Below are 113,532 nucleotides of genomic sequence, written 5' to 3' on the forward strand. Positions count from 1 at the left end.
TCTATTTTAACTAACCTAACTCTACTTTAACTAACCTAACTCTACTTTACTAACCTAACTCTATTTTAACTAACCTAACTCTACTTTAACTAACCTAACACTATTTTAACTAACCTAACTCTACTTTAACTAGCCTAACTCTACTTTAACTAACCTAACTCTACTTTAACTAACCTAACACTATTTTAACTAACCTAACTGTAGTTTAACTAACCTAACACTATTTCAACTAACCTAACTCTACTTTAACTAACCTTAACTCTATTTTAACTTACCTAACTGTAGTTTAACTAACCTAACTGTAGTTTAACTAACCTAACACTATTTTAACTAACCTAACCCTACTTTAACTAACCTAATTCTACTTTAACTAACCTAACTCTACTTGAACTAACCTAACTCTATTTTAACTAACCTAACTCTACTTTAACTAACCTAACTGTAGTTTAACTAACCTAACTCTACTTTAACTAACCTAACACTATTTTAACTAACCTAACTCTAGTTTAACTAGCCTAATACTATTTAACTAACCTAACTCTACTTTAACTAACCTAACACTATTTTAACTAACCTCACTCTACATTAACCAACCTAACTCTATTTTAACTAATCAACTACTTTAACCAACCTAACTAACCTATATTTTAACTAACCTAACTCTACTTTAACTAACCCGTAGTTTAACTCAATCACATTAACCAACCTAACTCTATTTTAACTAACCTAACTCTACATTAACCAACCTAACTCTATTTTAACTAACCTAACTAACTTCTACTTTAACTAACCTAACACTATTAACTCTACTTCTTTAACTAACCTAACTCTATTTTAACTAACCTAACTCTTCTTTAACTAACCTAACTGTAGTTTAACTAACCTAACTCTACTTTAACTAGCCTAACTCTACTTTAATTAACCTAACTCTACTTAACTAACCTAACACTATTTTAACTAACCTAACACTATTTTAACTAACCTAACTGTAGTTTAACTAGCCTAACACTATTTTAACTAACCTAACTCTACTTTAACTAACCTAAATCTACTTTAACTAACTACTTTAACACTATTTTAACTAACCTAACTCATTGAACAATTATTTTTTAGCTAACCTAACTCTACTTTAACTAGCCTAACTCTACTATTTTTAACTAACCTAACACTATTTTAACTAACCTAACTCTATTTAACTAACCTAACACTATTTTAACTAGTTTAACTCTACTTTTAACTAACCTAACACTATTTTAACTAGCCTAACTCTACTTTAACTAACCTAACACTATTTTAACTAACATAACTGTAGTTTAACTAACCTAACACTATTTTAACTAACCTAACTGTAGTTTAACTAACCTAACACTATTTTAACTAACCTAACTCTACTTTAACTAACCTAACTTACTTTTAACTAACCTAACACTATTTTAGCTAACCTAACTGTAGTTTAACTAACCTAACACTATTTTAACTAACCTAACTGTAGTTTAACTAACCTAACTTTATTTTAACTAACCTAACACTATTTTAACTAACCTAATTCTACTTTAACTAACCTAATTCTACTTTAACTAACCTAACTCTATTTTAACTAACCTAACTCTACTTTAACTAACCTAACTGTAGTTTAACTAACCTAACTCTACTTTAACTAGCCTAACTCTACTTTAACTAACCTAACTCTACTTTAACTAACCTAATTCTACTTAACTAACCTAACTCTACTTTAACTAACCTAACTCTATTTTAACTAACCTAACTCTACTTTAACTAACCTAACACTATTTTAACTAACCTAACTCTATCTTTCAACCTAACTGTAGTTTAACTAATCCCAACTCTCTACTTTAACTAACCTAACACTATTTTTAATTCAATCCCAATCCCCTACTTAACCAGCCTAACTCTACTTAACTAACCTAACTCTATTTTAACTTACCTAACTGTAGTTTAACTAACCTAACTGTAGTTTAACTAACCTAACACTATTTTAACTAACCTAACTCTACTTTAACTAACCTAATTCTACTTTAACTAACCTAACTCTACTTGAACTAACCTAACTCTATTTTAACTAACCTAACTCTACTTTAACTAACCTAACTGTAGTTTAACTAACCTAACTCTACTTTAACTAACCTAACACTATTTTAACTAACCTAACTCTACTTTAACTAGCCTAACTCTACTTTAACTAACCTAACTCTACTTTAACTAACCTAACACTATTTTAACTAACCTAACTGTAGTTTAACTAACCTAACTCTATTTTAACTAACCTAACTCTACTTTAACTAACCTAACTGTAGTTTAACTAACCTAACTCTACTTTAACTAGCCTAACTCTACTTTAACTAACCTAACTCTACTTTAACTAACCTAACACTATTTTAACTAACCTAACTGTAGTTTAACTAACCTAACTCCCAATAAGTTGAGTCAGTGCAGGCGGTAGTGCTATAGGTCCAGTAAGGGCAGAAGTAGTTGTTATTCAACTATCAAAACGACGTCTTGCCGTTGCTGGGTTTCCGAAAGGGGCTCTGGGTTTAGTCAGAATAAACACGTTGGGTAAGTCAAGTGTTTCAGAACGTGCTCCACGTGACAATATGTAGTTACTTCCAGGATTATGTCTTCTATATTTTTGCCTTTTCAAAAAGCCAGTGTGTCAGTTTTTACCAAACTTCACACTAATGTACGTCGACATTCAGCACTGCCTTACCACCTGCGAAAACAGAGCCCTGACTGGACAAAACATTAGGAACACTTTCTCTTTTCCATGACATCGACTGATCAGGTGAATCCAGTGAAAGCTGTGATCCCTTATTGGTGTCACCTGTTAAATCCACTTCAATCAGTGTAGATAAAGGGAGGTGACGGGTTAAAGAAGGATTTATAAGCCCTGAGACAATGGAGACGATGGATTGTGTATGTGTACCAATCAGAGGGTGAACAGACAAGATAAAACATTTAAGTGTCTTTAAACAGGGTATAGTAGTAGGTTTCCAAGCGACCGTTTGAGTCAAGAACTTCTAAAGCTGCTGGGTTTGTCACTCTCATCTGTTCCGTGTATCAGAATGTTCCACGGCCCAAAACATCAATAATCGGACCAGCATCGGTGGAGCGATTGTCGACACCTTGTAGAGTCCAGCGTCCCGACAAACAGAGGCTGTCTGAGGGGGCGAAAAGGAGTGTAACTCAACATTAGGAAGGTGTTCCTAATGTTTGGTATGCTCACTGTATACCCGTTGATTCTTAGACCAACATAACTAATAATGCCTCGTGAGCCAAGAGGTCTATTTATCCGTTATCTTTCATCCAGACCACATCTCTCTATTTACCAAAACAGTGGCGAGAGTTGGCTTCGTTGTTGTTGAACTGCAGAATGCTCCTTTAAATGACATTTAATACTGCATTTACAGAGGAGACAGCATCAGTCAGATGTTGTTTGAACTGCAGATTGCCCCTTTAATGGACATTAATAATGCATTTACAGAGGAGACAGCATCAGTCAGATGTTGTTTGAACTGCAGATTGCCCCTTTAATGGACATTAATAATGCATTTACAGAGGAGACAGCATCAGTCAGATGTTGTTTGAACTGCAGAATGCTCCTTTAAATGACATTTAATACTGCATTTACAGAGGAGACAGCATCAGTCAGATGTTGTTTGAACTGCAGATTGCCCTTTAATGGACATTAATACTGCATTTAAAGAGTAGACAGCATAAGTCAGATGTTGTTTGTTGGATAACATGTTAGAAGATATGCTTAGCTAGTCAGATTCTGATGGTTCTGCTCCATCAGGATGTGTGTGTGTGTGTGTGTGTGTGTGTGTGTGTGTGTGTGTGTGTGTGTGTGTGTGTGTGTGTGTGTGTGTGTGTGTGTGTGTGTGTGTGTCCCATAGGGTAGTGTACTACTGTTGACCAGGACCCATAGGGTAGTGTACTACTGTTGACCAGGACCCATAGGGTAGTGTACTACTGTTGACGAGGACCCATAGGGCAGTGTACTACTGTTGACCAGGTCCCATAGGGTAGTGTACTACTGTTGACCAGGACCCATAGGGTAGTGTTCTACTGTTGACCAGGACCCATAGGGTAGTGTACTACTGTTGACCAGGACCCATAGGGTAGGGTGTACTACTGTTGACCAGGACCCATAGGGTAGTGTACTACTGTTGACCAGGACCCATAGGGTAGTGTACTACTGTTGACCAGGACCCATAGGGTAGTGTACTACTGTTGACCAGGACCCATAGGGTAGTGTACTACTGTTGACCAGGACCCATAGGGTAGGTGAACTACTGTTGACCAGGACCCATAGGGTAGTGTACTACTGTTGACCAGGACCCATAGGGTAGTGTACTACTGTTGACCAGGACCCATAGGGTAGTGTACTACTGTTGACCAGGACCCATAGGGTAGTGTACTACTGTTGACCAGGACCCATCCAGGGTAGTGTTCTACTGTTGACCAGGACCCATAGGGTAGTGTACTACTGTTGACCAGGACCCTACTGTTGACCAGGGTAGTGTACTACTGTTGACCAGGACCCATAGACCCTTACTGGTAGTGTACTACTGTTGACCAGGACCCATAGGGTAGTGTACTACTGTTGACCAGGACCCATAGGGTAGTGTACTACTGTTGACCAGGACCCATAGGGTAGTGTACTACTGTTGACCAGGACCCATAGGGTAGTGTACTACTGTTGACCAGGACACATAGGGTAGGGTGTACTACTGTTGACCAGGACCCATAGGGTAGTGTACTACTGTTGACCAGGACCCATAGGGTAGTGTACTACTGTTGACCAGGACCCATAGGGTAGTGTACTACTGTTGACTGTTGACCAGGACCCATAGGGTAGTGTACTACTGTTGACCAGGACCCATAGGGTAGTGTACTACTGTTGACCAGGACCCATAGGGTAGTGTACTACTGTTGACCAGGACCCATAGGGTAGTGTACTACTGTTGACCAGGACCCATAGGGTAGTGTACTACTGTTGACCAGGACCCATAGGGTAGTGTACTACTGTTGACCAGGACCCATAGGGTAGTGTACTACTGTTGACCAGGACCCATAGGGGTACTGTTGACCAGGACCAATATGGTAGTGTACTACTGTTGACCAGGACCCATAGGGTAGTGTACTACTGTTGACCAGGACCCATAGGTGTACTACTGTTGACCAGGTACTACTGTTGACCAGGACCCATAGGGTAGTGTACTACTGTTGACCAGGACACATAGGGTAGTGTACCCATAGGGTAGTGTGACCTACTGTACTACTTGACCAGGACCCATAGGTGTACTACTGTTGACTAGGTACATAGGGTACTGTTGACCAGGACCCATAGGGTAGCTGTTGACCAGGACCCATAGGGTAGTGTACTACTGTTGACCAGGACCCATAGGGTAGTGTACTACTGTTGACCAGGACCCCATAGTGCTAGGACCCATAGGGTAGTGTACTACTGTTGACCAGGACCCAGGTAGTGTACTACTGTTGACCAGGACCCATAGGGTAGTGTACTACTGTTGACCAGGACCCATAGCTAGGACCCATAGGGTAGTGTACTACTGTTGACCAGGACCCATAGGGTAGTGTACTACTGTTGACCAGGACCCATAGGGTAGTGTACTACTGTTGACCAGGACCCATAGTGTACTACCCATGACCAGGACCCATAGGGTAGTGTACTACTGTTGACCAGGACCCATAGGGTAGTGTACTACTGTTGACCAGGACCCATAGGGTAGTGTACTACTGTTGACCAGGACCCATAGGGTAGTGTACTACTGTTGACCAGGACCCATAGGGTAGTGTACTACTATTGACCAGGACCCATAGGGTAGTGTACTACTGTTGACCAGGACCCATAGGGTAGTGTACTACTGTTGACCAGGACCCATAGGGTAGTGTACTACTGTTGACCAGGACCCATAGGGTAGTGTACTACTGTTGACCAGGACCCATAGGGTAGTGTACTACTGTTGACCAGGGTAGTGTACTACTGTTGACCAGGACCCATAGGGTAGTGTACTACTGTTGACCAGGACCCATAGGGACCCATAGGGTGTACTACTGTTGACCAGGACCCATAGGGTAGTGTACTACTGTTGACCAGGACCCATAGGGTAGTGTACTACTGTTGACCAGGACCAGGACCCATAGGGTAGTGTACTACTGTTGACCAGGACCCATAGGGTAGTGTACTACTGTTGACCAGGACCCACATAGGGTAGTGTACTACTGTTGACCAGGACCCCATAGGGTAGTGTACTACTGTTGACCAGGACCCATAGGGTAGTGTACTACTGTTGACCAGGACCCATAGCTAGGACCCATAGGGTAGTGTACTACTGTTGACCAGGACCCATAGGGTAGTGTACTACTGTTGACCAGGACCCATAGGGTTGTGTACTACTGTTGACCAGGACCGATTGCGAGGACCCATAGGGTAGTGTACTACTGTTGACCAGGACCCATAGGGTAGTGTACTACTGTTGACCAGGACCCATAGGGTAGTGTACTACTGTTGACCAGGACCCATAGGGTAGTGTACTACTGTTGACCAGGACCCATAGGGTAGTGTACTACTGTTGACCAGGACCCATAGGGTAGTGTACTACTGTTGACCAGGACCCATAGGGTAGTGTACTACTGTTGACCAGGACCCATAGGGTAGTGTACTACTGTTGACCAGACCAGACCCATAGGGTAGTGTACTACTGTTGACCAGGACCCATAGGGTAGTGTACTACTGTTGACCAGGACCCATAGGGTAGTGTACTACTGTTGACCAGGACCCATAGGGTATTGTACTACTGTTGACCAGGACCCATAGGGTAGTGTACTACTGTTGACCAGGACCCATAGGGTAGTGTACTACTGTTGACCAGGACCCATAGGGTAGTGAACTACTGTTGACCAGGACCCATAGGGTAGTGTACTACTGTTGACCAGGACCCATAGGGTAGTGTACTACTGTTGACCAGGACCCATAGGGTAGTGTACTACTGTTGACCAGGACCCATAGGGTAGTGTACTACTGTTGACCAGGACCCATAGGGTAGTGTACTACTGTTGACCAGGACCCATAGGGTAGTGTACTACTGTTGACCAGGACCCATAGGGTAGTGTACTACTGTTGACCAGGACCCATAGGGTAGTGTACTACTGTTGACCAGACCCATAGGGTAGTGTACTACTGTTGACCAGGACCCATAGGGTAGTGTACTACTGTTGACCAGGACCCATAGGGTAGTGTACTACTGTTGACCAGGACCCATAGGGTAGTGTACTACTGTTGACCAGGACCCATAGGGTAGTGTACTACTGTTGACCAGGACCCATAGGGTAGTGTACTACTGTTGACCAGGACCCATAGGGTAGTGTACTACTGTTGACCCAGGACCCATAGGGTAGTGTACTACTGTTGACCAGGACCCATAGGGTAGCTACTGTTGACCAGGACCCATAGGGTAGTGTACTACTGTTGACCAGGACCCATAGGGTAGTGTACTACTGTTGACCAGAACTACTGTTGACCCATAGGGTAGTGTACTACTGTTGACCAGGACCCATAGGGTAGTGTACTACTGTTGACCAGGACCCATAGGGTAGTGTACTACTGTTGACCAGGACCCATAGGGTAGTGTACTACTGTTGACCAGGACCCATAGGGTAGTGTACTACTGTTTGACCAGGACCCATAGGGTAGTGTACTACTGTTGACCAGGACCCATAGGGTAGTGTACTACTGTTGACCAGGACCCATAGGGTAGTGTACTACTGTTGACCAGGACCCATAGGGTAGTGTACTACTGTTGACCAGGACCAGGACCCATAGGGTAGTGTACTACTGTTGACCAGGACCCACAGGGTAGTGTACTACTGTTGACCAGGACCCATAGGGTAGTGTACTACTGTTGACCAGGACCCATAGTTGACCAGGTAGTGAACTACTGTTGACCAGGACCCATAGGGTAGTGTACTACTGTTGACCAGGACCCATAGGGTAGTGTACTACTGTTGACCAGGACCCATAGGGTAGTGTACTACTGTTGACCAGGACCCATAGGGTAGTGTACTACTGTTGACCAGGACCCATAGGGTAGTGTACTACTGTTGACCAGGACCCATAGGGTAGTGTACTACTGTTGACCAGGACCCATACTACTGTTGACCAGGACCCATAGGGTAGTGTACTACTGTTGACCAGGACCCATAGGGTAGTGTACTACTGTTGACCAGGACACTATGACCAGGACCCATAGGGTAGTGTACTACTGTTGACCAGGACCCATAGGGTAGTGTACTACTGTTGACCAGGACCCATAGGGTAGTGTACTACTGTTGACCAGGACCCATAGGGTAGTGTTCTACTGTTGACCAGGACCCATAGCTAGGACCTATAGGGTAGTGTACTACTGTTGACTAGGACCCATAGCTAGGACACATAGGGTAGTGTACTACTGTTAACTAGGACCCATAGCTAGGACCCATAGGGTAGTGCACTACTGTTGACTAGGACCCATAGCTTGGAGCCATAGGGTAGTGTACTACTGTTGACCAGGACCCATAGGGTAGTGCACTACTGTTGACCAGGACCCATAGGGTAGTGTACTACTGTTGACCAGGACCCATAGGGTAGTGTACTACTGTTGACCAAGCTAGGACCCATAGGGTAGTGTACTACTGCTGACCAGGACCCATAGGGTAGTGTGTACTACTGTTGACCAGGACACATACTGTTGACCAGGACCCATAGGGTAGTGTACTACTGTTGACCAGGACCCATAGGATAGTGATCTACTGCTGACCAGGACCCATAGGGTAGTGTACTACTGTTGACCAGGACCCATAGGGTAGTGTACTACTGTTGACCAGGATCCATAGGGTAGTGTACTACTGTTGACCAGGACCCATAGGGTAGTATACTACTGTTGACCAGGACCCATTGCTACTACTGTTGACCAGGACCCATAGGGTAGTGTACTACTGTTGACCAGGACCCATAGCTAGGACCCATAGGGTAGTGTACTACTGTTGACCAGGACCCATAGGGTAGTGTACTACTGTTGACCAGGACCCATAGGGTAGTGTACTACTGTTGACCAGGACCCATAGGGTAGTGTACTACTGTTGACCAGGGCCCATAGGGTAGTGTACTACTGTTGACCAGGACCCATAGGGTAGTGTACTACTGTTGACCAGGACCCATAGGGTAGTGTACTACTGTTGACCCAGTGACTACTGTTGACCAGGACCCAGGGTAGTGTACTACTGTTGACCAGGACCCATTGGGTAGTGATACTACTGTTGACCAGGACCCATAGGGTAGTAGTGTACTACTGTTGACCAGGACCCATAGGGTAGTGTACTACTGTTGACCAGGACCCATAGTACTACTGTTGACCAGGACCCATAGGGTAGTGTACTACTGACCAGGACATAGGGTAGTATACTACTGTTGACCAGGACCCATAGGGTAGTGTACTACTGTTGACCAGGACCCATTGCTATGACCCATCAGGGTAGTGTACTACTGTTGACCAGGACCCAGGGTAGTACTACTTGGACCAGGACCCATAGGGTAGTGTACTACTGTTGACCAGGACCTACTGTTGACCAGGGTAGGTACTACTACTGTTGACCAGGACCCATAGGGTAGTGTACTACTGTTGACCAGGACCCACAGGGTAGTGTACTACTGTTGACCAGGACCCACAGGGTAGTGTACTACTGTTGACCAGGACCCATAGGGTAGTGTACTACTGTTGACCAGGACCCACAGGGTAGTGTACTACTGTTGACCAGGACCATAGGACCCATAGGGTAGTGTACTACTGTTGACCAGGACCCATAGGGTAGGTAGTGTACTACTGTTGACCAGGACCCATAGGGTAGTGTACTACTGTTGACCAGGACCCATAGGGTAGTGTACTACTGTTGACCAGGACCCATAGGGTAGTGTACTACTGTTGACCAGGACCCATAGGGTAGTGTATTACTGTTGACCAGGACCCACAGGGTAGTGAACTACTGTTGACCAGGACCCATAGGGTAGTGTACTACTGTTGACCAGGACCCATAGGGTAGTGTACTACTGTTGACCAGGACCCATAGGGTAGTGTACTACTGTTGACCAGGACCCATAGGGTAGTGAACTACTGTTGACCAGGACCCATAGGGTAGTGTACTACTGTTGACCAGGACCCATAGGGTAGTGTACTACTGTTGACCATAGGGTAGTGTACATACTGTTGACCAGGACCCATAGGGTAGTGTACTACTGTTGACCAGGACCCATAGGGTAGTGTACTGCTGTTGACCAGGACCCATAGGGTAGTGTACTACTGTTGACCAGGACCTATAGGGTAGTGATGACCAGGACCTACTGCTGACCAGGATCCATAGGTTAGTGTACTACTGTTGACCAGGACCCATAAGGTAGTGTACTACTGTTGACCAGGACCCATAGCTAGGACCCATAGGGTAGTGTACTACTGTTGACCAGGACCCATAGGGTAGTGTTCTACTGTTGACCAGGACCCATAAGGTAGTGTATTACTGTTGACCAGGACCCATAGGGTAGTGAACTACTGTTGGCCAGGACTCATAAGGTAGTGTACTACTGTTGACCAGTACCCATTGGGTAGTGAACTACTGTTGACCAGTACCCATTGGGTAGTGAACTACTGTTGACCCGGACCCATAGGGTAGTGTACTACTGTTGACCAGGACCGATAGGGTAGTGTTCTACTGTTGACCAGGACCAATAAGGTAGTGTTCTACTGTTGACCAGGACCCATAAGGTAGTGTACTACTGTTGACCAGGACCCATATGGTAGTGTTCTACTGTTGACCAGGACCCATAGGGTAGTGTTCTACTGTTGACCAGGACACATGGGGTAGTGCACTACTGTTGACCAGGATAGATAAGGAATAAGATGCTATTTGGAAAGAATGCTTGTCTCATTGAGGTTTCAGTAATGGAGTCTTAGCCCTGGAGCTAATTGACCACCACACCACACTGAGCTTGTTCAGTATGCTGTCTTTGTGGTGAAAGCCACCATGTCACTTTGACAAGTGAAAAAGCCTCCACTGTGACCAAGTGTATGTTTATCAACCAGCGTGTGGCTTTTTCAGTTAGACAAACCGAAGCTCTTCACTTCTATTAGAATAATTAGAATATTGTTCCTGCCAAAGCAGCAGCTACTCTTCCTGGGGTTTATTATGGATCCACATTAGTTCCTGCCAAGGCAGCAGCTACTCTTCCTGGGATTTATTATGGATCCACATTAGTTCCTGCCAAGGCAGCAGCTACTCTTCCTGGGGTTTATTATGGATCCACATTAGTTCCTGCCAAGGCAGCAGCTACTCTTCCTGGGATTTATTATGGATCCCCATTAGTTCCTGCCAAAGTAAGCTGCTATTCTTCCTCGTGTTTATTATGGATCACCATTAGTTCCTGCCAAGGCAACAGCTACTCTTCCTGGGGTTTATTATGGATCACCATTAGTTCCAGCCAAGGCAGCAGCTACTCTTCCTGGGGTTTATTATGGATCCCTTTTAGTTCCTGTCAAGGCAACAGCATCTCTTCCTGGGGTTTACTATGGTTCCCCATTAGTTCCTGTCAAGGCAACAGCTACTTTTCCTGGGGTTTATTATGGATCACCATTAGTTCCTGCCAAGGCAGCAGCTACTCTTCCTGGGGGTTATTAGGGATCTCCATTAGTTCCTGCCAAGGCAGCAGCTTCTCTTCCTGGGGTGTAATAATGGTTCCCAATTTGTTCCTGTCAAGGCAGCAGCTACCCTTCCTGGGGTTTATTATGGATCCCCATTAGTTCCTGTCAAGGCAGCAGCTACTCTTCCTGGGGTTTATTCTGGATCCCCATTAGTTCCTGCCAAGGCAGCAGCTACTCTTCCTGGAGTTTATTATGGATCCCCATTAGTTCCTGTCAAGGCAGCAGCTACTCTTCCTGGGGTTTATTATGGAACACCATTAGTTCCTGCCAAGGCAGCAGCTACTCATTAGTTTCTGCCAAGGCAGCAGATTCGCTTCCTTGGGTTTATTATAGATCCCAATTAGTTCCTGTCAAGGCAGCAGCTACTCTTCCTGGGGTTTATTATGGATGCCCATTAGTTCCAGCCAAGGCAGCAGCTACTCATTAGTTCCTGCAAAGGCAGCAGCTTCTCTTCCTGGGGTTTATTCTGGATCCCCATTAGTTCCTGCCAAGGCCGGAGCTACTCTTCCTGGGGTTTATTATGGATCCCCCTTAGTTCCTGTCAAGGCAGCAGCTACTCTTCCTGGGGTTTATTATGGATCCCCCTTAGTTCCTGTCAAGGCAGCAGCTACTCTTCCTGGGTTTTATTATGTATCCCCATTAGTTCCTGTCAAGGCAGCAGCTACTCTTCCTGGGGTTTATTATGGATCCCCATTAGTTCCTGTCAAGGCAGCAGCTACTCTTCCTGGGGTTAATTATGGATCCCCATTAGTTCCTGTCAAGGCAACAGCTACTCTTCCTGGGGTTTATTATGGATCACCATTAGTTCCTGTCAAGGCAGCAGCTACCCTTCCTGGGGTTTATTATGGATCCCCATTAGTTCCTGTCAAGGCTTCAGCTACTCTTCCTGGGGTTTATTCTGGATCCCCATTAGTTCCTGCCAAGGCAGCAGCTACTCTTCCTGGGGTTTATTATGGATCCCCATTAGTTCCTGTCAAGAAAGCAGCTATTCTTCCTGGGGTTTATTATGGATCTCCATTAGTTCCTGCCAAGGCAGCAGCTACTCTTCCTGGGGTTTATTATGGATCCCCATTAGTTCCTGTCAAGGCAGCAGCTACTCTTCCTGGGGTTTATTATGGAACACCATTAGTTCCTGCCAAGGCAGCAGCTACTCTTCCTGGGGTTTATTATGGAACACCATTAGTTCCTGCCAAGGCAGCAGCTACTCATTAGTTTCTGCCAAGGCAGCAGATTCGCTTCCTTGGGTTTATTATAGATCCCCATTAGTTCCTGTCAAGGCAGCAGCTACTCTTCCTGGGGTTTATTATGGATGCCCATTAGTTCCAGCCAAGGCAGCAGCTACTCATTAGTTCCTGCCAAGGCAGCAGCTTCTCTTCCTGGGGTTTATTATGGATCCCCATTAGTTCCTGTCAAGGCCGGAGCTACTCTTCCTGGGGTTTATTATGGATCCCCATTAGTTCCTGCCAAGGCAGCAGCTACTCTTCCTGGGGTTTATTATGGATCCCCATTAGTTCCTGCCAAGGCAGCAGCTACTCTTCCTGGGGTTTATTATGGATCCCCATTAGTTCCTGCCAAGGCAGCAGCTACTCTTCCTGGGGTTTATTATGGATCCCCCTTAGTTCCTGTCAAGGCAGCAGCTACTATTTCTTGTGTTTATTATGGATCCCCATTAGTTCCTGCCAGGCCGGAGCTTCTCTTCCTGGGGTTTATTATGGATCCCCATTTAGTTCCTGCCAAGGCAGCAGCTTCTCTTCCTGGGGTCCAAACACATTAAAGTACTTACATTACATATAAAACAAACAATAAAACAGCATCATATATCATTACTACACCACTACATATCTACAATACAACATTACATTTACATTACATTTAATTCAAGTATAATACCACCAAGTATAATACCACCATGCAACAATATTACAATGGACAGTACTGGTCAACAGTTTGGAAAAACCTACTCATTCAAGGGTTTTCTCCATTACCTATTTTCTACATTGATCTAGGTGCAAAGGGGGTGAATACATATGCTCGCACCACTTTTCCGATCATTTTTTTTATTGCATTTTTTGAGACAAGTTATTTTTTTCATTTCACTTCACCAATTTGGACTATTTACAATGACCCCAAGCATACTTTCAAAGTTGTGTCAAAATGGCTAAAAGACAACAAAGTCAAGGTATTGGAGTGGCCATCACAAAGCCCTGACCTCAATCCTATAGAACATGTGTGTCCAGAGCTGAGCAAGGTCCTTTACTGTTGTTCTCGTATTGATTTGCACATTTCGCACCAAAGTTCGTTCATCTTTAGGAGACTCCTTCCTGAGCGGTATGACGGCTGTGTGGTCCCATTGTTTTTACAGATGAACGTGGTACCTTCAGGCGTTCGGAAATTGCTCCCAAGGATGAACCAGACTTGTGGAGGTCTAAAAAAAAGTTTTCTGAAGTCTTGGCTGATTTCTTTTGAATTCCCCACGATGGCAAGCTAAGAGGCACTGAGTTTGAAGGTAGGTCTTGAAATACATCCACAGGTACATCTCCAATTGACTCAAATGATGTCAATCAGAATCTACTAAAGCCATGACATCATTTTTTGGAACTTTCCAAGATGTTTAAAGGCTTAGTGTATGTACACTTCTGACCCACTGGAATTGTGATACATTGAATTATAAGTGAAATAATCTGTCTGTAAACAATTGTTGGAAAAATGACTTGTGTCATGCACAAAGTAGATGTCCTAACTGACTTGCCAAAACCATTGTTTGTTATCAAGAAATTTGTGGAGTGGTTGAAAAACTAATTTTAATGACAACAACATAAGTGTATGTAAACTTCCGACTTCAACTGTATCTGAAACAATGTCTTATTTATCTGAAATCATGTTGTATATCTATTCTCTGAACGCAGTACAAATGACCTCTGCATACCGAAAGGCACCCTATTGCCTATACAGTCCACCACTGTTATCCAGGGCCCGTAGTGCACTATGTAGGAAATAGGGTCCCATTTCAGATGCAAAGAAGCCCTCCGATCCTCTGCTTGCCTCAAACACTGGGCCAAGCCCTCACATCTTAAACCATCTTAAACCCTGGGCCAAGCCCTCACATCTTAAACCCTGGGCCAAGCCCTCACATCTTAAACCCTGGAACAAGCCCTCCCATCTTAAACTCTGGGCCAAGCCCTCACATCTTAAACCCTGGGCCAAGCCATCACATCTTAAACCCTGGGCCAAGCCCTCATATCTTAAACCCTGGGCCAAGCCCTCACATCTTAAACCCTGGGCCAAGCCCTCACATCTTAAACCATCTTAAACCCTGGGCCAAGCCCTCACATATTAAACCCTAGGCCAAGCCCTCACATCTTTTACTCTGGGCCAAGCCCTCACATATTAAACCACTGGCCAAGCCCTCACATATTAAACCACTGGCCAAGCCCTCACATCTTAAACCCTGGGCCAAGCCCTCACATCTTAAACCCTGGGCCAAGCCCTCACATCTTAAACCCTGGGCCAAGCCCTCACATCTTAAACCCTGGGCCAAGCCCTCACATCTTAAACCCTGGGCCAAGCCCTCACATCTTAAACTCTGGGCCAAGCCATCCCATCTTAAACCATGGGCCAAGCCCTCACATCTTAAACCCTGGAACAAGCCCTCACATCTTAAACCATCTTAAACCCTGGGCCAAGCCCTCACATATTAAACCCTAGGCCAAGCCCTCACATCTTTTACTCTGGGCCAAGCCCTCACATATTAAACCATTGGCCAAGCCCTCACATATTAAACCACTGGCCAAGCCCTCACATCTTAAACCCTGGGCCAAGCCCTCACATCTTAAACCCTGGGCCAAGCCCTCACATCTTAAACCCTGGGCCAAGCCCTCACATCTTAAACCCTGGGCCAAGCCCTCACATCTTAAACCCTGGGCCAAGCCCTCACATCTTAAACTCTGGGCCAAGCCATCCCATCTTAAACCATGGGCCAAGCCCTCACATCTTAAACCCTGGAACAAGCCCTCCCATCTTAAACCATGGGCCAAGCCCTCCCATCTTAAACCCTGGGCCAAGCCCTCAAAAAAATCAGTCAATTTAAGCTACAGATTTCCCTTTTTTTCAATCCACCTCATCTATGTCACACTTTTGCATCTGCGGTGACCACTTAAGCCATACATGCCACAGAGCTGGGCTTTATGGAATAGTGGCCAGAAAAAAGACATATCTTCAGGAATAAATTCAATAAACATTTGGTGTTCACCAAAAGGCATGTGGGAGACTCCCCAAACAATTGGAAGAAGGTACTCTGGTCAGATAGGACAAAAATAGAGCATGGTGTTGGCAGCATCATGCTGTGGGGATGTTTTTCAATGACAGGGACTGGGAAACTGGTAAGAATTGAAGGAATGATGGAGGCCACTAAATACAGGGAACTTCTTGAGGGAAACCTGTTTCAGTCTTCTAGAGATTTGAGACTGGGACAGAGGTTCACCTTCCAGCAGGATGATGACCCTAAGCATACTGTTAAAGCAACACTCGAGTGGTTTAAGGGGAAACATTTAAATGTATTGGAATGGCCTAGTCAAAGTCCAGTCCTCAATCAAATTGAGAATCTGGGTTATGACTTAAAGATTGCTGTACACCAGCAGAACCCATCCAACTTGAAGGAGCTGGAGCAGTTTTGCCTTGAAGAATGGGCAAAAATCCCAGTGGCTAGATGTGCCAAGCTTATAGAGACATACCCAAGAGACTTGCAGCTGTGACTGCTGCAAAAGATGGCTCTACAAAGTGTTGACTTTGGGGGGGATATTTATGCACGCTCAAGTTTTCAGTTTTTTTTGTCTTATTTCTTGTCTGTTTCACAATAAATAAATAAAATATATCTTCAAAGTGGTGGGCATGTTGTGTAAATGATTCAAACCCCCAAAAATAAATTTTACTTCCAGGTTGTAAGGCAACAAAATAGGAAAAATGCCAAGTGGGGAAAACACTTTCGCAAGCCACTGTATAACTTCAACAAGCATTTCTCAACGGCTGGCCATGCCTTCATCCTGGCTACTCCAACCTCGGCCAACAGCTCCGTCCCCCCCACAGCTACTCGCTCAAGCCTCCCCGGCTTCTCCTTTACCCAAATCCAGATAGCAGATGTTCTGAAAGAGCTGCAAAACCTGGACCCGTACAAATCAGCTGGTCTTGACAATCTGGACCCTCTATTTCTGAAACTATCCGCCGCCATTGTCGCAACCCCTATTACCAGCCTGTTCAACCTCTCTTTCATTTCGTCTGAGATCCCCAAGGATTTGAAAGCTGCCGCAGTCATCCCCTCTTCAAAGGGGTGACACCCTGGACCCAAACTGTTACAGACCTATATCCATCCTGCCCTGCCTATCTAAGGTCTTCAAAAGCCTAGTCAACAAACAGATCACTGACCATCTCGAATCCCACCGTACCTTCTCCGCTGTGCAATCTGGTTTCCGAGCCGGTCACGGGTGCACCTCAGCCACACTCAAGGTACTAAACGATATCATAACCGCCATCGATAAAAGACAGTAAAAAAGACACTCTGTCAATCACCATATTCAGTAGCCTCGGTTTTTCGGATGACTGCCTTGCCTGGTTCACCAACTACTTTGCAGACAGAGTTCAGTGTGTCAAATCGGAGGGCATGTTGTCCGATCCTCTGGCAGTCTCTATGGAGGTGCCACAGGGTTCAATTCTCGGGCCGACTCTTTTCTCTGTATATATCAATGATGTTGCTCTTGCTGCAGGCGATTCCCTGATCCACCTCTATGCAGACGACACCATTCTGTATACTTCTGGCCCTTCCTTGGACACTGTGCTGTCTAACCCCGAAACGAGGATCAATGCCATACAACACTCCTTCCGTGGCCTCCAACTACTCTTAAACGCTAGTAAAACCACATGCATGCTTTTCAACCGTTCACTGCCTGCACACACACGCCCGACTAGCATCACCACCCTGGATGGTTCCGACCTAGAATATGTGGACATCTATAAGTACATAGGTGTCTGGCTAGACTGTAAACTCTCCTTCCAGATTCATATCAAACATCTCCAATCTAAAATCAAATCTAGAGTCGGCTTTCTATTCCGCAACAAAGCCTCCTTCACTCACGCCGCCAAACTTACCCTAGTAAAACTGACTATCCTACCGATCCTCGACTTCGGCGATGTCATCTACAAAATAGCTTCCAATACCCTACTCAGCAAACTGGATGCAGTTTATCACAGTGCCATCCATTTTGTTACTAAAGCACCTTATACCACCCACCACTGCGACCTGTATGCTCTAGTCGGCTGGTCCTCGCTACATATTCGTCGCCAGACCCACTGGCTCCAGGTCATCTACAAGCCCATGCTAGGTAAAGCTCCGCCTTATCTCAGTTCACTGGTCACAATGGCAACACCCATCCGTAGCACGCGCTCCAGCAGGTGTATCTCACTGATCATCCCTAAAGCCAACACCTCATTTGGCCGCCTTTCGTTCCAGTACTCTGCTGCCTGTGACTGGAACGAATTGCATAAATCGCTGAAGTTGGAGACTTTTATCTCCCTCACCAACTTTAAACATCTGCTATCTGAGCAGCTAACCGATCGCTGCAGCTGTACATAGTCCATCGGTAAATAGCCCACCCAATTTACCTACCTCATCCCCATACTGTTTTTATTTATTTACTTTTCTGCTCTTTTGCACACCAGTATCTCTACCTGCACATGGCCATCTGATCATTTATCACTCCAGTGTTAATCTGCTAAATTGTAATTATTCGCCTACCTCCTCATGCCTTTTGCACACAATGTATATAGACTCTTTTTTTTCTTTTTTTCTACTGTGTTATTGACTTGTTTATTGTTTACTCCATGTGTACCTCTGTGTTGTTGTCTGTTCACACTGCTATGCTTTATCTTGGCCAGGTCACAGTTGTAAATTAGAACTTGTTCTCAACTAGCCTACCTGGTTAAATAAAGGTGTTCTCAACTAGCCTACCTGGTTAAATAAAGGTGAAATAAAAGAATAAAAATAAATATATAAGACATTGTTTCAGACATACAACACATTGTTTGAATCCAAAGTGCCAGGATTGTGACAGAGTGAGGTAATGGTAAATTAGACAGGATTGCGACAGAGTGAGGTAATGGTGAACTAGACAGGATTGTGACACAGTGAGGTAATGGTGAATTAGACAGGATTGTGACCGACTGTGGTAATGGTGGATTAGACAGGATTGTGACCGACTGTGGTAATGGTGGATTAGACAGGATTGTGACCGACTGTGGTAATGGTGGATTAGACAGGATTGTGAACGACTGTGGTAATGGTGGATTAGACAGGATTGTGACCGACTGTGGTAATGGTGGATTAGACAGGATTGTGACCGACTGTGGTAATGGTGGATTAGACAGGATTGTGACCGACTGTGGTAATGGTGGATTAGACAGGATTGTCTCAGACTGAGGTAATGGTGGATTAGACATGGTGGATTGTGACAACAGTGAGGTAAGGTAATGGTGAACTAGACAGGATTGTGACACAGTGAGGTAATGGTGAATTAGACAGGATTGTGACAGAGTGTGGTAATGGTGAATTAGACAGGATTGTGACACAGTGAGGTAATGGTGAACTAGACAGGATTGTGACACAGTGAGGTAATGGTGAACTAGACAGGATTGTGACACAGTGAGGTAATGGTGAATTAGACAGGATTGTGACACAGTGAGGTAATGGTGAACTAGACAGGATTGTGACACAGTGAGGTAATGGTGAATTAGACAGGATTGTGACAGAGTGTGGTAATGGTGAACTAGACAGGATTGTGACCGACTGTGGTAATGGTGGATTAGACAGGATTGTCTCAGACAGAGTGCGGTAATGGTGAATTAGACAGGATTGTGACAGACTGTGGTAATGGTGGATTAGACAGGATTGTCTCAGACAGAGTGCGGTAATGGTGAATTAGACAGGATTGTGACAGAGTGTGGTAATGGTGGATTAGACAGGATTGTGACAGTGTGGTAATGGTGAATTAGACATGATTGTGACAGTGTGGTAATGGTGGATTAGACAGGATTGTGACAGTGTGGTAATGGTGAATTAGACAGGGTTATTTAGTAGTCTGAAACTGTCACGAGACATTCCATTTGGTCTGATTAACACTTGTTAACAGAGCTGTTCACAGAGCAATACATCATGCCATATCATAATATAATTACAGAGATATGTCAGATTCACATTACAGTACACACACACACACAGTACTAATAGACATGATTATTTCCCATGGTGGGTCTTCATCACAGGAACACTGGCCTTTCTTAGTCAATGAGAAGTGACATGTGGATGAGCCTAGGTATTATGGGTTCACCTCAAATGGCATCCTACTTCCTTTGTAGTGCACTACTTTTAACTAGAAAACTATGGGTATATATGGAATAGGGTGTCATTTAGGACACAGATGGTCAGATGAGATAGCAAGGGATCCTGTTCTTTTCTCTGATACAAGTTTCCCAGGAGAAATGAGGAATACATTAGTTTACAGCATTCCGAAAGCTGGAATCTGTCATCCTCATCTGCTGTCCAGATGTGGTACTTGGAAAGACATTTAGTCTCCCTCCAACTATTAAACTAAACTCACTTCAGCTCGAGAAAAAGAGCCTTAAATCCACCCGCCGCGCTTTCTCAGAAATATACACACCATTCGTAACAGTAGCTGAAGCAAACAATAGCTTTCAGGAAATGAAGTATTGTGAACTAGAATCGCACTGCTCCTTCTAAAGAATTGTGTGTGTATATATATATATATATCAATATTGCACCTGTGTCTGGCTATAAATTCCCTTCAGTGCTGTGATAAAAACATGAGAAAGGAGGGATTGGGCAGAAGGGTGGTGAGGGGTTGAGAAGGGTGGTGAGGGGTTGAGAAGGGTGGTGAGGGGTGGAGAAGGGTGGTGAGGGGTTGAGAAGGGTGTTGAGGGGTTGAGAAGGGTGTTGAGGAGCTGAGAAGGGTGTTGAGGGGTTGAGAAGGGTGTTGAGGAGCTGAGAAGGGTGGTGAGGGGTTGAGAAGGGTGGTGAGGGGTTGAGAAGGGTGGTGAGGGGTTGAGAAGGGTGTTGAGGGGTTGAGAAGGGTGTTGAGGGGTTGAGAAGGGTGGTGAGGGGTTGAGAAGGGTGGTGAGGGGTTGAGAAGGGTGGTGAGGGGTTGAGAAGGGTGTTGAGGGCTTGAGAAGGGTGTTGAGGGCTTGTGAAGGGTGGTGAGGGCTTGTGAAGGGTGGTGAGGGGATGAGAAGGATGTTGAGGGCTTGAGAAGGGTGTTGAGGGCTTGAGAAGGGTGTTGAGGGCTTGAGAAGGGTGTTGAGGGCTTGGGAAGGGTGTTGAGGGCTTGAGAAGGGTGGTGAGGGGTTGAGAAGGGTGGTAAGGGGTTGTGAAGGGTGGTAAGGGGTTGCGAAGGGTGGTGAGGAGCTGAGAAGGGTGGTGAGGGGTTGAGAAGGGTGGTAAGGGGTTGTGAAGGGTGGTGAGGGGTTGTGAAGGGTGGTGAGGAGCTGAGAAGGGTGGTCAGGGGTCTTTAGAAGGGTGGTGAGGGGTCTTTAGAAGGGTGGTGAGGGGTTGAGAAGGGTGTTGAGGGCTTGAGAAGGGTGTTGAGGGCTTGAGAAGGGTGGTGAGGGGAGGTGAAGGGTGGTGAGGGGTTGAGAAGGGTGGTGAGGGGTTGAGAAGGGTGGTTAGTGGTTGTGAAGGGTGGTGAGTGGTTGTGAAGGGTGGTGAGGGCATGAGAAGGGTGGTGAGGGGTTGAGAAGGGTGGTGAGGGCTTGAGAAGGGTGGTGAGGGGTTTGGAAGGGTGGTTAGTGGTTGAGAAGGGTGTTGAAGGCTTGAGAAGGGTGTTGAGGGGTTGAGAAGGGTGTTGAGGGGTTGAGAAGGGTGGTTAGTGGTTGAGATCATGCTAACAATATAACTGATAAAATGTACGCCATTCCTTCCGGCTCCATGTTAAAAGGTCAACAGGTATTCCACTGGAATTGTAAGGCAGACATATCACATATAACCAACGTTTTGGTCAGTATGTCCCTGGGCAACCTTAGTAGGAGAGGACATGTATGAAATTTATAAAAACACTTCTTGGTCATGTTCAGGTGAGAGTTTTGTATCTGGAAGGTCCTGAGTGTGTTTTGGCTGGACAGCGTCGTTTCTGCTGGTTTGGTTTGGTGAGCAACCATTTTGTGGCCATGCTGTCTTGAAGAAATGTTTGATGTGTGGTGAGTTGTTCTGAATGATATGTGTTGTGTTTGACCACCAGTGAGTTTATTTATGTGACAATATTCAAGATGTTCATTATTTAAAGCCACTGCAATAATGTACATTTATTTTCAGTACGTTTGATTGGAGAGGATTTGCTGGTTTGAGGTACAGGCAGTTTATTGGCAGTGACCTCCAATAAGGTGACTGGTTACCTCTTCAGGATTGGTGGGTCCCCCGTGGGACAGCTCAGCTAATGTAAGCTAATGTGATTAACATAAGGTTGAAAGTAACAAGAGAATGTCCCATGACACAGATGTCCCGTGACATCTGATATGGGCAGAAAGCTTAAATTCTTGTTAATCTAACTGTACTGTCCAATTTACAGTAGCCATTACAGTAAAATAATGCCATGCTATTGTTTGAGGAGAGTGCACAGTTATGAACTTGAAAATGTATTAATAAACCAATTTGGCATCACATAGGTAAAGAAACAAACCAGTCAGTAAGACAGGATAACGTTACCTTTACAGTAGTAGCTAAGCTAAAACACCACCAACTAGTTTAGGGAAGAGCAAAAAAATTACATTAGAAATGACTTAGCTAGCTAGCAACTACTTGAATTGTTGGAGATTTCCTGTCCATGTTGGAAAGATGGTGTGAACAAAACCCGGTTTAAACCCCAAAGTGATCACTGGACACGGGCAACCGCAGCTGGTGAATGACTTCGGGCATCGTTTCGACACCATAAGCAGGATGTGGGATGGCCTGCAGTCATGCCTGACACACAGCTCCATCGCGGTCAGGAAAATAGTGGAAATGTGGAAATGTGTAGTGCGTTTGTATCTAACTGGAACATTATTGCACCCGGGTACAATGCACTTCATTTTGGCCAACATCACTGAGTTACTCGACTACTAACGTTATTCGCCTTAATTTACTTTACTTCAGAGATTACTAACCGCTAGCCGAGCTAGCTACCATTTCTTTGGCCAACATCACTCAGTTACTCAACTACTAACATTATTCACTTAGCCAGACATTACATTATTTTAGCTACCCATCTCTTTGTTTACTTCCTTTCATTCTGATTTCCTTTATTGAATACAAATAGTAAGACACTACATCTTCCCGCCTCCTATAATTATTAATTTTAGAACCACGAAGAAGATAATCTACCGGATTAAAGACTATTTGGAAGACGTATGCGCTAGCACAAAGCAGGTATTTAGTTATTTATACTTCTAAATAAAAAAACACATATATTTGACAATGAAAATGACAAGACACCAATCGTTGTTTATGTAACAATAAATACACATTTTTTTTACGCATTTTAGGTAATTTTGGAAACTGAGTATTTTCATTAAAAAATAATCTAATTACTCAAACAATGGACCTGACAATATGTACTGACAATATGTATGAATATACCTTTGTATTATTTTATTGAGTTTGTCCATGATGCCTATGTTTTGTCCATTTGAAATATATGATCATAGGAAGTCAAGTCAGTGAACCACGGCCATATGGCATAAGAAATGTCCAAATGGCATTTATACTGACCAAATGATATACAGTTGAAGTCAGAAGTTTACATACACTTAGGTTGAAGTCAATAAAACTTGTTTTTCAACCACTCCACAAATCTATTGTTAACAAACTATAGTTTTAGCAAGTTGGTTAGGACTTCTACTTTGTATATATATGACACAAGTCATTTTTCCAACAATTGTTTTCATACAGATTATTTCATTTATAATTCACTGTATCACAATTCCAGTGCGTCAGAAGTTTACATACACTAAGTTGACTGTGCCTTTAAACAGCTTGGAAAAATACAGAAAATTATATCATGGCTTTAGAAACTTTAGAAACCTCCAAAAATATTTTTTTGACCAACACCAGTCTGGTTCATTCTTGGGAGCAATTTCCAAGTGCTTGAAGGTACCACGTTCATCTGTACAAACAATAGTACGCTATTATAAACACCATGGGACCAAGCAGCCGTTATACCGCTCAGGAAGGAGATGCATTCCCCCATAATTTGCAAATAAATTAATTAAAAATCCTACAATGATTTTCTGGATTTTTTTTTTTTTCTCAATTTGTCTGTCATAGTTGAAGTGTACCTATGATGAAAATTACAGGCCTCTCTCATCTTTTTAAGTGGGAGAACTTGCACAATTGGTGGCTGACTAAATACTTTTGCACCACTGTATCTGTGAGAATATCCAATAATAATAATAATAAAAATAACTTTGGAGATGATTTTGTCTTCAAGTAACGTAAAATGAGCGAGGAAAAAGGCCATTCTTGAGCATGGGGTGAGACTTGCTACTAATTTGTAAATAAAGCCAGTTTGTTATTTAGAATGATTTATTTCTGTTTTTAGAGGGAGAGAAACCAAAAACAACAGTCATCTCATGGGTCTCCCAGTCAAGGCCAGCACAGGTATTGAACCAGCATCTGTTACAACCCAACTTACACTGCTATGCAGTGTCTTAGACTGTGGCACCACTCAGGTGCCACACAATGTGACCGGTCGGGAGTGGGCTACAATCCTACAGTAAGAGCAAAATAATCCTAACAAAATAAAATAATAAAAACCTTAGTGTAACAACAGTTTTAGTAAGTAATACTGTAGTCGTGCACATTCATCTCAATTTAGGTTTATGTCGCCCATTCATTGTCTGTCAGAGGCACATTAGGACCCAAAAGCATAATCAGTGCTCTAACTCCCGTTCGCACTGGTCTGGAGTAATTACGTAGTGACGCAGTGTACCGTACTAAATCACCAATTACCTCTAAATTCAGCAGCATCCCAACCACTGTACCTTCTCCCTTTTCCACTTGCCTCCCAGCGCTAACTTTCTTCAGGTATTTTCACAACAGCTTCTCACTTTCTTCAGGTATTTTCACAACAGCTTCTCACTTTCTTCAGGTATTTTCACAACAGCTTCTCACTTTCTTCAGGTATTTTCACAACAGCTTCTCACTTTCTTCAGGTATTTTCACAACAGCTTCTCACTTTCTTCAGCTATTTTCACAACAGCTTCTCACTTTCTTCAGGTATTTTCACAACAGCTTCTCACTTTCTTCAGGTATTTTCACAACAGCTTCTCACCTCTTTGTTTCTCAAGAAATTCAACAAATGACAGTTGGAACGCCACAGCCGAAAATGCGTGTTTGTTGTTGCTAAGCTACCAGGTAGAGTGCTTTTTAGCTAGCGGTTTGGCGAGCCTTCATGCACAGGGAATACAGGGAATACAAAACGTAATAATGTCTGAAAGAATTATATGGATTTCCTATTTGTCAAATGATTGAGCTGACAACTCAGAAATGCATCAGAAATCGGCCTTATTTTCAGAATATCATAAAGCAAATCAAGATTAGGAAATGGACCTCAGCCAAGAGAAGCGTGTCTGGAATAAATACAGCTTCATATCTTGAATGTGCTGAGAAAACACAGATCTGTGATGTATTCAGTCAGTATTCGTCAACATGAAGAGAGAACACAGTGTCACAAATCTCAGGGTATTGAACGAGTCCATGTCCGGCCATAAGAAATGTTCCTGTGTGATATTCTGAGTAATCACAATGTCTTATATGTCTAAAAGACATCTGGATTCAGACAGTCAGGACATGGACTCTAACCTACCCAGTACCAGTATCTAACATATAGTGTCTGGTCCTACCTCTAACCTACCCAGTACCAGTATCTAACATATAGTGTCTGGTCCTACCTCTAACCTACCCAGTACCAGTGTCTAACATATAGTGTCTGGTCCTACCTCTAACCTACCCAGTACCAGTATCTAACATATAGTGTCTGGTCCTACCTCTAACCTACCCAGTACCAGTATCTAACATATAGTGTCTGTTCCTACCTGGTCCTACCTCTAACCTACCCAGTACCAGTATCTAACATATAGTGTCTGGTCCTACCTCTAACCTACCCAGTACCAGTGTCTAACATATAGTGTCTGTTCCTACCTCTAACCTACCCAGTACCAGTATCTAACATATAGTGTCTGGTCCTACCTCTAACCTACCCAGTACCAGTATCTAACATATAGTGTCTGGTCCTACCTCTAACCTACCCAGTACCAGTGTCTAACATATAGTGTCTGGTCCTACCTCTAACCTACCCAGTACCAGTATCTAACATATAGTGTCTGGTCCTACCTCTAACCTACCCAGTACCAGTATCTAACATATAGTGTCTGTTCCTACCTGGTCCTACCTCTAACCTACCCAGTACCAGTATCTAACATATAGTGTCTGGTCCTACCTCTAACCTACCCAGTACCAGTGTCTAACATATAGTGTCTGTTCCTACCTCTAACCTACCCAGTACCAGTATCTAACATATAGTGTCTGTTCCTACCTGGTCCTACCTCTAACCTACCCAGTACCAGTATCTAACATATAGTGTCTGTTCCTACCTGGTCCTACCTCTAACCTACCCAGTACCAGTATCTAACATATAGTGTCTGTTCCTACCTGGTCCTACCTCTAACCTACCCAGTACCAGTATCTAACATATAGTGTCTGTTCCTACCTGGTCCTACCTCTAACCTACCCAGTACCAGTATCTAACATATAGTGTCTGGTCCTACCTGGTCCTACCTCTAACCTACCCAGTACCAGTATCTAACATATAGTGTCTGTTCCTACCTCTAACCTACCCAGTACCAGTATCTAACATATAGTGTCTGGTCCTACCTGGTCCTACCTCTAACCTACCCAGTACCAGTATCTAACATATAGTGTCTGTTCCTACCTCGTCCTACCTCTAACCTACCCAGTACCAGTATCTAACATATAGTGTCTGGTCCTACCTCTAACCTACCCAGTACCAGTGTCTAACATATAGTGTCTGGTCCTACCTCTAACCTACCCAGTACCAGTGTCTAACATATAGTGTCTGTTCCTACCTGGTCCTACCTCTAACCTACCCAGTACCAGTATCTAACATATAGTGTCTGGTCCTACCTGGTCCTACCTCTAACCTACCCAGTACCAGTGTCTAACATATAGTGTCTGGTCCTACCTCTAACCTACCCAGTACCAGTATCTAACATATAGTGTCTGGTCCTACCTGGTCCTACCTCTAACCTACCCAGTACCAGTATCTAACATATAGTGTCTGGTCCTACCTCTAACCTACCCAGTACCAGTATCTAACATATAGTGTCTGTTCCTACCTGGTCCTACCTCTAACCTACCCAGTACCAGTATCTAACATATAGTGTCTGGTCCTACCTCTAACCTACCCAGTACCAGTGTCTAACATATAGTGTCTGTTCCTACCTGGTCCTACCTCTAACCTACCCAGTACCAGTATCTAACATATAGTGTCTGGTCCTACCTCTAACCTACCCAGTACCAGTATCTAACATATAGTGTCTGGTCCTACCTCTAACCTACCCAGTACCAGTGTCTAACATATAGTGTCTGGTCCCACCTCTAACCTACCCAGTACCAGTGTCTAACATATAGTGTCTGGTCCTACCTCTAACCTACCCAGTACCAGTATCTAACATATAGTGTCTGTTCCTACCTGGTCCTACCTCTAACCTACCCAGTACCAGTATCTAACATATAGTGTCTGGTCCTACCTCTAACCTACCCAGTACCAGTATCTAACATATAGTGTCTGTTCCTACCTCTAACCTACCCAGTACCAGTATCTAACATATAGTGTCTGTTCCTACCTGGTCCTACCTCTAACCTACCCAGTACCCGTATCTAACATATAGTGTCTGGTCCTACCTCTAACCTACCCAGTACCAGTATCTAACATATAGTGTCTGGTCCTACCTCTAACCTACCCAGTACCAGTATCTAACATATAGTGTCTGGTCCTACTTGGTCCTACCTCTAACCTACCCAGTACCAGTGTCTAACATATAGTGTCTGGTCCTACCTCTAACCTACCCAGTACCAGTATCTAACATATAGTGTCTGGTCCTACCTGGTCCTACCTCTAACCTACCCAGTACCAGTATCTAACATATAGTGTCTGGTCCTACTTGGTCCTACCTCTAACCTACCCAGTACCAGTGTCTAACATATAGTGTCTGGTCCTACCTCTAACCTACCCAGTACCAGTATCTAACATATAGTGTCTGGTCCTACCTGGTCCTACCTCTAACCTACCCAGTACCAGTATCTAACATATAGTGTCTGGTCCTACCTGGTCCTACCTCTAACCTACCCAGTACCAGTATCTAACATATAGTGTCTGGTCCTACCTGGTCCTACCTCTAACCTACCCAGTACCAGTATCTAACATATAGTGTCTGTTCCTACCTCTAACCTACCCAGTACCAGTGTCTAACATATAGTGTCTGTTCCTACCTGGTCCTACCTCTAACCTACCCAGTACCAGTGTCTAACATATAGTGTCTGGTCCTACCTCTAACCTACCCAGTACCAGTATCTAACATATAGTGTCTGGTCCTACCTCTAACCTACCCAGTACCAGTATCTAACATATAGTGTCTGTTCCTACCTCTAACCTACCCAGTACCAGTGTCTAACATATAGTGTCTGTTCCTACCTCTAACCTACCCAGTACCAGTGTCTAACATATAGTGTCTGGTCCTACCTCTAACCTACCCAGTACCAGTGTCTAACATATAGTGTCTGTTCCTACCTCTAACCTACCCAGTACCAGTATCTAACATATAGTGTCTGTTCCTACCTGGTCCTACCTCTAACCTACCCAGTACCAGTATCTAACATATAGTGTCTGGTCCTACCTGGTCCTACCTCTAACCTACCCAGTACCAGTATCTAACATATAGTGTCTGTTCCTACCTGGTCCTACCTCTAACCTACCCAGTACCAGTATCTAACATATAGTGTCTGGTCCTACCTGGTCCTACCTCTAACCTACCCAGTACCAGTATCTAACATATAGTGTCTGGTCCTACCTCTAACCTACCCAGTACCAGTGTCTAACATATAGTGTCTGTTCCTACCTCTAACCTACCCAGTACCAGTATCTAACATATAGTGTCTGGTCCTACCTGGTCCTACCTCTAACCTACCCAGTACCAGTATCTAACATATAGTGTCTGTTCCTACCTGGTCCTACCTCTAACCTACCCAGTACCAGTATCTAACATATAGTGTCTGGTCCTACCTGGTCCTACCTCTAACCTACCCAGTACCAGTATCTAACATATAGTGTCTGGTCCTACCTGGTCCTACCTCTAACCTACCCAGTACCCGTATCTAACATATAGTGTCTGGTCCTACCTGGTCCTACCTCTAACCTACCCAGTACCAGTATCTAACATATAGTGTCTGTTCCTACCTGGTCCTACCTCTAACCTACCCAGTACCAGTATCTAACATATAGTGTCTGTTCCTACCTCGTCCTACCTCTAACCTACCCAGTACCAGTATCTAACATATAGTGTCTGGTCCTACCTCTAACCTACCCAGTACCAGTGTCTAACATATAGTGTCTGGTCCTACCTCTAACCTACCCAGTACCAGTATCTAACATATAGTGTCTGTTCCTACCTCTAACCTACCCAGTACCAGTATCTAACATATAGTGTCTGTTCCTACCTCTAACCTACCCAGTACCAGTATCTAACATATAGTGTCTGTTCCTACCTGGTCCTACCTCTAACCTACCCAGTACCAGTATCTAACATATAGTGTCTGTTCCTACCTCGTCCTACCTCTAACCTACCCAGTACCAGTATCTAACATATAGTGTCTGGTCCTACCTCTAACCTACCCAGTACCAGTGTCTAACATATAGTGTCTGGTCCTACCTCTAACCTACCCAGTACCAGTATCTAACATATAGTGTCTGTTCCTACCTCTAACCTACCCAGTACCAGTATCTAACATATAGTGTCTGTTCCTACCTCTAACCTACCCAGTACCAGTATCTAACATATAGTGTCTGTTCCTACCTGGTCCTACCTCTAACCTACCCAGTACCAGTGTCTAACATATAGTGTCTGGTCCTACCTGGTCCTACCTCTAACCTACCCAGTACCAGTGTCTAACATATAGTGTCTGGTCCTACCTCTAACCTACCCAGTACCAGTATCTAACATATAGTGTCTGGTCCTACCTCTAACCTACCCAGTACCAGTATCTAACATATAGTGTCTGGTCCTACCTGGTCCTACCTCTAACCTACCCAGTACCAGTATCTAACATATAGTGTCTGTTCCTACCTGGTCCTACCTCTAACCTACCCAGTACCAGTATCTAACATATAGTGTCTGGTCCTACCTCTAACCTACCCAGTACCAGTGTCTAACATATAGTGTCTGGTCCTACCTCTAACCTACCCAGTACCAGTATCTAACATATAGTGTCTGTTCCTACCTCTAACCTACCCAGTACCAGTGTCTAACATATAGTGTCTGGTCCTACCTGGTCCTACCTCTAACCTACCCAGTACCAGTGTCTAACATATAGTGTCTGTTCCTACCTGGTCCTACCTCTAAACTACCCAGTACCAGTGTCTAACATATAGTGTCTGTTCCTACCTCGTCCTACCTCTAACCTACCCAGTACCAGTATCTAACATATAGTGTCTGGTCCTACCTCTAACCTACCCAGTACCAGTATCTAACATATAGGGTCTGTTGTGAAGGTAGTGGAGGTTCTTACCCAATACGATGACGACAGTCTTCAGTAGACTCATCATGGTGTCTCTGTTCCTGCGTGGCCCAGAGCTGTGTCTGCTCATCCTCATGGTCCTCTGTCTCACGTACATAAAGATGTGAGCGTACAGCACCACCATGACCAGGAAGGTGACCAGGTTGAATACGGCCCAGAACACCAGGTAGGAGTTACAGTACAGCGGCGCCATGCTGGAACACGTGCTGATGTCACAGATACAGTTCCACCCTACCGACGGGATGGCTCCCATGACGATAGACAATGTCCAGATGACTACAATCACCACCACCACACGCCGGTTGGACATGCGCGTGTGTAGCTGCATGCGGAAAACGGTGATGTGGCGCTCGATGGCGATGGCGAGGAGGTTACACACGGACGCCGTGAGGGACGTGTCGATGAGACCCTGTCGGAGCAGCCACGTGGAGACCGTGAGGCGCCGTGTGTTCGGGCCGGTGTTGAACATCAGGTAGAAGTACGCCAGACCGGCAAAGAAGTCGGCGGCCGCCAGGTTGGCCATCAGGTAGTAAATAGGGAAGTGGAAGCGGCGGTTGACGTATATAGCCACCATGACCAGCAGGTTAGCCAGCATGATGAAGATACATACTGTGATACCCAGCCCCATCACCAGCTTACTGACGGTATTCCACTCTGTAGCCAGGTACTTTCCACTGCGGTTGTAGAAGAAGGATATGGACTCATTGTAGAAGCACTGTTCCTCCTCCATCTTGAAGGCTGGCTAGGGGATCTGGAGGACAGGAGACAGGGGTTAGAGGGAGTCACAGTAGGCTAGAGAGAGTCACAGTAGGCGAGAGAGAGTCACAGTAGGTTAGAGAGAGTCACAGTAGGCGAGAGAGTGTCACAGTAGGCGAGAGAGAGTCACAGTAGGCGAGAGAGAGTCACAGTAGGTTAGAGAGAGTCACAGTAGGTTAGAGAGAGTCACAGTAGGTTAGAGAGAGTCCCAGTAAGCGAGAGAGTCACAGTAGGCGAGAGAGAGTCACAGTAGGCGAGAGAGAGTCACAGTAGGCTAGAGAGAGTCACAGTAGGTTAGAGAGAGTCACAGTAGGTTAGAGAGAGTCCCAGTAAGCGAGAGAGAGTCACAGTAGGTTTGAAAGAGTAACAGTAGGTTAGAGAGAGTCACAGTAGGTTGTTAGGGGGTCTGGAGGAGAGGAGACAGAGGCTAGAGAGAGTCACAGTAGGCTAGAGAGAGTCACAGTAGGTTAGAGAGAGTCACAGTAGGTTAGAGAGAGTCACAGTAGGCTAGAGAGAGTTACAGTAGGTTAGAGGGAGTCACGGTAGGTTGTTAGGGGGTCTGGAGGAGACGAGACAGGGGTTAGAGGGAGTCACAGTAGTTTAGAGAGAATCACAGTAGGTTGTTAGGGGGTCTGGAGAAGAGGAGACAGGGGTTAGAGGGAGTCACAGTAGGTTAGAGAGTCAAAGTAGGTTCGAGAGAGTCACCGTAGGTTAGAGAGAGTCACAGTAGGTGTAGACTAGAGAGAGTCACAGTAGGTGTATACTAGAGAGAGTCACAGTAGGTTAGAGAGAGTCACAGTAGGTTAGAAAGTCACAGTAGGTTAGAGGGAGTCACAGTAGGTTAGAGAGTCACAGTAGGTTGTTAGAGGGTCTGGAGAAGAGGAGACAGGGGTTAGAGGGAGTCACAGTAGGTTAGAGAGTCAAAGTAGGTTCGAGAGAGTCACAGTAGGTTAGAGAGAGTCACAGTAGGTTAGAGAAGGTCAAAGTAGGTTAGAGGGAGTCACAGTAGGTTGTTAGGGGCTCTGGAGGAGACACGGGTTAGAGGGAGTCACAGTAGGGTGTGTTCCCTCAGGCCACTACTCTACTACCACATATTTACAATACAAAATCCATGTGTGTACAGAGTCCGCGTCTTTAAAAAAATATTTTTATATGTTTATAATTATTTGTTACAAAAAACACAAGGAAGGGGTAACATTATAGTATTAGAAAACGAAGGTAAACAATACAGCATCAAGTCACTATCAAATATGTTTCAGTCTGTCTGCAGCAGAGCCATCCTTATGTGTGAGGGTGTCTACTACTACTACTATCAAACATGTATCTATCTGTCTGCAACAGAGCCGTCCTTATGTGTGAGGGTGTCTACTACTACTATCAAACATGTATCAGTCTGTCTGCAGCAGAGCCATCCTTATGTGTGAGGGTGTCTACTACTACTATCAAACATGTATCAGTCTGTCTGCAGCAGAGCCGTCCTTATGTGTGAGGGTGTCTACTACTATCAAACATGTATCAGTCTGTCTGCAGCAGAGCCATCCTTATGTGTGAGGGTGTCTACTACTACTATCAAACATGTTTCAGTCTGTCTGCAGCAGAGCCATCCTTGTGTGTGAGGGTGTCTACTACTACTATCAAACATGTTTCAGTCTGTCTGCAGCAGAGCCATCCTTATGTGTGAGGGTGTCTACTACTATCAAACATATATCAGTCTGTCTGCAGCAGAGCCATCCTTATGTGTGAGGGTGTCTACTACTATCAAACATGTATCAGTCTCTCCCCAGCAGAGCCATCCTTATGTGTGGGGGTGCGTGGGCATGATAGTGATATAAAATGATCACAATCTTATGAAACCCAAACCTTCCAAGATCCCCCACATTTCCACAATAGCTGTCCCTCAACCATTCAAGACCCCCCCACAGCCCCCCTCACTCGAAAGAAAAATAAACAACAAATACAATTAATTCCATTCCCCCAAGAACCCCCCAATGCACCAACAACCAAGAGAATGAACCCCCACCCCCAAGAACCCCCCAATGCACCAACAACCAAGAGAATGAACCCCCACCCCCAAGAACCCCCAACGCACCAACAACCAAGAGAATGAACCCCCACCCCCAAGAACCCCCAATGTACCAACAACCAAGAGAATGAACCCCCCAATGTACCAACAACCAAGAGAATGAACCCCACCCCCAAGAACCCCCCAATGGACCAACAACCAAGAGAATGAACCCCCACCCCCAAGAACCCCCCAATGCACCAACAACCAAGAGAATGAACCCCCACCCCCAAGAACCCACCAATGTACCAACAACCAAGAGAATGAACCCCCCAATGTACCAACAACCAAGAGAATGAACCCCCACCCCCAAGAACCCCCCAATGTACCAACAACCAAGAGAATGAACTAAAGAGGAAAATGGAAAAGACAGAAGAAAACAGAAGAAAACGCAATAAAAAAAATAACAATAAAACAAAGGACATCAAGGACAACTGAAATCATAACAGCAATGCCAACTGTATGTGTTTATGTGCATGTCTGGCACCATTACATGTATTGCAGAGTCCGTGTCTTATCATGTGTATGTGTGTCTCTTAACAGTCCCCGCTCTTCCATAAGGTGTATTTTAACCTGTTTTTTAAAATCTGATTCTACTGCTGCATCAGTTACCTGATATGGAATAGAGTTCCATGTAGTCATGGCTCTATGTAGTACTGTTGAATAGAGTTCCATGTAGTCATGGCTCTATGTAGTACTGTGCACCTCCCATAGTCTGTTCTGGACTTGGGGACTGTGAAGAGACCTCTGGTGGCATGTCTTGTGAGGTATGCAATGGGTGTCCGAGATGTGTGCTAGTAGTTTAATCAGACCTCTGGTGGCATGTCTTGTGGGGTATGCAATGGGGTATGCAATGGGTGTCCGAGATGTGTGCTAGTAGTTTAAACAGACCTCTGGTGGCATGTCTTGTGGGGTATGCAATGGGGTATGCAATGGGTGTCCGAGATGTGTGCTAGTAGTTTAAACAGACCTCTGGTGGCATGTCTTGTGGGGTATGCAATGGGGTATGCAATGGGTGTCCGAGATGTGTGCTAGTAGTTTAAACAGACCTCTGGTGGCATGTCTTGTGGGGTATGCAATGGGGTATGCAATGGGTGTCCGAGATGTGTGCTAGTAGTTTAAACAGACCTCTGGTGGCATGTCTTGTAGGGTATGCAATGGGGTATGCAATGGGTGTCCGAGATGTGTGCTAGTAGTTTAAACAGACCTCTGGTGGCATGTCTTGTGGGGTATGCAATGGGGTATGCAATGGGTGTCCGAGATGTGTGCTAGTAGTTTAAACTGACAGCCCGTGCATTCAGCTTGTCAACACTTCTTACATAAACAAGTAGTGATGAAGTCAATCTCTCTTCCACTTTGACCCATGAGAGATTGACATGCATATTATTAATGTTAGCTCTCTGTGTACATTTAAGCCGTGTTTCCCTGTTCAAACTGTAGGTTCAAACTGTTCAAACTGTCTGAATATTGTCTCAGGACAAACTGTAGTCTGAATACTGTCTCAGGACAAATTGTAGGTTGAATACTGTCTCAGGACAAACTGTAGGTTGAATACTGTCTCAGGACAAACTGTAGTCTGAATACTGCCTCAGGACAAACTGTAGTCTGAATACTGCCTCAGGACAAACTGTAGTCTGAATACTGTCTCAGGACAAACTGTAGTCTGAATACTGTCTCAGGACAAACTGTAGTCTGAATACTGTCTCAGGACAAATTCTAGTCTGAATACTGCCTCAGGACAAATTGTTGGTTGAATACTGTCTCAGGACAAACTGTCGTCTGAATACTGTCTCAGGACAAACTGTAGTCTGAATACTGTCTCAGGACAAATTGTAGGTTGAATACTGCCTCAGGACAAACTGTAGTCTGAATACTGTCTCAGGACAAACTGTAGTCTGAATACTGCCTCAGGACAAACTGTAGTCTGAATACTGCCTCAGGACAAACTGTAGGTTGAATACTGCCTCAGGACAAACTGTAGTCTGAATACTGTCTCAGGACAAACTGTAGTCTTTTATTTCCTTCTTAATGTGTTTGAGCTAATCAGCTGTGTTGTGACAAGGTAGGGGTGGTGAAGATAGCCCTATTTGGCAAAAGACTAAGTCCATATTATGGCAAGAACAGCTCAAATAAGCGAAGAGAAAACGATAGTCCATCATTATTTTTAAAACATGAAAGTCAGTCAATACGGAACATTTCAAGAACTTTGAAAGTTTCTTCAAGTGCAGTCGCAAAAACCATCAAGCGCTATGATGAAACTGGCTCTGGGAAGAACCGAGAGTTGCTTCTGCTGCAGAGGATAAGGTCATTAGAGTTAACTGCACCTCAGATTGCAGCCTAAATAAATGCTTCACGGAGGTCAAGTAACAGACACATCTCAACATCACCTGTTCAGGGGAGACTGTGTGAATCAGGCCTTCAGGGTCAAATTGCTGCAAAGAAACCACTATTAAAGGACACCAATAAGTAGAAGAGACTTGCTTGGGCCAAGAAACACGAGCAATAGACATTAGACTATTCTGTGCTTTGGTCTGATGAGTCCAAATTTTAGATTTTTGGTTCTAACCGCCATATCTTTGTGAGACACAGAGTAGGTGAATGGATGATCTCCATGTGTGGTTCCCACTGTGAGGCATGGAGGAGGAGGTGTGATGGTTTGGGGGTGCTTTGCTGGTGACACTGTCAGAGATTTATTTAGAATTCAAGGCACACTTAACCAGCATGGCTACCCAAGCATTCTGCAGCAATACGCCATCCCATCTGGTTTGAGCTTCGTGGGACAATCATTTGTTTTTCAACAGGACAATAACCCAGCACACCTCCAGGCTGTGTAAGGGCTATTTTACCAAGAAGGAGAGTGATGTGGGAACTCCTTCAAGACTGTCATAAAATGCATTCCAGGTGAAACTGGTTGATACAATATAAAATATATGTTGATTTGTTTAACACTTTTTTGGTTACTACATGATTCCATGTGTGTTATTTCCTAGTTGTGATGTATTAACTATTATTCTACAATGTAGAAAATAGTAAAAAAAAACAAAAAAAAACAGGAGATTGGGATCAAGAGAGGTTTGATAAAACAAACATTTTGCACGTGTGCCACAATGATAAAACACTGCAAAGAGACTTGGGTGTTTTAGTACAACCCAGTCTTGTGTGACAGTCAGATATCTGACTGGTCTTCTTAACATACACCAAACAAACCAAACCAAACCAACCAAACAAACCAAACAAACCAACCAAACCAACCCAAACCAAACAAACCAACCAACCCAAACCAACCCAAACCAAACAAACCAACCAACCAAACCAACCAAACCAAACCAAACCAACCAAACCAAACAAACCAAACCAAACCAAACAAACCAACCAACCAAACCAAACCAAACAAGCCAAACAAACCAACCCAAACCAAACAAACCAAACAAACCAAACAAACCAACCCAAACCAAACAAACCAAACAACCCAAACCAAACCAAACAAACCAACCAAACCAAACCAAACAACCCAAACAAACCCACCCAAACAAACCAAACCAAACAAACCAAACAACCCAAACAAACCAACCAAACCAAACCAACCAAACCAACCAAACCAAACCAAACCAAACAACCCAAACAAACCAACCAAACCAAACAAACCAACCAAACCAAACCAAACAACCCAAACAAACCCACCCAAAACAAACCAAACCAAAAAACCCAAACAAACCAAACCAAACCAAACAACCCAAACAAGCCAAACCAAACAACTCAAACAAACCAAACCAAACAAACCAACCCCCCAGAAAACAACCCAAACAACCCCAAACATAGACACACACTGACTGACACACACACACACACACACACTGACTGACACATATACACACATTGACTGACACACACACACACACACACACAGACACATATACACACATTGACTGACACACACACACACACACACTGACTGACACATATACACACATTGACTGACACACACACACACACACACACACACACACACACACACACACACACACACACACACACACACACACACACACACACACACACACAGACTGATACATATACACACACTGACTGACACACACACACAATTGTACAAGTACATCACAAACATCGTACACACACTCAGACACACAGACTCCACAACATGGTGTGTGTCCAGTGCTGTCCCGGGCCTGTCTCAGTTCAACGTGAGTCACAGCTCTAGAGTTGAATTGGATGATTCTCTTCTCTTCTTGCTAACACCCAGGCAGGAAGTAGAGGGCCGCTGGGCTGGGCTGGTCTGAGCTGTGTGTGTGTGTGTGTGTGTGTGTGTGTGTGTGTGTGTGTGTGTGTGCGTGTGTGTGTGTGCGTGTGTGTGCGTGTGTGTGCGGTTGGTTCTCATGCTCAAGATATGTCTACATTCCGTTCCTTACAGTGTCTCTATAGCATGCAGTGTGACAGCAATAATTAAACCAAGTCCTCAGCTATGGGGTAGTGGGCGGGGGTGGTGGGGTGGTGTGGAGTGGGGTATGTCTAAATAGAACAACTGTGGAAATGGCACCCTATTCCCCAAGTAGTGCACTGTGGAAATGGCACCCTATTCCCCAAGTAGTGCACTGTAAAGGGAAAACGTGGACGTGTTGCAACTCTATAATGGGACTTGGCGTAACCTACTGTTGACAGTCTTGAAAACACGACATCTGTTCTGCTTTTATGAAAACGACGCCTTATGCAACCTCTCTGAGTTTAAACAGCAACCCCTGAGTCAAAACAGCAACTCCTGAGTCAAAACAGCAACTCCTGAGTCAAAACAGCAACCTATGTGAGTCTAAACAGCAACCTCTGTGAGTCCAAACAGCAACCTCTGTGAGTCTAAACAGCAACCCCTGAGTCTAAACAGCAACCTCTGTGAGTCTAAACAGCAACCTCTGTGAGTCCAAACAGCAACCTCTGTGAGTCTAAACAGCAACCCCTGAGTCTAAACAGCAACCTCTGTGAGTCCAAACAGCAACCTCTGTGAGTCTAAACAGCAACCCCTGAGTCTAAACAGCAACCTCTGTGAGTCCAAACAGCAACCTCCTTAATCAATATATAACTTTAGACCAGGGCACAAACAAATCAATTCAAATTATAGTAGTCACATGCGCTGAATACACAGTTGTAGTAGACCTTACAGTGAAATGCTGAATACAACAGGTGTAGTAGACCTTACAGTGAAATGCTGAATACAACAGGTGTAGTAGACCTCACAGTGAAATGTTGAATACACAGGTGTAGTAGACCTTACAGTGAAATGCTGAATAAAACAGGTGAAGTAGACCTTACAGTGAAATGCTGAATACAACAGGTGTAGTAGACCTTACAGTGAAATGCTGAATAAAACAGGTGAAGTAGACCTTACAGTGAAATGCTGAATACAACAGGTGTAGTAGACCGTACAGTGAAATGCTGAATGCAACAGGTGTAGTAGACCTTACAGTGAAATGCTGAATACAACAGGTGTAGTCGACCGTACAGTGAAATGCTGAATACAACAGGTGTAGTAGACCTTACAGTGAAATGCTGAATACAACAGGTGTAGTAGACCTTACAGTGAAATGCTGAATACAACAGGTGTAGTAGACCGTACAGTGAAATGCTGAATACAACAGGTGTAGTAGACCGTACAGTGAAATGCTGAATACAACAGGTGTAGTAGACCTTACAGTGAAATGCTGAATACAACAGGTGTAGTAGACCTCACAGTGAAATGCTGAATGCAACAGGTGTAGTAGACGCACAGTGAAATGCTGAATACAACAGGTGAAGTAGACCTCACAGTGAAATGCTTACTTACGAGCCCTTAACCAACAATGCAGTTAAAAAAAAATACAGACAAGAATATGAAATAAAAGTAACAATAATTACAGAGCAGCGGTAAAATAACAATAGAGACGGCTATATACAGGGGGTACCAGTACAGAGTCAATGTGGAGGCTATATACAGGGTATTACGGTACAGAGTCAACGTGGAGGTTATATACAGTGTATTACGGTACAGAGTCAATGTGGAGGCTATATACAGGGTATTACGGTACAGAGTCAATGTGGAGGCTATATACAGGGTATTACGGTACAGAGTCAATGTGGAGGCTATATACAGGGTATTACGGTACAGAGTCAACGTGGAGGTTATATACAGTGTATTACGGTACAGAGTCAATGTGGAGACTATATACAGGGGGGTACCGGTACAGAGTCAATCTCGAGGTTATATACAGGGTGTTACGGTACAGAGTCAATGTGGAGGTTATATAAAGGGGGTACTGGTACAGTGTCAATGTGGAGGCTATATACAGGGGGTACAGGTACAGAGTCAACGTGGAGGCTATATACAGGGGGTACAGGTACAGAGTCAATCTCGAGGTTATATACAGGGTGTTACGGTACAGAGTCAATGTGGAGGTTATATACAGTGTATTACTGTACAGAGTCAATGTGGAGACTATATACAGGGGGGTACCGGTACAGAGTCAATCTCGAGGTTATATACAGGGTATTACGGTACAGAGTCAATGTGGAGGCTATATACAGGAGGTACCAGTACAGAGTCAATGTGGAGGTTATATACAGGGTATTACGGTACAGAGTCAATGTGGAGGCTATATACAGGAGGTACCAGTACAGAGTCAATGTGGAGGCTATATACAGGGTATTACGGTACAGAGTCAATGTGGAGACTATATACAGGGGGGTACCGGTACAGAGTCAGCTGAAGGTTATATACAGGGTGTTATGGTAATATGTACATGTGGGTAGAGTTATTAAAGTGACTATGCATAGATGATAACAACATAGAGTAGAAAAGGTGTAATAGAGGGTCAAACGGGAGGGTGCAAATAGTCTGGGTAGCCGTTTGATTAGGTGTTCAGGAGTCTTATGGATTGGGGGGTAGAAGCTGTTTAGAAGCCTCTTGGACCTGGACCTGGTGCTCTGCTAACGCTTGCCGTGCGGTAGCAGAGAGAACAGTCTGACTAGGGTGGCTGGAGTCTTTAACAACAAGTCTTTAACAACTTCCTCTGACACCGCCTGGTATAGAGGTCCTGGACGGCAGGGAGTTTTTTTTTTAAACATTTATTTAACTAGGCAAGTCAGTTAAGAACAAATTCCTATTTTCAGTGACGGCCGAGGAACAGTGGGTTAACTGCCCTGTTCAGGGGCAGAACAACAGATTTTTACCTTGTCAGCTCTGGGATTCAATCTTGCAAACTTTCAGGTTACTAGTCCAACGTTCTAACCACTACCAGCTTGGCCCCAGTGATGTACCGGGCCGTTCCCTCTGTAGTGCCTAGCAGTTTCTATACCAGGCAGTGATGCAACCAGTCAGGATGCTCTCGATGGTGCAGCTGTAGAACCTTTTGAGGATCTGGGGACCCATGCCAAATCTTATCAGTCTCCTGAGGGGGAATAGGTTTTGTCGTGCCCTCTTCACAACTGTCTTGGTGTGTTTGGACCATGTTAGTTTGTTGGTGATGTGGACACCAAGGAACTTGAAGCTCTTAACCTGCTCCACTGCAGCCCCGTCAATGAGAATTGGGGCGTGCTCGGTCCTCTTTTTCATGTAGTCCACAATCATCTCCTTTGTCTTGATTCTCTACTCAATATATAGTGCACAACTTTAGACTGTGTTACATGGAATAGGTTGTTACCGGGAACAGCACCTCCATCCACCCAGCAGGAAGACAGACTAAAGTTACAATTAAATTAATACAGAAGGACAGCAGTTTTCTATATAAAGATAACTCAACTAAACACTTCATCTGAATATCATTATTTCATTGATCCTTTGATGTCCTAAATGACCTGTTTGAGGCAGCTTCCCTGTGGAGCTAGTCCACGCTAATGGGAGCTATGTAAGAGCTAATGGTTAGCATGTCTGTCTTCGTCTGTTAGGAGCTAGTCAATGGAGGAGCTAATGGTTAGCATGTCTGTCTTCGTCTGTTAGGAGCTAGTCAATGGAGGAGCTAATGGTTAGCATGTCTGTCTTCAGTCTGTTAGGAGCTAGTCAATGGAGGAGCTAATGGTTAGCATGTCTGTCTTCAGTCTGTTATGGAGCTGTTAGTCAATGGAGGAGCTAACGGTTAGCATGTCTGTCTTCAGTCTGTTAGGAGCTAGTCAATGGAGGAGCTAATGGTTAGCATGTCTGTCTTCAGTCTGTTAGGAGCTAGTCAATGGAGGAGCTAATGTCTGTCTTGGTTAGCATGTCTGTCTTCAGTCTGTTAGGAGCTAGTCAATGGAGGAGCTAATGGTTAGCATGTCTGTCTTCAGTCTGTTAGGAGCTAGTTAATGGAGGAGCTAATGGTTAGCATGTCTGTCTTCAGTCTGTTAGGAGCTAGTCAATGGAGGAGCTAATGGTTAGCATGTCTGTCTTCAGTCTGTTAGGAGCTAGTCAATGGAGGAGCTAATGGTTAGCATGTCTGTCTTCAGTCTGTTAGGAGCTAGTCAATGGAGGAGCTAATGGTTAGCATGTCTGTCTTCAGTCTGTTAGGAGCTAGTCAATGGAGGAGCTAATGGTTAGCATGTCTGTCTTCAGTCTGTTAGGAGCTAGTCAATGGAGGAGCTAATGGTTAGCATGTCTGTCTTCAGTCTGTTAGGAGCTAGTCAATGGAGGAGCTAATGGTTAGCATGTCTGTCTTCAGTCTGTTAGGAGCTAGTCAATGGAGGAGCTAATGGTTAGCATGTCTGTCTTCAGTCTGTTAGGAGCTAGTCAATGGAGGAGCTAATGGTTAGCATGTCTGTCTTCAGTCTGTTAGGAGCTAGTCAATGGAGGAGCTAATGGTTAGCATGTCTGTCTTCAGTCTGTTAGGAGCTAGTCAATGGAGGAGCTAATGGTTAGCATGTCTGTCTTCAGTCTGTTAGGAGCTAGTCAATGGAGGAGCTAATGGTTAGCATGTCTGTCTTCAGTCTGTTAGGAGCTAGTCAATGGAGGAGCTAATGGTTAGCATGTCTGTCTTCAGTCTGTTAGGAGCTAGTCAATGGAGGAGCTAATGGTTAGCATGTCTTCAGTCTGTTCTTCTAATGGTTAGCATGTCTGTCTTCAGTCTAGTCAATGGAGGAGCTAATGGTTAGCATGTCTGTCTTCAGTCTGTTAGGAGCTAGTCAATGGAGTCTGAGCTAGTCAATGGAGGAGCTAATGGTTAGCATGTCTGTCTTCAGTCTGTTAGGAGCTAGTCAATGGAGGAGCTAATGGTTAATGTCTGTCTTAGTCATGTCAATGGAGGAGCTGTCTGTCTTCAGTCTGTTAGGAGCTAGTCAATGGAGGAGCTAATGGTTAGCATGTCTGTCTTCAGTCTGTTAGGAGCTAGTCAATGGAGGAGCTAATGGTTAGCATGTCTGTCTTCAGTCTGTTAGGAGCTAGTCAATGGAGGAGCTAATGGTTAGCATGTCTGTCTTCAGTCTGTTAGGAGCTAGTCAATGGAGGAGCTAATGGTTAGCATGTCTGTCTTCAGTCTGTTAGGAGCTAGTCAATGGAGGAGCTAATGGTTAGCATGTCTGTCTTCAGTCTGTTAGGAGCTAGTCAATGGAGGAGCTAATGGTTAGCATGTCTGTCTTCAGTCTGTTAGGAGCTAGTCAATGGAGGAGCTAATGGTTAGCATGTCTGTCTTCAGTCTGTTAGGAGCTAGTCAATGGAGGAGCTAATGGTTAGCATGTCTGTCTTCAGTCTGTTAGGAGCTAGTCAATGGAGGAGCTAATGGTTAGCATGTCTGTCTTCAGTCTGTTAGGAGCTAGTCAATGGAGGAGCTAATGGTTAGCATGTCTGTCTTCAGTCTGTTAGGAGCTAGTCAATGGAGGAGCTAATGGTTAGCATGTCTGTCTTCAGTCTGTTAGGAGCTAGTCAATGGAGGAGCTAATGGTTAGCATGTCTGTCTTCAGTCTGTTAGGAGCTAGTCAATGGAGGAGCTAATGGTTGGAGGAGCATGTAGCTGTCTTCAGTCTGTTAGGAGCTAGTCAATGGAGGAGCTAATGGTTAGCATGTCTGTCTTCAGTCTGTTAGGAGCTAGTCAATGGAGGAGCTAATGGTTAGCATGTCTGTCTTCAGTCTGTTAGGAGCTAGTCAATGGAGGAGCTAATGGTTAGCATGTCTGTCTTCAGTCTGTTAGGAGCTAGTCAATGGAGGAGCTAATGGTTAGCATGTCTGTCTTCAGTCTGTTAGGAGCTAGTCAATGGAGGAGCTAATGGTTAGCATGTCTGTCTTCAGTCTGTTAGGAGCTAGTCAATGGAGGAGCTAATGGTTAGCATGTCTGTCTTCAGTCTGTTAGGAGCTAGTCAATGGAGGAGCTAATGGTTAGCATGTCTGTCTTCAGTCTGTTAGGAGCTAGTCAATGGAGGAGCTAATGGTTAGCATGTCTGTCTTCAGTCTGTTAGGAGCAAGTCAATTCAGTCTGTTAGGAGCTAGTCAATGGAGGAGCTAATGGTTAGCATGTCTGTCTTCAGTCTGTTAGGAGCTAGTCAATGGAGGAGCTAATGGTTAGCATGTCTTGTCTTCAGTCTGTTAGCATGTCTGTCTTCAGTCTGTTAGAGTCAATGGAGGAGCTAATGGTTAGCATGTCTGTCTTCAGTCTGTTAGGAGCTAGTCAATGGAGGAGCTAATGGTTAGCATGTCTGTCTTCAGTCTGTTAGGAGCTAGTCAATGGAGGAGCTAATGGTTAGCATGTCTGTCTTCAGTCTGTTAGGAGCTAGTCAATGGAGGTCAATGGAGGAGCTAATGGTTAGCATGTCTGTCTTCAGTCTGTTAGGAGCTAGTCAATGGAGGAGCTAATGGTTAGCATGTCTGTCTTCAGTCTGTTAGGAGCTAGTCAATGGAGGAGCTAATGGTTAGCATGTCTGTCTTCAGTCTGTTAGGAGCTAGTCAATGGAGGAGCTAATGGTTAGCATGTCTGTCTTCAGTCTGTTAGGAGCTAGTCAATGGAGGAGCTAATGGTTAGCATGTCTGTCTTCAGTCTGTTAGGAGCTAGTCAATGGAGGAGCTAATGGTTAGCATGTCTGTCTTCAGTCTGTTAGGAGCTAGTCAATGGAGGAGCTAATGGTTAGCATGTCTGTCTTCAGTCTGTTAGGAGCTAGTCAATGGAGGAGCTAATGGTTAGCATGTCTGTCTTCAGTCTGTTAGGAGCTAGTCAATGGAGGAGCTAATGGTTAGCATGTCTGTCTTCAGTCTGTTAGGAGCTAGTCAATGGAGGAGCTAATGGTTAGCATGTCTGTCTTCAGTCTGTTAGGAGCTAGTCAATGGAGGAGCTAATGGTTAGCATGTCTGTCTTCAGTCTGTTAGGAGCTAGTCAATGGAGGAGCTAATGGTTAATGGTTCAGTCATAGTCAATGCTAATGGTTAGCATGTCTGTCTTCAGTCTGTTAGGAGCTAGTCAATGGATGTCTGTCTTCAGCTAAGCTAGTCAATAGCTAATGTCTGTCTGTCAGTCTGTTAGGAGCTAGTCAATGGAGGAGCTAATGGTTAGCATGTCTGTCTTCAGTCTGTTAGGAGCTAGTCAATGGAGGAGCTAATGGTTAGCATGTCTGTCTTCAGTCTGTTAGGAGCTAGTCAATGGAGGAGCTAATGGTTAGCATGTCTGTCTTCAGTCTGTTAGGAGCTAGTCAATGGAGGAGCTAATGGTTAGCATGTCTGTCTTCAGTCTGTTAGGAGCTAGTCAATGGAGGAGCTAATGGTTAGCATGTCTGTCTTCAGTCTGTTAGGAGCTAGTCAATGGAGGAGCTAATGGTTAGCATGTCTGTCTTCAGTCTGTTAGGAGCTAGTCAATGGAGGAGCTAATGGTTAGCATGTCTGTCTTCAGTCTGTTAGGAGCTAGTCAATGGAGGAGCTAATGGTTAGCATGTCTGTCTTCAGTCTGTTAGGAGCTAGTCAATGGAGGAGCTAATGGTTAATGTCTGTTAGGAGCTAGTCAATGGAGGAGCTAATGGTTCATGTCTGTCTTCAGTCTGTTAGGAGCTAGTCAATGGAGGAGCTAATGGTTAGCATGTCTGTCTTCAGTCTGTTAGGAGCTAGTCAATGGAGGAGCTAATGGTTAGCATGTCTGTCTTCAGTCTGTTAGGAGCTAGTCAATGGAGGAGCTAATGGTTAGCATGTCTGTCTTCAGTCTGTTAGGAGCTAGTCAATGGAGGAGCTAATGGTTAGCATGTCTGTCTTCAGTCTGTTATGGAGCTAGTCAATGGAGGAGCTAATGGTTAGCATGTCTGTCTTCAGTCTGTTAGGAGCTAGTCAATGGAGGAGCTAATGGTTAGCATGTCTGTCTTCAGTCTGTTAGGAGCTAGTCAATGGAGGAGCTAATGGTTAGCATGTCTGTCTTCAGTCTGTTAGGAGCTAGTCAATGGAGGAGCTAATGGTTAGCATGTCTGTCTTCAGTCTGTTAGGAGCTAGTCAATGGAGGAGCTAATGGTTAGCATGTCTGTCTTCAGTCTGTTAGGAGCTAGTCAATGGAGGAGCTAATGGTTAGCATGTCTTGTCTGTTCAGTCTGTTATGTCTGTCTTCAGCTAGTCAATGGAGGAGCTAATGGTTAGCATGTCTGTCTTCAGTCTGTTAGGAGCTAGTCAATGGAGGAGCTAATGGTTCATGTCTGTCTTCAGTCTGTTAGGAGCTAGTCAATGGAGGAGCTAATGGTTAGCATGTCTGTCTTCAGTCTGTTAGGAGCTAGTCAATGGAGGAGCTAATGGTTAGCATGTCTGTTCTTCAGTCTGTTATGGAGTCTAGTCAATGGAGGAGCTAATGGTTAGCATGTCTGTCTTCAGTCTGTTAGGAGCTAGTCAATGGAGGAGCTAATGGTTAGCATGTCTGTCTTCAGTCTGTTAGGAGCTAGTCAATGGAGGAGCTAATGGTTAGCATGTCTGTCTTCAGTCTGTTAGGAGCTAGTCAATGGAGGAGCTAATGGTTAGCATGTCTGTCTTCAGTCTGTTAGGAGCTAGTCAATGGAGGAGCTAATGGTTAGCATGTCTGTCTTCAGTCTGTTAGGAGCTAGTCAATGGAGGAGCTAATGGTTAGCATGTCTGTCTTCAGTCTGTTAGGAGCTAGTCAATGGAGGAGCTAATGGTTAGCATGTCTGTCTTGTCTGAGGGCTAGTCTAATGGTTAGCATGTCTGTCTTCAGTCTGTTAGGAGCTAGTCAATGGAGGAGCTAATGGTTAGCATGTCTGTCTTCAGTCTGTTAGGAGCTAGTCAATGGAGGAGCTAATGGTTAGCATGTCTGTCTTCAGTCTGTTGGTCAATAGCTAATGTCTGTCTTCAGTCTGTTAGGAGCTAGTCAATGGAGGAGCTAATGGTTAGCATGTCTGTCTTCAGTCTGTTAGGAGCTAGTCAATGGAGGAGCTAATGGTTAGCATGTCTGTCTTCAGTCTGTTCAGTCTGGAGCTAGTCAATGGAGGAGCTAATGGTTAGCATGTCTGTCTTCAGTCTGTTAGGAGCTAGTCAATGGAGGAGCTAATGGTTAGCATGTCTGTCTTCAGTCTGTTAGGAGCTAGTCAATGGAGGAGCTAATGGTTAGCATGTCTGTCTTCAGTCTGTTAGGAGCTAGTCAATGGAGGAGCTAATGGTTAGCATGTCTGTCTTCAGTCTGTTAGGAGCTAGTCAATGGAGGAGCTAATGGTTAGCATGTCTGTCTTCAGTCTGTTAGGAGCTAGTCAATGGAGGAGCTAATGGTTAGCATGTCTGTCTTCAGTCTGTTAGGAGCTAGTCAATGGAGGAGCTAATGGTTAGCATGTCTGTCTTCAGTCTGTTAGGAGCTAGTCAATGGAGGAGCTAATGGTTAGCATGTCTGTCTTCAGTCTGTTAGGAGCTAGTCAATGGAGGAGCTAATGGTTCAAGTCTGTTGGAGGAGCTAATGGTTAGCATGTCTGTCTTCAGTCTGTTAGGAGCTAGTCAATGGAGGAGCTAATGGTTAGCATGTCTGTCTGTTCAGTCAATGGAGGAGCTAATGGTTATGTCTGTCTTCAGTCTGTTAGTCAATGGAGGAGCTAATGGTTAGCATGTCTGTCTTCAGTCTGTTATGGAGGAGCTAGTCAATGGAGGAGCTAATGGTTAGCATGTCTGTCTTCAGTCTGTTAGGAGCTAGTCAATGGAGGAGCTAATGGTTAGCATGTCTGTCTTCAGTCTGTTAGGAGCTAGTCAATGGAGGAGCTAATGGTTAGCATGTCTGTCTTCAGTCTGTTAGGAGCTAGTCAATGGAGGAGCTAATGGTTAGCATGTCTGTCTTCAGTCTGTTCTGTCTTCAGTCTGTTAGGAGCTAGTCAATGGAGGAGCTAATGGTTAGCATGTCTGTCTTCAGTCTGTTAGGAGCTAGTCAATGGAGGAGCTAATGGTTAGCATGTCTGTCTTCAGTCTGTTAGGAGCTAGTCAATGGAGGAGCTAATGGTTAGCATGTCTGTCTTCAGTCTGTTAGGAGCTAGTCAATGGAGGAGCTAATGGTTAGCATGTCTGTCTTCAGTCTGTTAGGAGCTAGTCAATGGAGGAGCTAATGGTTAGCATGTCTGTCTTCAGTCTGTTAGGAGCTAGTCAATGGAGGAGCTAATGGTTAGCATGTCTGTCTTCAGTCTGTTAGGAGCTAGTCAATGGAGGAGCTAATGGTTAGCATGTCTGTCTTCAGTCTGTTAGGAGCTAGTCAATGGAGGAGCTAATGGTTAGCATGTCTGTCTTCAGTCTGTTAGGAGCTAGTCAATGGAGGAGCTAATGGTTAGCATGTCTGTCTTCAGTCTGTTAGGAGCTAGTCAATGGAGGAGCTAATGGTTAGCATGTCTGTCTTCAGTCTGTTAGGAGCTAGTCAATGGAGGAGCTAATGGTTAGCATGTCTGTCTTCAGTCTGTTAGGAGCTAGTCAATGGAGGATGTCTGTCTTCAGTCTGTTAGGAGCTAGTCAATGGAGGAGCATGGTTGTCTGTCTTCAGTCTGTTAGGAGCTAGTCAATGGAGGAGCTAATGGTTAGCATGTCTGTCTTCAGTCTGTTAGGAGCTAGTCAATGGAGGAGCTAATGGTTAGCATGTCTGTCTTCAGTCTGTTAGGAGCTAGTCAATGGAGGAGCTAATGGTTAGCATGTCTGTCTTCAGTCTGTTAGGAGCTAGTCAATGGAGGAGCTAATGGTTAGCATGTCTGTCTTCAGTCTGTTAGGAGCTAGTCAATGGAGGAGCTAATGGTTAGCATGTCTGTCTTCAGTCTGTTAGGAGCTAGTCAATGGAGGAGCTAATGGTTAGCATGTCTGTCTTCAGTCTGTTAGGAGCTAGTCAATGGAGGAGCTAATGGTTAGCATGTCTGTCTTCAGTCTGTTAGGAGCTAAGTCAATGGAGGAGCTAATGGTTAGCATGTCTGTCTTCAGTCTGTTAGGAGCTAGTCAATGGAGGAGCTAATGGTTAGCATGTCTGTCTTCAGTCTGTTAGGAGCTAGTCAATGGAGGAGCTAATGGTTAGCATGTCTGTCTTCAGTCTGTTAGGAGCTAGTCAATGGAGGAGCTAATGGTTAGCATGTCTGTCTTCAGTCTGTTAGGAGCTAGTCAATGGAGGAGCTAATGGTTGCATGTTCAGTCATGTCTGTCTTCTGTCTGTTAGGAGCTAGTCAATGGAGGAGCTAATGGTTAGCATGTCTGTCTTCAGTCTGTTAGGAGCTAGTCAATGGAGGAGCTAATGGTTAGCATGTCTGTCTTCAGTCTGTTAGGAGCTAGTCAATGGAGGAGCTAATGGTTAGCATGTCTGTCTTCAGTCTGTTAGGAGCTAGTCAATGGAGGAGCTAATGGTTAGCATGTCTGTCTTCAGTCTGTTAGGAGCTAGTCAATGGAGGAGCTAATGGTTAGCATGTCTGTCTTCAGTCTGTTAGGAGCTAGTCAATGGAGGAGCTAATGGTTAGCATGTCTGTCTTCAGTCTGTTAGGAGCTAGTCAATGGAGGAGCTAATGGTTAGCATGTCTGTCTTCAGTCTGTTAGGAGCTAGTCAATGGAGGAGCTAATGGTTAGCATGTCTGTCTTCAGTCTGTTAGGAGCTAGTCAATGGAGGAGCTAATGGTTAGCATGTCTGTCTTCAGTCTGTTAGGAGCTAGTCAATGGAGGAGCTAATGGTTAGCATGTCTGTCTTCAGTCTGTTAGGAGCTAGTCAATGGAGGAGCTAATGGTTAGCATGTCTGTCTTCAGTCTGTTAGGAGCTAGTCAATGGAGGAGCTAATGGTTAGCATGTCTGTCTTCAGTCTGTTAGGAGCTAGTCAATGGAGGAGCTAATGGTTAGCATGTCTTCAGTCTGTTCTAGTCAATCAGTCTGTTAGTCTGGAGCTAGTCAATGGAGGAGCTAATGGTTAGCATGTCTGTCTTCAGTCTGTTAGGAGCTAGTCAATGGAGGAGCTAATGGTTAGCTAGTTAATGGAGGATGTCTGTCTTCAGTCTGTTAGGAGCTAGTCAATGGAGGAGCTAATGGTTAGCATGTCTGTCTTCAGTCTGTTAGGAGCTAGTCAATGGAGGAGCTAATGGTTAGCATGTCTGTCTTCATGTTCTGTCAATCTAATGGTTCATGTCTGTTAGGAGCTAGTCAATGGAGGAGCTAATGGTTAGCATGTCTGTCTTCAGTCTGTTAGGAGCTAGTCAATGGAGGAGCTAATGGTTAGCATGTCTGTCTTCAGTCTGTTAGGAGCTAGTCAATGGAGGAGCTAATGGTTAGCATGTCTGTCTTCAGTCTGTTAGGAGCTAGTCAATGGAGGAGCTAATGGTTAGCATGTCTGTCTTCAGTCTGTTAGGAGCTAGTCAATGGAGGAGCTAATGGTTAGCATGTCTGTCTTCAGTCTGTTAGGAGCTAGTCAATGGAGGAGCTAATGGTTAGCATGTCTGTCTTAGGAGCTAGTCAATCTGGTTATGTCTGTCTTCAGTCTAGTCAATGGAGGAGCTAATGGTTAGCATGTCTGTCTTCAGTCTGTTAGGAGCTAGTCAATGGAGGAGCTAATGGTTAGCATGTCTGTCTTCAGTCTGTTAGGAGCTAGTCAATGGAGGAGCTAATGGTTAGCATGTCTGTCTTCAGTCTGTTAGGAGCTAGTCAATGGAGGAGCTAATGGTTAGCATGTCTGAGTCTGTTAGTCAATGGAGGAGCTAATGGTTAGCATGTCTGTCTTCAGTCTGTTAGGAGCTAGTCAATGGAGGAGCTAATGGTTAGCATGTCTGTCTTGTCTTCAGTCTGTCTTCAGTCTGTTAGCTAGTCAATGGAGGAGCTAATGGTTAGCATGTCTGTCTTCAGTCTGTTAGGAGCTAGTCAATGGAGGAGCTAATGGTTAGCATGTCTGTCTTCAGTCTGTTAGGAGCTAGTCAATGGAGGAGCTAATGGTTAGCATGTCTGTCTTCAGTCTGTTAGGAGCTAGTCAATGGAGGAGCTAATGGTTAGCATGTCTGTCTTCAGTCTGTTAGGAGCTAGTCAATGGAGGAGCTAATGGTTAGCATGTCTGTCTTCAGTCTGTTAGGAGCTAGTCAATGGAGGAGCTAATGGTTAGCATGTCTGTCTTCAGTCTGTTAGGAGCTAGTCAATGGAGGAGCTAATGGTTAGCATCAGTCTGTTCTAGTTCATGTCTGTCTTCAGTCTGTTAGGAGCTAGTCAATGGAGGAGCTAATGGTTAGCATGTCTGTCTTCAGTCTGTTAGGAGCTAGTCAATGGAGGAGCTAATGGTTAGCATGTCTGTCTTCAGTCTGTTAGGAGCTAGTCAATGGAGGAGCTAATGGTTAGCATGTCTGTCTTCAGTCTGTTAGGAGCTAGTCAATGGAGGAGCTAATGGTTAGCATGTCTGTCTTCAGTCTGTTAGGAGCTAGTCAATGGAGGAGCTAAGTCTGTTAGGAGGTTAGCATGTCTGTCTTCAGTCTGTTAGGAGCTAGTCAATGGAGGAGCTAATGGTTAGCATGTCTGTCTTCAGTCTGTTAGGAGCTAGTCAATGGAGGAGCTAATGGTTAGCATGTCTGTCTTCAGTCTGTTAGGAGCTAGTCAATGGAGGAGCTAATGGTTAGCATGTCTGTCTTCAGTCTGTTAGGAGCTAGTCAATGGAGGAGCTAATGGTTAGCATGTCTGTCTTCAGTCTGTTAGGAGCTAGTCAATGCTAATCTTCAGTCTGTTAGGAGCTAGTCAATGGAGGAGCTAATGGTTAGCATGTCTGTCTTCAGTCTGTTAGGAGCTAGTCAATGGAGGAGCTAATGGTTAGCATGTCTGTCTTCAGTCTGTTAGGAGCTAGTCAATGGAGGAGCTAATGGTTAGCATGTCTGTCTTCAGTCTGTTAGGAGCTAGTCAATGGAGGAGCTAATGGTTAGCATGTCTGTCTTCAGTCTGTTAGGAGCTAGTCAATGGAGGAGCTAATGGTTAGCATGTCTGTCTTCAGTCTGTTAGGAGCTAGTCAATGGAGGAGCTAATGGTTAGCATGTCTGTCTTCAGTCTGTTAGGAGCTAGTCAATGGAGGAGCTAATGGTTAGCATGTCTGTCTTCAGTCTGTTAGGAGCTAGTCAATGGAGGAGCTAATGGTTAGCATGTCTGTCTTCAGTCTGTTAGGAGCTAGTCAATGGAGGAGCTAATGGTTAGCATGTCTGTCTTCAGTCTGTTAGGAGCTAGTCAATGGAGGAGCTAATGGTTAGCATGTCTGTCTTCAGTCTGTTAGGAGCTAGTCAATGGAGGAGCTAATGGTTAGCATGTCTGTCTTCAGTCTGTTAGGAGCTAGTCAATGGAGGAGCTAATGGTTAGCATGTCTGTCTTCAGTCTGTTAGGAGCTAGTCAATGGAGGAGCTAATGGTTAGCATGTCTGTCTTCAGTCTGTTAGGAGCTAGTCAATGGAGGAGCTAATGGTTAGCATGTCTGTCTTCAGTCAGCTGTCAATGGAGGAGCTAATGGTTAGCATGTCTGTCTTCAGTCTGTTAGGAGCTAGTCAATGGAGGAGCTAATGGTTAGCATGTCTGTCTTCAGTCTGTTAGGAGCTAGTCAATGGAGGAGCTAATGGTTAGCATGTCTGTCTTCAGTCTGTTAGGAGCTAGTCAATGTCTGTCTTGGAGGAGTCTAATGGTTAGCATGTCTGTCTTCAGTCTGTTAGGAGCTAGTCAATGGAGGAGCTAATGGTTAGCATGTCTGTCTTCAGTCTGTTAGGAGCTAGTCAATGGAGGAGCTAATGGTTATGTCTGTCTTCATGTCTGTCTTCAGTCTGTTAGGAGCTAGTCAATGGAGGAGCTAATGGTTAGCATGTCTGTCTTCAGTCTGTTAGGAGCTCAGTCAGGAGCTAGTCAATGGAGGAGCTAATGGTTAGCATGTCTGTCTTCAGTCTGTTAGGAGCTAGTCAATGGAGGAGCTAATGGTTAGCATGTCTGTCTTCAGTCTGTTAGGAGCTAGTCAATGGAGGAGCTAATGGTTAGCATGTCTGTCTTCAGTCTGTTAGGAGCTAGTCAATGGAGGAGCTAATGGTTAGCATGTCTGAGTCTGAGCTAGTCAATGGAGGAGCTAATGGTTAGCATGTCTGTCTTCAGTCTGTTAGGAGCTAGTCAATGGAGGAGCTAATGGTTAGCATGTCTGTCTTCAGTCTGTTAGGAGCTAGTCAATGGAGGAGCTAATGGTTAGCATGTCTGTCTTCAGTCTGTTAGGAGCTAGTCAATGGAGGAGTGGTTAGCATGTCAGTCTGTTAGGAGCTAGTCAATGGAGGAGCTAATGGTTAGCATGTCTGTCTTCAGTCTGTTAGGAGCTAGTCAATGGAGGAGCTAATGGTTAGCATGTCTGTCTTCAGTCTGTTAGGAGCTAGTCAATGGAGGAGCTAATGGTTAGCATGTCTGTCTTCAGTCTGTTAGGAGCTAGTCAATGGAGGAGCTAATGGTTAGCATGTCTGTCTTCAGTCTGTTAGGAGCTAGTCAATGGAGGAGCTAATGGTTAGCATGTCTGTCTTCAGTCTGTTAGGAGCTAGTCAATGGAGGAGCTAATGGTTAGCATGTCTGTCTTCAGTCTGTTAGGAGCTAGTCAATGGAGGAGCTAATGGTTAGCATGTCTGTCTTCAGTCTGTTAGGAGCTAGTCAATGGAGGAGCTAATGGTTAGCATGTCTGTCTTCAGTCTGTTAGGAGCTAGTCAATGGAGGAGCTAATGGTTAGCATGTCTGTCTAGTCAATGGAGGAGCAGTCTGTTAGTCTGTTAGCTAGTCAATGGAGGAGCTAATGGTTAGCATGTCTGTCTTCAGTCTGTTAGGAGCTAGTCAATGGAGGAGCTAATGGTTAGCATGTCTGTCTTCAGTCTGTTAGGAGCTAGTCAATGGAGGAGCTAATGGTTAGCATGTCTGTCTTCAGTCTGTTAGGAGCTAGTCAATGGAGGAGCTAATGGTTAGCATGTCTGTCTTCAGTCTGTTAGGAGCTAGTCAATGGAGGAGCTAATGGTTAGCATGTCTGTCTTCAGTCTGTTAGGAGCTAGTCAATGGAGGAGCTAATGGTTAGCATGTCTGTCTTCAGTCTGTTAGGAGCTAGTCAATGGAGGAGCTAATGGTTAGCATGTCTGTCTTCAGTCTGTTAGGAGCTAGTCAATGGAGGAGCTAATGGTTAGCATGTCTGTCTTCAGTCTGTTAGGAGCTAGTCAATGGAGGAGCTAATGGTTAGCATGTCTGTCTTCAGTCTGTTAGGAGCTAGTCAATGGAGGAGCTAATGGTTAGCATGTCTGTCTTCAGTCTGTTAGGAGCTAGTCAATGGAGGAGCTAATGGTTAGCATGTCTGGTCAATAGCTAATGGTTAGCATGTCTGTCTTCAGTCTGTTAGGAGCTAGTCAATGGAGGAGCTAATGGTTAGCATGTCTGTCTTCAGTCTGTTAGGAGCTAGTCAATGGAGGAGCTAATGGTTAGCATGTCTGTCTTCAGTCTGTTAGGAGCTAGTCAATGGAGGAGCTAATGGTTCATGTCTGTCTTCAGTCTGTGGTTAGCATGTCTGTCTTGGAGCTAGTCAATGGAGGAGCTAATGGTTAGCATGTCTGTCTTCAGTCTGTTAGGAGCTAGTCAATGGAGGAGCTAATGGTTAGCATGTCTGTCTTCAGTCTGTTAGGAGCTAGTCAATGGAGGAGCTAATGGTTAGCATGTCTGTCTTCAGTCTGTTAGGAGCTAGTCAATGGAGGAGCTAATGGTTAGCATGTCTGTCTTCAGTCTGTTAGGAGCTAGTCAATGGAGGAGCTAATGGTTAGCATGTCTGTCTTCAGTCTGTTAGGAGCTAGTCAATGGAGGAGCTAATGGTTAGCATGTCTGTCTTCAGTCTGTTAGGAGCTAGTCAATGGAGGAGCTAATGGTTAGCATGTCTGTCTTCAGTCTGTTAGGAGCTAGTCAATGGAGGAGCTAATGGTTAGCATGTCTGTCTTCAGTCTGTTAGGAGCTAGTCAATGGAGGAGCTAATGGTTAGCATGTCTGTCTTCAGTCTGTTAGGAGCTAGTCAATGGAGGAGCTAATGGTTAGCATGTCTGTCTTCAGTCTGTTAGGAGCTAGTCAATGGAGGAGCTAATGGTTAGCATGTCTGTCTTCAGTCTGTTAGGAGCTAGTCAATGGAGGAGCTAATGGTTAGCATGTCTGTCTTCAGTCTGTTAGGAGCTAGTCAATGGAGGAGCTAATGGTTAGCATGTCTGTCTTCAGTCTGTTAGGAGCTAGTCAATGGAGGAGCTAATGGTTAGCATGTCTGTCTTCAGTCTGTTAGGAGCTAGTCAATGGAGGAGCTAATGGTTAGCATGTCTGTCTTCAGTCTGTTAGGAGCTAGTCAATGGGAGCTAATGGGAGCTAATGGTTAGCATGTCTGTCTTCAGTCTGTTAGGAGCTAGTCAATGGAGGAGCTAATGGTTAGCATGTCTGTCTTCAGTCTGTTAGGAGCTAGTCAATGGAGGAGCTAATGGTTAGCATGTCTGCTTAGTCTGTTAGGAGCTAGTCAATGGAGGAGCATGTCTGTCTTCAGTCTGTTAGGAGCTAGTCAATGGAGGAGCTAATGGTTAGCATGTCTGTCTTCAGTCTGTTAGGAGCTAGTCAATGGAGGAGCTAATGGTTAGCATGTCTGTCTTCAGTCTGTTAGGAGCTAGTCAATGGAGGAGCTAATGGTTAGCATGTCTGTCTTCAGTCTGTTAGGAGCTAGTCAATGGAGGAGCTAATGGTTAGCATGTCTGTCTTCAGTCTGTTAGGAGCTAGTCAATGGAGGAGCTAATGGTTAGCATGTCTGTCTTCAGTCTGTTAGGAGCTAGTCAATGGAGGAGCTAATGGTTAGCATGTCTGTCTTCAGTCTGTTAGGAGCTAGTCAATGGAGGAGCTAATGGTTAGCATGTCTGTCTTCAGTCTGGAGTCTGTCAATGGAGGATGGTTAGCATGTCTGTCTTCAGTCTGTTAGGAGCTAGTCAATGGAGGAGCTAATGGTTAGCATGTCTGTCTTCAGTCTGTTAGGAGCTAGTCAATGGAGGAGCTAATGGTTAGCATGTCTGTCTTCAGTCTGTTAGGAGCTAGTCAATGGAGGAGCTAATGGTTAGCATGTCTGTCTTCAGTCTGTTAGGAGCTAGTCAATGGAGGAGCTAATGGTTAGCATGTCTGTCTTCAGTCTGTTAGAGCTAGTCAATGGAGGAGCTAATGGTTAGCATGTCTGTCTTCAGTCTGTTAGGAGCTAGTCAATGGAGGAGCTAATGGTTAGCATGTCTGTCTTCAGTCTGTTAGGAGCTAGTCAATGGAGGAGCTAATGGTTAGCATGTCTGTCTTCAGTCTGTTAGGAGCTAGTCAATGGAGGAGCTAATGGTTAGCATGTCTGTCTTCAGTCTGTTAGGAGCTAGTCAATGGAGGAGCTAATGGTTAGCATGTCTGTCTTCAGTCTGTTAGGAGCTAGTCAATGGAGGAGCTAATGGTTAGCATGTCTGTCTTCAGTCTGTCTGTTGGAGGAGCTAGTCAATGGAGGAGCTAATGGTTAGCATGTCTGTCTTCAGTCTGTTAGGAGCTAGTCAATGGAGGAGCTAATGGTTAGCATGTCTGTCTTCAGTCTGTTAGGAGCTAGTCAATGGAGGAGCTAATGGTTAGCATGTCTGTCTTCAGTCTGTTAGGAGCTAGTCAATGGAGGAGCTAATGGTTAGCATGTCTGTCTTCAGTCTGTTAGGAGCTAGTCAATGGAGGAGCTAATGGTTAGCATGTCTGTCTTCATGTCTGTCTTCAGTCTGTTAGGAGCTAGTCAATGGAGGAGCTAATGGTTAGCATGTCTGTCTTCAGTCTGTTAGGAGCTAGTCAATGGAGGAGCTAATGGTTAGCATGTCTGTCTTCAGTCTGTTAGGAGCTAGTCAATGGAGGAGCTAATGGTTAGCATGTCTGTCTTCAGTCTGTTAGGAGCTAGTCAATGGAGGAGCTAATGGTTAGCATGTCTGTCTTCAGTCTGTTAGGAGCTAGTCAATGGAGGAGCTAATGGTTAGCATGTCTGTCTTCAGTCTGTTAGGAGCTAGTCAATGGAGGAGCTAATGGAGGAGCTAATGGTTAGCATGTCTGTCTTCAGTCTGTTAGGAGCTAGTCAATGGAGGAGCTAATGGTTAGCATGTCTGTCTTCAGTCTGTTAGGAGCTAGTCAATGGAGGAGCTAATGGTTAGCATGTCTGTCTTCAGTCTGTTAGGAGCTAGTCAATGGAGGAGCTAATGGTTAGCATGTCTGTCTTCAGTCTGTTAGGCGCTAGTCAATGGAGGAGCTAATGGTTAGCATGTCTGTCTTCAGTCTGTTAGGAGCTAGTCAATGGAGGAGCTAATGGTTAGCATGTCTGTCTTCAGTCTGTTAGGCGCTAGTCAATGGAGGAGCTAATGGTTAGCATGTCTGTCTTCGTCTGTTAGGAGCTAGTCAATGGAGGAGCTAACGGTTAGCATGTCTGTCTTCAGTCTGTTAGGAGCTAGTCAATGGAGGAGCTAATGGTTAGCATGTCTGTCTTCGTCTGTTAGGAGCTAGTCAATGGAGGAGCTAATGGTTAGCATGTCTGTCTTCAGTCTGTTAGGAGCTAGTCAATGGAGGAGCTAATGGTTAGCATGTCTGTCTTCGTCTGTTAGGAGCTAGTCAATGGAGGAGCTAACGGTTAGCATGTCTGTCTTCGTCTGTTAGGAGCTAGTCAATGGAGGAGCTAATGGTTAGCATGTCTGTCTTCAGTCTGTTAGGAGCTAGTCAATGGAGGAGCTAATGGTTAGCATGTCTGTCTTCAGTCTGTTAGGAGCTAGTCAATGGAGGAGCTAATGGTTAGCATGTCTGTCTTAGTCTGTTAGGAGCTAGTCAATGGAGGAGCTAATGGTTAGCATGTCTGTCTTGTCATAGATAGGGCATCAGTGTTGTATTGATGTTTGTTTTTTCAACCATGCTGTAGTGTTATGTGTTTTTATTTTCATCATTCATTAGTGACAAACATGTCTAGTTAATTTAAACTGGATATTTTAATGTGTTAACATCAGGTAGTTCAGAGAGCGTACGCTATCTGCAATTTGATAAATAAAATAAATAAACGCATTCAACTTTTAACAGTGTAGTGCCTGCATCTTCTCTGCTCTGCTCCACTTATATATGAGTGCAGTACATCCAACACTCTCTGCTCAACTTATATTTGAGTGCAGTACAGCCAACACTCTCTGCTTGACACTCATCATTACAGAGATGGATTGGGGTTAAGGCCCTGCGATTGACAAGCGTCCTGTCCAAGGGATGTACTGTACATCAAGCTGCCTCACGCTAGAGAAACACGAGACTCCTGCTCTATGTGACGTTCTGGCTCAGACAAGGCTAACTGATAGTACAGCCATGATGTTTCTGCAAACTGACAATATTCACAAAAGAAACTGCAGCCTTTGCAGTTTGGAATGAAAATTAGAAAAACTGTATTGTCCACATTATTGGAAATTTGTCATTGGGCAATTCCACAGAAACGGAATTGCGCTAACTCAAAATGTTTGCCAAAAAACCCCCCATTGATTTCAAAGTATAACAAACCATACAACTCTATGAATAATGTGGAGGATAGCAGTTCGATCAGAATCAATGAATAGCCGCTCAGAGGAAACACATTGTGTTGATTTATAGCTCAGTGTAATTGTATATTAATTTCTGAAGTTTCACTAGGAAAAGGGAACATACTTGAAACAGGCGTAAAGTCTGCCATTCTGTTCCAAGCCCTTCGCACTGATGTTCCTAGGCCGAAGTTTGTCGACCACCAAGCTAGCATTATCATCTACAAACCAGACACAATATCATGTCAACAAACTTCATATCCAGCTTTAGCTAGCTAACGTTAGCTAGTTGAAATAAAGGCACTAAGCATATTGTAGGGTTTATGCAGATTAGCTACATGATGCTGTCATTAGATTCCTTGAGTACAAAAAAAGTCATATTACAGAAGATGTTAGCTAGCTATGTAGCCTTGTTAGCTAGCTTGAACATTGAACACACTGAAGTTAGCAGTTAACGTAGCTAGCAGGCTAAAAACGCAACCCTTGCCTACCAGTCCATGAGAACTTTGTCATTCTCCATATTTCATAATTTATTCCAGTGTTTAATGGTCCTGAGCAGTTTATTTTCGTGCTTATTTTTCTCTTTTGGGGTCGAGTTGATTCAGATCCAAAGAATGATGCTTGTTTCTGTTTATCTGCAAATAAGTTAGCTTGTGGGCTTCGCATGCTCTGTTTGTTTCTGTGCTCATGTGTCCTTTGCATGTTGGTGCTCATGGGTTCTTTACATGTTGGTGCTCATGGGTCCTTTACATGTTGGTGCCCATGGGTTCTTTACATGTTGGTGCTCATGGGTTCTTTACATGTTGGTTCTCATGGGTCCTTTACATGTTGGTGCTCATGGGTCCTTTAACATGTTGGTGCTCATGGGTCCTTTAACATGTTGGTGCTCATGGGTCCTTTACATGTTGGTGCTCATGGGTCCTTTACATGTTGGTGCTCATGGGTCCTTTACATGTTGGTGTTCATGGGTCGTTTACCATGAAGGTGCTCATGGGTCGTTTACCATGAAGGTGCTCATGGGTCGTTTACCATGAAGGTGCTCATGGGTCGTTTACCATGAAGGTGCTCATGGGTCCTTTACCATGAAGGTGCTCATGGGTCCTTTACCATGAAGGTGCTCATGGGTCCTTTACCATGAAGGTGCTCATGGGTCCTTTACCATGAAGGTGCTCATGGGTCCTTTACCATGAAGGTGCTCATGGGTCCTTTACCATGAAGGTGCTCATGGGTCGTTTACCATGAAGATGCTCATGGGTTCTTTACATGTTGGTGTTCATGGGTCCTTTACCATGAAGGTGCTCATGGGTCGTTTACCATGAAGGTGCTCATGGGTCGTTTACCATGAAGGTGCTCATGGGTCGTTTACCATGAAGGTGCTCATGGGTCCTTTACCATGAAGGTGCTCATGGGTCCTTTACCATGAAGGTGCTCATGGGTCCTTTACCATGAAGGTGCTCATGGGTCCTTTACCATGAAGGTGCTCATGGGTCCTTTACCATGAAGGTGCTCATGGGTCGTTTACCATGAAGATGCTCATGGGTTCTTTACATGTTGGTGTTCATGGGTCCTTTACCATGAAGGTGCTCATGGGTCGTTTACCATGAAGGTGCTCATGGGTCGTTTACCATGAAGGTGCTCATGGGTCGTTTACCATGAAGGTGCTCATGGGTCGTTTACCATGAAGGTGCTCATGGGTCCTTTACCATGAAGGTGCTCATGGGTCCTTTACCATGAAGGTGCTCATGGGTCCTTTACCATGAAGGTGCTCATGGGTCCTTTACCATGAAGGTGCTCATGGGTCCTTTACCATGAAGGTGCTCATGGGTCGTTTACCATGAAGATGCTCATGGGTTCTTTACATGTTGGTGTTCATGGGTCCTTTACCATGAAGGTGCTCATGGGTCGTTTACCATGAATATGCTCATGGGTCGTTTACCATGAAGGTGCACATGGGTCGTTTTACAGGGAAATTCCTTTGGCGAACTCTGTTCCAGTATACAAGAACAGAGTGTGTGTATTTGTGTTTTTCCATCCCTGTGTAGGTGTGTGTTTGTCTGTGTGTCTGTGTCTGTGTTTGTTGTGTGTGTGTGTGTGTGTGTGGGTGTGTGTGTGTGTGTGTGTGTGTGTGTGTGTGTGTGTGTGTGTGTGTGTGTGTGTGTGTGTGTGTGTGTGTGTGTGTGTGTGTGTGTGTGTGTGTGTAGGTCTGTGTGTGTGTGTGTGTGTAGGTCTGTGTGTGTGTGTAGGTCTGTGTGTGTGTGTAGGTCTGTGTGTGTGTGTAGGTGTGTGTCTGTGTGTGTCTGTGTGTGTGTGCCCGATTCCGTATGTTTTGTCTGTGAGCTTTCAGCACCAGCCTGGATTGATTTCTGCCTCTCTGTTGGTCCTGCCAACTCCAGGCCAGCCAGCCTACAGCACAATAAGGGTATTGTTCAGACAGCATCGCCTCACTAAGCTAGGAAACAGGAGCTACGTCTCAAATCGCACACTGTTCCCTAAATAGTGCTCGACTTTTGACCAGGGCCCATAAGAATCTTGTCAAAAGTAGCGCACTATATAGGGAATAGGGTGCTATTTGGGTTTCAGCTGAAGTAATTGTTCAAATTCACTCTCTCTAGGTAATGCTGTGGAAGATAAGATTCTAAACATAATTGTTCATTAATAACCATGATAGGTTAATACATACTTTAGTACTGGAAGATCATTCGATTCACATGAGCATTTTAAACTTCAAAAGTTTATGACGCTCTGATGAACAACATGTGTGTGCCTGGTCAAACATACACACTACATAGGGAGTAGGATGTACACTACATAGGGAATAGGGTGTATGCTATGTAGGGAATAGGGTGTACACTATATAGAGAATAGGATATACACTATATAGGGAATAGGATGTACACTACATAGGGAATATGATGTACACTACATAGGGAATAGGATATACACTATATAGGGAATAGGATGTACACTACATAGGGAATAGGATGTACACTGTATAGGGAAAAGTTTATACACTATATAGAGATGGCCATTTGGGACAAATGCCATGAGATGCGCCACTCTGATCCAGAATGAGTGAGCTCTGATTAGATCATCTGTTTTTGTCCCCATAGTGACAATGTATAATGCTTGGTATTCAGGCACATGTTGAATCAATATAGTACAAAAACAAGACGTCACTTCCTCGTTGAGACTGTGTCATAGCTGTAGAGAAGGACGACTCTTTATCTCGGATGGAGACGTACAGCAACACACTGTCATGACGTTGGCCTGGGGGTAGGTTTATGACAGTCATAAATACCTCTCCCTCCTTTTTTCCTCTCTCTAACCTACTGAGGTTACATTTAAAAAACCCTTGGTTAACATTGAGATTCTGGGAACATCAGAAGGTGGGGGAAATGAACTATATTCTGGTAATCCGACCAATTGAACATATGCAGTGGTACTTAATGAATATGATGTCAGTTTGGTTGTAATCTGAGACATTCTCATCAACGATAAGATGACATAAACTCTACAGTGGAAGGTCTGCACACCGGATTCACATGGAGTTGTTGTTCAATTTAAATGTTTGAATATGAAATTCTTTGTGATGGGATGAAATGTGATTTTAGCGTCTAAAATGTGAGATGTGGGTTTTCATAAGTTAGGGCTGCCCCTGTGAAGGGACAGAGGTTGTAAACTATGAAACACCCCCTCTTTCTCCCTTCTTATATAACCCCTTGACGACAATTGAACTTCCTGTTCCGATGAGGTAGGATGACGGTCCTATGTCAGAATGGTTCAGATAATAACTACAGAACGAACATCAGCATGAGCTTTGGTTGCGAATAGTATGAACTTTTGAACTCTTATTCACGACAGAAGTGATACCTTCTAGCCGTTGAGTTAGCGACCGCAGCTGCAAACGAGGGTTAGGAAGGAACAGACAGAGTATCCCATCTACCACACAACAACGTTACTACAACGTATCCAATTGACCACCAGAGACATTCTTCAAAGGACTCAGTTTGGCAACATGGCCTTCATCTACCACCAACCTACTGAAGCGCAGCTCAGAGTAAATATTTATTGCATTTTCCTTTTCCAAATGGGAAGTAATTTAGAATGCATAAGATACTGTATTTACGATAGCACAGCTTCTTCCTGTGTCCCTCAGTCTTCCCGCTCTTTCACTCAACCCAACCCCTTCCTTTGTGTGACAAGTTGTCATATCGGTTCCGCCCGCTAGGGACGTTTTCCTGTATGACGTAATTTGTAAACAAGTTATGATTTAATTATGTGTGTGTGTGATTAGTTAGGTATTTAGTAAATAAATGATTAAACCCAATTTTGTATTGTTGATTCAAATTGTTAGCCAGGGTTTTTGCAGATAACCAAGAATTTCCAATTTTCAGATGAGACTGAAGTAAGATAAGATTAATGTTGACTGCTATGGATGTAAAATATTACCAGGTCTTTAAGAGTTTATTCGGAAGATAACAGCCCTATAAATATTATTTTGTGGTGACCGACTCTCTAGTTAATTACATTTACATGATTAGCTCAATCAGGTGATATTAATTACGGAGAAATTCTTTTATAGAATAGCATGTCTTATCAATTAATCTGGCATAGCCAAAGACACGACAACACAGAGTAAGGTGAAGTAGAGTAGAATAGGGTAGGGTAAGTTAGTGTAGAGTAGAGTAGGTTCGAGTTGAGTGGGATATAGTAGGGTAGGGTTGAGTAGGCTATATTAGGGTAGGGTAGGTTAGAGTAGAGTTTAGTAGAGTATGGTAGGGTAGAGGAGAGTAGTTTAGAGGAGAGTCTGGTAGTATAGAGTAGACTATGGTAGGGTAGAGTAGTGAAGAGAAGGGTAGGGTGAGTAGTGTGGGTTAGAGTAGGGTAGAAGAGAGGAGAGTTGGGTAGGGTAGAGTAGACTACAGTTGAGTAGGGTAGAGTACTGTAGAGTAGGATAGGGTGAGTAGTGTAGGGTAAAGTAGGGTAGAGTAGGATCAAGAAGAGTCGGGTAGAGTAGAGTATGGTAGGGTAGAGTAGAGTATGGTTGAGAAGGGTAGAGTAGTGTGGGATATATTAGGGTAGGGTTGAGTAGGGTATATTAGTGTAGGGTAGGTTAGAGTAGAGTAGAGTTTAGTAGAATAGAGTATGGTAGGGTAGAGGAGAGTAGTTTAGAGGAGAGTCAGGTAGTGTAGAGTATGGTTGAGTAGTGTAGAGTAGGGTAAGCTGAGTAGTGTAGGGTAAATAAGGTAGAGTAGGGTGGTGTAGGGTACAGGAGAGTATGGTAGAGTAGGTTAGAGCAGAGAAGAGAAAGGTAGAGTAGGGTAGTGTAGAGCAGGGTAGGGTAGGGGTAGATTAGTGTAGAGTAGGATGGGTTGGGTGAGGTAGAGTAGAGTAGTGGAGTGTAAGCTAGGGTAGGCTGGAATAGGGTCGTGCAAGGTAGGAGAAAACAGAGTAGGGTAGATTTTACTGAATCGGGTCACAAATGTTCCCTATACCCATGAGGTTGCTACAATCCTATAAATGAAAGTTGGGTTCTGATGGGTTCTGACTTGTAAACTTTAAATATTGTTAATCATCTGGTATCCTATGGAAATGAGGAGTGCCACAATCTGGTTTCTACACCAGAAGTTAGTGGTTATCTGTAGGAGGAATATACAGTTGAAGTCGGAGGTTTACATACACCTTAGCCAAATACAGTTAAACTCCGTTTTTCACAAATCCTGACACTTAATCCAAGTAAAAATTCCCAGGTTTTAGGTTAATCTCAATGGCGTCCTTTGAGGCCATGGTGGCAAAGTAAATACAATATAGAAAGTAAAACACTGGAATGGTAGATTTACAGTGGAAGAATGTGCAAGGTAGAAATAGAAATAATGGGGTGCAAAGGAGCAAAATAAATAAATAAATACAGTAGGGGGAGGGGTAGTTGAGCTAAATTATAGATGGGCTGTGTACAGGTGCAGTAATCTCTGAGCTGCTCTGACAGCTGGTGCTTAAAGCTAGTGAGGGAGATAAGTGTTTCCAGTTTCAGAGATTTTTGTAGTTCGTTCCAGTCATTGGCAGCAGAGAACTGGAAGGAGAGGCGGCCAAAGGAAGAATTGGTTTTGGGGGTGACTAGAGGGATATAACTGCTGGGTGTTGTTATCGTGTCTAGAGCACTGAGATGAGTGGGGTCTTTACCTAGCAGGGTCTTGTAGATGACCTGGAGCCAGTGGGTTTGGCGACAAGTATGAAGCGAGGACCAGCCAACGAGAGCATACAGGTCGCAATGGTGGGTAGTATATGGGGCTTTGTTGACAAAACGGATGGCACTGCGATCGACTGCATCCAATTTATTGAGTAGGGTATTGGAGGCTATTTTGTAAATGACATCGCCGAAGTCGAGGATCGGTAGGATGGTCAGTTTTACAAGGGTATGTTTGGCAGCATGAGTGAAGGATGCTTTGTTGCGAAACAGGAAGCCAATTCTAGATTTAACTTTGGATTGGAGATGTTTGATGTGAGTCTGGAAGGAGAGTTTACAGTCTAACCAGACACCTAGGTATTTGTAGTTGTCCACATATTCAGAACCGTCCAGAGTAGTGATGTTGGACGGGCGGGCAGGTGCAGGCAGCGATCGTTTGAAAAGCATGCATTTAGTTTTACTTGTATTTAAGAGCAATTGGAGGCCACGGAAGGAGAGTTGTATGGCATTGAAGCTCATCTGGAGAGTTGTTAACACAGTGTCCAAAGAAGGGCCAGAAGTATACAGAATGGTTTCGTCTGCGTAGAGGTGGATCAGAGACTCACCAGCAGCAAGAGTGACATCATTGATGTATACAGAGAAGAGAGTCGGTCCAAGAATTTAACCCTGTGGCACCCCCATAGAGACTGACAACTGGCCCGCCGATTTGACTCACTGAACTGTATCAGTTCAAGTAGTTGGTGAACCAGGCGAGGCAATCATTTGAGAAACCAAGGCTATCGAGTCTGCCGATGAGGATGTAGTGATTGACAGAGTCGAAAGCCTTTGCCAGGTCAATGAATACGGCTGCACAGTATTGTTTCTTATCGATGGCGGTTAAGATATCGTTTAGGACCTTGAGCGTGGCTGAGGTGCACCCGTGACCGGCTCGGAAACCAGATTGCACAGCGGAGAAGGTACGGTGGGATTCGAAATGGTCGGTAATCTGTTCGTTGACTTGGCTTTCAAAGACCTAAGAAAGGCAGGGTAGGATAGATATAGGTCTGTGGCAGTTTGGGTCAAGAGTGTCCCTCCATTTGAAGAGGGGGATGACCGCAGCTGCTTTCCAAACTTTGAGAATCTCAGACGACACGAATGAGAGTTTGAAAAGGCTAGTAATAGGGTTTGCAACAATTTCGGTAGATGATTTTTGAAAGAAAGGGTCCAAATTGTCTTGCCCGGCTTATTTGTAGGGGTCCAGATTTTGCAGCTCTTTCAGAACATCAGCTGACTGAATTTGGGAGAAGGAGAAATGGGGAAGGCTTGGGTGAGTTGCTGTGAGGGGTGCAGTGCTGTTGACCGGGGTAGGGGTAGCCAGGTGGAAAGCATGGCCAGCCGTAGAAAAATGCTTCTTGAAATTCTCAATAATAGTGGATTTATCGGTGGTGACAGTGTTTCCTATCCTCAGTGCAGTGGGCAGCTGGGAGGAGGTGTTCTTATTCTCCATTGACTTTACAGTGTCCCAGAACTTTTTTGTGTTGGAGGAAGCAAATTTCTGCTTTAATTTAAAAAGCTAGCCTTGGCTTTTCTAACTGCCTGTCTATATTGGTTTCTAACTTCCCTGAAAAGTTGTATTTAACGGGGCTGTTCAATGCTAATGCAGAACGCCATAGAATGTTTTTGTGTTGGTTAAGGGCAGTCAGCTCTGGAGAGAACCAAGGGCTATATCTGTTCCTGGTTCTAAATTTCTTCAATGGGGCATGTTTATTTAAGATGGTGAGGAAGGCATTTAAAGAAAACTACCAAGCATCCTCTACTGACTGGATGAGATCAACATTCTTCCAGTTGCTACACCATAGGTTGCTACACCATAGGTTGCTACACCATAGGTTGTTACACCATAGGTTGCTACACCATAGGTTGCTACACCATAGGTTGCTACACCATAGGTTGCTACACCATAGACTACACCATAGGATGTTACACCATAGGTTACTACATCATAGACTACACCATAGACTACACCATAGGTTGTTACACCATAGACTACACAATAGACAACACCATAGGTTGCTACACCATAGGTTGCTACACCATAGGTTGCTACACCATAGGTTGCTACACCATAGATTGTTACACCATAGGTTGTTACACCATAGATTGTTACACCATAGACTACACCATAGACTACACCATAGGTTGCTACACCATAGATTTTTACACCATAGGTTGTTACACCATAGGTTGCTACACCATAGGTTGCTACACCATAGGTTGCTACACCATAGGTTGTTACACCGTAGGTTGTTACACCATAGACTACACCATAGACTACACCATAGGTTGCTACACCATAGGTTGCTACACCATAGACTACACCATAGACTACACCATAGACTACACCATAGGTTGTTACACCATAGACTACACCATAGACTACACCATAGGTTGTTACACCATAGACTACACCATAGACTACACCATAGGTTGCTACACCATAGGTTGTTACACCATAGGTTGCTACACCATAGACTACACCATAGACTACACCATAGGTTGTTACACCATAGACTACACCATAGACTACACCATAGGTTGCTACACCATAGACTACACCATAGGTTGTTACACCATAGGTTGTTTCCCCATAGGTTGTTACACCATAGGTTGTTACACCATAGGTTGCTACACCATAGACTACACCATAGACTACACCATAGGTTGTTACACCATAGACTACACCATAGGTTGTTACACCGTAGATTGTTACACCATTGGTTGCTACACCATAGGTTGTTACACCATAGACGACACCATAGACTACACCATAGGTTGTTACAACATAGACTACACCATAGGTTGCTACACCATAGGTTGTTACACCATAGGTTGTTACACCATAGGTTGTTACACCATAGGTTACCACACCATAGGTTACTACACCATAGGTTGCTACACCATAGGTTGTTACACCATAGATTGTTGCACCATAGGTTGTTACACCATAGATTGTTACACCATAGGTTGTTACACCATAGACTACACCATAGGTTGTTACACCATAGACTACACCATAGGTTGTTACACCATAGACTACACCATAGATTGTTACACCATAGACTACACCATAGGTTGTTACACCATAGACTACACAATAGGTTGTTACACCATAGACTACACAATAGGTTGTTACACCACAGTGTCTCCTGAGACCTCCTGTCTCAGCCTCCAGTATTTATGCTGCAGTAGTTTATGTGTCGGGGGGCTAGTGTCAGTTTGTTATATCTGGAGTACTTCTCCTGTCCTATTCGGTGTCCTGTGTGAATTTAAGTGTGCTCTCTTTAATTATCTCTTTCTCTCTTTCTGGGTTTCTGTACAGCACTTTGAGATATCAGCTGATGTACGAAGGGCTATATAAATCTATTTGATTTGATTTGATTTGCTACACCATAGGTTGTTACACCATAGATTGTTACACCATAGATTGCTACACCATAGGTTGTTACACCATAGGTTGTTACACCATAGGTTGTTACACCGTAGATTGCTACACCATAGGTTGCTACACCATAGACTACACAATAGGTTGTTACACCATAGGTTGTTACACGATAGGTTGTTACACGATAGTTTGTTACACGATAGGTTGTTACACCATAGGTTGTTACACCATAGATTGTTACACCGTAGATTGTTACACTGTAGATTGCTACACCATAGGTTGTTACACCACAGGTTGCTACACCATGGACTACACCATAGGTTGCTACACCATAGGTTGCTACACCATAGACTACACCATAGACTACACCACAGGTTGCTACACCATAGACTACACCATAGGTTGCTACACCATAGACTACACCATAGGTTGTTACACCATAGACTACACCATAGGTTGCTACACCATAGATTGTTACACCATAGCTTGTTACACCATAGGTTGTTACACTGTAGATTGTTACACCATAGGTTGCTACACCATAGACTACACCATAGGTTGCTACACCATAGACTACACCATAGTTTGTTACACCATAGGTTGTTACACCATAGGTTGTTACACCATAGACGACACCATAGACTACACCATAGGTTGTTACACCATAGGTTGTTACACCATAGGTTGTTACACCATAGGTTGTTACACCATAGGTTGTTACACCATAGACTACACCATAGACTACACCATAGACTACACCATAGGTTGTTACACCATAGACTACACCATAGGTTGTTACACCGTAGATTGTTACACCATTGGTTGCTACACCATAGGTTGTTACACCATAGATGACACCATAGACTACAACATAGGTTGTTACAACATAGACTACACCATAGGTTGCTACACCATAGGCTGTTACACCATAGGTTGTTACACCATAGGTTGTTACACCATAGGTTGTTACACCATAGGTTGCTACACCATAGGTTGCTACACCATAGACTACACCATGGACTACACCATAGGTTGTTACACCATAGACTACACCATAGGTTGTTACACCATAGATTGCTACACCTTAGGTTTTTACACCATAGGTTGTTGGACCATAGATTGTTACACCATAGGTTGCTACACCATAGGTTGCTACACCATAGGTTGTTACACCATAGGTTGTTATCCCATAGGTTGCTACACCATCGGTTGTTACACCATAGGCTGCACCTTAGGTTGTTACACCATAGGTTGCTACACCATAGGTTGTTACACCATAGGCTGCACCTTATGTTGTTACACCATAGGTTGCTACACCATAGGTTGCTACACCATAGGTTGTTACACCATAGGTTGTTACACCATAGGTTGTTACACCATAGGTTGTTACACCATAGGTTGTTACACCATAGACAACACCATAGACTACACCATAGGTTGTTACAACATAGGTTGTTACACCATAGGTTGTTACACCATAGGTTGCTACACCATAGACTACACCATAGACTACACCATAGGTTGTTACACCATAGACTACACCATAGGTTGTTACACCGTAGATTGTTACACCATTGGTTGCTACACCATAGGTTGTTACACCATAGACGACACCATAGACTACAACATAGGTTGTTACAACATAGACTACACCATAGGCTGTTACACCATAGGCTGTTACACCATAGGTTGTTACACCATAGGTTGTTACACCATAGGTTGCTACACCATAGACTACACCATGGACTACACCATAGGTTGTTACACCATAGACTACACCATAGGTTGTTACATAGGTTGTACACCATAGATTGCTACACCATAGGTTGCTACACCATAGGTTGTTACACCATAGGTTGTTACACCATAGGTTGTTACACCATAGGTTGTTGGACCATAGATTGTTACACCATAGACTACACCATAGGTTGCTACACCATAGGTTGTTACACCATAGGTTGTTATCCCATAGGTTGCTACACCATCGGTTGTTACACCATAGGCTGCACCTTAGGTTGTTACACCATAGGTTGCTACACCATCGGTTGTTACACCATAGGCTGCACCTTATGTTGTTACACCTAGGTTGCTACACCATAGGTTGCTACACCATAGGTTGTTACACCATAGATTTTTACACCATAGGTTGTTACACCATAGGTTGTTACACCATAGGTTGTTACACCATAGGTTGTTACACCATAGACTACACCATAGGTTGCTACACCATAGACTACACCATAGTTTGTTACACCATAGGTTGTTACACCATAGGTTGTTACACCATAGACGACACCATAGACTACACCATAGGTTGTTACAACATAGACTACACCATAGGTTGCTACACCATAGGTTGTTACAACATATGTTGTTACACCATAGGTTGTTACACCATAGGTTGTTACACCATAGACTACACCATAGACTACACCATAGGTTGTTACACCATAGACTACACCATAGGTTGTTACACCGTAGATTGTTACACCATTGGTTGCTACACCATAGGTTGTTACACCATAGATGACACCATAGACTACAACATAGGTTGTTACAACATAGACTACACCATAGGTTGCTACACCATAGGCTGTTACACCATAGGTTGTTACACCATAGGTTGTTACACCATAGGTTGTTACACCATAGGTTGCTACACCATAGACTACACCATAGACTACACCATGGACTACACCATAGGTTGTTACACCATAGACTACACCATAGGTTGTTACACCATAGATTGCTACACCATAGGTTGCTACACCTTAGGTTTTTACACCATAGGTTGTTGGACCATAGATTGTTACACCATAGGTTGCTACACCATAGGTTGCTACACCATAGGTTGTTACACCATAGGTTGTTATCCCATAGGTTGCTACACCATCGGTTGTTACACCATAGGCTGCACCTTAGGTTGTTACACCATAGGTTGCTACACCATAGGTTGTTACACCATAGGCTGCACCTTATGTTGTTACACCATAGGTTGTTACACCATAGGTTGTTACACCATAGGTTGTTACACCATAGGTTGCTACACCATAGACTACACCATAGACTACACCATAGGTTGTTACACCATAGACTACACCATAGGTTGTTACACCGTAGATTGTTACACCATTGGTTGCTACACCATAGGTTGTTACACCATAGACGACACCATAGACTACAACATAGGTTGTTACAACATAGACTACACCATAGGTTGCTACACCATAGGCTGTTACACCATAGGTTGTTACACCATAGGTTGTTACACCATAGGTTGCTACACCATAGACTACACCATGGACTACACCATAGGTTGTTACACCATAGACTACACCATAGGTTGTTACATAGGTTGTACACCATAGATTGCTACACCATAGGTTGCTACACCATAGGTTGTTACACCATAGGTTGTTACACCATAGGTTGTTACACCATAGGTTGTTGGACCATAGATTGTTACACCATAGACTACACCATAGGTTGCTACACCATAGGTTGTTACACCATAGGTTGTTATCCCATAGGTTGCTACACCATCGGTTGTTACACCATAGGCTGCACCTTATGTTGTTACACCCTAGGTTGCTACACCATAGGTTGCTACACCATAGGTTGTTACACCATAGATTGTTACACCATAGGTTGTTACACCATAGGTTGTTACACCATAGGTTGTTACACCATAGGTTGTTACACCATAGACTACACCATAGGTTGCTACACCATAGACTACACCATAGTTTGTTACACCATAGGTTGTTACACCATAGGTTGTTACACCATAGACGACACCATAGACTACACCATAGGTTGTTACAACATAGACTACACCATAGGTTGCTACACCATAGGTTGTTACACCATAGGTTGTTACACCATAGGTTGTTACACCATAGGTTGTTACACCATAGACTACACCATAGACTACACCATAGACTACACCATAGGTTGTTACACCATAGACTACACCATAGGTTGTTACACCGTAGATTGTTACACCATTGGTTGCTACACCATAGGTTGTTACACCATAGATGACACCATAGACTACAACATAGGTTGTTACAACATAGACTACACCATAGGTTGCTACACCATAGGCTGTTACACCATAGGTTGTTACACCATAGGTTGTTACACCATAGGTTGTTACACCATAGGTTGCTACACCATAGACTACACCATAGACTACACCATGGACTACACCATAGGTTGTTACACCATAGACTACACCATAGGTTGTTACACCATAGATTGCTACACCATAGGTTGCTACACCTTAGGTTTTTACACCATAGGTTGTTGGACCATAGATTGTTACACCATAGGTTGCTACACCATAGGTTGCTACACCATAGGTTGTTACACCATAGGTTGTTATCCCATAGGTTGCTACACCATCGGTTGTTACACCATAGGCTGCACCTTAGGTTGTTACACCATAGGTTGCTACACCATAGGTTGTTACACCATAGGCTGCACCTTATGTTGTTACACCATAGGTTGCTACACCATAGGTTGCTACACCATAGGTTGTTACACCATAGATTGTTACACCATAGGTTGTTACACCATAGGTTGTTACACCATAGGTTGTTACACCATAGGCGACACCATAGACTACACCATAGGTTGTTACACCATAGGTTGTTACACCATAGGTTGTTACACCATAGGTTGCTACACCATAGACTACACCATAGACTACACCATAGGTTGTTACACCATAGACTACACCATAGGTTGTTACACCGTAGATTGTTACACCATTGGTTGCTACACCATAGGTTGTTACACCATAGACGACACCATAGACTACAACATAGGTTGTTACAACATAGACTACACCATAGGTTGCTACACCATAGGCTGTTACACCATAGGTTGTTACACCATAGGTTGTTACACCATAGGTTGCTACACCATAGACTACACCATAGACTACACCATGGACTACACCATAGGTTGTTACACCATAGACTACACCATAGGTTGTTACACCATAGATTGCTACACCATAGGTTGCTACACCATAGGTTGTTACACCATATGTTGTTACACCATAGGTTGTTACACCATAGGTTGTTGGACCATAGATTGTTACACCATAGACTACACCATAGGTTGCTACACCATAGGTTGTTACACCATAGGTTGTTATCCCATAGGTTGCTACACCATCGGTTGTTACACCATAGGCTGCACCTTAGGTTGTTACACCATAGGTTGCTACACCATCGGTTGTTACACCATAGGCTGCACCTTATGTTGTTACACCCTAGGTTGCTACACCATAGGTTGCTACACCATAGGTTGTTACACCATAGATTGTTACACCATAGGTTGTTACACCATAGGTTGTTACACCATAGGTTGTTACACCATAGACTACACCATAGACTACACCATAGACTACACCATAGGTTGTTACACCATAGACTACACCATAGGTTGCTACACCATAGGTTGTTACACCATAGGTTGTTACACCATAGGTTGTTACACCATAGACTACACCATAGGTTGTTACAACATAGGTTGTTACACCATAGGTTGTTACACCATAGGTTGTTACACCATAGGTTGCTACACCATAGACTACACCATAGACTACACCATAGGTTGTTACACCATAGACTACACCATAGGTTGTTACACCGTGAGATTGTTACACCATTGGTTGCTACACCATAGGTTGTTACACCATAGACGACACCATAGACTACAACATAGGTTGTTACAACATAGACTACACCATAGGTTGCTACACCATAGGCTGTTACACCATAGGTTGTTACACCATAGGTTGTTACACCATAGGTTGCTACACCATAGACTACACCATGGACTACACCATAGGTTGTTACACCATAGACTACACCATAGGTTGTTACATAGGTTGTACACCATAGATTGCTACACCATAGGTTGCTACACCATAGGTTGCTACACCATAGGTTGTTACACCATAGGTTGTTACACCATAGGTTGTTACACCATAGGTTGTTGGACCATAGATTGTTACACCATAGACTACACCATAGGTTGCTACACCATAGGTTGTTACACCATAGGTTGTTATCCCATAGGTTGCTACACCATCGGTTGTTACACCATAGGCTGCACCTTAGGTTGTTACACCATAGGTTGCTACACCATCGGTTGTTACACCATAGGCTGCACCTTATGTTGTTACACCCTAGGTTGCTACACCATAGGTTGCTACACCATAGGTTGTTACACCATAGATTGTTACACCATAGGTTGTTACACCATAGGTTGTTACACCATAGGTTGTTACACCATAGGTTGTTACACCATAGACTACACCATAGACTACACCATAGGTTGTTACACCATAGACTACACCATAGGTTGCTACACCATAGGTTGTTACACCATAGGTTGTTACACCATAGGTTGTTACACCATAGACTACACCATAGGTTGTTACAACATAGGTTGTTACACCATAGGTTGTTACACCATAGGTTGTTACACCATAGGTTGCTACACCATAGACTACACCATAGACTACACCATAGGTTGTTACACCATAGACTACACCATAGGTTGTTACACCGTAGATTGTTACACCATTGGTTGCTACACCATAGGTTGTTACACCATAGGCGACACCATAGACTACAACATAGGTTGTTACAACATAGACTACACCATAGGTTGCTACACCATCGGTTGTTACACCATAGGCTGCACCTTAGGTTGTTACACCATAGGTTGCTACACCATCGGTTGTTACACCATAGGCTGCACCTTATGTTGTTACACCCTAGGTTGCTACACCATAGGTTGCTACACCATAGGTTGTTACACCATAGATTGTTACACCATAGGTTGTTACACCATAGGTTGTTACACCATAGGTTGTTACACCATAGGTTGTTACACCATAGACTACACCATAGACTACACCATAGGTTGTTACACCATAGACTACACCATAGGTTGCTACACCATAGGTTGTTACACCATAGGTTGTTACACCATAGGTTGTTACACCATAGACTACACCATAGGTTGTTACATCATAGGTTGTTACACCATAGGTTGCTACACCATAGGTTGCTACACCATAGTTTGCTACACCATAGGTTGCTACACCGTAGGTTGCTACACCATAGGTTGTTACACCATAGGTTGCTACACCATAGGTTGTTACACCATAGGTTGCTATCTATAGGTTGTTACACCATAGGCTACACCATAGGTTGTTACACCATAGGTTGTTACACCATAGGTTTTACACCATAGGTTGCTACACCATAGGTTGTTACACCATAGGTTGTTACACCATAGGCTACACCATAGGTTGTTACACCATAGGTTGTTACACCATAGGTTGCTACACCATAGGTTGTTACACCATAGACTACACCATAGGTTGCTACACCATAGATTGTTACACCAAAGGTTGTTACACCATAGACTATAGGTTGTTAGGCTGTTACACCATAGGCTACACAATAGGGTGTTACACCATAGGTTGTTACACCATAGGTTTTACACCATAGGTTTTACACCATAGGTTGTTACACCATAGGTTGTTACACCATAGGCTACACCATAGGTTGCTACACCATAGGTTGTTACACCATAGGTTGCTACACCATAGGTTGTTACACCATAGATTACACCATAGGTTGCTACACCATAGATTGTTACACCATAGGTTGTTACACCATAGATTGTTACACCATAGACTACACCATAGTTTGCTACACCATAGGTTGCTACACTATAGGTTGTTACACCATAGGTTGTTACACCATAGGTTGTTACACCATAGACTACACCATAGACTACACCATAGGTTGCTACACCATAGGTTACTACACCATAGACTACACCATAGACTACACCATAGACTACACCATAGGTTGCTACACCATAGGTTGCTACACCATAGGTTGCTACACCATAGGCTACACCATACAATAGGCTACACCATTACTCTCCTTCCAGACTTATATTAAACATTTCCAAACCAAAATTAAATCTAGAATCGTCTTCCTATTTCGCAACAAAGCATTCTTCACTCATGCTGCCAAAGATACCCTCGTAAAGCTGACTATCCTACCGATCCTCGACTTCGGTGATGTCATTTATAAAATAGTACTCAGCAAATTCGATGTAGTCTATCACAGTGCCATCCGTTTTGTCACCAAAGCCCCGTATACAACCCACCTCTTCGACCTGTATGCTCTCGTTGGCTGGCCCTCGCTTCATATTTGTTGCCAAACCTACTGGCTCCAGGTCATCTATAAGTCTTTGCTAGGTAAAGCCCTGCCTTACCTCAGCTCACTGGTCACCATAGCAGCACCCACCTGTAGCACGCGCTCCAGCAGGCATATTTCACTGGTCGTCAATCAAAGCCAACTCATCACCTTTCCTTCCAGTTCTCTGCTGCCAATGACTGGAATGAATTGCAAAAATCACTGAAGCTGGAGTCTTATATCTCATTCTCTAACTTTAAACATCAGCTGTCAGAGCAGCTTACTAATCACTGCACCTGTACACAGCCCATCTGTAAATAGTCCACCCAACTACCTCGTCCCCTATTTTGTTTTTTATTTAATTTTTTCTCCTTTGCACCCCAGTATATCTACTTGCACATTCATCTTCTGCACATCTATCACTCCAGTGTTTAATTGCTAAATTGTAATTATTTCACCACTATGGGCTATTCATTGCCTTACCTCCCTTATCTTACTACATTTGTAACAACCTATGGTGTGGAGCCTGTATTGTAACAACCTATTGTGTTATAGACTGTACGTTTGTGGTACTCTGCTTTGCTTTATCTTGGCCAGGTCGCAGTTGTAAGTAGCCTACCTGGTTAAATAAAGGTGAAATATATATATATACATCTTTTTTATTAATTACGCCATAGGTTTCACCACTGCACCATAGGTTACGAATCAAAAGAGAACCATGGCACTCAGAATTTAGGCTTGTGTGTCAAACCTGTTAAAATTCAGACTAATAAAGAAGTGTAATGGGTTAATTTTTCTATGTTTTTAAAATGGTTTATTGCATCAGAGACGCGTTGGGCTTTTACAGCCTTCTTCAGTGCTACAAGACACCATTTTAAAGACTTAAAAACAGCATTTGTACAGAACTACAGATGAGCAGCAGGTGGTTCTAATCATGGCTTACTCCCATCCGCCAATCAGGGACGTGGCCCCTCTGGTCTACTTGTATACAAATGAGTCACAAAGAGATACAGAATTATAGGTTATCGGAGCGAGCCTGAAAGGCCACACACAAATCATTTGCCCCAGGTGTCCATTCATCTAATTACATCGATTCATGAGACAGCCCACCACAAAGAACATTAGGCAAAGACATGTGGGACAAACTTATAAACGATATGCAAAATCTGATATGGACAGTGTTCTTATACTGTATAACGGTCTACATGTGGCTTATAGGAAGGAGGTGAAATCAAATTATTATTTTAAACCGTGTGGAGATACATCATTTATTTGTATATTCACATAGCTTCTCTTTGGAGTAATTTGTTGTCATACTCTACGTGGTGAATTAACTTTTTCAATCCTTTTTTCCTTACCCACTATGAAGTTTCTCAGCACACCAGACAAATGTGTTCATCTGGTAATCACTGAGCTACGTTACACCGTAGGTTACACCATACGAGGGAGAGCTCAGTTTATTGTTTTGGAAAGTTTGTTGTTTTTAAAAGCGTATGGGACAGTTTCTTAGTAGCTAGCTAACTTTTTAGTTTGGATCCAACGACGCAGTTGGCATCAGTTGCTGTGACTGCTAGTCTCTGATGTGGCCGACCAAGGCTGAGGAGTTATTCGGCGTAGCAGCTAGCCTAGCTGTTAGCCAGCTGCCTATCAAGCTAGCAGAGTTTTTTGATTGCTTAAACACAGCCCGGAACCCCAGTTAACAATTGTGTTTGGGACCACGGATTATCCCGCATTTGTGGCTGTCTAGAACCCTGCTGTTTGTGGTTATCAGTCTTCCCTGTGACCTGCCCTGTCTGGAACTGAAATGATCTCTGAGAAATTGAAGATGGACCACAGGAAGATTGAGGTGGAGCGCGCACACAGGACTGGAAAACCCACGACAGGCCCAGACCGATAGTGGTCAAGTTCCTGATGTTCAAGAACAAGGTAGCTGTCCTGGAAAGCGCCAAGAACTTGAGAGGAACGTATATCTTCCTCAATGAGGACTACCCTGAAGATGAAAGAACTGATCCCAGCCATGAAAGCTGCCAGAGCGCGTGGGGACATTGCTTACATCTGCTACGACAGGCTCATTGTCCACCCTCCCTCCCAGAAGCCTGGTAGGGATGAGAGAGCCAAGCCTATGGGTTCGTAGCTTCAACCCCACAGCACACACACAAACACACCAACTGATTAACGGACTGCTGAATGTATATGTCTTTCTCTCGCTTTGTTTGCGGTTTTCAGTATCATGTCTCTGATCAGCCAGGAAAGGGTTGAACAGCCCATAATAATGTGTGTAGCCTTAGAAATAAGGCACAAAGTCATTCACTTGCTAACATCAAATAACAATATATTAGCCATTTCTGAGACTCACTTAGATATTTCATTTGATTATACAGCAGTAGCAATACAAATGTAAAATGTATAGAAGAGACAGAAATGCTTTTGGGGAGGAGTTGCCCTATGTATTCAGTGTTGGCACATCTACAGCCTTTTCTTTTGGGGTGCTGCTATCGGCCACCAAGTGGTAACAGTCAGTATCTAAATAATATGTGTGAAATGCTTGATAAAAGTATTTGGTGTAAACAGAGAGGTAAACATTCTTGGGGACCTGAATATTGACTGATTTTCCTCAAGCTGTCCACTCAAGAGGAAGCTCCTCACTGTAACCAGTGCCTGTAATCTGGTTCTGGTCATTAATTGACCTTCCAGGGTGTTTACAAACACTACAGGAAAAAGATCAAAAGTCATGAAAGAGTTGCAGTCTGTTTTGGAATGGGTGGCCAGGAATAAACTGGTCCTGAACATCTCTAAAACTAAGAGCATTGTATTTGGTACAAATCATTCCCTAAGTTCTAGACCTCAACTGAATCTGGTAATGAATGGTGTGGCTGTTGAACACGTTGAGGAGACTAAATGACTTGTCGTTACCTTAGATTATAAACTGTCATGGTCAAAACATATAGACTCAGTAGTTGTAAAGATGGGGAGAGGTCTGTCTGTAGTAAAGAGATGGGGAGAGATCTGTCTGTAGTAAAGAGATGGGGAGAGGTCTGTCTGTAATAAAGAGATGGGGAGAGGTCTGTCTGTAATATAGAGATGGGGAGAGGTCTGTCTGTAGTAAAGAGATGGGGAGAGGTCTGTTTGTAGTAAAGAGATGGGGAGTGGTCTGTCTGTAGTAAAGAGATGCTCTGCTTTTTTGACAGCACACCCCACAAAGCAAGTCATGCAGGCTCTAGTTGTATCCTACCTTGATTATTGTCCTGTCATGTGGTCGAGTGCTGCAAGGAAAGACCTAGTTAAACTGCAGCTGGTCAGAACAGAGCGGCACGTTCTGCTCTTCATTGTAATCAGAGGGCTGATATAAATACTATGCTGCCAGTCTCTCTTGGCTCAGAGTTGAGGAGAGACTGACTGCACCACTTCTTCTCTTTGTCAGAAACATTGTGCTAAATCCCCCAAATGTTTGCATAGTCAACTTACACACAGCTCTGACACACACACACTTACCCCACCAGACATGCCACCAGGGGTCTTTTCACAGTCCCCAAATCCAGAACAAATTCAAGGAAATGTACAGTATTATACAGAGCCGTTATTGCACAGAACTCCGTTCCATCTCATGTTGCTGAAATGAACAGCAACACCTCACGGCACAACGCCTCTCCTCCATTTAAAATCTAATCAAATTCTATTGGTCACATACACATGGTTAGCAGATGTTATTGCGAGTGTAGTGAAATGTTTGTAGTGTAGCGAAATGCTTGATAGTTGGTGTGGATGTATTGATATGTAGGCTACGTGTGCCTTTTTTCATTTATAGTTCTGTCCTTGAACTGTTCTTGTAATGTTCTGTATTATGTCATGTTTTGTGTGGACCCCAGGAAGAGTAGCTACTCCTATTCATGGACCCCAGGAAGAGAGCTACTCCTATTCATGGACCCCAGGAAGAGTAGCTACTCCTATTCATGGACCCCAGGAAGAGTAGCTACTCCTATTCATGGACCCCAGGAAGAGTAGCTACTCCTATTCATGGACCCCAGGAAGAGTAGCTACTCCTATTCATGGACCCCAGGAAGAGTAGCTACTCCTATTCATGGACCCCAGGAAGAGTAGCTACTCCTATTCATGGACCCCAGGAAGAGTAGCTACTCCTATTCATGGACCCCAGGAAGAGTAGCTACTCCTATTCATGGACCCTAGGAAGAGAGCTACTCCTATTCATGGACCCCAGGAAGAGTAGCTACTCCTATTCATGGACCCCAGGAAGAGTAGCTACTCCTATTCATGGACCCCAGGAAGAGTAGCTACTCCTATTCATGGACCCTAGGAAGAGTAGCTACTCCTATTCATGGACCCCAGGAAGAGAGCTACTCCTATTCATGGACCCCAGGAAGAGTAGCTACTCCTATTCATGGACCCCAGGAAGAGAGCTACTCCTATTCATGGACCCCAGGAAAGAGCTACTCCTACTCCTGGCTCCTATTCATGGACCCCAGGAAGAGTAGCTACGGAAATATGGATCTTGCACATGCACAGAAATCTTTACTTTGATCCACGGCAAATCAGGTTTCCAGAAAATCGGTGTAGTGGACCTCAACATAAATACAACAAACGTAAACAGTTAGCACCAGCAGTGATCATCAGGGACCTCACAAGTTCTGGTCCTTTGTGCAGATGAGACCTGTTGGTTCCCAGCATCAAAGTCTGAGAACAGAACAGTGAGCGTTTGTTACCCTAGCTGTTCACATCATGTCTCCATTTTCTATAATCTGACTCCTCCCTCCTCCTCCTCCTCCTCCTCCTCCTCCTCCTCCTCCTCCCTCTCCTTCCTATAGTTACCTAGTTCTGTGTAGTTAATTCTGCTGAAGGGATGAAAACTGCTTCCATGTGGCATTCTGGGTCCTCTTTTTCTCTCCCCCTCTTCTCTCCCCCTTCCCTCTCTCCTTGTTTCCCTCTTTCTCTCTCCACAGCTGCCTTGAACCTTACTACTCAGAGCTCTGGGGGAGAGGAGGGAGGAATGCAGGCTCAGAACCTCTGGCAGATCAATAACAGACACACAGGGGGACGGCCAGGCTCTCTCAGTGGGAAGATTCTCTCTCTCCCTCTCGCAATCTCTCCGTTTTTTTTATTTAACCTTTATTTATACAGGATGTGGCATTGTGGTGAGAAGACCTTTTAACAAGGGATCCTTCTCGCTCTCTATTCTCTCTATCAGTCTTCCTCTCTCCCCCCACCCCCCTTTCTCTCTTCCTCTCTCCCCCCACCCCACTTTCTCTCTCCCTCCCCCCACCCCCTTTCTTCCCCCCCCACCCCCTTTCTCTCCTCTATAGATCTCTTTAACACATTGTAGGGCCCAGGCCCTGGTCTTCTGGTGTCGGCACTGAGAGCTCTGAGGCTCTGAGAGCGTCTAATAAGGATCATCTGTGGGTGAGGCTTTGTTGTACCCACAGTGCATCTGGTCAGCAGCTCCCATCCATCTAACTCTAACCCAACATGTGCTGCTGTCATAAGGCAAACAGCATATCGAATGAGAAGAGCTAGCCTGGGTAGTAAGCATCAGTCTGTTTGTGCCAACATTTCACCCATTGACACTTCTTGTCATGCCAAATTGTTTGGTACAAGGAGTGGAATGTTAGCACAAAATAGGTCTGGGTGTCAGGCTAGAGAACATCTGAGGACCACATATACAACATTTCTCTTTTCTTTAATTCTTCACACTGATTCACAAAAAATATATTAGCATACTGTGTTTTATAGTCTCTGACTGCATGAAGTGATTAAAATGAAATTAATATGTGATCCAATCTGCGTATGTGTGTCAGAACTTTAACCAATCTTTGTATTCACCACAGTAGGTTGGTGCCACCTTAATTAGGGGAGGATTGGGCTCGTGGTAATGACTGGAGCGGAATCTGGGGAATGGTATCAAACACATGAAACACATTGGTTTCCATGGTTTCCAGGTGTATGATGCCATTCCATCTGCTCCGTTCCGGACATTATTATGAGCCCTAATCCTCCCCTCAGCGGCCTCCACTGGTATTCACCATTTGGATTTTCAGATATACACAATGAACATGTTGCCAAGTAAAGAATCATTGATCCTGGCACATCTATCTACTGTAAAAGCTTATTGCTGATCTTTGATCGTCACACCAGGTCCACAGCCCCCACAGAGATCCTACACTTTTTCTACATTGACTCAAATCGAACTAGAAAAAGCACATTCTCTGAAGATAATAAAGTAGGTCTATTTAATTATGCTGTGTAACGCTGATCTGTGCATCATCATCCCTGGCACTGAGCAGGAGGTCCTGGTTACCCTGGACAACAACTGAGGAAGTCTGAAACATGCGACTCTGACTCTGATTAACATGCCTGTCACTTCCTGTTTCTGTTTTATACAGGGACTAAAACCTGACGCATCACAAGACTAATTAGAAATTCACACTAAAATAGAAACTTGTGGTTAAGAATATCTGCCTTGACTTTTAATATGAATTAAATAATAGTCAATAATAAGGGTTAAAGTCATTTACACTTCCTATACATATTGGATTCAGCGATGTTGTATGTACCTAATTTGTTTATTAATAACTTTTCATGTTCAAAACTGTGCACTCTCCTCAAACAATAGAATGGTATTATTTCACTGTAATAGCTACTGTAAATTGGACAGTGCAGTACGATTAACAAGAATGTAAGCTTTCTGCCCATATCAGACATGTCTATATCCTGGGAAATGTTCTTGTTACTTACAACCTCATGCTAATCACATTAGCCTACGTTAGCTCAACCGTCCTGTGGAAGGCACACCGATCCCGAATGAGTTTTAATTAATCTAACTGCACTGTCCAATTTACAGCTATGGCTGAGTTGTTATTGGGTCTGCTGTAGATTGAAATACAACTGTTCCCAGGTCTGTATGTATGGATTGGCTGGCTATGGGGGGTATTGAAGACACCACCAGACACCACTCCTACAGTGTGATGGGCTTTACACGTGGAAAAAAAGTCTAATAGAAAATAAAGCCAGCCCTGGGTGTGAGCAGGAAGGGCTGAGAAATAGGGTTGAGATGGGGGTATAGATCTGAGGCTGGGGTATAGGGCTGGGGTTAAGGTATAGGGCTGAGGCTGGGGTATAGGGCTGGGGTATAGGGCTGGGGTATAGGGCTGGGGTACAGGGCTGGGGTATAGGGCTGGGGTATAGGGCTGGGGTACAGGGCTGGGGAATAGGGCTGGGGTACAGGGCTGGGGTATAGGGCTGGGGTACAGGGCTGGGGTATAGGGCTGGGGTACAGGGCTGGGGTACTGGGCTGGCTCTGAGGCTTGGGTACAGGGCTGGGGCTGGGGTTTAGGGCTAGGGATAGAGTTTTGGGCTCTCTCCTTCCGACTCTCCTTCAACAAAACAAGAACGCCGTTACAGCTGGGGTATAGGGCTGGGGTATAGGGCTGGGGTATAGGGCTAAGGTACAGGGCTGGGGTACAGGGCTGGGGTACAGGGCTGGGGTACAGGGCTGGGGTATAGGGCTAAGGTATAGGGCTGGGGTATAGGGCTGGGGTAAAGGGCTGGGGTATAGGGCAAAGGTCTTCGACATCTCACAGAGCACAACACTGTGTCTAAACCGGAGTGAGTTCAGTACAAAACCTTATTATTGAGACTTGGGTCCTCAGCACAGGTCAAACCAGTGAACTCAGCCCTCAGAGTCTCAGAACCACTGGGCACACGACGTCATTTCAATGTGCATAATTTGGTCATATTTGGTTAAGACATTGATCAATGAGATTACAGCTTCTATTCAGCCACTCAAAAAGACAGCCAAAGGTTAGTTGAATTTCCAATGTGTTATCACTGCTCTTTCAATCATTTAAAAGCACAGCAAAGTTCAAAGGTCAAATGGGAACACAATGTGTGTTACTACGGTGCTTCATCGAATAGCAGAACCAAATGACCTAGATTGCAGTTGAGATTAATAGATTAATAGATTAACAGATTAATAGTACACGGTGCAAGTGATCAATGCTGTTCCAGATTCTGTGCAGATTATTACAGCAATTGTGAAGATCTCCACAGACCTGTGATGACCTACGCATTTCATCTTGACCTGTGATGACCTACGTATGCCATCTTGACCTGTGATGACCTACGCATTTCATCTTGACCTGTGATGACCTACGTATGCCATCTTGACCTGTGATGACCTACGCATTTCATCTTGACCTGTGATGACCTACGCATTTCATCTTGACCTGTGATGACCTACGCATTTCATCTTGACCTGTGATGACCTACGCATTTCATCTTGACCTGTGACGACCTACGCATTTCATCTTGACCTGTGACGACCTACGCATGCCATCTTGACCTGTGACGACCTACGCATGCCATCTTGACCTCTTACGACCTACGCATGCCATCTTGACCTCTTACGACCTACGCATGCCATCTTGACCTTTGATGACCTACGCATGCCATCTTGACCTGTGACGACCTACGCATGACATCTTGACCTTTTATGACCTATGCTTGCCATCTTGACCTCTTACGACCTACGCATGCCATCTTGACCTGTGTCGACCTACGCATTCCATCTTGACCTGTGATGACCTACGCATGCCATCTTGATCTGGGACGACCTACGCATGCCATCTTGACCTGGGACAACCTACGCATGCCATCTTGACTTGTGACGACCTACGCATGCCATCTTGACCTGTGACGACCTACGCATGCCATCTTGACCTTTGATGACCTACGCATGCCATCTTGACCTTTGACGACCTACGCATGCCATCTTGACCTTTGATGACCTACGCATGCCATCTTGACCTGTGTCGACCTACGCATGCCATCTTGACCTGGGACGACCTACGCATGCCATCTTGACCTGTGACGACCTACGCATGCCATCTTGACCTGGGACGACCTACGCATAACATCTTGATCTGGGATGACCTACGCATTCCATCTTGACCTGTGACGACCTACGCATAACATCTTGATCTGGGACGACCTACGCATGCCATCTTGATCTGGGACGACCTACGCATAACATCTTGATCTGGGACGACCTACGCATGCCATCTTGACCTGTGACGACCTACGCTTGCCATCTTGATCTGGGACGACCTACGCATGCCATCTTGATCTGGGACGACCTACGCATGCCATCTTGACCTGTGACGACCTACGCATGCCATCTTGATCTGGGATGACCTACGCATGCCATCTTGACTTGGGATGACCTACGCATTCCATCTTGACCTGTGACGACCTACGCATGCCATCTAGACCTGTGACGACCTACGCATGCCATCTTGACCTGTGACGACCTACGCATGCCATCTTGACCTGTGATGACCTACGCATGCCATCTTGATCTGGGACGACCTACGCATACCATCTTGACATGTGACGACCTACGCATGTCATCTTGATCTGGGACGACCTACGCATGCCATCTTGATCTGGGACGACCTACGCATGCCATCTTGATCTGGGACGACCTACGCATGCCATCTTGATCTGGGACGACCTACGCATGCCATCTTGACCTGGGACGACCTACGCATGCCATCTTGACCTGTGACGACCTACGCATGCCATCTTGACCTGGGACGACCTACGCATGCCATCTTGACCTGTGACGACCTACGCATTTCATCTTGATCTGGGACGACCTACGCATGCCATCTTGATCTGGGACGACCTACGCATGCCATCTTGATCTGGGACGACCTACGCATGCCATCTTTACCTGGGATGACCTACGCATGCCATCTTGATCTGGGACGACCTACGCATGCCATCTTGACCTGTGACGACCTACGCATTCCATCTTGACCTGTGACGACCTACACATGTCATCTTGATCTGGGACGACCTACGTATGCCATCTTGATCTGGGACGACCTACGCATGCCATCTCTACCTGGGACGACCTACGCATGCCATCTTGACCTGGGACGACCTACGCATGCCATCTTGACCTGTGACGACCTACGCATTCCATCTTGACCTGTGACGACCTACGCATGCCATCTTGATCTGGGACGACCTACGCATGCCATCTTGATCTGGGACGACCTACGCATGCCATCTTGATCTGGGACGACCTACGCATGCCATCTTGACCTGGGACGACCTACGCATGCCATCTTGATCTGGGACGACCTACGCATGCCATCTTGATCTGGGACGACCTACGCATGCCATCTTGACCTGGGACGACCTACGCATGCCATCCTGAACATGTGCGCCTTCTATGATGACATAAGAAGACATTTATAGGTTCAGGAACCTCAAAATGTGGCCATGGATGTGTTACACATTTTAAGGTCGAAAGTGACATTAGTTTGTAAAATGTTCTTAACTTAGGACTAATTACTCTCTCATAACATTGATATTGAATTGTCAACACAACCAGATATCAACATTTAAAGGATATCTTCTGACTTCTGCGATGTCATCTCCAAAATAGCCTCCAACACTCTACTCAGCAAACTGGATGCAGTCTATCACAGTGCCATCCGTTAAGTCACCAAAGCCCCTTATACCACCCACCACTGCGACCTGTATGCTCTCGTCGGCTGGCCCTCGCTACATATTCGTCGCCAGACCCACTGGCTCCAGGTCATCTACAAGTCCATGCTAGGTAAAGCTCCGCCTTATCTCAGTTCACTGGTCACCTCCCTCACCAACTTCAAACATCTGCTATCTGAGCAGCTAACCGATCGCTGCAGCTGGACATAGTCTATCGGTAAATAGCCCACCCAATTTTACCTACCTCATCCCCATACTGTTTTTATTTATTTAATTTTCTGCTCTTTTGCACACCAAAATCTCTACCTGTACATGACCATCTGATCATTTATCACTCGTGTTAATCTGCTAAATTGTAATTATTTGCCTACCTCCTCATGCCTTTTGCACACCGAATTTTTCAGTTTTGATTTGTTAAAAAAGTTTGAAATATCCAATAAATGTTGTTCCACTTCATGATTGTGTCCCACTTGTTGTTGATTCTTCACAAAAAATACAGTTTTATATCTTTATGTTTGAAGCCTGAAATGTGGCAAAAGGTCGCAAAGTTCAAGGGGGCCGAATACTTTCCAAGGCACTGTATATAGACTCTCTTTTTTTTGTACTGTGTTACTGACTTGTTAATTGTTTACTCCATGTGTAACTCTGTGTTGTCTGTTCACACTGCTATGCTTTATCTTGGCCAGGTCGCAGTTGTAAATGAGAACTTGTTCCCAACTAGCCTACCTGGTTAAATAAAGGTGAAATAAAAAAAGTAAAAAAATAAATAAAAAATAAATAAATAAATAATTGGATTGTTCCATCTGACTCTGACTGAGTCTGGCTTTAATTCCTTTAATTCCTGTTTGTCTTCAAATTAATCATTGATATGTTGAATTCACATCTCCATCAATAATGTAAATTAAAGAATAGGACTAAATCAAATCAACATGTAGATGCTTTTTTAAATGCAGTTTGATTTGAATGAGTCCTGCTATTTCACGGTTTACTGCAGTGGGCTAAATCAGGGCCACAAAGAGTCATTCTTCTTAAACAAATATACCTTGAAACAAATGTATATATGGCTTACAAAAAGAAGACACCTGTAACATGTCAGATATAGAGTTAAAATGTATCATAAGTTGAGTTTGCATCCAAATATTACACTTTATATACATCACAGAAGAGTGAAATCGAACAAAACTGTTTGACATAGAAACACCAGATTTTCTCCGTTGTTTATTAATCATGTAAAATATGAATAGCACCCATTAGGCCATTAGGACAGTTGACTGCAGGAAAGGGCTGCCTTCGATGTTTGGTTGAGCTGGAGACGTGAATTCAACATATAAATTATTCATTGTAGACAAACTGGATTTAAAGCCAGACTCAGTCAGAGGCTCAGATGGAACTATCCAATCAGAAGATACATCTCCTTTAAATGTTGATATCTGGTGGTTGTGTTGACAACCAAACACAATTCAACATCACTAAATATCATGACATTTGTAATCAACTAGAGCTTGAAACCATAGGCCTATTTTATTGTCTATTTCACAGTTGAATTCTGGGTTGAATTGAAACAACAGCTGTTGATGACTTCATAAACGCTATAGGCCTAAAAAACATATTTAAATATATATATATATATATGATAAAGTATAGTCACATTTCATTTGCTCTCTTAAACATACCCTTTCGAACAACATCAATAGAAAACATTAATCGATTTAGTTTTTAAGTGGAGATCTCTCAACAATCCTTCTCACGATAGCACATTGGTAATAGTCAGTATACATAATCAGGCTTGGTTAAAAACTCTGAATGGGAGACCAACGGGTCGCTGTAAGCAGATCCATTTTTGTATTGTGGATACAACATTTAAGATCTAACATTGTTATATAAGGTACAAATTCAACATATTTTATACAAGGTTTGTCTATGTTAACATTTGGTTACCATGATAACATAATCCCATGGTTGAAATTTGACCCTCAATTATCAAATCCTATGTATTTTTCATGAATACTCCATGTTGACAAATTACATTGAAACAACGTTTATTCAACCAGTTTGTGGGGCGGGAGAGTAAAGTATACCAAGGCATAATATACCTTGGGGGTCAAAACACTGGACAAATATATAGACATGTACCGGCCAATGTTTACGCAAAGGACTCCAATAATCTGTAAAAACTACAGGATAAAAACTACCATAGAGCCTGGATGAATACATCATATACGTGTTTTATTCTGAATAATGGGATTTTGGACAATATGGATACAGAGAAAGTGAGAACAGAAAGAGAGAGACAACAGAGAGATTGGGAGAGAGAAAGAGAGATCGGAGAGAGAGAGAGAGAGAGAGAGAGAGAGGGAGAGAGAGAGAACAGAGAGGAGAGGGAGAGGGAGAGGGAGAGAGAACAGAGAGAGAGAGAGAGAGAGAGGGAGAGAGAAGAGAGAGAGAGAGAGAGAGAGAGAGAGAGAGAGAGAGAGAGAGAGAGAGAGAGAGAGAGAGAGACAGAGAGAGAGAGAGAGACAGAGAGGAGAGAGAGAGGCAGAATGTCATCGAAGAAAAAGGGGTAAAAACTCCCCAAAACGATCATGTTGCAATGCAACACATACTGTAGCTAAAATGTATTCCCATTTTCCGAAGCCCAGGTTTCATCTTATGTAATGCTCTGTCATTATGTTTTGTAGTGGAAAAACTAAGATTAATTAATTAAACTAATGGCAAAGTTAACGGTTTTATGAGGCACCGCTGCTCAGTCGCGTTGGCGCAACAATTTATCCTGATTCAGCAGCACAGTCTCCAGTCCTGCGCGTAACATACCTATTACATTTAAGTTCAACAGAAATCTAAAATATACTTACAGTTGTACCTTCTCAGCGATATTTCGAAAATGTTGCTTGAACCTCAAAAAAATATTATTTCGGAGTGTCTACCAAAATCCCCCAAAAGTGAATTCCGTTATTCAGGTCGTCCGTCAGAGTCGCATGTGTTGATTCTTCCAATCCAAGCAAATGATAATTAATCTTTTAATTTTACAGTCCATGAAGAGAAGTGTGTTTTTGTTTATTTCCGATTGAATAGTTCCCGAGGGCTCCGTCTCTCTCTCTTCTTTCCGTGCCTCCTTCTCTCGTACCTCACAGAGCCCTGTGTGCCACTCGACAGAACGGGACCACTGTCTGCACATGACGTCACACACTACACACACGATTTTTTTTCTTGAGTGCGTAATTGAAAACACATTTTTCAGAGACTTGTAAAAAGAGAGAGAGAGAGAGAGAGAGGTAGATAGAGAGAGAGAGAGAGAGAGAGAGAGAGATAGATAGATAGATAGATAGATAGATAGATAGATAGATAGATAGATAGATAGATAGATAGAGAGATAGAGAGATAGAGAGAGGTAGATAGAGGTAGATAGAGAGAGAGAGAGAGAGAGATAGATAGAGAGATAGATAGATAGAGGTAGATAGAGAGATAGATAGATAGATAGATAGATAGATAGATAGAGAGATAGAGAGATAGATAGATAGATAGAGGTAGATAGATAGATAGATAGATAGAGAGATAGATAGAGAGATAGATAGATAGATAGATAGATAGATAGATAGATAGAGAGATAGAGAGATAGATAGATAGATAGAGGTAGATAGAGAGATAGATAGATAGATAGATAGATAGAGAGATAGAGAGATAGATAGATAGAACACGTTTTTTTACCAATGAGATTCCTGTTTTCTACTTTAATAACACTGAACAAAAATATAAACATGCAGCAATTTCAAAGAGTTCACTGATATACAGTACATATTAAGAAATTAGTCAATTGAAGTGAATTAATTAGGTCCTAATCTATGGATTTCACATGACTGGGAATACAGATCTGCATCTGTTGGTCACAGATACCTTAAAACAAAAGATAGGGTTGTGGATCAGAAAACCATCAGAGTTGATCAGGCTGTTGATTGTGGCCTGCGGAATGTTGTCCCACTCCACTTCAACGGCTGTGGGAAGTTGCTGGATATTGGCAGGAACTGGAACACGCTGCCGTACACGTCGATCCAGAGCAGCCCAAACATGCTCAATGGGTGACGTGTGGTGAGTGCGCAGGCCATGGAAGAATTGGGACAGAACCTTGCGACAACGGGACATGCATTATCATGCTGAAACATGAGGTGATGGCAGCAGATTAATGGAATGACAACGGGCCTCAGGATCTCGTCACGGTATCTCTGTGCATCGATAAAATGCAATTATGTTCGTGGTCCGTAGCTTATGCCATGGGGCACTCTGTTCACAACGTTGACATCAGCAAACTGCTCACCCACACACGCGGTCTGTGGTTGTGAGGCCAGTTAGACATACTGACAAATTCTCTAAAACAACGTTGGAGACGGCTTTAGGTAGAAAAATGAACATTCAATTATCTGGCAACAGCTCTGGTGGACATTCCTGTAGTCAAAATTTCACATTTTTAGAGGCCTTTTATTGTCCCCCAGCACAAGGTGCACCTGTGTAATGATCATGCTGTTTAATCAGCTTCTTGATATGCCACACCTGTTAGGTGGATAGATTATCTTGGCAAAGGAAAAATGCTCACTAACAGGGATGTAAACAAATTTGTGCAAAACATTTTAGAAAAATACATTTTTTTGTGCAAATGAAACATTTCTTGGATGTTTTTTTCCAGCTGAAACATGAGACTAACACTTTGCATATTGCTTTCATATTTTTGTTCAGTGTATTTTTTTTGTTGCTCTGGCTGAACTGTTGTACATGTAGGACACTTTATTTAATACATGTGTACAATGCCATATTTTCCCTTTAAGTAAGCAGGTTACCACAAAGTTTAATATTTCCGAAATGGCCTGATTTGTGAGAACAGTGCATCAAATCAATGACATTTCTATTGGGGGAGTGCACATCTTTTCCAGATGTAATCGCAGCTGTAGTGAAATGCTTGTGTCTCCAGCTCCAACAGTTCAGTAATATATAATGCTATGTTATCCAAGACGACGTAGCAGTCAGACATCTTTTGTCCTCGTCTTGCCATGTCCCGTGTATATATCTTTTTATATCTCTTCGCATCTCTTTTTTATATTTCTCTAAACCTCAACTTCAAAAACACTCTCCTGCAACCCGCCTCACCCAATGTGGTGCGGATCTGTTTTTTCTAAACCTCAACTTCAAAACACTCTCCTGCAACCCGCCTCACCCAATGTGGTGCGGATCTGTTTTTTTCTAAACCTCAACTTCAAAACACTCTCCTGCAACCCGCCTCACCCAATGTGGTGCGGATCTGTTTTTTTCTAAACCTCAACTTCAAAACACTCTCCTGCAACCCGCCTCACCCAATGTGGTGCGGATCTTTTTTCTAAACCTCAACTTCAAAACACTCTCCTGCAACCCGCCTCACCCAATGTGGTGCGGATCTGTTTTTTCTAAAGTATTATTCACATCGAATCTGAAATCCCCCAACAGAAGTTTGCCAGCTCCTCACTAGCTAGTAGTCAGCTAACCACTGCTAGAGGTCATCAGCAAACCTTTAGCTCGGAAAGCTCTCTGCAGTTTGTACAACGCGACTCAAACCAGAGCATACTGGACCTATTTTTCTCCATATCCCCGGACTCCTACTGCAAGCTCTGGATATTCTCACCTGGATCTTCGCAGCTAGCTAGCTGCTATCTGAGTACTGGCTAACATTGGTCCCAGAGCAAGCCCTTTCTCCCAGCTATCTAAAGAGGCCAATCATCCACTCCTTGGCTACAATACCCCTTCTACTGCTGGTACGGGACACGGAACCTCGCCGATCCTTCACGACTGGACTACGTCGTAATCTGCTTGAGGGGATACTCAACTGGCCTCTACATCGCGCCGTCCCCTGAATGCCCATCCGCTTGGCGCGGCCCGCTAGCTGCTAGCTGGCTCGAGCATATTGGACTGTTAGCTGTATAGATCCATCGGCCAATCTCTTGGGCCACTAAACCTATTTTGCCAATTGGACTTGGACCCCTCTGCTACTCAGAACCCTACTAATCACGACTGGTCTATCGACGTCACCACACGCGGAGGCCAAAACAGAGATTCCTCCATCGAGACATCCCTCTAAGGCCCTTCTGCTAGGTTTCTAGCCCCGGCCTGCTAGCTGTCTGAATCGCCGTGTCTCTAGCCAGCTTAATTACTCACTGGACCCCTATGATCACCCGGCTACACATGCCTCTCCCTAATGTCAATATGCCTTGTCCATTACTGTCCTGGTTATTGTCTTAATTCACTGTACAAACTGTAGAGCCTCCAGCCCTGCTCAATAGGGATAGTGAGACGCTAGCGTACTCAATTAAAACTACACTCGTTGTGAATCCAGCCAACATGTCAGATTTTAAAAATGCTTTTCGGCGAAAGCATGAGAAGCTATTATCTGATAGCATGCACCCCCTGAACCAGCTGATCCAGTTGTAAACAATAGAACTAGCGTTAGCAGCGCTACACAAAACTCTGAAATAAAATATAAAACATGCATTACCTTTGACGAGCTTCTTTGTTGGCACTCCAATATGTCCCATAAACATCACAATTGGTCCTTTTTTTCGATTAATTCTGTCCATGTATACCCAAAATGTCCATTTATAAAGCAGGTTTGATCCGGAAAAAAACAGCTTTCCAAAACGCAACGTCATTACAAAACATTTCAAAAGTTGCCTATAAACTTTGCCAAAATATTTCAAACTACTTTTGTAATCCAACTTTAGGTATTTTTAAACGTTAATAATCGATCAAATTGTTGACGGGGCGATCTGTATTCAATAACAGCAAGTCAACAATACATGCACGATTTTTAACCTACCATTTATTTCCGACTACCACATATGTGGTGATATAACCTGGTTTAAACGTATCTCGAGACAAGATCTCTCTCATCATTACTCAATGCCTAGGTTTACCTCAATGGACTCTCTTCCTACCTTACCTTTGTCTGTACATTATGCCTTGAATCTATTCTCTCACGCCCAGAAACCTGCTCCTTTCACTCTCTGCTCTGAAGCACTAAACGACCAGTCCTGATAGCCTTTAGCCGTACCCTCATCCTACTCCTCCTCTGTTCCTCTGGCGATGTAGAGATGAATCCAAGCCCTGCAGTGCCTAGCTCCACTCCCATTCCCTAGGCGCTCTCTTTTGATGACTTCTGTAACCGTAATAGCCTTGGTTTCATGCATGTTAACATTATAAACCTCCTCCCTAAGTTTATTTTATTCACTGCTTTAGCACACTCTGCCAACCCGGATGTCCTAGCCGTGTCTGAATCCTGTTAAGCATGTCCCAGTTTAGGTCACCTAGCAGCACGAGCTCTGAAGATAGCTGGAGGGCAATCAATTAAAATATGGTGTCCAGGGCACAGCTGGGGGCAGAAGGTGGTCTATAGCAAGTGGCAACAGTAAGAGACTTTTTAAAAGTAGACGTTCGAATTGTTTGGGTACAGACCTGGATAGTAAGACAGATCTCTGCAGTAGATTGCAACGCCGCACCCTTTGGCAGTTCTATCTTGGTGGAAAATGTTATAGCTAGTTTGGCGAGCTTCTGATGGGGGTTCCGGTTCTAAAGTGTAAAAATAGTAGATCCGTACCACATTGGGTGAGGCAGGTTGTAGGAAGTATATTCAGTCCGTAGATGGAAAGTGAGATTAAATATATTGGAAATATATATGAAGAAAAAGATATATACATGGGACAGGACGGGACAAGTCAAAGACACACGTCCGACTGCCATCTTGTTATACAACATCTGAGAAAAGGTTTCCCAACACTACATGTACCTGCTCTAAGCTGCTTTTACACTTATATTACATTTATAGTTTGTCATCTTGGAGCATACCATTAGGCACACAATCTAGAGGGAGAAGGCGTAAATTCAAAACCAACAATTCAAGGGTAGCACCTCCGTCAATCGCGTCGTTGCACATTGTTATCAAGGTTTTACAAAAGCTGCATCAGATTGATGTCTGACTGACAGTTAATGCCAAGTTTATCTGAACTGGCCTAATGACTGTTTAGTAAAATATATATATATATATATATATATATATATATATATATATAATATAACTAAAGTGGCCTGGAAATACAATGACATATGATGACATTGTTAAAATAACGTGAGCTAAAATGTTGTTGCTCTCCCCTCAATGTTAGCTAGTTCGCTAAAGTTATACTGCTTCTAAAGTCAATCTGGAGACATCATAATGATGACAAAAGCGTGTCCTAATAACAGAGTTACTTATAAGAGAGGGGAATAATAGGGGGCATACATTGTCTTTGTGATTAACCTCTACGCGATCAGTGTCCCTCCACCAGGACAGCTGAGCTAACGTGCGCTAATGTGATTAGCATAACGTTGTAAGTAACAAGAACATTTCCCAGGACATAGACAGACACACGCACATCTACGCACGCACACAGACACACCACACAGACACACACACACACACGCACACAGAAACACACACATCCACGCACCACGCACACAGAAACACACACATCCACGCACACGCACACAGAAACACACACATCCACGCACGCACACAGACACACCACACAGCACACACACACACACACACACACACACACACACACACACACACACACACACACACACACACACACACACACACACACACACACACACACACACACACACACACACACACACACACACAGACACACACGCACACACACACATACATATCACACAGACACACACACACACACATACAGCCACACCAGGTGCTTATTACTAGGACTTGTATATAGCCACCACTTCCTGTATATACAGCCACACCAGGTGTTATTACCTGGTACTTCCTGTATTAACCTAGGTATATATACTTCCTGGTACTTCCTGTATTTTGTTATATAGCCATGTTATTACCTGGTACTTCCTGTATATAACCATGTTATTACCTGGTACTCCCTGTATATATCCATGTTATTACCTGGTACTTCCTGTATATAACCATGTTATTACCTGGTACTTCCTGTATATAGCCATGTTATTACCTGGTACTTCCTGTATATCATGTTATTACCTGGTACTCCTGTATATATCCATGTTATTACCTGGTACTTCCTGTATATAACCATGTTATTACCTACCTGGTACTTCCTGTATATAACCATGTTATTACCTGGTACTTCCTGTATATAACCATGTTATTACCTGTACCCTGTATATATAGCCTTCCTGTATATAACCATGTTATTACCTGGTACTTCCTGTATATACCATGTTATTACCTGGTACTCCTGTAACCATGTTATTACCTGGTATATATAACCATGTTATTACCTGGTAACCATGTTCCTATAACCATGTTATTATACTCCTGTATATAACCATGTTATTACCTGGTACTTCCTGTATATAACCATGTTATACCTGGTACTCCCTGTATATATCCATGTTATTACCTGGTACTTCCTGTATATAACCATGTTATTACCTGGTACTTCAGTATATAGCCATGTTATTACCTGGTACTCCCTGTATATAGCCATGTTATTACCTGGTACTTCCTGTATGTCTACCTAAATCTTTAATATCCATAATTTGTATGATTATTTATATGAATTGCCACAAGTTTCACTGGAAGTTGTCCTGCAATCGGGACTCCTAGCCTTAAGAAGATTTATATAGACAGGCGTGTGCCTTCCCAAAACAATCAATTGAATTTAACACAGGTGGACTCTAATCAAGTTGTAGAAACATCTTAAGGATGATCAATGGAAACAGAATGCACCTGAGATCAATTTCAAGCCTCCTAGCAAAGGTTCTGAATACTGAGGTATAATAAGGTATTTCTGGGTTTTTTCTCCAAAAACTTGTAAAAAATTATAACCTGTTTTCACTTTGTCATTATGGGGTATTGTGATGTCATTATGGGGTATTGTGATGTCATTATTGGGTATTGTGATGTCATTATGGGGTATTGTGTGTAGATTGACGAGGAAATGTTTTTCATTAATCCATTTCAGAATAAATCTAACATGTGGAGAAGGATCTGAATCTGGGGAAGTGTAACATAACAGTATTGAAGGGAAAGTGTATAAAAGTAGTATTGAAGGTCCCAAGAACATAGTGGCCTCCGTCATTCTTAAATGGAAGAAGTTTGGAACCACCAAGACTCTTCCTAGAGCTGGCCTCCAGGCCAAATTGAGCAATTAGGGAGGAACCTGATGGTCACTCTGAAAGAGCTCCAGAGTTCCTCTGTGGAGATGGGAGAACCTTCAGAAGGACAACCACCTCTGCAGCACTCCACCAATCAGGCCTTTATGGTGGAGTGGCCAGACAGAAGCCACTCCTCAGTAAAAGGCACATGAAAGTCCGCTTGGAGTTTGCCAAAATGCACCTAGGGACTCTCAGACCATGAGAAACAAGATTATCTGGTGGTCTGATGGTCTGATGGAACTGAAATTGAACTCTTTCGCCTGAATGCCAAGCGTCATGTTATGAGGAAACTTGTAACCATCCCTAAGGTGAAGCATGGTGGTGGCAGCATCACGCAGTGGCGATGTTTTTCAGCGGCAGGGCCTGGGAGACTAGTCAGGATCAAGGGAAAGATGAACGGAGCAAAGTACAGCGAGATCCTTGATGAAAACCTGCTCCAGAATGCTCAGGGCTTTAGTCTGGAGGGAAGGTGCACCTTCCAACAGGACAAAGACCCTAAGAACACTGCCAAGACAACGACGTAGAGTGGCTGCGTGGTCCCAAGTCTAAGATTAAGGGTGTCTTTTCCTAGTTTAAAATGATAAATATTCAACATTGGCTGTAAATGAAGCATGATTTGTGCCACTCTCAAAAAACTGTTAAAAACCTCTACGGGATTGCTGTCCCAACAATGGGACGGGTTGAGCTAACGTGCGCTAATGTGACTAGAATAACGTTGTAAGTAACAGCAAACTTTCCAGGACATAGACATGTCTTATATGGGCAGAAATATAAAATGATTGTTAATCTTATTGCACTGTCCAATTTACAGTAGCTATTATCGTAATAAAATCCCATGCTGTTGTTTGAGGAGAAAACTTCAAGGCAACTGGTTTGATAAATAAATAATGTACTTCTCATCCTGAAGTCCCAGAGATAAAATGTTGCGTAGTTTTGTTTGATAAAATCAATTTTTATATTCAAATGTAGTAACTGGGTTCTACAGTTTGAACCCTTGCTGTCTCTGGCTCCACACCCACCCCGCCCGGCCATCTATATGTGTGAAAGCAAATGATCCATCATGTAAGACTTCCCTGGTATCATGTAAACTTAAATGTTGTATTACCATATCATTTGTCTTTTGTCTAGTTATGCACTTGACAATGTATCAGTTGACCAATTCGGCACATTTGGGCTTACTTGATACAAAATATTGTCCAGTATTGCGATGCTTTAATGGATCAATCTGCACACACACTGCTGCCATCGTGTGGCCAAAATCTAAATTGCACCTGAACTGCAAAATTACATTATGGCCTTTCTCTTGCATTTCAAAGATGCTAATAAAACTACAGGCAGTTAGATTTGTGTACGTCATTTTAGGCAAACATATAAAAAAACAATATTTAAGGGGTTTTAACACAGTGATGGGTTTAATCTGTTGTCTATAGGGACAACCACAGTGATGGGTTTAATCTGGTGTCTATAGAGACAACCACAGTGATGTGTTTAATCTGGTGTCTACAGGGACAACCACAGTGATGTGTTTAATCTGGTGTCTATAGGGACATCCACAGTGATGGGTTTAATCTGGTGTCTATACAGTGAGGGACAGGGACCACAGTGATGGGTTTAATCTGGTGTCTACAGGGACAACCACATCTGGTGTCTATAGGGACAACCACAGTGATGGGTTTAATCTGGTGTCTATAGGGACAACCACAGTGATGTGTTTAATCTGGTGTCTATAGGGACAACCACAGTGATGGGTTTAATCTGGTGTCAGTGATGGGTTTAATCTGGTGTCTATAGGGACAACCACAGTGATGGGTTTAATCTGGTGTCTACATGGACAACCACAGTGATGTGGTGTTACAGGGACAACCACATCTGGTGTCTATAGGGACAACCACAGTGATGGGTTTAATCTGGTGTCTATAGGGACAACCACAGTGATGTGTTTAATCTGGTGTCTACAGGGACAACCACAGTTACGTGTTTAATCTGGTGTCTACAGATACAACCACAGTGATGGGTTTAATCTGGTGTCTATAGAGACAACCACAGTGATATAGGGACAACCACAGTGATGGGTTTAATCTGGTGTCTACAGTGAGATACAACCACAGTGATGATGGGTATTGGGACAACCACAGTGATGTGTTTAATCTGGTGTCTATAGGGACAACCACAGTGATGGGTTTAATCTGGTGTCTACAGGGACAACCACAGTGATGGGTTTAAGTAGGGACAACAACAGTGATGGGTTTAATCTGGTGTCTATAGGGACAACCACAGTGATGTGTTTAAGTGAGTGATGTGTTTAATCTGGTGTCTACAGGGACAACCACAGTGATGGGTTTAATCTGGTGTCTATAGGGACAACCACAGTGATGGGTTTAATCTGGTGTCTATAGGGACAACCACAGTGATGGGTGGTGTCTGGTGTCTACAGGGACAACCACAGTGATGGGTTTAATCTGGTGTCTATAGGGACAACCACAGTGATGGGTTTAATCTGGTGTTTATAGGGACAACCACAGTGATGGGTTTAATCTGGTGTCTACAGGGACAACCACAGTGATGGGTTTAATCTGGTGTCTACATGGACAACCACAGTGATGTGTTTAATCTGGTGTTTATAGGGACAACCACAGTGATGGGTTTAATCTGGTGTCTATAGGGACAACCACAGTGATGTGTTTAATCTGGTGTCTATAGGGACAACCACAGTGATGTGTTTAATCTGGTGTCTATAGGGACAACCACAGTGATTGGTTTAATCTGGTGTCTATAGGGACAACCACAGTGATGTGTTTAATCTGGTGTCTACAGGGACAACCACAGTGATGGGTTTAATCTGGTGTCTATAGTGACAACCACAGTGATGGGTTTAATCTGGTGTCTACAGGGACAACCACAGTGATTGGTTTAATCTGGTGTTTACAGGGACAACCACAGTGATATGTTTAATCTGGTGTCTACAGGGACAACCACAGTGATGGGTTTAATCTGGTGTCTACAGGGACGAGGAGAGCCTGACATAAACGACATGCTGTCTAAGGTTGAAGAGAGGCTTTATGTTGAAGACTGCAGAGAAAAGAGCTCCAGCTGCTGGTCAATAGTTCAATGGAACCCACATTGTCAACAGCGAAGACATCTCTATGGTGAGTGAACATAGTCTAAAGATGGACGCCCATCGTGTTAAATACAGGACAAGAGGCACGGAGAGGCATCAGACTAAATGAAAATTATATCAGCAACGTCCAGTTCAAAAGTAATAAAACAATGACCAAACATTGTTAATTGTTACCAGAGGGAGTGGGGTGTTGTACATGGTTTGGGATATGAGGGGTGGGTGGTTACAACCTTTAAAAGTCTTCGCTGTTGGGGGGTTGAAGTGTCTGTACTATATCTAGATGATATAAGAAAGCTCAGGAAATAAAGTATAAAGTATTTCTATTTTTGTGACACATATTTAACCCCTTATTTTTGTTGCCACTAAAACGATCTTCTTCCGGGCGTTTGTTTGGGTTACCATCAGAGGAGTCATGTGACACTTGTGGGAGGGTTTTCAGAATGTTCATTAGATTGACGCACGGGTGCTTCAATATACTCTTAATTATTTTTAAAACAAGATGAGTGGGGCCTCCTGAGTAGCTCAGGTCTAAGGCACTGCATCACAGTGCTTGAGGCATCACTACAGATCCGGGTTCGATACCGGGCTGTGTCAAAGCCAGGCGCAACCGGGAGACCCATGAGGCGGCGCACAATTGGACCAGCGTCGTCCGGGTTAGGGGAGGGTTTGGCCAGCCCGGGGTGACCTAGGCCGTCTGGCACGCTGACACGGTCGCCAGGTGTACATGGTTTCCTCTGGTGCGGTTGGCTTCCGGGTTAAGCAGTGTGTGAAGAAGCAGTGTAACTTTAGCCGGGGATGTGTTTTGGAGGACGCATGGTTCTTGACCTTTGCCTCTCCTGAGTCCGTACGGGTGTTGTAGCGATGGGACAAGACTGTAACTACCAATTGGATATCAGAACATAAAACATTTAAATAGACTGGATGGATGTTCCCGGGGGAACTCAGTCACACATCTTCTCTTATGTCTTTTCCCTTTTTAACTTCATCTTTTCCTCTTCCTGTCTCCTCCTCTCATCCTCTTGTGTTTTCCTGAGGGGATCCCTACAGACCGTCAGGATATCATGGCTGCTTCACTTTCTCCTTTTCTTTACTGAGCTGCTTGGTGAGAGACATTATGGTCTGTCTGTCTGTCTGTCTGTCTGTCTGTCTGTCTGTCTGTCTGTCTGTCTGTCTGTCTGTCTGTCTGTCTGTCTGTCTGTCTGTCTGTCTGTCTGCCTGCCTGCCTGCCTGCTGTCTGTCTGTCTGTCTGTCTGCCTGCCTGCCTGCCTGCCTGCCTGCCTGCCTGCCTGCCTACCTGCCTGCCTGCCTGTCTGTGTGACGTCTTCCCACTGAGGACTCAGTGAGGGTAGTATAGGGTAGCCTCTTCTTCACACTCTGGCCTGGTCCAACCACTCTCCCTCCTCTCAGCCAGAAGATGTTGTCATGACGATGGGAGGTTGAGGACAGGGACTTTGGCCTGTGTTCCAAGTTCCTTATTTAGTGCACTGCTTTTGACCAGAACCCTATGGGTCAAAAAAAGCCATTTTGGATGCACCCACATTTTGGTGACACACTGATCAGGTATAATGGTCTATCTATGGATGGAGGACAGCAGTGACACAATGATATAATGTGTGCATGCGTGCGTGCGTGTGTGTGTGTGTTAGTCCCATACACTGAATACAACAGGTGTTACTGTAACGGGATTCTTCCTGGGTAGGAGAGGTGGACCAAAACGCAGCATGGTTATTTAGATACATCTTTAATAAAGATGAAAATACAACAATATACAAAAACAACAACCGTGAAAACCCGAAAACAGCCCTATCTGGTGTAACAAAGACAAGAACAATCACCCACAAAACCCAACACAAAACAGGCTACCTATATATGGTTCCCAATCAGAGACACTGACTAACACCTGCCACTGATTGAGAACCATATCAGGCCAAACATAGAAATAGACAAACCAGACACACAACATAGAATGCCCACCCAGCTCACGTCCTGACCAACACTAAAACAAGGAAAACACACAAGAACGATGGTCAGAACGTGACAGGTACCCCCCCCCCCCACACCCCCAAGGTGCGGACTCCGACCGCACAACCTAAACCTATAGTGGAGGGTCTGGGTGGGCATCTGTCTGCGGTGGCGGCTCTGTCGCTGGACTCCACTCCATAATTGTCTTAGTCCACCTCCTTAGCGTCCCTTGAGTGGCGAACCTCGCCGCTAACCTTGGCCTAGGAACCCTAACAACGGGCCCCACTGGACATGAGGGGCAGCTCCGGAATGAGGGGCAGCTTGGGACTGAGGTAGCTCAGGACTGAGGGGAAGCTCGGGACTGAGAGGAAGCTCAGGACTGAGAGGAAGCTCAGGCAGATCCTGGCTGGCTGGTGGTTCTGGCAGATCCTGGCTGACTGGTTGTTCCGACAGATCCTGGCTGACTGGCAGTTCTGGCAGATCCTGTCTGACTTGCGGATCCTGGCTGAATGGCGGATCCTGGCAGACTGGCTGCTGGACTGAGGGACTCTGGCGCCTCTGGACTGAGGGACTCTGGCGCCTCTAAACTCTGGTAGCGCCGGACAGGCGGGAGACACCGGCTGCACTGGAGAAGAGGTAGGCTCTGACAGAGCTGGACAGATGGACAGTTCAGATGGCGCTGGGCAGACGGACAGCTCAGGCGGCGCTGGACAGAGAAGCTCTGGCGCCTCTGGACTGAGGAGCACTGGCGCCTCTGGACTGAGGGGCGGAAACTCTGTTAGCGCCGGACAGGCGGGAGCACCTGTGTTGATGGGACGGAGAGACAGCCTGGTGCGGGGTGCTGGCACTGGTGGTACCGGGCTGGGGACACGCACCTCAGGGCGAATGCCTTGCATACTACGCCAAATCAACTGCTCTCTTTCTTCACACTCCCCAATTCTATTAACACCTCCTCAAGTGTCTCCTCATCTCCCATCCGTTCACTTTCCTCCATTCTGTCCAATAACTCCTCGACCCTCTCAGACTCAGCCCTCAGCTTCGCCGATAGCTCCGATAACATCCATGGCTCCTTACGGTAAACAGGGGGAGTTGGCTCAGGTCTGGCTCCTGACTCTGCCACACTCTCCCCTGTGCCCGCCCCAATACATTTTGGGGGTGCCTCTCGGGCTTCCAGCCGCTCTGCCGTGCTAGCTCCTCATAATGTCGCCTCTCTGCTTTCGTTGCCTCCAGCTCGGCTTTGGGGCGGCAATATTCCCCTGGCTCTGCCCAGGGTCCTTTCCCGTCAAGGATCTCTCCTCCCAAGTCCACTTCTCCAAATAGTGCAGCCTCTCCCACTGCTGCTGCTGCTGCTGCTGCTACTGTTGCTCCTGCTGCACCTGTCGCTTCTCCTGCTCCTGCTCCTGAGGGGGAATAGGTTTTGATGTGAACTTTTCACGACCGTCTTGGTGTGCTTGGACTATGATGGTTTGATGGTGATGTGGACAACAAGGAACTTGAAGCTCTCAACCTGCTCCACTGCAGCCCCGTCGATGAGAATGGGGCGTGCTCGGTCCTCTTTTCAGGTAGTCCACAATCATCTCCTTTGTCTTGATCTTGTTGAGGGAGAGGTTGTTGTCCTTGCACCACACGGCCAGGTCTCTGACCTCCTCCTCCCTATAGACACTGTTGTGTCATCGTCAAATTTATTGATGGTGTTAGAGTCGTGCCTGGCCGAGCATGAATACAGAAGGGGCTGAACACGCACCCCTGAAGGGCCTCTGTGTTGAGGATCAGCATGGCGGATGTGTTGTTACTTACCCTCACCACCTGGGGACGACTCGTCAGAAAGTCCAGGAAACAGTTGCAGAGGGAGGTTTTTAGTCCCAGGGTCCTTAGCTTATTGATGAGCTTTGAAGGCACTATGGTGCTGAAAACTGAGCTGTAGTCATTGAATAGTATTCTCACATAGGTGTTCCATCTGTCCAGGTGGGAAAGGGCAGTGTGGAGTGCAATATAGACGGCATCATCTGTGGATCTGTTGGGGCGGTATGCAAATTGGAGTGGATCTAGGGTTTCTGGGATGATGCTGTTGATGTGAGCCATGACCTGCCATTCAAAGCATTTCATGGCTACAGATGTGAGTGCTATGGGTCGATAGTTATTTAGGCAGGTTACCTTAGTGTTCTTGAGCACAGGGACTATGGTGGTCTGCTAAAACATGTTTGTATTACAGACTCGGACAGGGAGAGGTTGAAAATGTCAGTGAAGACACCTGCCAGTTGGTCAGAGCATGCACGCAGCACACATCTTGGTATTCCATCTGGTCCTGCGGCCTTGTGAATGTTGACCTGTTTAAAGGTCACATTTAATTTCACATTAGCAGACGCTCTTATCCAGAGCGATTGGTGAATTCACCTTCTGACATCCAGTGGAACAGCCACTTACAGTGTCATTTAAGGGGGGGAGAAGGTGTATTCCGGAAGACAGTCTCTCCTGGTGTCCTGGCGTCGTGAGAGATGTTCCACCATTGGGGGGCCAGAGCAGCGAACAGTTTTTGACTCAGCTGAGCGGGAACTGTACTTCCTCAGTGGTAGGGAGGCGAGCAGGCCAGAGGTGGATGAACGCAGTGCCCTTGTTTGGGTGTAGGGCCTGATCAGAGCCTGGAGGTACTGCGGTTTCCCCTCACAGCTCCGTAGGCAAGCACCATGGTCTTTAAAGGAGAGCATGATCACACAGTCGTCCGGAACAGCTGGTGCTCTCATGCATGTTTCAGTGTTATTTGCATCAAAGCGAGTGTAGAAGTAGTTTAGCTCGTCTGGTAGGCTCGTGTCACTGGGCAGCTCTCGGCTGTGCTTCCCTTTGTAGTCTGAAATGGTTTGCAGGCCCTGCCACATCTGAAGAGCGTCAGTGCCGGTATAGTACGACTCGATCTTAGTCCTGTATTGGTGCTTTGCCTGTTTGATGGTTCGTCGGAGGGCATAGCGGGATTTCTTATAAGTTTCCGGGTTAGAGTCCCACTCCTTGACAGCTCCTTGGCAGCTCTACCGTTTAGTTCAGTGCAGATGCTGCCTGTAATCCATGGCTTCTGATTGGGGTATGTACGTACGGTCACTGTGGGGACGACGTCATCGAGGTTGTTGATGAAGCCAGTGAAGGATGTGCTGTACTCCTCAATGCCATTGGAGGAATCCCGGAACATATTCCAGTCTGTGCTGCAAATCAGTCCTGTATCGGCTTCATCTGACCACTTTATTATAATGTGTGTGTGTGTGTGTGTGTGTGTGTGTGTGTGTGTGTGTGTGTGTGTGTGTGTGTGTGTGTGTGTGTGTGTGTGTGTGTGTGTGTGTGTGTGTGTGTGTGTGTGTGTGTGTGTGTGTGTGTGTGTGCTTGCGTGTGTGTGTGTGTCTGTGACAGCAGTGAAACAGTGCTATAATGGCATCATAATGGAGTGGAGATGAACATTTACAACCTTCCTGGTCCATTAGACAGCCATAATGACACTAGTGCTGGGAACTACACCGCCAAGCCTCACTCTGCTAAAGACCCAGGCCGTGTCCTGAACGGCAGCCTGTTCCCTGCTTTGAAATGGCTGCTGTCAAAAGAAGTGCACTACATTGGAGTAGTGTGCCTTGGGGGACGGAGTTCTGCCTTTCTCTGCAGACCCAGATCTCTTATATTGTTGCGCCTTTCAGTTTTACTGCTGTTTACAGTGGAACAGACCAGACCGTGTGGATGCTGATAACATAGCTATCTAAATGGACTGGCTGGGGCCAGTCTCAGTTCAGGGAGCCAGTCTCAGCTCAGGGAGCCAGTCTCAGCTCAGGGAGCCAGTCTCAGTTCAGGAGCCAGTCTCAGCTCAGGAGCCAGTCTCAGCTCAGGGAGCCAGTCTCAGCTCAGGGAGCCAGTCTCACCCCAGGGAGCCAGTCTCACCCCAGGGAGCCAGTCTCAGTTCAGGAGCCAGTCTCACCCCGCCCCAGTTCAGGAGCCAGTCTCAGTTCAGGGAGCCAGTCTCAGCTCAGGGAGCCAGTCTCAGCTCAGGGAGCCAGTCTCACCCCAGGGAGCCAGTCTCAGTTCAGGGAGCCAGTCTCACCCCAGGGAGCCAGTCTCAGTTCAGGGAGCCAGTCTCAGCTCAGGGAGCCAGTCTCAGTTCAGGGAGCCAGTCTCACCCCAGGGAGCCAGTCTCAGCTCAGGGAGCCAGTCTCAGTTCAGGGAGCCAGTCTCACCCCAGGGAGCCAGTCTCAGTCCAGGAGCCAGTCTCAGCTCAGGAGCCAGTCTCAGCTCATGGAGCCAGTCTCACCCCAGGGGGAGCCAGTCTCAGCTCAGGGAGCCAGTCTCAGCTCAGGGAGCCAGTCTCAGCTCAGGAGCCAGTCTCACCCCAGGGAGCCAGTCTCAGTTCAGGAGCCAGTCTCACCCCAGGGAGCCAGTCTCAGGCAAGGGAGCCAGTCTCAGTCCAGGGAGCCAGTCTCAGCTCAGGAGCCAGTCTCACCCCAGGAGCCAGTCTCAGGCCAGGGAGCCAGTCTCAGCTCAGGGAGCCAGTCTCAGCTCAGGGAGCCAGTCTCAGCTCAGGAGCCAGTCTCAGCTCAGGGAGCCAGTCTCACCCCAGGAGCCAGTCTCACCCCAGGGAGCCAGTCTCACCCCAGGGAGCCAGTCTCAGCTCAGGGAGCCAGTCTCAGCTCAGGGAGCCAGTCTCAGCTCAGGGGCAATCGTTTGCTTTGGCCTGACAGGTCTGCACAGTTTTGAGACTATTAATAAAGCATGTTTTAATCAAACAAGCTCAATCGAGCACAGATAAACTATTTGAAATTATTCTAGAAAGTAGAACTCAGGTCTTTTACAAAGCCAGGCTCAGAGGAGGCAGAGTAGACAGACCAGAGTAGACAGACCAGATAGACAGACCAGACTGGACAGACCAGACTAGACAGACCAAGTAGACCAGACTGGAGAGACCAGGTCAGATTAGACAGACCAGAGTAGACAGGGCCAGAGTAGACAGACCAGAGTAGACAGATCAGAGTAGACAGACCAGAGTAGACAGGCCAGAGTAGACAGACCAGAGTAGACAGACCAGAGTAGACAGACCAGACTGGACTGGACAGACCAGACTGGACAGACCAGACTAGACAGACCAGACTCAGACCAGACTAGACAGACCAGAGTAGACAGACCAGACTGGAGAGACCAGACTCTATAGACCAGAGTAGACAGACAGACTAGACAGACCAGAGTAGACAGACAGACCAGAGACTAGACAGGACCAGAGACTCTACAGACAGACCAGACTACAGACAGACCAGAGTAGACAGACCAGACAAGACAGACCAGAGTAGACAGAGACTGGACAGACCAGACTCTACAGACCAGACTCTACAGACCAGACTGGACAGACAGACTGGACAGACCAGTGGAGAGACCAGACAGACCCAGACCAGTAGACAGACCAGAGTAGACAGACCAGACTGGACAGACCAGACTAGACAGACCAGACTAGACAGACCAGACCAGACTCTACAGACCAGAGTAGACAGACCAGACTGGACAGACCAGACTGGAGAGACCAGACTCTATAGACCAGAGTAGACAGACCAGACTAGACAGACCAGAGTAGACAGACCAGACTGGACAGACCAGACTAGACAGACCAGACTAGACAGACCAGACTAGACAGGACAGACCACTGGACTGGACAGACCAGACTAGACAGACCAGACAAGACAGACTACAGAGACTGGACAGACAGCAGACTGGACAGACCAGAGTAGACAGACCAGACTGGACAGACCAGACTAGACAGACCAGAGTAGACAGACCAGACTGGACAGACCAGACTCTACAGACCAGACTGACAGACCAGACTGGACAGACCAGACTAGACAGACCAGACAAGACAGACCAGAGTAGACAGACCAGACTGGACAGACCAGAGTAGACAGACCAGACTGGACAGACCAGACTGGACAGACCAGACTAGACAGACCAGACAAGACAGACCAGAGTAGACAGACCAGACTGGACAGACCAGAGTAGACAGACCAGACTGGACAGACCAGACTAGACAGACCAGACAAGACAGACCAGACTGGACAGACCAGACTGGAGAGACCAGGACTAGACAGACCAGACTGGAGAGACCCAGAGGAGACAGACCAGACTGGACAGACCAGACTGGACAGACCAGAGCAGACAGACCAGACCAGACCAGACCAGACCAGACCAGACCAGACCAGGCTCAGGGGAGGGAGAGTAGATTGACCAGCTCAGGGAGTCACTCAGGAGCTGAAAGTTGAGAGGTAGACCATCTGATGAATGATAGGCACTATAACATATAAACCCAGTATATTTTCAGCTGACAGCATCTGGCAACAGATAGAAAAATACCATGTAACTGATACTAAGTACTATATAAATGAGCTGCTGCCCACATAGACCAGCGACAGATGATAAACACTTCTAGCTCTGTGTCTCTCTCTCTCTCCCTCTCCTTCTCCTTTCTCTCACTCCCTCTCTCTCTCTCTCTCTCTCTCACTCCCTCTCCTCTCTACCTCCCTCTCTCTCTCTCACTCCCTCTCTCTCTCTCACTCCCTCTCTCTCACTCCCTCTCCCTCTCTCTCTCTCCTCCTCCCTTTCTCTCACCCTCCCTCTCTCTCACTCCCTCTCCTCTCTCTCTCTCCCTCCCTTTCTCTCACTCCCTCTCTCCCTCCCACTTCTCTCTCTCTCTCTCTCCTCCCACTTCTCTCTCCTTTCCCCTCGCTCCTCCCTCTCTCTCTCTCTCGCTCCCTCTCCCTCTCTCTCTCTCTCTCTCCCTCCCTCCCTCCCCACTCTCTCTCTCCCTCCCTCCCCCCCTCAATCTCTCTCTCTCCCTCCCCCTTCTCTGTCTCTCTTCTCTCTCCCCTCCCTCCATCCCCTCCCCCTTCTCTCTCTCTCTCTTCTCTCTCTCCTCTCTCTCCCTCCTCCTTTCCCTATCCCCTCTCTCTCCTCTCTCTCCCCCCCTCTCTCTCTCTCCCTCTCTCTCTCTCTTTCTCTCCTTCTCTCTTTCTCTCCTTCTCTCTCCCCCCCTCAATCTCTCTCTCCTCCCTCCCCCTCTCTCCTCCTCTCTCTTCCTCCCTCCCTCCTCTCTCTCCCCCTCTCTCCCCCTCTCTCCCTCTCTCCCCCTCTCTCCCCCTCTCTCTCTCTCTCCCTCTCCTCTTTCCCTCTCTCTCTTCCCTCTCTCTCTTTCCCTTCCTCTCTCCCTCCTCCCTCCCCTCCCCCCCTCTCCCTCTCTCTCTCTCTCTCTCTCTTCTCTCTCTCTCTCTTCCCTCTCTCTCTCTCTTTCCCTCTCTCCTCCCTCTCTCTCTCTCTTTCTCTGTCTATCTATGGAAGGTTGACTAATATGGAAAGTTGACTGATATGAGTAGGTTAGATACATTTGCCTGCATCAAATTCTTGGAAGCTTCTCATGCAGTGTCAACCAGTATTCATTGAAATGAAATGAAATTCATTGAAATGAAAGGTATCAACCAGTATTCATTGAAATGAAAGGGGAGTGTATCAACCAGTATTGATTGAAATGAAAGAGGAGTGTATCAACCAGTATTCATTGAAAGGGATTATATCAACCAGTATTCATTGAAATATTCATTGAAATGAAAGGTATCAACCAGTATTCATTGAAATGAAAGTGTATCAACCAGTATTCATTGAAATGAAAGTGTATCAACCAGTATTGATGTTGAAATGAAATGAAAGGAGTGTATCAACCAGTATTCATTGAAATGAAAGGAGTGTATCAACCAGTATTGATTGAAATGAAAGGGAGTGTATCAACCAGTATTGATTGAAATGAAAGAGGGAGTGTATCAACCAGTATTCATTTGAAATGAATTGATTGAAATGGAGTATCAACCAGTATTCATTGAAATGAAAGGGAGTGTATCAACCAGTATTCATTGAAATGAAAGGGAGTGTATCAACCAGTATTGATTGAAATGAAGGGAGTGTATCAACCATTGAAATATTCAACCGGTATTGATTGAAATGAAAGGGAGTGTATCAACCAGTATTCATTGAAATGAAAGGGAGTGTATCAACCAGTATTCATTGAAATGAAAATGAAGTATTGATTGAAATGAAAGGAGTGTATCAACCAGTATTCAGTGTATCCTTAGTGCATCCGTCCTTTTGAAAACCTTTCTATTGAAAGGCTCATTAGCAGAAGGTGCCTGTCACTGTTAGTGGGTGGAGGGTGGGGGTGTGGTGGTGGGTGGGTGTGGCAGTGGGTGGTGGGGTGGTGGTGGGTGGGGATGTGGTGGAGGGTGGGGATGTGGTGGTGGGGCATGGTGGTGGGTGAGGATGTGGTGGGTGGTGTGGTGGTGGGTGTGATGTGTGGTGTGATGTGATGTGGTGGGTGGATGTGGTGGGTGTGTGATTTGGTGGGTGTGATGTGTGTGTGATCAGGTGGGTGTGATGTGGTGGTGTGTGATGTGGTGGGTGTGTGATGTGGTGGGTGTGATGTGGTGGGGGTGTGATGGTGTGATGTGGTGGATGTGGTGGTGGGTGTGTGATGTGGTGAGTGTGTGATGTGGTGGGTGTGATGTGGTGGGGTGTGATGTGGTGGGGTGATGTGGTGGGTGTGATGTGGGGGTGTGATGTGGTGGGTGTGTGATGTGGTGGTGTGATGTGGTGGGTGTGATGTGGTGATGTGTGATGTGGTGGTGTGTGGTGGTGGGTGTGATGTGGTGGGTGTGATGTGGTGGGGTGATGTGGTGGTGTGATGTTGTGGGTGTGTGATGTGGTGGGTGTGATTTGGGTGGGGGTGATGTGGTGGGTGTGATGTGGTGGGTGTGTGATGTGGTGGTGTGATGTGGTGGGGTGATGTGGTGGGGTGTGGCTGATGTGGTGTTTGTGATGTGGTGGGGGTGTGATGTGGTGGGGGTGATGTGGTGGGTGTGATGTGGTGGGGGTGTGATGTGGTTGGTGGGTGTGGTGGGTGGTGGGTGTGATGGTTGGTGGGATGTGGTGGTGTGATGTGGTGGTGGGTGGTGGGTTGTGATGTGGTGGGTGATGTGGTGGGTGTGATGTGGTGGGGGTGTGATGTGGTGTTTGTGATCTGGTGGGTGTGATGATGGTGGTGTGATGTGATGGGTGTGATGTGGTGGGGGATGTGATGGGTGTGATGTGGTGGGTGTGATGTGGTGGGTGTGATGTGGTGGGTGTGTGATGTGGTGTGTGATGTGGTGGGTGTGTGATGTGGTGGTGGGTGGGGATGTGGTGGTGATGTGGTGGGTGTGATGTGGTGAGTGTGAAGGGGTGGTGGGTGTGATGATGTGGTGGGGGTGGGTGTGGGTGTGATGTGGTGGGTGGTGTGATGTGGTGGTGAGTGTGTGATGTGGTGGTGTGTGATGTGGTGGGGGTGTGGTGGGAGGTTGTGATGTGGTGGGTGTGTGATGTGGTGGGTGTGATGGGGTGGGTGTGTGATGTGGTGGTGGGTGGTGGGTGTGTGATGGTGGGTGTGATGTGGTGGGTGTGATGTGGTGGGTGATGTGGTGGGGGTGTTGTGGTGGGGGTGATGTGGTGGGTGTGATGTGGTGGGTGATGTGGTGTGGTGATGTGGTGGGTGTGATGTGGTGGGTGTGATGTGGTGGGTGTGATGTGGTGGGTGTGATCAGGTGGGTGTGATGTGGTGGGTGTGATGTGGTGGGTGTGATGTGGTGGTGGGTGTGATGTGATGGTGGTGTGATGTGGTGGGTGTGATGTGATGGGTGTGATGTGGTGGGGGTGATGTTGTGGGTGGGGCTGTGATCTGGTGGGTGGGGCTGTGATCTGGTTGGTGGGGCTGTGATCTGGGTGGGTGGGCTGTGATCTGATGGGGCTGAGATTTTGTATCACACACACTGCTGCACTGTACCCTCCTCTCACAGACCAGAGCAGGAGAAAGTCATTATTTGGAACAGTGAGGGCTCTTTATTTAGAGCACAGACCAGAAACAGCTTGACATCAGGAAACAATTACCGTGCTTTCCATGCAGACTGGGTTAAACCCCACCCTCTATCCTACCTCTACCAAAGTCTCTCCTCTCTCCCATCTCCTCCCCTTCACCTCTCTCCCATCTCTCCCTTCTCCTCTTCCCATCTCTCCCTCCACCTCTCCCTCCTCCACTTCACCTCTCTCCCCTCCCCCACTCACCTCTCCTCCCATCTCTCCCCCACCCTCTCCCTCCCCCATCTCTCTCCCTCCCCCACTTCACCTCTCTCCCTCCCCCCACTTCACCTCTCCCTCCCAAACCTCTCTCCCTCTCTCGCTCCCCACTTCACTCTCCCCTCTCCCCACTTCACCTCTCTCCTCCCACCTCTCCCCACTTCCACCTCTCCCTCCCCCCCCAACTCTCTCCCATCTCACTCCCTTCCTCTCTCCTCCCTCCCCATCTCTCCCTCCTCCACCTCTCTCCTCTCCACCTCTCTCCCTCCCCACTCCACCTCTCTCTCCTCTCCCCACTTCACCCTCTCTCCCTCCCCCCACTTCACCTCTCTCCCTCCTCCCACTTCACCCTCTCTCCCATCTCTCCCTTCACCTCTCTCCCTCCCCTCAACTTCACCTCTCTCCCTCTCCCCCACTCACCTCTCTCCCTCTCCCCCTTCCACCTCTCCCTCCTCCACATCACCTCTCTCCCTCTCCCCACTTCACCTCTCCCCCTCCCCCCCTTCACCTCTCTCCCTCCCCCACTTCACCTCTCTCCCTTCACCTCTCTCCCTCCCTCCACTTCACCTCTCTCCCTCTCCCCACTCCCTCTCTCCCTCCCCCCCTTCACCTCTCTCCCATCTCTCCCTCCACCACTCCCCCTCCCCCCACTTCACCTCTCTCCCATCTCTCCCCTTCACCTCTCTCCCATCTCTCCCTCTCCACCTCTCTCCCTCCCCCCACTTCACCTCTCTCCCATCTCTCCCTTCACCTCTCTCCCTCCCTCCACTTCACCTCTCTCCCTCTCCCCCTTCACCTCTCTCCCTCTCCCCACTTCACCTCTCTCCCATCTCTCCCTCCCACCTCTCTCTCCTCCCCCCACTTCACCTCTCTCCCTCCCCCACTTCACCTCTCTTCCATCTCTTCCATCTCTCTTCACCTCTCTTCCATCTCTCACCTCTCTCTCCATCTCTCCCCCCACCTCTCTCCCATCTCTCCCTTCACCTCTCTCCCTCCTCCCCCACCTCTCTCCCATCTCGCCCTTCACCTCTCTCCCTCCCTCCACTTCACCTCTCTCCCATCTCTCCCTTCACCTCTCTCCCTCTCCCCCCACCTCTCTCCCATCTCTCCCTCCACCTCTCTCCCTCTCCCCCCACCTCTCTCCCTCCCCACTTCACCTCTCTCCCTCTCCCCCCACCTCTCTCCCTCTCCCCACTTCACCTCTCTCCCATCTCTCCCTCCACCTCTCTCCCTCTCCCCACTTCACCTCTCTCCCATCTCTCCCTTCACCTCTCTCCCATCTCTCCCTCACACCTCTCTCCCATCTCTCCC

The 113,532-nt window shown here is 45.0% G+C and overlaps 1 protein-coding gene across 1 annotated transcript; it reads right to left on the bottom strand.

Moving 5' to 3' along the window:
• Positions 1–30,595: 30,595 nt before the first annotated feature.
• LOC135548934 (lysophosphatidic acid receptor 1-like) lies at positions 30,596–89,939 on the bottom strand. Its single transcript, XM_064979029.1, has 2 exons — positions 89,642–89,939; positions 30,596–31,414 (listed from the first exon to the last, which is right to left on the bottom strand). Exon 2 carries the CDS (start codon positions 31,391–31,393, stop codon positions 30,596–30,598), a length of 798 nt encoding a protein of 265 aa, XP_064835101.1. The 5' UTR covers positions 31,394–31,414; positions 89,642–89,939.
• Between the last annotated feature and the right edge of the window lie 23,593 nt (positions 89,940–113,532).

The sequence above is a fragment of the Oncorhynchus masou genome, chromosome 11 (assembly GCF_036934945.1).
Source record: "Oncorhynchus masou masou isolate Uvic2021 chromosome 11, UVic_Omas_1.1, whole genome shotgun sequence".
Lineage (NCBI taxonomy): Eukaryota > Metazoa > Chordata > Actinopteri > Salmoniformes > Salmonidae > Oncorhynchus > Oncorhynchus masou.

Coding starts and splice junctions, on each gene's coding strand:
- LOC135548934 (XM_064979029.1), bottom strand. CDS start 31,393: ATGGAGGAGGAACAGTGCTTCTACAATGAGTCCATATCCTTCTTCTAC.